Genomic DNA, 144,179 nt, shown 5'->3' on the forward strand with positions numbered 1-144,179 from the left:
AGGCATCTGGAAAATCTCCATTTTCAACCAAGCTAGCAAATCAAGAATTTCTCCAGGGTACTGCTACTAACATCTTCCCAGTTTCTGGGAAATCTGAAAATCAGTTGTACTGAAGCAAAAAGAAGAATGCTTGCTGTGATTTTTTTTTTTTTTTTTTTTTTTTTTTAGAGGTTTCTGAAAGTTGTTTTAGGACCAAACTGGGCAGCCATGTATCTTAATTTTGTACTTTGTAGAGAACCCACAGCATTGTTGACACTCCTAAAAGGTCAATGACAACTTGTTTGATATTTCAAGTTAATTGTGAGTCTCTGCATGTTTGCATAGCTGAACCTTTATTGCTAAAGGTCCCTTATAAATGTTGCATTGCCCTCAATGTTTGAGGCTGCCTTGAATGCCTTGTATGCCAATGAAAATGCATTTGTTGCAGTGGAAGGGCATTTGATTTAACACAATGTAGTTCATTTTCCTTTAGCTACCAGAACATTTTAAAAAATAAAATTTGTGTTTTTCTGATTATAAATTATAAATTCTGATTATAAATTGAATGTTAAACACAAGGAAAATATAAAGTGGTATAAGGAAGATAAATCACCCATAATCCTCTTATCCAAGAGTAATGGTAATAATAATAAAAAAATGCTTTTTGAATCAGCCATGCTTACTGTGTGTCAGCTCACTGTTGTGAGGTAACATAATTCTAATTTTATATATTTGGTAACTAAGACTTGGAAAGGTTAAATATCTATCCTCCTAAGTGTAAGTAGTGAAGCCTGGATATAACATTCGGGTCTTTTTCTAGTTCCAAGGCAAGTACGCTTTTTGTGCTTCTCCCACATAACCACTGTTAACATTCTAGTATGTTTCTTCCAAGTCTTTTTTTATGCGTATTTTTTCATGGCTGAGATCATACTGTGAAGATAATTTTCGACCCTCCCGTTTCACTTAACATAATGGCATAAGCATTTTCCTTATACGATATGGCTCTGCCTTCCTATCTGACTTCATCTCATACCACCTTCTACCTTGCATGTCACACTCCAGCCACACTGGCCTTCTGTCTGTTTTGGGAACGAGCCAAGAATGTTCTTGCCTCGGGACATTTGCACTGGCCTGGCTCAACAGCTCTTGTCTCAGTCCTCAAATGGTTCGTTTTTTTTTCCTCAGCCTTCAGGCCCCAAGTTAAATGTGTAGGCTTTCCCTGGATGTTTGTCTCAAATAGGTTCTGTTCTCTTTCTTAGCCCCTTGTGGTTTTCCTTCATAGCACTTGTTACAACTTACCATTAGTTTATTTTATTTGCCTTTTCACTGTATCCTTATGTCAACTTCATCTTTTTAGGTCTAGCCTAATATGGGCTTACACATGATTCTATACTGGACATTTTTGTGTATAATATGCTTTCTTTATTATTAGGGTAGTTTCATGGCAGTTCACCTATTGGGTCAAACTATAGGAACATTTTTAAGGCTCTTGCTTCATATTACTGCAAAAATTTCATCCCTGGCGCCTGAGTGGCTCAGTTGGTTAAGTGTCTGACTTTTGATTTCAGCTTAAGTCATGATCTCAGGGTCATGAGATCAAGCCCTGCATCGGGCTCCGCACTGCAAGTGGAGCCTGCTTAAGATTCTCTCTCCCTCTTGCCCCTGCAATAAAAGGGAAGAAAAAAATTTCATCCCAGCAGCTCAAAATGTGTATGACTGCAAGCTCCTTGTGAGGATTGTACCTTTGCCAGTGTGATCAGTTTTTAAAGTCTTGGTTAAGTATATATCCATGAAACCATCACCTTCATAAAGTGGTTTAAAAATAAATAAAGTAAAATAGACAGAAAAAAAGCAGCTTTGGCTATTTTGATAAGTGACTCAAAAGAAGCCCACACATTGTAGGTGCTCAGGAAATTTGTGTTGAAGGTATAGGGGAATCTCATTTGATAAGGGGGTGATATAGGGTTGCATTTAGTCAGAGTTCCAAGAACACTCAAATCATTTTTCTGGACTCAAATCCTTTTCTCATTCTCCTGTCAGGTCACAGAGAAATGTAAGTGCAGAGAACAAGCAGAGGTGCACAGATGAGATCCATCTGCAGTCCTTGTAATCTGGGCTGGACCTTGTAAAATATTCCTTTTTCTGGGCCTAGATGTGTCCAGAGACTAAAAAATGGGGTTGCCCTTTGTTCCTTTTCCCCATCTGCACTGGAATGGTGAGGAAAGTCCTGTTTAGAGCAAAGGAATACTATTTGCCCTATCATGGCTGATATAGACCTATCCACATGCCATTTCAGTTTCATCTCCTTGACAGATGAGATACCATTTTTATTCAGATATATCACATTGACAAAGCCTTTAAAAATTGATAGTATTTAATGCATGGCATGATTAAAACTTTAACCTGAGAGCCTGATCCAATAAAAGTCTCTTGAACCTGACTGGATTTATTCTCGCACTCATCTTCCTTAAGTGGGCAGTGAAGAGGGACACAGATACTGAGACCTCCTCTTATCAGTGTTGTTTTAATGTACATACTTTTAAAAACTAATTGTGAGGTTATATATTCTCCATACCTGTTAACCAGTTGTAAGTCCTCTTTTGGATAACTGTTCATGTGTTTTGCCTGAGTCTATACTGACGTCTTTGGTAATTTATGTGAGTGCTTTAAAAAGCAGCAGTCCTTTTTTATACCTGTGCTAAATATTTTTCCAGCTCATCTTCTTTATAATTTTTATTGTTTTAGACTTAATGGAAGTTTTGAATTTACATGTAATCAAGTCTATAAATATTTTTCTTTGTTAATTACTTTTAAGCTTAGAGAAGTCTAGGATTAGATAAACGGTTAGTTTTTTCTTATTTTAGAGTTTGATAAGCATGTCTTGTTTAAGAAGGTGCTTTTTAATTGTATAAAGGAACACTGAAATTTTTTGAGTTGTAAATAACTTGTTCTGTAGTACCTTCCCTAAAATTGTTGTGAACTTTTTTTCCAATTTGGCTTTGAAAAAAATAGATTACAAAATTAGGTGTAACTAGATAAGCTTTAAAGATGTTTCTTTGTTTAGTTCCTTAGAATCATTCATTTTTTTTTTTTCATGCTCTCCCTTCTATCTCCTGGAATAGTACACAGAGGAACTCTTTAGCATACTAATATAATAAGGATGCTTTTTATGGCTTAAGAGATCTTGGGAATCCTTGGGAAATTGTTCGGTGACTCTCTGCAATGGAATTAATGCTTTTAAGTCAGAAGCCTGCATTCTATATTAGAGATACATTTTCAGAGCTCTTCTTGCTGCAAGGTCTCCCAACCCCTCCCTCCTGTTGGCTATCCTGGGAGTAGTGCATACCCCCCCTCCAATAACAGGATTATGGCCAGCGTTCCTTGGTTGTTTGCTGTTCAGAGAAGGGAGGTTGTGTATTACATTCCCAAAGGAATGGGGGCTGCGGTAGTGTCAGTGCATTGTCTCAGGGGTTCTACAGATCCAAGGCCAGTCGTTCATTCTCTGTTCCTCATGTCACTTCTTGGCCTTGGCCGTTCTTCAACTAATGGGGAAGATTCCCAAATATTACTACTGATTGTTCTTATCTATTTTTCCAAAGGGAGAATGCTAGTACCAGGGAAGAGGGTGGGTATAAAGGAGCAATCAGTTATCTTATGGGCTTGAAACTAAGCAAAATGAAAAGACCAAATAGATTAAGGATATTTATTTTAGCATCCATTATTAACCTTTTATAGACCCCTTTGGAGCAGGGGATTATTTTCCTAATCACTGTACTGATTTGGATCTTCCCGATAACTGACCAGAAATGACATTCTGAAACATAGTTTTTATTTTATTTTATTTTTAAAAAATCTTATTTATTTATTTGAGAGAGAGCATGAGAGGGGAGAAGGTCAGAGGGAGAAGCAGACTCCCTGTGGAGCTGGGAGCCCGGTGTGGGACTTGATCCCAGGACTCTGGGATCATGACCTGAGCTGAAGGCAGTTGCTTAACCAACTGAGCCACCCAGGCACCCCGTAGTTTATTTTAAATTAATGTGTTTTCTTGTTTAAACCAGCTTGGTATAATGAGGAAACAGAGGCACAGAAAGGGACGAGAACTTAGCCAAGGTGGCCCAGCTAGTTAATTACAGCATAAAGACGCTTGGTGTTCATGCTTCCATTCCAGTACTTTCCATTGTCTCTTTTCTTACAATCTCCAGAGAAATATATTTTACAACTCTGGTTATGAACAGCAAACAGCATACATCTTCTGGATTGTATCTTTAAAAGATTTTAGCTAAAATAATCCATTGATGGGGACCCCTGGTGGCTCAATTGGTAAAGCATACCACTTTTAATCTCAGGGTTGTGAATTCGAGCCCCATGTTGGGTTACTTAATTAAAATTACTTAATTAAAAAAATTTTTTTATATACCCTGCTGAGGATAAATATAATTTTATTTTTGTGATTTTCTCTTTAGTGATATGGCTTAAACTGTAACCACCTGAAGTAGGCACTGAACTTTCTGTGTGAAAGTTGTTATGGACTGAATTATGTCCCTCCAAAATCCATATGTTGAAGCTCTGACCCTCCAATGTGACTTTATTTGGAGATAGAGCTTTTAGGAGGTAGTTAAGGTTAAATGAGCTCATAAGGGTGGAGTCGTATTTCAGTAGGATTGGTGGCCTTATAAGAGAGGGAGACCTTTCCCTCTGCCATGTGAGCACACAGCCAACACCAGGCAATCACATCTGCAAGCCAGGAAGAGCTTCCTGTTCAGAACCCATGGTGCTCTGATCTTGGACTTACAGCCTCCAGAACTGTGAGAAAATAAATTTCTGTTGTTAAAGCCATGCAGTCTGTGGTATTTGGTTATGACAATATAAGTGGACTAAGATAAAAGTTTTATGGTCTTATTAAATTTTGGTTCCTAGACTCAGTACACCTAGATCTTTGATACTCTGGATACCTTTTGTGTTATATGATGGTGAGCACTTTAGAGGACTTGCTTTACCTGTAACAACTAGCTTACTGTTGACTGGAAATATCCTCGTTCACAGATTGAACTTGTGGATGGAAGTTGGCCTGTCTTCCACTGAACCAAGAATAAAGAATGCATTAACATTGTGATGTCACTGCAGCCAGAGGTCTTTGCTAGGCTGGGAACTCAGTCCTTGGTTCCAGAAATCACTTAATTAAAGGCAAAAGCACATAATACCTGAACAGCATTACTGTGCTGGTTTTGTCTTCCCTGCCATGCTGAGTTATTCAGTGACATTTGTGTAAAACACCTGAATCATAGAATCCTTGTAGGAGGTCATCTAGCTCATCCTTTTCTCTGTAGACCAACACTTCCACAAGCCTCTCTAACAAAATTCTGAGCCTCTCATCTTCCCCACTGCAGAGTTGGTGCCCTTGCATTGACAGATTCAGCTAATGTCAAAATTGGAAACAAATATTTAACAATGCAACCTTGGACAAAGTATGAGATCTAAAAATGTATGCCCTTATGCCTCATAAAGCTCTTGAAATAAGAGAAAGCCACCTGCTGCTCTTTATGTCTTAACTGGATAGTAATGCTACTTCCTAATGTTAACCACCAAATGCCCTCCACCTCCCAGGATGGTCAGGCTCCTTGGATCACTCAGGGCACTAGAAACTAGGAAACAAGAAAGGACACCCACCCAGATGGCAACTCAGGACCTCTTACATCCTCCCAGAGACCCTGTTCTCCAAATGTTAGAGAGCAGAATAATCAGTTAAAGCTTTGGTGACTGTCAGTGTTACTTGAGATCCATTCAAATGACTATGTTTGGTTCCTACTCAGAGTTGGCAATTACTCTGTAAAGTAGGCTGGGTGCAACCAGAGCCCCATTTCACAGCTGATGATGCTGATCCAAAGTAAGGCTTGAGGGCTCCAGAGCAGAGGAATTGAACAGTTCTGTTACTGTGAACTACACTAAAACTTAACCAGCTCCTCAAGGATTATCTGGCACACTGCCAGGCACTGGGATAAAGAAGAGAATCAGACATGGTCCTTGCCTGGTCTTGCAGAACTCTAAATGTAGTGGGAAAGAAAGCCCCATAAACTGATCATTACAGTGGGAAAAGTGCTGCAGTTTTGGAAAGAAAGCAGAGGAGGCTGTGAGGGCAGAGAGGAGGATTCCTAACACAGATTCTTAAACACTGATCAAATTCAGTTAAAGAGATAAAGTATCTTAACTTTGAAAGGTTTTTCTTTTCATCCCAAGATGATCTTCATAGCTTCCAATGGAATTAAAAAAAAAAAAGCCAAACAAACCTAAACTTTTGATATATGTTGGCTTTCCTGTATTTTAAGAACTTTATTAGACATAGGGCCATACATTTTTAGATCTCATACTTTGTCAAAAGTTGCACTGTTAAATATTTATTTCCAATTTGACATCAGCTTGATCTGTCAGTGCAAGGGCACCAGCCATGCAGTGGGGCAGATGAGAGGCTTAAACTTTCAAACTTTTTGAAACTTTGATTTAATTTCAACATTCCTCGGGTGTTGGTTTTTAAAAAACATCTTTCTTTCACACCCTTCCTGTAGTTAAAATGGGCGGTAGGGGTGCATTTTCTCAGCAGATGCCACCAAGATGGAAAGGATGAGGCCAGATGCAGAGAACACAGCTGTTTGCTACAGCCACCTGCAGAAGAGCAGCCAGATTGGGAAACCCAATGTCCAAGGGACTCAATTGTTTGTTTTAAGAGTCTTGAAAACACCTGGTATTTGGGGTCCTAGCATGGAAAGCATAGCAACGGAGATTCTGAGTTTGGTGTCTGGGCATCAGACAGACAGGTGGAAGTTGTGCGAAAGTCTGTCCACAGAAGCCAGCTGATAGGTTCTGGTGCTGAAATCACTGGAAAATGACTGTGCCCAAGCATACTCATGTTATGTACATGATCCTGCCTGGATGGTGGTGATTCTATCACATAGGGTTATCATAAGAGATCAATGAAATTTACATGCATAAGGAGGCTGGTCCTTGAGAAAATGTGGCCTTCCCCACATCTCCTTCCTTCCCACACCCTCTTCCCCTGCCTTCCTGCACTACTCCTTTCCACTTTTCAGGAACTAATGGTACATAGAGACATACTATGCATATATCCTATACAAGTGTGCCACTAAGGCTTATAGGAGATATGGTAATACAGGAACTCCTAAGATATTTAGTCCAGTATTGCCACTTTAAAAAATTGGATGAGTGATCCCTATGTCAGAATATAAATTATTTAGCAAGCAGCCCTCAAATATCAGTGTCTTAATGCAGGTAAGGTACTTTTTACTCATATTACAGTTCAAATGGGTCTGCAGGAGGCATGTGCTCCACATGGCCCCAGGCCCCCGCCATCCAGGGGCTCTGCTCTCCTTTTGGGCCTTAGAGGTCAGCATTGTACCCCCTGCATCTACTCAAGGCAAGGGAAGAAAGAGAAGATGGAGCATCATACAGAACTTGTTGGGGTACCATGCTTGGAAGGATGCACATCACTTCTGTCCATATTCCAATGGCCAGAACTCAGTTACTCAGCCCCTCTGTGGTCTAGCTAGCTGGCCAGGCAGAAAAGGAAATGGGATTTTGTGGACACATGGCAGTCCCTGCCCTATGACCAGAACTAACCCCAAATTGGGCAAATTATTAGAAAAGTAGTGAATGAGCTCCCTTTCACTGAAACCATGTAAGCAGAGTCTGATGACCCTTTGTTTGGAATGTACTACTGGGGTGGAGGGGACACGTTCAAGCTAGAATACAGAGGACATTTCTCTCTCTGAGATTCTCTGATTTAGTAAAGCAGCAGAGAATTGGAGCCGATTTACCCAGCCGAATTTCCGGTGCCTTAAACTGAGTTCTTGGAGTAGAAATAGAACACTGAATTTCATTTTATAAATTGTTCTTCCAGCTTGACGTATTGGAGATTTTTAGCACGCACACTCACACCTGGCTACCCGCCACCTTCTGCCATTGCAGATACGCTTACAGGAAACCGTAAGTGGATCTGCTTTTGATGCTGGCAGCATCTTACTAAAATGCTTTTGCTGGCATCATGGAACAGGAGCAGAATTCAGCTGGGACCAATAATGAGGCTATTTAGAAAGTTCTTTCCTCCACCCCCTGACAAGGCAGATGTGGTGGGGATTTTTCCACTCCCATTCTGTCGATGGTGGCCGAAATTAGTTCAAGGCCATCAAAAATGTTTAGACCTCGAGAGTTGAAACCCCAGACCCATAAAAAGGACAAATTCTCTTTCTCCTATCTAGCAAGAGAAAAAGAAACTCACCCCAGAGACTCCTAACACAGAGGTTTGTAACCTAATTTGTCCATTAGCAGACCTAGAAAAACCACAGCCATGTGTCAATTTAGAAGGAAAGAAGTATTTGTCTAAATTAAAAATATCTCCAGATAGCATTACTGTAGCTAATACATCCCCCCCAAAATCATGTTATATTGAAACATTTTATTCTAAACATTTTCACTTCTTTCACCTCATTTAAAACTCCCAGTCATTGTTGTGTGAAGTAGGGATTTCATGCTTTATCGCAATTTAACAGATAAGACTAATTGAGGTCCAGAGAGATTAAGTGACTTCACTTAAGATTAAGTGACGACTTCAGGATTGGTACCCAAATCTCTATAGTTCCAAACTCTTTCACTAGACCACAACAGGTTATATCAGCTGATGCTTTTCTTGTTTGGTGGAGAGGAGGGAACACTCCAGCTCATAACTGAGTCTATCTGTATGTTGATACATTCATCTGTATGTCCATCCACAAACTCTGTACCAAGCATTGCTCTTGAGACACAAAGTTGAATGAAGGTCTTTGCCTTCAACAAGTTTTCAGTGTAGTAAGGGAGATTGACCTATAGATAAATAAATGATGATTACAGTTAAATGTATGGACAGAGTACAGTGGGTATATGTGGGGAAGGAATAGGTTTGGATACACAGTGAAAACATGGTCAGTTTTTCCTAGGAGGTTCATGGATGGTATCACAAAAGAGGCTACATTTGAGCTGAATCTTAATGACCATCAGATACAAAAGGGGTATAGAGGCATCCCATATTGGGCAAAAGCATAGAAGCTTGAGAGAACGTGGCCCATGTAAGGATATCCTGGCACATTTGGGGATGGTTTTAGAGAGTGGTGAACCCCAGGGGGGCAGCCTGGCAGCATTGCTGGGCTAAAGTGAAGGATGATGATCTTTAATACTTGTGTTCACCCTCATTTCTGGGCCCATGGTCATATCCCAGTTCTCGAAACTTAAGGAATATTTTGAATCTGATCCACATAACCTATCAAGTTCTTGATCATGTACTATCTTGTTTTGTTCCATTCCTGTTCTCATCAATAAACCTGGCCTCCCAAGTCTGATTATAAATGCTCAAAGATCCTGAACCATACCACATTCTTGCCACATCGCCATCCCCGTGCAAAGAACAGTAGATTGTGGGTGCCAAGAAATTGCTTGGTGTTTTTAAATGTTCAGAAATCAAACAGTGAGCTTAAGGGAATGTTAGCGGGCTGTGACATTGTGGGAAGGAAAGCATGTGGCCTTCAGTTCAATTAGGTAATCCAATACTGTGCCAGCCTTGGGAAACACAGATGACGGTGTGTTGTTGCCCTCAAAGAGCTCAGTCTTGAGTGGAAGGTAGATATGGAAGGCAGTTATTGCAATTCCATGAGAAACAGAGTAATCTGGAGAACAAGTTCTATGAGAAGTCAGATAAGAAACTGCTAATAGCGTCTGGGGAAATTTGGGAAGCTTTATTGTCTGCTCTGAGTTCAGTGTAAACTCTGAAGGCAGAGGATTCATGTGCCTTGTTTAATTTTGAATCTTTAGTGTCCAGCACATAGTAGGTTCTCAGTAAATATTTGCTGAATGAATTTGTAGGAATTAATACTTGAACTTTGTTTTGGAGTATGAGTAGGTGTTCACTAAGCAGCAGAAGAAGGAAGGTATCATGTTCCAGACAGAGAGAATAGCTCGTACAAAGATACATACATAAGTGTGTATTTTTATTTACCTGCGCTATTTCCCTAAATATAATTCCAGAAGGTATTCTTGGAGAGTCTGGACATCAGTGGGATTTCTGGTTTGCTTGGATAGTGCTGTTTTATGCTTGTTGTCTTGGTGTAATTATTAATAGAGTCTCCTTGCACTCTCCAAAGTGTCTGGATTTGATCAAAAGAAGGAGGGGTCCCTTCTCTCAAGTATCAGTCAAAAAAAGTGGATGATATAGAAAGGCCCACTAACAGATTTCAGGAGCACTAATTCAGTACTTATTCCACAGATATTTATTAAATGTGATTCTGTTCTGGATGCCCTAGAGATCCCCAGTGATGAACTAGACATAGTTTCTCCTTGGCCTTTATTTTAAAGTGATGATTGTATATATCCTTTCTTGCTTGTAGTTGGTTGTGAAAATAGCACAGTAAACACTCTGTGAATGTTTGCTGAATGATTACAGTGAGTCAGTGTATATTATTTAAACGCTCTCTGTCCTCATTAGTTGTCCTCATCTGTCAATGAAGGGATAACAGTAATAGTACCTACCTTACAGGATTATTGTGACACTAAGTGAGTTAATACATATAAAGAGCTAATACGAGCACTCTATATAGTAAATGCTCAATAGATAGTAGTTGTGTGAAACCACTTTGCAAATGGAAGAGAGCTACCTATAGCTCTCTGTAGCCTAAAAATGAGAAAAACAACTATTTGGAAACTTAATTTAGAGAAAGTTGCGTTTATTAATCTACTCACCATCACTTATTATAAATCATATATGTGCCCCACCCTTTAAGGAGTTCAAGCTTAGTAGGAGAAACAGACATGCAAAAGAAGAATATGAACTTATATACATTTATTTATATACATTGGTGTCATGAGACAATGTCCTGTTAGCTTGTGGAGAGAGGCCTGCTGGGTGAATTTCACTGGAAATCTCAGCAGAAGAGGGGTGAACATTCATTAATATTTATCAAGGAAGCAATGTGGTTAGATTAGAATTTTAGAAAGGTGGCTGTGTCTGGCTAAAGGGGTTCAGTCAGAATTGGAGGTAAGGATATGTTGATGATAATAATCTAGGAGAGAGATACAGAGACTTGAATCAAGTGAGTATCACTGGGTAGAAGAAAAGTTAGGGAGATACAATCTATAAAACTAAGTGGTTGGCAGGACTCTTCAGAAGCTTCCAGTTAATTTTTCTTGACTGGAGAGTGGTATATCTCTCCAAATGAACTCAAGACACTCCAATATGTTCTAAGCAATTGTTGAAATTTGTGTTTGTGCAATTGAATAATGATTGGGAAATAGACTAACTATGGAGCTTTAAGGTAGGTAAAAAGTAGAAGAAGAGTAAGTACTGCTGTTGTTATCCTGTGTTCCTGAGAAGCCGCAGAAACTGAGGCATTGCATTTGGAATCTTGGAGAGCAATTACCAAATTCTTTGAATTAGATGTACTGGATGAGGAGGCTTAGGCCCAAGATGGTAGCATTGGTACTGGAACCCAAGTTCTTGATTCCCAATTCACTTTTTTCCCACTGCAGTACAGACTAGACTAGACTAGACTAGACTGGTTTAGTGGGACCCACTCTTTTCCCAACCAGGAGAGGAGTATTTTATTTGTTTATATGTTAGGAGTTCTAATAGAGTTTACCTAGATAAAAAGCACTACCTGGAAAAAACCTTGAGAGCAATTCCTCTGGAGTTACAAGCTGGCTGAATAACCTGCTATTCCTATAGTGCAGAACTATTGACTCTCCTTTTAAACTACCTATATCATATAAAATGACATAATTTTATACACACAAACATACATACATTAACTAGTAAGTGTCATTGTTTACATAGGCAGTAACATTAGTTAAAGAATATTTAGGGTACACGATCAATTCTCTTAAGCATGTGCACGTCCCACAGTTCTTCCAGAGTCCTGGTTGCAGAGAGCATGGGAATGTGGGCAAATGATGAATTCATGCCCTGGGCTGCAGCATCAGCATCATCCTCCTCTGTTCCATGCCTTCCACACCAGACAGGGACTTATTGGAGTTCTCTGTGACTGTTACTTCTCCAGCAATGGAAGCACACATTTGGTTTGCAAACTGTCACTTTATAGCCACTATAAATGAGGTCGCAGCCAGAGCATTGCCATCTCTAGTGCTAAAACAACAGTCTTGGTTGAAAGCTCATGGCTTCAGCTCAGTGGATTTGTCTTAAAGAGTGACTTCCACTGTCGAGTTTCTGATTTTAGTCATTTGAGCATTTTCAGAGGGAGAAAGACCTTACTTGGCAGAGATTTCTCACCTCAAAAAAAAAAAAAAAGAAAAAAAAAAAGGCTCCGTGAGGGGGGTAGATTCCAAAAGTGACATTTTTTGGAGTCATGTTTGGTATTTATCTATTTACTACTTATTTCTAAGAGAAGCCATATCTTAACCTGCCATGTGAATATGTTCATTTTCCTTTAGCGAATATTTACTGAGCACCAACTATGAGACAGCCCATGTGCTCAACTGGAGGAGAACAGAGCCAAATAAGAACAGCAGCCCGTGCTGTGACGTATCTTGAAAGCAGCTCAGGGAGACAGACCTGTAAACAACGGTGGTGGAGTCAGGAAGAAGCAGCTACTATAAATGCTCAGATAACGAATCAGCTCGTTTTGCTTAGTGAGCCTAAAGCCGTGAAGGATAAGTATGATTCTCCAGGGAAAGAAGGCATTTCAAATGGAAGAAACAACAGGAGCAAAGGCATGAGGTAGAAGGGCCAAGGGACATGGGAGAATAGACTGGCATGTGTAGGGCTGTATATATGGAAGAGGGAATGTCCCAAAGGACTCAGGAACCCAAAATGAAGACCAGACTACAAAGAGCCTTGAATGCCATACTGAGTAATTGGACTTGATATAAGCAGTGAGGATAATGGAAGATATTTTAGGCAGGAGAGTAACAACATAGCTTAAACCATAAAAAGTGACAGTATTTGATTCTGTTTAACCTATAAAAACAATTTCATGTATTTCACCCTAATATTGAGAAATATTTAACATCTCTGCATACTTAATAGCATGTTACTATACCCTATAATACATACCATGCATGCATTATCTCACATTATCTCCTTTAAGCCTCACAACCTCAGGCACTCACAACCTCAGGCATTATTATTGTCCCCATTTTGAATATGATGACACTAAAGCTCAAAGAGAATCTTTGAACTTGATCAAGGTCCTGGTCAAAGCCATTGTTTTTAATGAGGTTAACCAGCTATCTCTAGTTCTGTTTTATTAAGATAACTTTGGTGACCAGGCTGGATATTGGGGGAACATGATACTAAACTGTATCTTCATTTGAGGGAGATTTTAAAATCCTCAGAAGCTTGACTCCCCCTTAGCCAGCATCTAACACAGTAATGTCAGTTGAAAATCTGAGTTAACCTTACTGAAAATTCTGTTTGCTAATTACAAACCATTTATTTATAGACTCTGACATATTAGAGCTGGCGGGGACTTCAGAAATCGCCTAGTTTCAGTTCTTATTTAATCAAAAAGATACTGGTCCAAAGAGGAGAATGATTTGCCCAAGGTCATGGAATTATTAGTGGTAGAGATGGAACTGGCCTTGAAGTCTTCTGGCTCCTCTCTGTATGTTTCCTAGTGATTTAAAATGGATCTTACTTATAGGAACAGGCATCCAGCACCTAGTGTGTATAAGGGTCTTTGCTCTAGGCACGTTCATCAGTAATACCCTCACACACGGAAATGTGTAAAACTTCATGTCAGGTGTATGGCACAATTAGGCTATCTACAGGTACCAAGTGAGAACATATCTTTTCGCTTCCCACATCTTGGGATTGGCAAACCTAAATCAACAGTAAAGATGTTCATTGTTCTAAGCCCTTGTGCATTTTGTGCTCCAAGGTATCCATGTGCTGATAGATAATAAAGAACACATTTCAAGCAGAAGTTTATATATTATCTGAGTTGCAAAACCTTTAAGATGACAAAAGAACTTCAAAATTTTTGAGCAAGATTAAAGTTTTAATGATAGGCGTAACATATATGATATGCACATTTTACATTCCTAAGGGTTTTTGAAGGCTAGCAAAACCTTTTGCAAGCACCCTCACTTAACCAGCAATGTAACAACAATTAAATGTGATGATTATTTGATTATCTCTTGGTCCATTTTATAGATAATGAAGTGAGCAAGGTAAGTATTGAATAATAAAATCAGAAAGTACCAGTTGGGGTAAAGTTGGAATTTCTTTTTTTTTTTTTTTTTTATTAGAGAGAGAGAGAGCGCGCGCACAAGCAGACAGAGTTGCAGGCAGAGGCAGAGAAAGAAGCAGGCTCCCCACTGAGCAAGGAGCCCGATGCGGAACTCGATCCCAGGACCCTGGGATCATGACCTGAGCCAAAGGCAGCGGCTTAACCAACTGAGCCACCCAGGCATCCCTGGAATTTCTTTTTATATTTTTCCTTAAACTGTCCACAGAACCTTAGGTTACATGTAATAAATATAGTTTGTAAAACCCTGATGTAGGTTTTAAAAACTGTGATTTTAGTTATTCACTCTTCTCAGTAAGGGAGCAAACTGAATAGTGAAGTCAATATCAATAACCCTTTTTAAAGAACTTAAGTGTAATTTCTATAATAACCTAGGATTAATGGTGACTTGATAAAATAAAAGTTATGTATTTGTGAATAATTTCAGAGTAGGACCAGGGCTTTTCTAGGGACTGAAATTTCACAGGAGCCCAGCACTCTTATGGTTACTGCATAATATCATAAAGTAAAGTTAGCATGGAATAGGTATTTGTAGCCTACAAGGCTTTGGGGGTTGTAATGTTAAAACATCTGTTCAAAAACCTTACATTAAAAAAAAATACTCATCTTCGTTAAAGATGTGATCCTTTTCAAGGAGGTATTTTGAACTTGAAGCTGTCGTTGCTAAGGGGTTGCTAAGGGAAATGAGCTACTCAGCACTAATGTGTAACTTTACTCTTCTGCTTAAAAGTAGTTAAATCATTACCCCCAGCTTCAGAGTCAGAGAAGAGAACTAAAAAGGGTCAAGTGGAGAGTTGCCTCTTTCTGACAGGTATATAGCATGCCTCTCTTGTTTTTCACGGTTTTTCCTTATCTCCCACAGAGAAAGGAAGCAATCTTCCTGGGCATAGGAAGGGTGAAAAGGTAAACTGGACTGCTGTGCAGGGCAGGGCTTATAATGAATGTAGACTGTCCCTGGCTAAGGCAGAAGGAAGCACCTGACCACTGAAAGAAATGCTTCTGCTGATGACCAGCCTCAGGAAAGGGCTTTTTATAATAACCCTGCATTAGGGGTGACAGGAGAAGGAAAGCTGTGTGTTAATGAATAAAGTGCCAAAAAAACTGTGCCCTAAGCATTTGGTTCCAAAGTTTTTCTAAAATATTTGGAATCAATTATTTATGTTCTTTTAGTGAGTGCCCACTATGTTCTAGGTGCTGGCATTCTTCATGCTGGGATGATAAGGCAAATAACATACAATTTCTACCCTGCATGCTCATAATACAGTGTGAAAGTAACAACTATAATTCATTGAATACAATCTGTGATAGAATTGTTTGAAAATTTTTGAAGTTTAGAACTATACTCAGAGTTGAATTTTTGATAAATAAAATCTGGAAAATATTTGGAAAGATTAATGTCTTGGGTCTTTAGTAGACAGTTCTGTCGGAAGATCAGGCACTCTTTTCTTTCCTTCCAGAGGCGGAAGCACACACACAAAATGATAGCGGATCAAAAGGTGATGCTTGTAATTCTCATAGGTACAAGATTCTACCATCACCTGGTGGCAGAATACTGAAATTGCAAGCATAGGTTAGGTTTTTTTGTTCTTAGGTTTTGTTTTGTTTTTTTATTGTTGTTCTTACAATGTCAGCAGATGTCAATGACATTACTTTTTAAAAATTTATTTATTTATTTTAGAGAGAGAGCATGCACACACGAGTGGGGAGGAGCAGAAGGAGAGAGAGAATCTCAAGTGGACTCCCTGCTGAGCATGGACCACCCCCCACCCCACCCCCCATGCAGGGCTTGATCCCATGACCCCGGGATCATGACCTAAGCCGATATCAAGAGTCAGATGCTTAACCGACTGAGCCACCCAGGCACCCTGACATTACTTTTTTTCTTTTTTTAAGAGATTTATTTATATACTTTAAAGAGAGTGTGTGTGCACATGTGAGTTGGGGGGAGAGGCAAAGAGAGAGGAAGAGAGAGAATTCTCAAGCAGACTCCCTGCTTAGCATGGAGACAGGGCTCCATCCCAGGACCTCAAGATCATGACTTGAGCTGAAATCAAGAGTCGGCTGCTCAACCAACTGAACCACCTAGGCTCCCCATAAATGACATTATTTTGAATGTTAGTTTCTGAGTATATAGTAACATAGAGAATAAGATTTAAATTTCTCTAGATCTACACTCTTCTATGTAAGGTAGTATTTGTAGTAAAGAGTATGAACTGAGGTTGGACATGTATAAATTTGCCTCTTACTAGCTCTGTGATCTTGAGCAAATTCTCTAATCTTTAGTTTCCCTGTTGGAAATCTGAGTTATGAGATTAAATGAGATTTATAGGCAAAGTACCTAGTGCAGTGTTGGACATATAATAGACATACAATAAATATTAATTCCTGCTCCTTTTATGAACGTACTTACTGAATAAAAGGTCTGTTCTCCCACAGTCATCATATCATAATATTCCTCTATTTATAACTTTTAAAAAATGGAACAGGTTGGAATAGATTCAGAGGAAACCTCAGAGGGGGTCTAACTAAAATGAGCTGGCTGCCACTATCCCCTACCTGCCCTCCTCCCCCACGTTTGTTCTTATATGAAGTACCCGGAATTTTCCTAGACAAATCCTATCGTTCTATAAGCCTAGTGTTAATTCCAGCTTCTTCCATGAAGCCTTCCCCCTGTCAATTCAGATGGTATCCTCACCATCAACTGCCCTTCGGTATTTCGTTTTGATACTATTCTTTTTATATTCCCTATGCTCTCAAGATTCATACATAAGAAGGAAAGTTCCTTTACCAACCAGACTGTAAGCTCCTTGAAGATGAGATCTATGACTTGTATTTCTTTTTATTCTTCACACTCAGAATTTAGCACTGAACTTTGCCTATTGGCTAAGTCCTAATCTGCAGCAGTCATTTTCATTGGAACTGGAATAGACCACTCAGGTTTCTTAGTGATTATTCTCTAGTTGTTTTGAGAGTCTCTGGATTGTATTGTCCTCATCAAGATTGAATTGCTTTATAGCTAGGTACTAAGTCATACAGTTTTCCCCTACTCTCCATATTAATAATAATAGGTACCATTTAGAGCACTGCCTCCATCAAGCCTGTATCTGTTTTAATCCTGGCAACAAACCTTGAGGTGTATTATTGTGCCCACTTTACAGATGAGGAAACTGAGACTTAGGGAGCCAACATATCTTTTCCCTTAAAATGGGTTCAGCGCCCCCTAGTTGCATCACATGAACTAGGCCTTAGGATAGTTCTTGAGGTGATTTAAATGGAATTGTTTATCTTTATTCCTTGCTCATAATTGAGTGTTGTCTGGAGCCAGGCTGTGTCCTGTAAGGGGCTAAAGACATAGAAGTTCATCCAACCATTGTTTGCTGAGCTACTCTACATAAGGAGTTTTGCCAGGTTTGGAAAAAGTAGGAAATGAAGACTTAGCCAGGTACTCATACTACCCGCTAAGAGTTTTTTGCTTTCCAGCTTTAATCCTTTGTGTCTCTCTCACTTCAAATGTATAGCCTGGTTGAAATGAAAGATTAAATGAAATACATTTTGAGGACATGCTTAGTTAGAAGCACCTCACAAAGAAAACTCTTGGTCACTTTCAGATGAGAAAAAAAAATCTTTTTCTTTCTCTTCTAGTCTGTACCCATCTTCCTCATTCGTTCAACAAATATTTACTAAGCGTATTCTTCTATGAAATGATGGAGGGGAGATCTTACTCTTAGATGAGGAAACCATCTTTCTAGAAGAATGCTTCCATTATAACCTTTGTCACCACTATGATGTCGTGTGAGATTGTGCATGTCAACTGCCTACTGTAGTGTTCAGCATACAATAGACTCTTGGTTAAAAAAAAAAATAGCAGTTTTTATTTGTACTTTGTTGTAAGTCCTATTGTTTATTTCTTTTTCTCCTCACTCTCCTCCCCTCCCCTTTATCTTTCCTTCCTTCTCCTCCTCCTCCTTCCACAAATTCCTTGCTTTTTACAATACTATACATCTATTTCTTTATTTATAGTTACAGAATTATAAATGAGTACAAGAGTTTTTTTTTGTTTTTTTTTTTAACTCTATGTTGAGGGGTGCCTGGGTGGCTCAGTCGGTTAAGTGTCTGTCTTAGGCTCAGGTCATGATCCTGGAATCCTGGGATCAAGCTCCACATAATTGGGCTCCTTGCTCAGCAAGGAGCCTGCTTCTCCCTCTCCATCTGTCCTTCCCCACTGACTCCCTGCTTGTTGTTCTCTCTCTCTGTCTCTCTCTCTCATGCTGCCTCTCTCTCTAATAAATAAATAAAATCTTTTTAAAAACTCTACAATGAATTATTTTCAAGACTGTATTAATCTGGATAAACACTGTATCCTTTGATGGTATGGCTACTCTGTATTTATCTGCTCAGTGGCATTTGATTTGTAAAGATTTATATTTATCTTGGGTTTTTTGTTTGTTTCTCTCTTTTTTTAATTTTTAGTGAAGCTTATCTGAACTGAAATGGAAAGGCCCCAATCCCTTAATGCAGGGATCTTCAGAAATCTTGGTGTGTTTACACATTGACCCTGCTGAATTTTCTTATGCTGTGATGAAGAATATAACACTGAAAATTCCAGACAGGGACTCCACCTAAATTAGTTTGTCTTTTTTTTTTTTTTTTATAAATGTGTATTTACTTTTTACTTTTTTCAGAATTTTGTAAGTCAGGCAGTTTTCCTGTCCTTTAAATTTCCTTTCCCAGAAAGACATCCTAGTGTTTTAAGGGTATAGTCAAAGGCACTTTTGACAAAATGTACATTGATTCAAGAAAGAAACCTTCTGCTTTCAGCTGCTGTTCTAGTGTAAGGCTTAGGAGCATGGAAAGAAAACAGGAAGATCAAGTATGAATCAACCTGGTGGTTATTTTACCTGCACAGGTGAACTCTTGTCAATTTAAGTGGACTAGACATCCATTTGTCACATTTTCCCACACAGTAGCATTCTTATAGCTCTTTCCCACAATCCATAGTGGATGAAACTACTTAGGAAAGAGAAAAGCATCATATGGTCAGGTCATATATCTCTAAGAGAACCTCGACAGTGAATTCCTGATCCTTCTGATAGGCTCTGTGTCAGTATGGTGCATCTTTTTTGCCTCTGTGGTATGTTTGCATTTTCCTATAAAATTTGATTTAATGTTTTTCATAGGAAAAAAAATACCACAATTTGTCAAAGGAAAATTAGATTTTAAGTTTTATCAAAAGCACTTAAATGAGTATACCAATGTATGGGCATACTGATTATATTTTCTCTAAAGGAAGAAATGCCAGCAGTTTCAGTTTAGTTTTCAAGGGAAGAGGGAGAAGATAAAAAGAAATAGCACTACAGGAAAATGTCAGGTCATAGACACTGATGACGCTATTTAAATGGTGTGCCATAATCATATTAGGGCAGAACACATGAAATTCCCGATTTCTGCATGACATTGAAGAAGGGCCAGCAATTATCTCTGTGTGCACGCGCGTGTGTGTGTGTGTGTTTGCTCTACCTTCCTACCCTATTTTGCTAATTCCATTGAGGGGCAAGAAGAGATAATCCAGACACCCCGAACAGGAGGAAAATGTCTGCAGCTGTGCTGGGGAGGGACTGGTGTGAAGGGAGAGGCTCAGTCAGACTTGGAGTTTTGTGCTATTGCACGTGAATGCTCTGGAACTACCCTAATCGACTGAAAATGAGCCGGCTACGGTCATATGGAACAGGTCTGTTTAGCTACATTGCTGGGTAGCATGGCAGATGGTAGACCGTCAATGGGTGGTATTGATTGGCTGGATTTGCCTTAGGGTAACAAGACTATGGTCCTTAAAACCCTGCTTCATCTTATTCTCCTTTGTGCAGCTACATACAGTTGTGGTTTTCTCTTCTCGCTCCCCAAGCCCCCAATATCTTGGGTTTTTTTTTTTTCCCTTTTCGAATAAAAAACCTTTCTTGGTAATCAAAATAGAGAGGTTACCTTAAGATAAACTCTTTAAATTATCACCAAGGCAAGAAAACTCAAGAATATTTTATTTACTAGGCTGATTACATTTTAATGTTTGAAGAAAGTGACATTTTTTAATTAGTGTTTAAGACATATGGTGAGTGTACAAATTAGCTTATTTCATACAACCAGAATTTGATGAGAGCAACTCCTCCTTCTCATTCCCCAGTTAAAAATTGTCACTTGAAACTTAATATATGCGAGGAGGTTAAATGGTATTAAGTGATGCAGCCTTGACTTAAAGATGAAGGAGACAGTCACTGTTGTGTGTGGCTAAATATTGCCTGGATGGGCTGGAAAAATACTAGTATTGACATCTGTGTTTGCAAGAGGATATAGAAGTTCCAGGGCTTTAATTTTGTCCAGCCAAGAAAACAAAATCCCAGGTATCTGTGTGTTGGTTTCTCTTTTAGATACGAGGGAACATAGAATAGTGAATGCACGCTCTGTAATAAAATCCTCCTTAAAATCAGGCCATAGAACAATGTAAGTGATGAGATTTATTTTTGTCCAGGTGGTTCTTTATCTTTGAACATCCACCCTCCATCACTTGGGGCTTTCAGCTTGGGACATTCTATTTATTCCTAGCAAGAGGCAGATTAATTGGAATAGAATTGTACAAAGGAGACACTAAGTTAGCTTTATACCCAAAATAACACAGGACAGAAATGTTCCACTTTGAGGCAGATCTTAAGGAAAAAGAACAGGACTGGGGAGAGATATATGATTACTTTGCTCTTGTGGTTGTTTATAGCTATTCACATAATTGTATTTTTAAAAGAGATGCTTAAGATTATGCTTTTGTTTTTGTTTTCAGTGTCTTTATGTTTAAAAAGCTGTTGAGTTATTTCCTATCATGAAAGACCCTATCAAATAAACCTAACGCTTTACTCAGGAGAAAAGTTACACCCTTAAACTCTTGCCTCCATTTTGAATGTGCTTCGTCTGTATGTTTACTTTTGAATTAGGTTTTTATCACATGAGTCGGTATTTTTCTCTTTTTGCTAAAGGAAAATATTTCCATGGAGTTTTTGGTACCCCCACCCCCCTGCCTTGCTCTGTGTTGATTGGATTTTCCTTGTTCATCCTTTGCTGAAAGAAACAAAGCATGTTTGTGTTTCATTCTTCACAGTTCTTATTAGAATTGGTGATGGTGTTTTGTTTCCTTGCTATAAGTCAGGAGAAGGAATTTTATTTATTTATTTTGACAAGATACAGAGAGATACAAGACACGATGCCTGTTAGGATGCTGGCGTTTCTCATGTTACATTCTACACCTAAAAGGGGGGAAAAAAACAACAACACAATCCTTTAAGATGGTTCATTTGAATCTGTGCACTCTACCCACCTGGTGGTTATATAGTGAACTGTTACTTTAAAGAGTAGTTTAAACACCAGCCATGTTTGGGGCAGGCTGCTCTTGCAAAGAGAGCAGTACATATAACAGGAGTCTACTGTGTGTGAGATAAGGGGAAAATTCAGCTCACTAACTAGAGGTTTTAATGTGCGAACTCTAGGGAAATAATATATTGACTGTTCCGTGGCGCGCAAGAAAATTGAAGAACCCTTTGCAGACGGAGTGCTTTGCAAAGGATTCTATCTGTTTCTCTTAAAACAAAATCTGTGGCAAGATGTTTGAAATCAGCAGGACGCTTAATGCTGCTTTGTTAAATAATGAGGTAATATTTTGTCACTTTTTTCTGGGCAGCATCTGTTTTCCACCCCCCCCCCCCCTTTTTCCCCCCTATGTTTATGAAGGATTCTTTTTCTTTTTTCTTTTTTTCTTTTTTTTTCTCTTTTTTTTTTCTTTTTCTTCTCAAGGAAGTCAAGGAATACAGTTCACGCTTCCCTTTCTGTTCCATCCTTTTGGTGTTTTTGGAGAATTTGGTTTGTCTTCTTTATTTGCAGTTTCAGCCGGCTGCTGTTTCCTAGCCCATTGTGCCACGTAAGGCTTCTCCACTGCGCGGAGTAGGTAGTTATTAACGCTGAATTGGCTTCTGGTACAGTCCATCTGGACCCTGTGTGGGAAAGCTGGCTGCCGGCGACTGATGCTGACATGTCCGCAACCTTTGGGATGTGTGCATGGTGGCAAGGGGCTGAGTGATATGAGATTCCTTTTTTTAAGGGAAATTGTTATTAATGAGTCAAGAAACTGCTCATTTATGGTAAGAGGGATACAGCGGCGCTAGCAGCCCCACAGCTCTGGGATATCATTTTTAGGTTGCCTGAGCTGCCTGAGTGAGACAAGTTTCTTTCTGTGGTGGTGGAGGATTGTGGCAGAAAGAAAAAAAAAATCATGCATGACTGGGAGACTCGCCTGTCTGATTCTTGAGATAATATATTGAGAATCTGTTGCTTTACAAATGTCACACCACTGATGGAGCGGTCAGCCCCTCACTCTGAAAGATGAATGGTACTATTGGAAATGCAATAATAAGGTTGACTTTTCCCAACAATAGGATTCTGCCTTTGTCTTTAGAGAAAAGGCCTCTGAGGACATTTGTGCATTTGTTTGAGGATTCCGTTGAAAGACTTTAGAGTGGTTTTTTGGAGAAGTGATCAATATACAAAGTGCATGGATTTTTTTTAACCTGGCAAAACTAGCTAATTATTTATACTGTAATACATAGTTTCTGTTTCAGAAGAGTGGCCAGAACATCTTTTGATATACCTAATGGTAATTAATGGCTCACTAAGTAATGCTGAGATTAGTGTGGGTGGGGGAGAATGGTTTTAAGAAATTCTGACATTTCTAACCTCCAGAGAAGTACAAAGTAAATATTTTCTTCTGGAGCGAGCTGTTTTCATTTATGTGTTTGTCAGCATTGTGTTCATGGTTTTCTTCTCACAATATTTCTGTAATGGGGAGCTCACACTCAGAGTTTCTGTTACTGATTTGGGGCACCTGTACCTGCACTGTGTCTGTATGTTGAGCTCTTTAGAACACTTAACCTCTGAATTCGTCCCTAGAACACAGTTCAACAGATACTGTAGTATTATTGTGACTTGTAGGACTTTTACATATTTGCTGGAGAAATTATTTTAAAAGTTTACTTAATTCAGTCTTGTTCCACTTGAAGGGGTTATAGTTTTAACATTTCTACTTTTCTATTTCATGGATTGTTATTTCTAACAGCTGAATGTATTTATATTCAAGTCTAGTTCTCCACATAGTGTACCCAACACATATTGTTTTGTGGTGTATCTGTATTTTTAAAAGCGTGCATATCTATGTATATTTGTGTGTGTGTGTTCGTGAAATAGTAGCTGGGAGAGAATAGTTTTAATTTTTTTTTTTTTTTAATGTAAAGGTCATTTTCTTTCCTAATCATTTTTCACAGATACGTATATTCTTGGACTTGAAGCCCAGAGTGTGGCATGATTTTCAGTCTATATTTCTATACTGCCCAGTCCTATCTCACTGTCAACTCCAGCCAAAGACTTAAAATTACGTTGAAATATTTCTTTAGTAGTATTTGTTACCTCTACGTGTTCGTTGAGGAACAAATTGACTAAATTATGAGTTAAAAAAATAGCAATAAGTTAGCTTTTTGGATAGAAGTAAAGCAAAAACTCCTCAGGTAAGCCACTTTAAAACCCAAACCAGGACAAATTACTATACTACTGAAGACTGGTATCGGGGAGGTTATGAAATGTATAACATAGGTGGACAAACTATACATCACCGCTCCCTTGCTAAATGTCTCTTTTCAAGTCTTTTAAGAGGCCAAAGAAAAAAGACATCTTTTGAAAGACAGAAGCAAAATCACATGTTCAGTCCAGCAAGATGAGCACTCTGCACTGGTCATGAAATGATGCTGTTGTCAAAAGCATGCTTTACCATTCTTTATAGCAGTGGGGAAGCAAAGAAAAAAATGTGTTTTAGTGGATTTTAAAAATTCAGATCATGCCCCTATCCAAGTTGAGAAATAAATTCATTTAAATAAATCATTCATCATTCTTTGTTTTGAAAAGCTCAGACAGAAGGCAGAAAGGTAGAGGCTGACAGCTGCCCCCATATCCCTCTGTTTTTTTTTTTTGTTGTTGTTTATTAAGAAGTAGTTTTCTGAAGCAAACTTGTAGGAACCCAGTTCGCAGAGCAAACACAATCTCAAACTTGCTGTCTCTTGAAACGCTGGCCATGGTAGCTGCAGAAGGAGCATTGCTTACTAAAAAAGCAATATTAGGAAATAATAAAGTTAAAATGTAGATGTATTAGCACATTAAAGTGCTTTTGTTGTATCTTTAAGCCTAGAGGCAGATCATTAAATATGCATTTCGCTAGAAAGCAACTGTCGAGAAAGATAAGGTGGCTGAAAATATGCTATACTGGAAATATGCTGTACTGTCAAAGGGGTTTGGTGGTGCAGTCTTCAGGACAGGGGAAAGGGAGGACACTCCCACTAGTAAGGTTTGTAAGCAGCCGGCCGGTGACCTGCAGTTGTTACATTACTTTTGAGCTAGGAGGAGGGAAAAGGTAAAAATACAAGCATGGCTGTTGTTGCTTCAGCCTGGCCTTAATTACCAGACACAAGAAGCAGTTCAGAAATCTGGTCTCTGTTGTTGTAGAGGTCACCAAATCATTAACATCGTCAATCTGGCAGTAGCTAATTTAAATAGCACCTGATGTTGCAACGCCTCCCTTCGTTTCCCCAGCCAATCAGATCCTGGCTTCGGCTGACAGATGGTCCCATAAATGGATGTAAAAAGGAGAAGCTTCGAGCCAATTTCAGCAAGGCTCTGTTCAGTTGTTCTTATCTACATCCTAGAATCGGGGGTTTCAGCTCACTGCTCCTTTTCTTTCTTTTTTTTTTTCTTTCTCTCCCCCCCCCCGTCCCCTCCCCCTAAATAATTGATTTACTTTACAATCATCCACACTGTGTTTTGTGGATCCTTAAATATATATAACAATAGTAGTCATTTAAAAAATATATCCTGAAAGCTTTGCAAATTTTAAGAGAAGAGTCGAAGCTCTGCGAGACCCAATATTTGCCAATAAGAATGGTTATGGTAGGTATGACTAGATTTATAATCTGTTGTTTGTGTTGCTGGAGGGAAGAAAAGCATCTACACCTTGACCAGTCTTATGCTTGCACAAGAGTTTAATTCTCTGCTGCTGTTTGGTTCCTATATTTACTATCTCTTTTGTGTAGAGAGTGCCGGTAGGTCCTTTTATTGAAAAGCAGTGGGAAAATAGATTGTCATTTTTAACAGGTCATTGTCAGTTTTCCCTTCAACATAAAGGAGGGGGTGGTAGAGAGGGGAGGTGAGCTGAAATAATTGCTGGTTTGTTGAAAGAGGTTATATTACATGAGACCATATTGGCAGAAAAGGTTTTGTTTTTTGTTTTTTGTTTTTTTGTTTTGTTTTGTTTTGTTTTGTTTTGTAAGGGAGAGGGGGTTTGTCTATGTGCCTGGGTTTCGTGGGGCTGGAGGTGGATGCAGCGGGGTTAGGAATCTCCATTTCCGTGCTGGAAATTTAAAGCTTGAGAAGCAGTTCCTGGATACTGAACGTTGAGATGGGCAGTTGTGTTTCGGGGGACTGCGCAGTCAAAACGGCAAAGAGAGTGATTTATTTGGGCTTCAGTAAATGCTGCATCTTGTATTTCAAAGAGTTTCCTGTCATGACCTCATAAAAAAGAGGAGGCGGCTTGTATGTGTAGCGGTGCCTGGCGTGTTGAGTTGTTGCTTCCTTCTCTGGGCAGCAGCTCTGTAAGAAGGAATGTCAGCTTTTACATAACGTTCCTTTCCGCTTTTGACACACTGTGTGAGGGTCCATCTTCTTCTGATCACAGATGGAGTGGAATGGCTTGAAGATGGTAAGTGAAAATTCAGAGGAAGGCAGCTTGGAGATTCCAGCCGTGTGTGTGTGTGTGTGTGTGTGTGTGTGTGTGTGTGTGTGTGTGAAGGATGATGGACTGTGCATCGTAAATCACTGTGCAGATCATGTGTGTGTGTATGTGTGTGTTTATTAGTATTTCTCTCTTCTGAAAGCCAGAATCCATCTCCAAGTGTAATGGCACTGCATGCACACAAGGCACACACACTGCCTCTTCCATCGAACACACATTTAGCCAAGCAAGGTTGGTGTCTTTTTTGACAATCACAATGTCACCGTCGCTGTTGGCTGGCGTGTCCACCGCCTCTGTGAGCTTTCAACAGAATTACATGACTGTTAAAGTTAAAGGCACATTTCTTTTTCAGTCTCCTGCTAGGAGTGTTGGGGAAGGCTGGGTATGAGGGGTGGAGGAGGTGAGGTTCAGTACCAGCAGATGCAATTGTGAAACAGGACTTCGGGATGTGGAAGGGGAAGTGGAAAACCTTTCTGCCAAAGTAGTAAATCTATTTTTAGCATCATCTTTTTCGGAAAAAAAAAAGAAGCAGGGAAACTCCTTGACTGCCGCTCCTGTTGCCTGGTGTTGACCCTGAAGATATGGCACAAAATGGCACAATCAGATGCCACGAGTGCCCACTTTGACTTTGAATTTCACCAGCAATAGCTTTCACGGGGTTTCAAAGCCGGGCATGTGGGGAGGCTGTAAATTCATATCCATCTCACTTATTTTTTGCTAGGAAAGCCTGGGGAGGACTTTTTGCTCTGCATAGATGTTATAACAAAGCTGTGGTCTTTTTCCCATTCTTAGAGGATTGCCTTTGTCTGGCTACTTGTTTTGATGGGTGTAAAACAAATAAGATTAGACCGAGCAGCCCAACTGAAAGCGATAGCTGGGAGGAAAACCCAATGAAAGGTTGCCGGGGAAACGAACAGAGGAAAAGCCGAGTAGGGAGCAGGTGGCTATCATGAGAACACACTGCAAACAGTGTAAAAAAGGGGGGGGAGGACGGGACCTCGATTATCTTTGCTGTTCTTTGTGGCCGACCCAACTTTAATTATTCTTTATAAATAGGTGTTAATTACATTTCTAACTCTGGTTTACAGTGATTTTTAGAAATCTATTTTTAAGCATCTGTTCTGTCTCTCTTTTTTTTTTTTTTTTTTTGGTTTAAAAAACAGAGAGAGGGAGAGAGAGAAAAGAAGAAGAGGGGGAAGGGAGGGTAGGGAATCTTGCTTTTTTTTTTTTCCTCTCTCTCTCTCGCTCTCTCTTTCCCCCTTTTCCCTGCTGTGAAATTGTACGTGCGAAAAATCGCAAGGAATCCTGTGAGGCCATTTGAAAAAAAATGTAAATTATATTGAATGAAGTTGACGGAAGCATAATAGTGAACTCCCACAGCTGATAGGTTCTGCAAATGATTTCTTAGAAATTTCTAGCAAATATCCATTGGAGAAATATAGGTAGCATAGATTTACCCTAAAGCAATGATTTTGTGCTAGGTGATATTGGTGTTTTTACTAAATCAGATGTTGATACTGCAATTCTAGGGAGTTCATTGTATCTCTCATTTTATATCCCAAGTAGAAATTACTTTTAAAAATAATAAATGAAAAACTGTATTTTGGCCTTTATCTTCGTTTTCCCCTCTGTACCTCCAACCCCAAGGTCCGTCAGGCTGCACCCTTGTAGGAACTGCAAGGCATTTTGGTCCTGGGTCTGGTCTTAGCATAAACTGAGTGAAAAGCTGATTTCTTTCTTTCTTTCTTTCCTTTTTTTTTCTTTTTCTTTTTTTTTTTTTTCCAGTGTCTCTGAACATCTAAGACCCGTGCATGTGCTGGGTGACAGGCATCTTTCCCTTTTTCTCTGAGTGTGCTTTACTAGTAGTCTCTTTTTCTCATGATGGTGGTACCAGAAGGACTGAAAGATACAGTGCTTAGGCAAATAGGCAGTAACATAAAAACCATGATCTGTTATGACTTGTTCCAAATTACATTTTTGATCAGATAGCTAATATTAACCCCCAAAATGAGAGATTAAAAAATACTGAAATATGTTAAAAAGTTAGGAAATATATATTGGCTTTACAGAAAGTACTCTTAATTTTTACTCTCTCTATTGCAAATCTCTGCACTTACCTCCCCCTTCTTTTTTTCTTGCATGGGGTTTCTTTTTGTTTTCTCTTCTTTTGTGGGGATTTTTAAAAATTTGTTTTGACTCTTGAGGTAAAAATAAGTAAACTTATTTTTTTGTCATAGGTCATACACTTGAATTTTTGCATAACCATATATCTCTTAAAAATTAGCATAGTTTTTCTTTTTTTCCCTAAGAAATTTCTAGCATTATTTAGTTAGGGGGAAATAATTTCCATAAGAGCTGTCATCTTGTCTTGGGTTGTAAAAAAGACACGTAGTTCTACTGCTGACCTTTCTTGCTTCTTTGTCTTAAAAATATTAATGCCTACTACCTGTATGTGGAGGTGTGCCTTTGTGGAAGCACAAGGCTGAGTGTGCATTTATTAAGAAATGAAAATCTGATTGGAAATATTTCTGCAAAGATCACCTCACTACATCACAGTTTTATGATCAGAATGTCTGTATATGTCATTGTAACATCATGGCCACATCGTTTAATATTTACATTTTTTAAAAAGATAAAATGGACATAGATAGGGAAATGACTGAGAAATTGCTTTGAGAATCACTGACTTATAATTTTAATATCTCAGAAAAAAAAAAGCCTAAGAAGCAACTTAACCACTCATTTTTGTAGTCCCATACATTTCTAACTGCCATTCATTCAAGTCATCCTCCTGGCCAGATATAGATGAGCTTCCTTCTGTTTGATAGTTTTCCAAAGACTTAAAACTTTTCTCTCCCGATAGCCCTTCCTGGGTCCTTTGAATATTCAAAGATTTTGTGATGAGACGAAGGCCAGATTGTTGTGAGCTAATAACAATAGAATTTTTTTTTAAGGAAAGAGAAAGAAAATGAACTCCGCATTTGCGTTTTAGTTCTTAACTCAGTCTTAAAAAAGGGTTTGAGACGTGGTAGACTTCAGGTATTTGAAACTTAGTATTTCTGTTGGGAATAATCTATTTGACATTTTGAATCAGAAATCTTTGCCTGAATAGTGCTTTGTGTGTGTGTTCAGTATCTCTAAAAGAATTTTGTGGGTGAATCAAGGTGTTTTTCTCAAGTAAGAATTACCACTAACAATGAAAGGCTTTCCTCAGGGCAAGTCCTTTCTTTGGTTTGATTTCTCCCCTTTGCACTTATTTCCTTTTTGTGGGTCAATTCTTTTCCTATATGTAGACCAAATACTATTCCTTCCATGAGGATATATGCTGCTTCACTTAGCCGTTGGCATCTTAATGCCCTATTTTAATAATAATAATAAAAAAAAACCAACGAAACAAATTGTGTGTACCGCAAATAAGGAATGGCGGTCTTGATAGAGGTCATTGTATGTGGACAGAAGTACTTTGGCCTTGACAAATTTCTTCATCAGTTCCAGTGATCTGTGGCCACCAGGCTCTTAATTTATATGCCTGGACACTTAATATGTACATTTGTTGGTGAACTGGCCAGCGGATGCTAGACACATGAGGGTGCGCTGGCGAATGCTGCAATGCAGTATTTTTTCCCAATGTCATTAGGAATTTGGGAGGGTATGAAGGGACACAAACATTCTCAAGCTTTTATCTTACTATCTTCCAGTAGATGGACCATGTTGTACAGAATTCGCCAATTCTCCTTTTAAAAGCGAAGTCAACCTTTTATTGTCCACTGTCTGTTCTTCCATCCATTTGATGGATATGTGGAAAGTATGTGTATGTGACAGAGGGAGACTATCTGTGTGTGTGTGTGTGTGTGTGTGTGTGTATCTGTGTAAGCATGTGTGTTTCTGGAATCCTGCACCTGTCTTAGGTTTTCCTTATTTGGTATTACCAAATGTGTATACATACTTGCAAGTATATGTGCATCCAAAAAGGGAAAGAAAACCAAACTTGGCTGGCTTCCCATAAGAAGTGGCTTCTCCTCCTCATAAACTCCAAGAGTTTTCTTATTAGAAAAATACAAAACTTAATAATAAAAAAAAAAAGGATAGATCCAGACCCTGTAAGACCTGCATTCATAACCAAACACCTTTCTTTAGTTGCCACTTGAGAAACTATAAAAGTACAGATCTATCACAATATTTGTGAGTTCAAAGCTGCTCTCTCAAGCAAAGGGTTAGGCTTGAAATAAAATGTGTGTATATGTGGAAGAAGAGTTGTTTTTTTCTTTGGGAGCATTTGAGCCTAATCTTTAACCATTGGTAAAAACAAATAGGAGGTAGGGTGGCTGTGTTAGTGTGTGCGTTGTTTTGTGAGTTTGTGTGTAGATGCGTGTGCTTTAGAAACATCCTCCTATTTTTTAAATCTCCATGTATTTTAAGGGTGGAGGGCTATTATAGATCAGTGGCTTTTTAAGGGTAAAAAGATAGGTGATCTGTGGATGTGTGGAAGTTGTCACAAGCAGTAATTGTCATAAATTACTCATCTAGAAGTGGAAAGAAAAAAGGGCTGGAGGACAAGAGTGAAGAGGGGTACCAACATGTGGGTCTGCACTTGCCGATATAAGAGATAATGAGTGATAAATTTGAACTGGTGCAGTGTGGGATGCCCGATAATTTCTCAGAACCTTGACTTTGCAGGTTCATTACTTCCTTGCTTGCTTGTTCACACCTTTAATTATATCCAGTTTGGGATGCTAGCTAGGGGCACCAACAATGAGCCATTTTGTTTGTTGTTTACTTCATTAAGTATTCAGGCAGTGTGCTCACAATAGCTTTGGAGCATCAGTGTTAGGAATCAAGCACTTTGGAAACGGAATTGTTACAAAAGGATAAAAAATAAGAAAGCAATCAGCCAGGTAGCTTGCTTTGGATGTTCACTCTGCTTAATGGTAATATTTATGCTGTTCCTTGTACATTCATTAAGAAATACATTATGCAGTGTCAGTGCTCCTAATATGCTGGTGGCTCCCCCTACTACCCTCACTCTATCTCTTTTCTCTCTCACCCGACGCTCCACCCCCAAGATTTTGCCTTTTACTTGACCATTTTAGGACTGACCATTTTTGCTATGGGAAAGATCGGTATTCAGTCCCTCATTGTATTTAATACCAGAGATATTTTCCCTTCGATATGGGTCTTTCTCCATAAGGATCACAAAATGCTGAACACCATAAAGGAATCTTTAAATAATTTTTGTTGAGGAAGCAGTGAAAATGTTGAAGAAATAAGGTCAATGTAATTGTTGTGCTTGCGTTTTGTTTTTTGTTGTTTTTGGAAAGCCTTATTTTTGACCACAAAAGTAAAGTGCAAAACTAGCATATGTGATTTTTTAAAAATGAAAAAAGATTACAAGTCGTAGGTCTCTATTAAAAATAACTCACCTGGACTCTTGGTTTGAAAAATAATATTTAAACTCGAGTTTAATTTTTTAATTATTCTTGCTGAAGCTATAAAAATGTAATTCATAAATACTTTTTCTATAAGAGGTTTAGTTCTATTTTCAGGATATGAGGAAACAGAAACAATTCTAGCAAGATGGCGAATTCTGAAAAACACACCACAACATGGAGGTTGCCTCCTCTCTGCACTTTGTGGCTTTGAATCCACTCCTGCTTATTCTGCGAATCATTTACCTTCTATCGTCTCCTGCCTTGGAGCGACTAGCCCTTGAAGTGATATTGCCAACTGTGTTCACAGTAGAGGCTAGCTATCATTTGTTGTTGGATGAAGATGTGTTTGTCGAGGACTTACTGTGTGCATTTCCCTGGAAGGTGGAATTCAAGGTCATCCTTTCTTTTTCTTCTGACACTGATCAAAACAAACAATAAAAGTCTAAGTCCCTGTGATTGGAGCTAAAGTTGAGGTGAGGGATTTTAAGGTTGGATGTCACATAACGCAGTTTGTGTCAAGTTATGAGAAGACATCTGTCGGAACATTCAAGTACACAAATGTTTTTCTTTTTGTATTTGTAAGAGCCTGGGCATGACTCCAAAAGAGAGAAATCAGAGATCTTCTGGACATTTTTGTCTATAAGTTTCCATGTATGCAGATGTTTGCTTTCAGGAAAAGGAAACTTTAGACAGTTGGGAGGAACTTGTCTTTCTGTCAGCTACCCATGGAGCTTGGCTAGATCCTGTTAATTTTACAGAAATACGAATGCTGTTCTTCTAACAGAGATGACTCTGAGTACCTTTCCCCATGTCACCCTCCAGGGAGGACCTGAGAATATAGTGACCCTCTTGGCATGTTCCTATGCAAACTTTAAAGTTTGCACATACAGCAGATGTCATAATGTTGTGATATACACTTAGATACTGCCTGTACTCTGTGTGTGTGTGTGTGTGTGTGTGTGTGTGTGTGTGTGTGTGTGGCAGTGGTATAGACAGCCATGACTCCTGGTGTGCACTTGGATGTGCCAGTAATGGCTTCTCAAGTAGCCTGTGTTTTCCTAAGCTGCCAGTCTAAACCTTTAGAGTTTTCCTTTCTAATTTGTACATGAAAAATAACAGGCTGAGTTGAACTATTTTTTTTTCGAGTGCCCCCTTTGAAGATGTAGCAGTAGTAAAAACAGCTTTAATGATAAACTTTAACTCTAAGTGCTATTTAAAAGTCTGTCGTGGAAAGCCTGAGAACTTTACTAATGAAACTTTTATTGGGAGAGTGCTCACTTAAAATGGAGTAAACGACTAAGTCCCTGTAATGTGTGATTTTGACCAGATTTGACTCATCATCCTCTCTTATGTTACTTTTTGTAATGCAGCCAACCACATATCTAAAATTCTGGATATTGTACTTGTCTTCAATATTAATTCTCTGTTGATGTACTGGGTACAGACAGTACAATTCCCACAAGTCCAGATTCTTACTGTAACACCAAAACAAAAGTGATATTTATGAATAATATTGGGAAAGTTGTCCTCATAGTAACCATTCCCCAAAGGAAACTTTACATAAATGTGCATTTATTATTCAGGATATTAAAAGGGAATCCTTAGCTTTTACTTTTTAATTTGGGTTAAAATATGTAAATTGGTTTTATTTTGGAGTTGCTCTGTTTTAGGTGGCTTTGGGGGAGGATAACTTTCTAGCTTGATTATATTTTAATCACCTCTGTAGTAGAAAGGGTTCCAAATCCTGAAATCAACCTGGTTATTGTGATTAGGACCCAGAGGGCCAGTGTGCAGATGGGGCTAAAAACATATTACATCAACTTGTATATATGTAGAAAAATTAGATTTGTTTCTGCTAGATACCACTGTGCCCATGTCTTCACTGGCAGGCCCACTCAGAGGCTATGGAACCCCAGGTCTGCCTCTGGATTCACAGACCTTCATGGGCTGCCTGTTCGGTCAACCATATGGAAAGATTGCTCTTTTGTCTTATGAATCCAGGAAGTGCCAAGGACTTTGAAGTCAGGTGGATTGGGGGCTAGAGTCCTGACTTTCCCTATTAGTAACTGGGTGATCTTGGATGAGGTCCTTCAGTTCTCAAGCTTCAATTTCCTCATCTCTAAGATGGGGATGATAAGGCCTGACTCACAGGGTTTTGTGTGGATCAGATGAGAAACAATATGGGAAGGTACCAGTCATAGACCTGAATATTAAAGGTGCCTAGAGGATGTTAGGTCTCTTTCAGTCTGCCCGTGCCAGATGTCCTGGGGAGAAGTGACACTGAATGCTACCCTCATAGTCTCCGTTCTCTCAAGGACAGAGAACTCAAGGAGGATGGGGGTGACACACAGTAATTTTTAAACACAGACAAGCCCTCAGTTACGCCCTGGAATTATGTGGCTTTATTAAGTTTTTGGCATTCTCATAGGCTTTTGCAAGGTACATTCATGGCCCCCTTTGGAATTAGAATTAACTTGGGATTTAGTTGTTAAATGAGAAAAAAGGTGAACATAAAATTAATCTTAATCGGTGCTGTTTTTTCTTTTTTTAATTTCATGAAAGAGTCTGTTAGGAATTTCAGAAGTCAAGCAGAAAAAAAATCAGGTTAAGCTAATGAATACGGTCTCATCTTTGCTGTCTAAAATATATTATTATAACCTGTGAGTTATTTGACTTTGGCCCAGAAACCAGCCTCTTTGGAGCTATTTTTTTTTTCCTCTTCACCACATCAGCTTTTTTCTTCTATCCCTCTTATTTCCCCAACAGACTGAATTTTGAAGTTCTATTTTTCAAGGAATGGTGAAGAGGTTGAGGCAAAAAGTGGCTTAATGAGATTTTTCTAACTTGCCATCAGTTTTCTTTCTCCTGCTTGGTGAGGCAGGATGATGGATGGCTTTGGCAGTGCAAACAGCTCTAGAAGCGATCGCATTGACTGAAGAGGTGTGGGAGATGTGAGCAGAATGCTGGCCCTCAATTTATGACCCTCCCATTTGCAGGAAAGAAAGAGACAGGACGAGAGTCACCGTAACGGCCTGATGTAGCTGTTGATCACACGCACTTGGGAAGGGGTGAAGGGGGGTGTCAGGACCAGCGTTAGGCCGAGCCTAATTTTGTGCCTTTTTCCCAAGGCTCTGAAAGGGGAAATAAACAGACATATTAAATAAAATTCATAAGCTGTTCTAAATCGGGACCTGTTGCTGTCACCAGTGAGGACAAAAAAAAGAAAAAAAAAATACAAGTAGTACTTGAAAGGGTTCGAGATTGAAACTGAAAACATAACCTCCTTGGTTCAAACAGTATTTTAATCTCACGGATTTGGGATTCCACTTTATATAATCAGGGGAAGGATGTGAAAGGGAGTCCTTTTCTTTCCTTCAATTTAATCCTTAAAATCAGGGGACAGATTATAAATTGATGGGATCCCCCAAGCACCGTTTTGCAGACCCTGTGCTTTTGTGTAAAAACAAACAAGCAAACAAACAAAAAACCCCTTTACTGTGAAGCAGACAATAGGATTTTTCTTTTTCCACGTGTATCTATTTCAAGCCTTCACCAAGGTTATTCTAAGGATTCTAAGCCTTGTATGTGGCACGCAAGCTCTCTGGAAGAATTTGGTTGATTTTTACAATGTGTTTTGTATAGGCAGAACTACACCAGTGGAAGAAAGGGGCTTGAATGTGGAGAGCGGTAGAGGTTTTTGCATAGTTTATCCTAGAAAAATCTCACACCTATTAATGAAAGACCAAAAAGAGATGATTGGGTGAGTGATTTGAGCAGGTAACTGGGCAGGGGAGGGGCAGGTGGGTATTCTTAGAACCTCTTTGGTAGATACATGTTCATGTTATTAAAAAAAATGACTCCTATTTGAGCCAGTACTTGAGTCTCAATTCCTTCTTGCTTTACACCCCTGGCTTAAAGTTATCAGCAAGAAGAAAAGACTTTTATCTTGGAAGAGTTTTAGTAAAAACTCTTAAGATGGTCTCTAGTTGGTGAATTTTGGAGACATGGGCTTGCAGTTGCTGTAATCATAACAGTATTCTTCCTGAACTATCGTCACGTCACTTTTCCAAGAACAGAGGAGAAATGTGTTTCTAGAACCTCAGCTATTCCCAGCACAGTTCTGCTGTAATGGATCTGTGACTAGGGAGATCATTTCTCATATTCATTTAACATTGTATAATTTTTGCCCTTTGGTGTCAGGTTGATCTCCTTAATGCAGTTAGGGCAGGTGTTGTTAACCCCTTTTTATAGAAAATAAAACTTAGCCTGCCTCAGGATACATGTTTAACAATATCAGAAGTCTTAGCTCCACAGTGTTTAGGAATACATCCAGCTTAGCCAAAGCTTACTTCTCTAGAGGGGGGAAACAAAAACAAACACAAAAATAAAACAAAACAAAAAGCAATTCCTTTTTTAGATCAGGATTTTCGGTGCAGAATCAGCAAATACAATTGCATGTCTGTCCCTATAAACCACATTCTAGGTGCCTTCTGGAATGTCACAGTATTTAAAACATATTCTGATATCGTGGGTAAGGACAGTGACAGGCAGAATGTGAAAAGTGTCTCGGCAGAAGAGGTACAATAGACAGAAGAGAAGACATTGGTTGCTGTTGGGGGAAGGAGACAGCCTTCACAGAGGAAATGCCATTTGGGTGGAGCCAGGAAAGATGGATAGGCAGAGAAATTAGGAAAAAGGGGCATTCTGTGTGGAAGAATATGAGTAAAGGCACAGAGTTAGGCACTTGCTTAAGCAATGATAAGTAGTCTGGTGGAAATGCAGCATAAGATGTGTAAAGATAAAGCTAGACAGATAGGTAAAAGCTATCGTTTAGGAAGATTAAGGTGTTTTGACTTGGTTTTAACTTTATTTGAATTAATAGCTATGGGATGTCTTAGATCAGAGGATTATGGTTTCCCGATTGTTTTGCAGGGTCAGGACTTGCCTTTATTGGGTCATGATTTCTCAGAAGTTGAAGTCACTGAATTGGACATTGGTTATTTAAAGAGAATTGACATTAAAGCACTCTTCTGATGAGAGTGTGATGTGATAATGATGACGATGATGATGATGATGCTCACACCCATCGAGGATTGCTTTTAGGGTTACAGTGCCAAAAAGCGCTAGGAGGAAGAATATCAACTTTATTCCAGATTATAAAGAAGTGTGCCATTAGAGGACCACACTGCATTCTCTCACTAGCAGGTACCAGTGCTCAGGTCGTGGGAAGGTGTGCGGCCAGAGAAAGGATGGTGGCAGTCTGGGAAACAGCTTACTTCCTCCAGAATAGAAAAGTACCCACTTCAGACTTCCATGTACCATGGCATACTTGTCTTCCCTGGTAGTCTGCGAGCCCAGAAGGGCAGATTTCTTGTCAAATGCTCTCTTATTTCAATGTTAGGCACACAGTAAATACTCAATAAATGTTTATTGAATTGAGTTATAATTTTTTTTTTTAAAGAGTCTGAACTACAGAGTTAGAAGACTTGCAAGTTTTGGTTCCGTCATTTAGTTTATTCATCCAAGCCACCTAACCTGGCTGAGTTTCAGGTTCTTAATGTAAAATAGAATTAATACAACTTCATATCTTGATGGGAGGATCAGTTAAACTGTATCCTTGACACACCCCAATAGACAGAATAACAATATTAGTAAATAACTAGTCTAATTTTGCTGATAATTATTTTATTGGGTCTTGACCAGAATTTTAAAAAAATTAAAACAATAAGTGAAATAGACACTTTGACTTTGTTATATTTCTGCTTTCTTGGTTAACATCTCAGAGATGAAACACTCCACATTTCTCAGCAGTATGGGGGGGGGCAACTTGAGTTTAAAATTCTGACAAAATCAACCTGCTTCTAGCTTATCCAAATCCTCTGCCCCTCACTCCTATTTATTAAGCATCACACTACTCAGAAGGTACACTAGCAAATTGTGCAATTGAATAAAACCCACACTTTTCATTTAGATTCTTATAACTGTATCATATGTATAGTACCACTTTTTCTACATTTTGTCAAATAAATTTTTACATAAACTAAAAAAAAGTGAAATAGAAAAGATCAGTGGCTAGTGCTTAGTAAGCATAAGTATTATTTCATGAAACTTTTGGTTCAGTTACCTATGTTTTGAGTTGTGATGTGAAGTTGCTGTATGTTCAATATATTTCTTACTTTTTTTGCTTTGTTGGATCCTTGCAGTAAATTTCGAAAAACACTGTTCTAGATGATATTGAGCTCTGCATTATCCCAAAGGAAAAAAAAGCCACCTTTTTTTTTTTCTTCAGAGCTATGCAATGCAAGATCTCTAGTAACTTCCAAATTATTAAAGAAAGGATAGCATCTGATTATTTTAGGTTTAATGTGGAAAATGTATCTTAAATCTTGGAAAGTTGAGATATTTACATGGCATATGTTGGGACTCTCTATTTTTTTTTTCTTAAAAATTTTCTTTTTTTTTTTTTAATTTATTTTCAGCGTAACAGTATTCATTGTTTTTGTACCACATCCAGTGCTCCATGCAGTCCATGCCCTCTCTAATACCCACCACCTGGTTCCCCCAACCTCCCACCCCCCCACCTCTTCAAACCCTTCAGATTGTTTTTCAGAGTCCATAGTCTCTCATTGTTCACCTCCCCTTCCAATTTCCCCCAACTGCCTTCTCCTAACTCCCCATGTCCAAGCAGAGAGAGTCAATTATCATCTGGTTTTACTTATTTGTGGAGCATAACAAATAGCGTGGAGGACATGGGGACTCTCTATTAATCAAAGTATTCATTAACTAGCAAGTCTTACACCTTGGTCATGCTACCTAGCTGAACCTTCAAAGTAATAATAATAATGATAGTACTAAGTAGTGGAGGTGATCTGGAGGTGGGACTAAAATAATCAGATTAGCTTTCATTTCTTGAGCCCTTACTATGAGTCAGGCACTGTGCCTTACATACCATTCCTTTTAACCCTTAAAACAACCTTAAAAGGTAAATGTTAATTTTCCTGTTTTATGGATGAACTGAGATTTTGAAAGGTAAGTTAAGGTTACACAGCCAGCAATTGGGCCAGATTTGATTTCAACCCAAGTGTGTCTAATTCTAGAACAAAATGTCAAAGATTTATTCAGTTCCGTGAAAATGTTTTTAGAGCTTGGTGGATCAGTTGGTCTCTGCCCTCGAGGGTTTACTGTGTATGAAAGTGGGTGAGATGTGATTTAATCACAGGAGGACAGGCATGAAGACTTTCATACTAAGTGTTTAATTTTGGAAGTAGTGAGAAAAGCACCTGTCACATGGTTTAGGTATTCAATAAAGATTTATTGAATTGAAATTAGATTAATTCTCACCTGGAAATTTGGAAGGGAGTGGGAGAGTATTGGAGAACCTTTGTGCTGAAGAATATCCTTACCTGGAAGGTGGCAAATCCATCTGCCCTAAAACCCTTTAGCACCCCTTTGGAACTCCTAAAACTGGCAACAGCAAAAAGCCAAACAGAGCTCAAGAACTCAAGTTATGAACTCCAAGTTTCATTCAGGCAGTGAAAACATTTGCCATTTTAGTATGAAAAGAGAATCCTGTGGCAGAAACATTTAAAGAATGATAAATAGACAGCAGCCTTTCTTAGAATGAAAAATAGTAGTTATTATTGTTGTTATAGCTATTTTTACTATACTAACCTCATAACCTCAAGCAAGTCACATTACCTCTGTGAGCCTCCATTTCCATGGATGTAAAATGATTTATACATCTTGGCGTTGTTGTGAAGATTAAATAGATCTCTTTGATAAAGCCTTGCTAAGTACTTACTATTTAGTGGTCTCTGAGGATTTAGTATAAAGGAAACATAGTCCCCTGCCCTCAGGGAGCTGAGTGTCCGGTGAAACTGCTGTGAGTGTGGGATTCAGAGTAGCCCACTACTGAAAGAATGCAAGCCTTGTAGTCTGCTTTGGGATGTGTATATTATTGTCATGCATGTCTCATTTACATCATTGGAAGTTCAAGTTTATTGAGGATAAGTGTGCCATGATAGTCATCCTCTTATCTTCTACTACCCTATGGCCCCTGCTTACCCATTGGTGCAGCATTACCTTGTAGAGTTCTCACTCAATGAATCCAGCCCAGTTCAGCAAATATTTACCAAGTTGTTCAAGGTGCTGTGCTGGAAAAGGGAGAGTATCATTTGCTGAACAGGGTTGAGTTTAAACTCACTTTAGAGGGCAAAGGAGGAACGGTATCATGATTTGGTGATACTACACTAGTGCTAAAAATGCCTGTGATCTATTCAGGAAGAAAGGAAGGCCCCAAAGAAAATTCGGTGGTGAACCTAAAAAATTAATATATTCTTTATTTTTCTCAGTGCTGTTTTGTTTGTATTTCGTGGGAACCAGTGTATTTGCTACAGACACACAGTTGAGATGTGATCTCAGAGATGGCCATTTACTATTAAATGGCCATCTAATGATGGCCATTAAATGGCCACACTTGTGGCCCAGCCCCTGCCCTTCTTTCCTGCTCCCCACCCTGCAGCTCTCCACCTTCCATTCATTCTCTGCTGCGGAACTTCCCCTGCTGTTCCGTCTGTACCTATGCTCAAACAGATCCCTTGGTCTCAAACATCCTTCTGCTCTTCTTCACCTGGCTTCAGGAGACAAATAGGAGGTGACTTCCCAACTAGGAAAGTGCTGCTGGCTTGTGCTGGGTTAGGGCCTCATCCATGAGCACAGCCAGTGTCCTTCTGCCGTTGGTCTTCCCCCACTGTATTGTCACTTGTTGATTTGTCCGTCTCACCACCATATCAGCAGTCAGACCCGGGTTCCTCTCTGTGCCTGGTCCCTAGCAGGTGCTCAGTAATGAATTGTTAACTGAATGATAGATTTGGATGTTGGTTAGATTATTCATAAAGAGGTTGCCATCAGGTTCTCTGTTACCTCTAGCCTGTGAGAGGGTTGTTGGACCTGAAGCCCTCTGTCATGAAGGCTGGTTTTGACACTACTGTTGCTCACCAACCACAGTTCTATAAATTGGGTTGAAGATCTTAAGTATGTCTAGTTACATGAAGCTTTTCCAGACTACCATGACTCATCTATACTGCCTCAGTAATTCTTTCTTTCAGACCCCTTTCATTACTTGGTCTCTACCATACAGTTAACAATGATACATCACAATAATAGGGACTCTTTTCAGGCTTTACAGAAAGAAGAGACTTAGGTTGTCTCATTGAACCTCACAACCCTAGGAACAGGTATTCGTGTACCTGTTTTGGAGAAGGAGCACCACGTGGTTTACATAACTTGCACAAAGGTCACAGGGCTAGGGAGTGTCAGACTTGGAATTCCAAGCTTAGTCTGTTTGATTCCAGAATCCATTTTCTGTCTCCCATTTTTGTACTACTCACTTCTTAAAGGAAGAGACTAATGAGAGACATTTAGCCTAGTGGTTATTGATCGAGACTTTAAATCAAGATCGCCAAGGTTCAAATCCTGTCTTTACCAATTATGACCTTGAGCAGATCCCTTACTCTCCCTATGCCTCAGTTTCTTCATCTGTACTCTAGGGTTGTAAGGATTTGATGGACCAATGTGTATTAAGAACTTGAAACAGTGCTTGGCATATAAAGTGCTAGTGATCATCATCATTATTATTATCACATAATATTAATTTGTGTCCCACTCTTCAAATAGTTGTTGAGTGCTTCCTGTAATCAGATACTGTTCTGGGTACTGGGAGATACAGTGGTAACTAAGACAAGTCCCTGCCCTCGTGGAGTTTTCACTTTAGAGGGGGAAGACAGGCAATAGAGTAAGTAAATAATTAGAATTAGTGTATATATTATGTGATATTTTATAATTTCATGTGATGAAATGCTATTTAAAAAATACAATGAGATAATGGGTGGGAGAGTGATACTAATGAGAATTTGTGAACACGTAATGAGGCCACAGCAGTTCAGCCAGCATCTTGCTTCTACTTGATAAGCTGGAGCAGTCATTGCTTTGTTTTGAAAGGCTGGGCTTTTTATGTCCAGCTGCTGGCTCTTGGGGTAAAACACTTGCCCTACCTGCACTCAGTGTGGGGTGGTCATCCCTGGAGTAGCAGGCAATTAAGAGATTTGTTGGGGGAAACACAACAAAAAGAACTCCTAAATTGGCCAGGGGTCTCCAGTCTATGAGGGAGAGGCTCCACTCTATATCCCTAGAGTTGAGGCTGTTCCAAGAAGGTCAGAAGGAAGGTTAGGCCAGCCATTCAGAAGTGCAGTAGTTATTAGCATTATCATAGGATGCTTCATCTCAATTACAAGTATCCTACTGGTTAAGAGCATGGGCTTTGGAGTCAGAGAAAGAGGATTTTTTTTCCCCCTCCCACTTACTTGTGGTGGGGTGTTGATAAAGTCACTAACTTGTTCTAGCCTCAGTTTCATTTTCTGTAAAATGGAGTTAATAATACCTACTGCAAAGCTTTGTTTAAAGGATAGTTAGCATATGTAAAGAGTCTGGTTCAGAGCCTGGCACATAGTAGGCATTTAATAAAGGAATATTTTAGAAAATAGTTCAGTCTCTCCAGGGTGAATATTTTAGATATTGGCCATTTTTTGTAGGGTTCATAGGGAGAGAAGATTTAGAAAAAAATATGCAAGCTACTTCCCATTTCATAACCTTCAAAAAGGAGAACAGATAACTTCAAAACTGAGGCTATATCATCCCAGAAAGGATCTTGGATGCCAGAGGAAGATAAAAGAGCTGCGTAAAAGAGCTCTGGTGTGTGAGATCCTGAGTTCAGTTCTTGAGTCTGCTACTTTCTAGTATTAAGTTAAAGTGCTTACTTTTGAATTTGTATCTTCATAGGTCAAAAATATTCAGGTCAAGACTCCTGTATTAACTGGAATTGCAAATAAGCTTACCTGATGGTCCAGTGTGAGCTACTAGAAAGCATTAGTTTTAAAATATAAATATGTGTATTTTATGTATTTTTTATCTCCTCTCTCTTTTATACTATTTTGTACTATTGCATAAAATTAGATTGAAATCTCAAGATTAAAAGAGAGACATAGTTTATTCTTGTGCCAAAGCTCTTTTGTTTTCACTTGCAATGTGTGGACTTAAATTACTTTAAAAAAAAAAAAAGGGAAGAAAGAAAGAAAGCAAAATTCTCCATCAAATACTTTTGAGAGTAGAAGAATAACTGAACATTTGGCAGTACATCTTTTGTGCACAGCATTGGATGAAGCCCTAAATATTTTCTTCCTTTTTTGTTTAGTGGCATGTTCGGATTGTGATTCTCCCAAAATTTATTTGCCCCACACTTGGCCACTAGTTCACATTTGTTTTGATCTTGATGCCTACACTCATCTAAAATAAACAGTGCAGGTAGAGTGAAGAAAAGGCTTAAGGAAAGGATTTAAAAATAGAGAACCACACATTTCTCTTACGGTTTTTTCAGCACACTGCAGAGCCTGGTGGGTAGGGGAAAAAGGAAGTGTCCTGCAGTGTTCCCCAGTTTTCTCCCTCTAAACTCTCCTAGCACCCTGCACTTGCCTCTGAGCACTGATTCAGTCAGCAGCCTTTGGTCACATTCTTCCTGTAATACTACATGCCTGGAGCAAGAAGTCAACGAAAATTCAGGCCCTTTTCTCAAAGAGCTCCCAGTCAGTGGGGAGACAGGCAGGTAAACTGTGACTGAATAGGAAGCGGTGAGTACCACGACGAAGGAGAGAGGGGAGGTGCCTATGCCATGTGGGTCAAGGAGGCAGGCACCGCACTTGGCGAAATGGCCTGGTTATTTAGACAGTGGTGGGAGCAGCATTTTAGTAGGGGGAGGAGAGGAAGCACACGTATAAAGACATGGAAGAGACATACGTACCACAGAGGCATTCAGAATATGGCATTTGCCTTGTTGAAGTTTGGAGCTCTGTTCATAGATCTGTCTACTAACCACTGCTGCCCCTCGCTTCCAGAACTACATTCCTAGAGGGCAAGGATCAAATGCCGTGGAACTCAGTTACTTGAACCGTAATAATACATTTTATCTTTGCCACATACCTATGAACACTATCAACACTGAGAAAACTTAGACGCGGAATTGTTAAGTAATATGCCCAAAATCACACAGTGGAACCGGGATTCAAACCTAGACATTTAAGCTCTGGTGCCTGTGTTCCTAATAATTACACTCTGCAATTGATATTGGATACATGCTTAAACTGATTTGAAATGAATGGAAGTAGAAGTAATTGCGTGATAGTTTATTCACTCATTTGTTTAAAAAAATAACATGTAAGGCATTCCTCACTCTGATAGTTGTTGCAACATATTGAGTCCCCATTTACTTTGACTTTGGCTTGTGTGACTTGTAGGAGCTCTCAAAGCTGGAAATGTTCTGTGGGACTCTTAACCTGGAGACTTTAGGTAGATTCATACCCAAAGTGAAAATGAAAGAGGAGTTTAGGCCTGAAGCAGTGGCAATCTGTGTTGGAAGGAATGTGGAGGTAAAGAAACAGAGGCTATGAAATTGACCTTAAAAATACAGTCTTTAGGGACAGTTTGAAAGAAGTTGAAGACAAGAGTGATGAGGGCAATATAGCTTTAAAAGCTAAAAGTGCTCCTATTTTTAAATTGATTTTGAAGAGGTGAGAGAGATATGAAAGAGGTTTGTGATGAGAGCAGAGTGGTAGGGAATAGAGCAAGGAGAGCAGATTTAACTATGGAGAGCAGGTGAGCACCTAGAGAGCCATCCATTTATTCATTTATTCTACCAACAAAGCCTAGAGCTCTGCACTGGCCCCTGGGATTATAGATGAATCAAACACAGTCCCTGTCCTCAAGATGCTCACAGTCCAGTGACAGAGACAGGAAGATGGAGAGTCTCGGGGCTGTGTGGTACATGTCTGTGAGGGAAGCATATACATGGGAGCTGGGGAGAGATGGGGAGCTGGAGAAGGGCTCGTTAGCCTGATGGTGGGAGAGGAGAGCTTTCCAGGCCGACAAGCAGAGTGTGGCACGGGAGAGACCACAGCTTGTACTAGTTGGCCATTGCTGTCTGCAGAAGGATATTGCCAGGAATGTGCTTTCCAGGAGGTTGTGGTGGGTAAAGGAGGAAGATGGAGTCAGTAACAGTAAGACCTTGGTTCACATCCCTGCTCTGTGCCCTGCGAACCAGGTCTAGTCACTCTACTTTCGGTTTGCTCCTTGACCTTTGTTCTGCTCACCTATGAAATGCAAATGACAGGGTAGGGGGCAAATCCCATTTATCTCCCAGGGTCTTCATGAAGATGGAATGGGCTGTTGGGTGTGAATGTGCTCACAGAATCTCCTGAGTCTAGCATGTGACTGAAAGGATTCTTTCTGGTGGCTTTGTAAAGGGTTCATCTCGCTTCTGTGGGGAGGTCACACTTTCTGTGTTTTCTCTGCACTTCCCACAACACCTTTCCAAACGTGCCCTGGAAGATCCTCTTGAAGTGCATTTGATGTCAATGTAGCTGCTCCTTGGGGTCCACAGGAAGGAAGGAGCAGTCCAAGTGGAGGGTGGACCAGGGACATGGACCTGCCCACCCTGAGCAGTTCCATGTGGAAAGCCAGAAATGCCCTCTGGTATCTGTACCCAGAGCAATCTATGTCAATTTCCCAAAATTTCCCATGAAAACAAGAGGGTTACCCTCTTGGGAAATCAGAAACCTGAAAGACTGCACTTATTAGATGTGAAGTATCTAACTTTAGGCCATTCACAGTAGAGGGTTTTTTAAAAAGGCAAAGTGTACCAGAAATTATGTTTGTTAAGTGTTAAAAATGGTGCTTTTATTATTCACTTTTTAAAGTTCACTTAATCTCTTCCCCTTTGCTCTGTATTTTTCTGGCTGGTATTATTCTGAGAACTTACTAGTTAATGTTCGTGAAACATTTTGAAGATGGAGGAAATAGCTATTGACATAGGTAGGTGATGAGTAGTAACATTTTTAAGTGTTCTTTTCCATTTCAGAAATTAAATTCCAAGGATAAATGTTACCAGCTCTTAGTTGACTTTGCCACCTCATTTTAATGGGAATATATTTTCAGAATGTTACATTTTTGATAAGGGGAATGAGTAGGTGTTGAGTCCTTGCTGTGTGCCCAGCTCTGAGCCAGGTGCCTTAAATTGGTTATTTTTCGTCTTCACAGCAACCCTGCAAGGCAGACAGAATTGTGTGTATTTTTCAGATGAGTAAATTAAATTGCACCTCTGAGAGTTGTAAGTGTCTAGACCCAGGTCAAGGCTAGAGCCACTTTTCAAACCCAAACTCTAAACTTCATGCTCTTGCCATTGCACCATGTAGAATTTTGAATTAAGATCTTTCCTATAACAGTCATTTATTTGGCAGTTTTAGTGACTAACAGCAGATCCATAGTCCAGAATGGTATTAATCAGATTAGATCGTTTCCTTTCTCCAAGACTATTGGGTTACATTTTACGGTGATAGGAACTCTTTCCTCTGACTTGGAGGTTTCAGAAAGGCCACAGGGTTTGGTTTCACACTTGAGTTCGGGTTTTGGTTCTGGCTGAGTGAGAATGGGTACTGCCTGCCCCAGGCCTCACTTCTTCATTCTGTACAGAGTGATTTCAGTTCTTCAAGCCTTGGTTTCCCCAACTCTAAGTGGGGGGGGAATGACAGTTACCTACTTTGCAAAGTTGTGGGAGAATTAAGTGAAGTAATGTACCTGATGACAGCTATCACCATTTATTATGTGCTAACTGGGGTAATATTGGAAGGAGTTAATTGTAATTGCCTCCCTAAACCTTTTTCCATGTAACCCTAAGCATTTTTTAATCAGTGTTATCACAGGATCTCCATTTGTTGGGCCTTTGCCATGTTCCTGGCAGGGTCTTTGCTGGGCACTTTGTATATACTCCATTACCACATTTATGACATTATAGAGTAATTACTTATTTACTGATTTATTTACTTCCTTGCAGGCAGGAACCCCTTTTTTCTCCTGTATCTCGGGCATTTATCATAATGGCTTCTGGCCCATTGAAGGAACTCATTAATGTTAAGGAAGTTAGCTTGACTTTTTTTTTTTTTTTTTAACATATAATGTATTATTTGTTTCAGGGGTACAGGTCTGTGATTCATCAGTCTTACACAATTCACAGTTTGACTTTTGTCCCTTTGTACTGCCTTTCCTCTTCTTTTAAGAACGAACTTCAGTTGTGGGGAGGAGCTATTCTAATGGAGGACAGTATTGTCATTATTAAATTGTGACTTGCTTTAAAATATGCCTGTAACTAAAAAAAAAAAAATTGTTTGCCCCAATTTCACAACAGCTGATTCTGAATATTTGTCAGCCTTTCACTTTTTAAAAAACAAATTTCTGGGATAGAAAGACTGTATCAAGATTAGGAGGAGATTACTAAGCAAATTTACTTTGTATCTGTGATTTTAAAGGACATGGTTACCTAACACAAAGAAGTAAACTCTTTTTATTATTATTGTTATTATTAACATATAATGTATTATTTGTTTCAGGGGTGCAGGTCTGTGATTCCTCAGTCTTACACAACACACAGAGCTCACCACAACACCACAACACAACACACTCTTTTCAGTACCTGAGTGTATACATGTATCTATTCAAATTATTCTTAGGGACTTATTAAATTAGTCCTAAAAGGTTCTTATCTGAGAATTATATATTATGCAGTTTGAATTTTAGTATAATTTTAGTATAATTTTGAAATCATACCATGTGTTTTAAAAAGTCTTACCATTTCTGAATTTTTAAAATGCCAATTTTACTCATGCCCAATTAGTATGAATTAGTGAGATTTTAAAAGCATATCTTGAAAGGCAAAAGATTATTTGTGAAGACATAACTATTAACTTATTTATTCTTTGTTCTAATCCAAAATTCTCTGTTGTTATAAGGCAAATCACAAACATCCATAGAAATACAGCTATTTTTCTTTTTTAAAATATAGAACAATGAAGAAATTGAGGTGAAGGAAAATTAAGAGAAGAAAAAAATAACATGAATTCAGAAGTAAAGTTTGTGTCTAAAAAGAATTAAAACTTTTCAGCGAGATTCTATGCTCTTTCTTTAAACACAGAGGGCTACGGATTTACCACTTGTTTTTCTAGCAATATTGCAAAAAGGAGACCCAATGAATTACAAGATGCAGAGTCCATAAAACTAAAGCAAACCCGTCATACAGAGGACAAAGAATGTTAGTGGTTCATTGTCATAACAAAGTGTTTGTCTTAAAGTAGACAAATATTCTGATATGTGGTATTTGTGATTTTTTTTTTTTTACCTCTCCACATTGCTTCTTGTTCGTGAGATTTTTAATAAATATGTATTAAGAAGATCTCCGTAGGTAGGAAAGAGAGAGGGAGACGCTTAAGAAGCGTGGCGTGGAATGCTGCTTGCCAGTGTCATACATTCATAAGATGTCCTTGAAGATGGAGCACAGAACAGAGATCAGGGAAATTTTGGCAGCTGCAGTTGGGAAAATAAATGGCTGTTGTGTGATTGGGCAGATCCTAAAAGCAGGCTCCTGCTCAAACCATGTAATTAAGAAAAGTGGGAGCTTTTGTCCAAGTGCAGAATGTTCATAATATCAGAGTTTGTCAGCAGGAGCTTTTAGAACGGATCAGTACTTTTCACTCCCTGATCCAGGGAATGGTTTTCTTATAAATCATCTTCTCTCCTTGCTGTCCTCCTGAAGGTTGCTGCCAGGTGATAAGGCAGACTTAGATTGTAACCTTGCTAATACACAGTGATTTAGGTGAAGGAGAGCCCGAATCACAGTCCGTTTCAAGAAATGTGATTTTCATTCGTTTGGGCTCCTATGTGTCCTCTAATGTAGGATAAGAGTGTGGCCAAGGAGAGATCCAGCAGGACAGCTCTGGGAAGGAGATGGAATAATATTTAATACTGTGACTCCAAACTGGTTTGAAGGATTTGACATTTTCTTTCACTTTTAAAAATAACTTCCTTTCAAGTTATAAAAGTGCTGTATTTTCAACATAAAACAAAAAACTTGGAAGATAAAGATAGAGACAAGTATAATCCCACACTTTATTGTTAGCATTTTTATTTTTCCCTCCTATACTGTGCATGTTTATATAATCAAGATAATCAATTTTTTTATTTCACTTTATTCTACGTTTATCATATGCATTTTCTCAAGCTGTCAAACCCATTATACACATCATTTTAACAGCTGAAAATACTGGATCATAAAACTATATAATAACTTACTTAGTCATTCCCCTTTGTTGGCCTTAGGTTGTTTCTGTTTTTTCACTCTTTTAGATACACTTTTTATAATGTATCTTATTTTGCATAATTTCGGTCTTCAGAATTCCAGATTCGTTTCTTAGCTTCAGAATGGATTCTTGGGTCCAAGAATCTGAACATAAGGTTCAGAAAGATTGTGTCCAGTTACATTTCCACCAATGATGATAAGAGAGACTATTTTACTGCACCTTAAAGCTTGCCAGTTGCGAACCTTGGATTTCTGTGTTCTCTGTAAACAAGGTGTCCGCAAATAATTCAAAGATACACTTCTCCCAGCCCAGGCCTGCATTCTCACCGAAACTGATATGATCGAGTCCAATTTTACGCATACCCATCTGCCTTCCCAGGGGGTGTCGAAGATGAATGGTAGTCCCAAACACCTCGCTGAGTTAGATGAGGGATAACATTCTCCTATTAGATCAAAAAGTCCTTTTTTCGAATGTATCCTTCTTATTAAGAAAAAGAAGAAGAAGAAAGGAAACAGAAGAAAAGGAAGAAAGAAGAAAGAAATTCAGAGAAGGAAGAAATTAAAAATAAAATTCAAGTGTGATAAAGTAATTTTCAAATTTAAAACTGCCCTGTCATAATGATGTTCAGGATTTTTTCAGTAATGAACATATGGATATAACATGAAGTTGTGTGAATTATCCATGGGTCTAATTTATCGTGGCCACTTATACATAACATTGAATTACTGAGAACCGTTTTATTTCACTCAGTATCTTTAGCTTCAAAATGACCCCAAATAATCTCTCTCCTTTAAGTGGCACAATTGGAAGAGCCATTGGCATTATACAATTCTTAACAAAGAGAAGGTTGCCTTGTGCAGATTTTTCTAGACACTAACTTCCTCTAATCCCTTTTACTATCATCCCCATCTCCACCCAGCTTTGTTAACAAATATAAAGTTTCACAATAAAAAATATTTTATTTACATTTCTGAAGAATTTAATCTGAGTGTGCATAAGACAAATTCAGAGATGTGACCCATGATATCTGTATCATGATATAGATACGGAATAACACATTGCTTTGTACAGCTGGATCTATGTGAGTTTGCCCACACTCTGCGTCCGGGAACCAGACATTTTATAAATAAAAATACAATATTTATGTTTACATGAATTGTGTCATTGGCTATTCATTATGCATCAGAAGATAAGCTCAACTTAGTCTGGGGACAGTTTTACAAATGACTCATTAACGTTCTTTGTATGGAAGACGTGGGTAACCCATCTACCGTCACAACTGGTTCCCGCTGCAGCAGGTGCTCATAGTTTATCATGAGACATTTTGGTTATTTTGTCCACAATAAACATTCAGAGTTTGGAAGCTTGGACGGTTGGATAGGAAAGGAATTGTTTTCCAACTGAATTTCTAATTAGATCTAATATTTTTGCAGGAAGCCTAAGAGCTTGGCCACGAAATTGCATTTATATTGAAATGAATACATTTGCACTTTTCAGATACATCTTTTAAAAAGAAAGCTTATCAAAGGTTTGAAAGTAGGGGCGCCTGGGTGGCTCAGTGGGTTAAGCCTCTGCCTTCGGCTCAGGTCATGATCTCAGGGTCCTGGGATCGAGCCCCGCATCGGGCTCTCTGCTCAGCATGGAGCCTGCTTCCTCCTCTCTCTCTGCCTGCCTCTCTGCCCACTTGTGATCTCTGTCTGTCAAATAAATAAATAAAGTTAAAAAAAAAGTTTGAAAGCATCTTTATTGGCCATTTTGGAAAAGAGGGCTAAATTTAGGGCTCGGGAGGTCATGAGAGAAAGGTCTCCTCGTCTTTATAATGAACAGAATGGTCATGCCATCCCTCAGCTCTGGAGAGTTTGCTGGAAAAGTCTGTTAAAACCAAAATAACCAGGAGTTTGACTAGGACTGGGCATACGGGAAATCATTTTAGGCCCAAACGGAAGCCCTAAAGATATAAAGGAGGCCAATATTTATTTAGGAGGGAAAATGTGTGTGGTGTATCTGGGGAGGAATATTAAGAACTCAGATTTCTGTGAATTTGAGAAGAATGTCTAAGAGAAATTAAATTTTGATTATGCTTTTCATATCCATGCTGGCCTTGCTATTTTAAGTATTGATGCCTCTTGTTCTCTCCAGCGGCTGCTGATTTTTAAAAAATCCTGACTACCCCCACTGAGAATACTTTTGGCATGCCTGATATTCCTCTACAGTGAAGAAGATGCTGTTTCAAAGAAGTAATGCCTCAAGCTTACCTCCCTGTTATAAAGTCATTGGTCTAGGATGTAAGCATTTAAATCTGAAGCAGGACATGTCCATCCAATACCAGGACAAGTCTACATGTATTTCATGTATGTGCTCTTTGGTAAGGAGGGAGAGTCATTAGAGAAACTCTGAAGGGAACTGCTTAATGAAAGGGGTATATGCAATTGATTTTAGTTAATTACTTGTTTATCTGCCCTCCTCTTCCATCCTCCTAACTTGAACCCTCTAAGGGCAGGGACGAAATTATTTTTTTTTTTTCCTGGATTCCTAGAACAATGCCTTGGTCTGTAATAGCATTCAATAAACTTGTGTTAAATGGAACACACTTGTTTTAAGGATATGCCGGGAATTTATTACCATGTAACTTCCTAGAGTAAATAGGTCTTTCAGGTTATTTGTGCATCTACCCAAAGGTACTATTAAACTGTCAGCATGTTTTCCCCAGTTAGAATTAAATATTTTTTCTAGAGCTTTCTAGTTACTCTCCAGCAGAATTACAGAAACTTGGTACAAATGGTTTTGAGAGACACGAGTGCGGTCTTCAGCCAGATTCTTCTGCTCCAGGGACCTTTGTGAATCATCACCTGTAATCTGGTTTGGGGGTGGGGATGTGGGTATATTCCCAAGTTCCCTTTTCTTAGAGTGATCAGGTCATCAATCTCAGCCCCTGCTCCTGGGCCCTATTAATAACATGTGTCTCCTTCCCAGTTGAATCATAACCAGGAAAGCATTGCATTTAGAAAAAAATATTAATCTGAAGGGATTTGAGTGAATTAAAGCCTCTTGAAGAGAAGGAGGGGAGAGTACGGATTTTATGAGCTGATGGACGAAACTTAAAAAATATGAAATTGGGGGGTTGTAAGGACATTTTTAGTATCTTTCAAGGAGCAAGAAGAGAAGTGAGGAATTATTCCTAAAAATAATATCTGTCTTCAGGAACACAGAGCCTGCTATGTAATTTTCTAACTTTGGGGATTTGTTTTTCAGGCTTTCGAAAGGCGGGCTAGTTGCACTAGTCTGGGCTGCACCACCAGTGTCTGACATACTGCGTGTCAGGATTTTATAAGGGTTAAGTGGGAAATGCCTACAAAGAGAATTAGGACTTTTATTTTTGTCCTCATGAATAATTTAAATCTATTTCTTTAATGGTTCGATTCAGTGACTGCCCTTGGTAAACATTATTCTTCATGCTCTCGGGAGCGCTTGTTCTATTACATAAGGGTTAGCCTTTATACATAAATTTTCAAAAGTCCTTCCAACATGGTGAAAGAAAACACCTTTAAATACTCATTAAAATATTGAACAAAGTACGTGTGTGTGTCTCAGATGCACACACCTGAGACATGTTTGCAATCAGAACATTCTATTAACACCGTTCTCATTTCTGGGGATGCTGACAGTTAGAGGGTGCTGGAGGTAGAAGGGAGAGTGTTTAGGAAAGAAGCATCATATTCCTGTGACCTTCTTAGGTTCTTTTCTCTTGATCCTTTTGCTTGAATCGAGCATCATGGCCACCCCTCTGCCAGAAAACCAGAAGTTGAGGTTGGCCGTGATGGGGGTAGAAGGGCCCTTCCCTGAGCTTGTGGATGACGAATGTCAGTAGTGAGTTCTACAGTGACATGGGTTCCTGTAACATAAAGTCGGAACCTTATATGTGTCTCACAAAGTAAATCCTGAGAGCGTAAAGTAGGTTAAGATGTGTAAATGCAAAACTGTGCAGTATATTATTGGACTGCCATTTTTGTGGAAAATATTAGAGCAAGACCATGCAGTATGGCTGACAGAATTGCAGGAAGACCTCTGATGTGGTTCTCTGGTGCCTGGGACAGTGACTGTCCTTAGTTGTGAGGAGGAGGACCAGCCCTCTAACTCTAGCCTGACTCTCCCCAAATTTGAGCAAATGAAAACCTTGTCAAGACTGAGGGACAGAGGGAGCTGTGAGAAATTCATGAGAAATTCATTTCACCATGATAAATTCATGGTGAAAGAAATATTAAAGGAGGCTTTAAATACATTTTCGGAATTTTATAGTGGTCTTGCATAATACACTTAAAGGGCCTTTTGGCCGCAGGACATGCTTGCTGTCTGCTCTGACGTGTAGAACCTTCAGCAGTCAGTATTTGTTTGGTTAATGAATTAATGAATTCTGAGAACAAGAAATTATATGAAAAGAATGATTTGGGGAGGAGGGGAAGTTTGGCTCTTTGATTGTATTGCTACTCTTAGAATCAACTGGAGGATTTCAATCTGGAGACGAAGGATTGCCATTCACGTACGTAAAATATGTGTGTGCATTTTTCTGGTGAGAATGAGCGAAGACATTCAACAGGTTCTCAAGGGGGTCCTTGTCAGCTGAAGATTCAGCCCCTCCTCTTGAATGAATGCCTCTTAAAATCTATATTTGAAATAATATCTAAATGTATGCCTGGCATATAAATAGGTACTCAGTAAGTGTTCTGTCCTCTTTTGTTATATGTAAAATTGGGATAACTTTCGCGCCTTTTTGGCTTGTACTTTACAGGGTTGTTTGAAGGATGTAGTGAACTATTGAGCATGCAAGGGCCTTCATTCATTCAATAGTCCTTAATCTAAACCTACCAATCATCAGGCCCTGTTCTACATGCAGGAGATGCTATAATAAACAAAACAGATGTGGTCTCTGTGCTATGGAGCTCAGAGTTCAGGTCACCCTTTTTGTGACCTGTAAAGTGCCAGATTCAGTAAGTTACGGAGATAGACATGTCTCTGCATGTCTGTTCAAGTACATTTTTATGATATGGCCACCCCTTACTGTCTCCTTCCAGAAAAGGAAAAGTAAACCCTCATCTAAATGTCCATGTCTGCACTGTCACACTGTACGCTGTCCCTATACTCTTGTGTACTCTTGCGTAGAGCTGGGCTTAAGTTCCCACTTCCTGCTCTAACTGGCAGTGTCACCCTGAGCAAGTCATTTCCCCTTTCTTTTCCTCAGTTGCCTCATCATTAAAATTATGGCATTAGGCTCCATGGTCCCTAATGTTCTCTGATATCTGTCTTGCATCTACATCATGAACTCAGTGAGGGCTAGCTCCTTGTCTTTGTTGTCTCCATATCCTGAGGGCCCAGCACAAGTGCTTGGCATTCTGGGGCTCTATCTGTATTCATCTAACATTCCCAGATCTAGCCAGAATGTAAATAAACCTATTTTTTTTTTTTAATGTGCATTTGACCTGACAAGTCCAGGAAATAGTGTAGCAGATGCCTTGGGTGGACAATAATAAGAGGTGGGATTGAGCAGATAATTAGGGATATCAGGAAGGACCCAGGATTGTGGTGATGGAGATGCTATCAAGAGCTTTTTTTTCAGTAGCACCCTGAGAAAGAGGCTGAGCCCAGCCCCTGCTTCTTACCTCCCTCCACAGAGATTAATGACCCTGAGTGGTGATCCAGCAGCTGCATGTGTGAGGCCTTCCCTCTTGCTTTTGTTGTATATTTTGCTGGGGAAAAAAAAAATTGGTGGGAGGGGTGAGGTTAATGCGTTGAGTGTGAGTAATTAGTCATTCAAACCATTGACATTTACAATGACAGGATTTGAGTGCCTGCGTTATTGTGCACTGCTCTAATAGTTTATCCCTGAAATTTTCTGCCTGTATAATGTTTCTTAAAATATATCACAGAAACATAAAAGATTTAATGCAGTGCTTTGTACAACCATTAGAGTTTGACGTCAACTGAACCTCCTCAGTGCTCTATCCTGGATGCTCACTGTAATTCTGTTCTTAATTATGCCATTCAGAAGAGAGAAGGAGGGCAAGTCAGGGGTTTGAACCTGGTCAGCTGCAAAGTCGGCCATGTGACCCACACAGACTGTTTCATGAAAGTACATAGGCACACTTGAGTAAATGATATATTTATTTGCAATGAAAATTGTGCTGTTAGAATATCAAAAGCCTGGAGAAGGAAGTGTTCTGATCTTTCTGAGCCAGCCTCTGTGCTTATTGGAGGGTATGGATTACCTCTGGTTTGCTTCCTATGTTGAGATTACAGGTGTCCTCTCTTTACGATGTATCAGGTTACCTTCAAATATTATAGTTTCATTTTCTTGAGTTTGATATCGTTAGATCTTGGCCATTTCCCTTATTTTCCAAGTATGTTTTAAAATCCTCTTGATTCACTTGTGTGTCACATTTCATTCTGGCATTTTACATTTGTGATTCTTTTTTTTAAGCCTGTCTTGTATCCTGGGATGCACCATTAAGACCAATGAGGGGTCTCATTACATGATGTATATTAACACATTTGCAAGTGTTTCTCAGCTTTAGTACATTTTTATTGAGCAAACTCAGTGTGCATGTGTGTATTTTCATCAGTTCTTTCTGAATACACAAAACGATAACTGTAGAATATGTTCAAGGCAAAGAGAGCTCCCCTCCCATAAGCCAAGAATGACTTGACCTAATTTATAGGTTTGGTTGGTTGAAGTAGCTCAGTACTGAACACTGCATCTTGTGGATCATTCTTTTCAGAGGTTTGGGCCCAATTAGGGTTCAGATGGGGCTACAGATGGGGCTCAACTCCAGGAGTCAGCATAATTTAGGAAATCCACATAAGATGTAAGAAGATGAAAGCTGGTTGGGGAACTGAAATTACCTTGCTGCAGACTTGGTACTTCCTAGGCTTCTCTGGAGCAGGGAGACCTGTGAGATGTTCACATGGATGAGGGCTGGCTTTCGCAACACATGTCTGTGAGGCAGGCATCCAGTGAACGAAAAAGATGAACCCGGCTCTCAGGTGATCATCAATTGTCATAGTCCCATAAAATCTCAGCACGCTTAGGTATGATTTACATTCTTCTTCATACTCCATCATTAATGCCCCAAAAGCTGCCTCAGTGCAGGATATTTTCTAGGTGCTTGTGGGGCAGCCTTAACAAGGGTAACCTGAGAAAGATGAAGAGCCGGGAACGTGTTCTCGAGATTGTGGGGCTGGCTTGTTTGCCACTACGTCAAAAGGTAGCAGTGTGTAGCCCTGTGGTTCTGCCAGCCCCAACTCCTGAACTGGATAAAGTCTGTTTTTAAGTTCCTTATCAAGGTGGCAGTGTTCCTTGTGTTTATTGCCTGGACACCTGACTGACTGAAGCAGTGAGACAACGCTGCAAATGGAGACGCTGCTCAGACCCAGGAGGCCCAATGGTGGGGCAGAGCAGAAACCTGCCTCCCCACCAGGAGTTGTGATGATGCTCTACGACATCATCTCAGTTAGCATGTGCCTCCCTTGAGCACATCTCCCTCGTGTTTTCCCGGACAGAGCAGCAGAATAGGCTTTGTTTGGATACAGCTTCTATCAATGCTGAGAAGAGCTTGATTTAAGATTCTTCTCAGAAACCCTTTGTTTTCTCCTTGCTGTCTGGACCAGCCTTCCAGAATCTCACAGTTGACCTGAATCCAAGAAGTTCTGATGGTGTGGTAAGCAGAGCCACTTAAGTTACTTACATGATGTTAAAGAATCTTAGAAGCTCCTCACCTTCCTTAGTCTGCCTTATTCCCCTGACTCCTCTTGAGACTTCTTTTTTGTTTGTTTGTTTCATTTCCCATTTGTGATCATTCAGAAAAGGAAACAATTAGAGGAACACCTACCTAGGGCATAATGAAGAATAACAATTGTAATGCCTCTAGGCATTCATTCTGAAGAGAAACCTGCACGTGAGGCTTTATTCCAGTTTACAAAGAGGAAACTGAGGTAGAATATTCGAGTCACCTGCCTGAGATTACATAGCTAATAAGTGGTAGGACTACAGTCTTAAGTCAGCTGCTGCCGTGACTAAAAACTTACTCCTTTTTTACTTTATCACTTCTGCTTCAGTGAGAAAATACGCAAAAAACCCACCAAAATAAAACCCCCCAAAATCTCTGAGTATTGATGAGGTTGTGCAGCAACTGGAACTTTGATACGCTGCTGGTGGGAGTGTAAGTTGGTGCCACCATTTAAAAGAGATACTGACAGTGTCTGCTGCACAGAACATACATATACTCTGACCTGAAAATAGATTCCCAGGAATACTCCCAACAGAAACGTGTGTGTATGTAAATCATGAGACGTGTGCGTAATGCTCAGAGCAGCATTATCTATAATAGTTAAAAACAAAAAACGACTGAAATATTTATCAACAGAAGTGGTAAATAAAATGAGATAGTTTCATAATTTCACAAAGGAATTCTCTACAGCAGTGGAGAAGTAAAACCTACCACTATATCTAATGACATGGGTGACACCCAGACATAATGTGTGAAAAGACATAAAAGAGTACATATTGTGTGATTCCATGTATATAAAGTTCAAAAGCAGATAAAACTAATCTATGAATTATAAGTCAGTTACCTTGGGGTGGGTGTGGTGGTGAGAATGATGGAGGTAGGGACACAAGAAAGGCTTCTGGGATGCTAGTCATGTTCTATATCATGGTCTGACGGTGAACACTCAGGTGTGAATCGTGTTCTCTTTGTAAATATTCTTTGAGTTGTACCCTTAAGGTTTACATGTTTAACTACATGTATATGAAAGTGCTTGTCCCCTCAAAATTCTCTCAGCAGCCAAATGGGGATAATAATGGAAGATGCTAGTTGTCAGATGTCTGCTAAACCTTGCTTTCCACGTCTATGAGATGTAGAGAATATTACGATATGCCTCATTGCCTTTTTGTGAGGACTCAGTGAGAGAAGTCACGTCAGGCAATTGGTAGAGTGACTTTAATAGATATCAGTAATGGCAAATTACATTCCCGCCACTATTCAGGTGCTTTCTATACCTCATGTCACCACCTTGCAAGACAGGTGGCTTTGTTCCCATTTTTCAAATGAGGAAAACTAAGGCTTCTAGAATTTCAGTCACTTCCCCCAAGGTCACACAGCTGGTGAATGGCAGAGCATGATTCCATTTCCAAAGAACTGGTCAAGGTCAGAGGCGACAGAAGTCCTATCATGAAGGACAAATAAGAAATGTGAGAGGATAGAGTGCAAAAGTGGGACTGCTGGGCTGCATTTGGGGTCAGGGAACCTGGGTGCAGGCCCAGACTCTGCCCCAGTTTCCCATGATGACAGAATTCACTGGATGTCTCTGGAATTCATCTCAAACATGAGAGTTTTGAACTAGATTTTATTTCCTTACGTGCCTTCTGGCTCTGCAGTTTTGTGATTCTCTGTTTGTCATGCCACACAGGACCTCTTTATAACCAGGCCCCATGAGCTTACATCCGTTTTCCATATAGAATGTATTGTGTATTCTAGCTTCATCTTCTCAGTACTTTACCTGAATCCCATCCTGTAAAGCAGGGCTAATTGCTCCTCTCCTGTATGCCCACAGTCCTCCTGGGAGCCATTTACCTATCTGTGTCCTCAGTAGGCTGTAAGCTCCTTGAGGGTAGAGACTGAAATTTATTCATCTCTTTTTTTCCATGCATGCTGCCTGGAACAGTTCACACATTTGTGGAAACCTTTGTTTAATTAACTATTTGAATCCAAATTTAATTTAAATTTAAACTATTTACTTTTCGAGTAAAGTGTGAGAGGATAGCCTTGGGCTGTGCTGGACCTAAGGTAGGACCTAGAGAGAGCTCTACCTTTATGTCTTTCATTTTATTTGAGGTCCAGGAGGAACAGTCACAGAGTGGCTAAGGAGAAAAATCATTAGATGACTTTGTAGCTCCCCAGAATGTGCTTATGAAATCTGAAGTTTGATCAGTGCTTAAGCATCGGTGAAAATCTAAACCCTTCCCATGTGGAACGGCCCCACTTAATTTAATGTCATTTTACTTTATGAGATAGTTAATAAACAGGTACTGTATTTGATCTTGTGAGCGTAGCCCTCTATATTTAGTTTTTCAGCTTTAATGGAACTATAATTTTAATCATGATTATTACTTTACATTTTAATTATAATTTGGTGTGGCTTAAGTATACATTTCTGAGAGTGATTGTGTAAAGAAAACAGGAATTAGCTTTTCATTAACAAAATAATGGGAGAGTTCCCACTGCATTCTAGTCTGTGTTCAAAATCCATGGGCTGGCCTAAAAATAGCAAGGGGAGTTTAACATTTTGGTTAAAAACATGCTTCTAAATTGGCTGTGTTCACAACCCAGTCTCCTTTGCTCCATCTTGCTTTATCTTGTCCTCTTTCTTTTCAAAACATAAAGTAAAATAAAATCTTGAAAGAGACTTTACTTGTGTCTTTAAATTTCATGAGGCTTATTTTTATTATTTTTATTTTTATTTAGATAATTAGCACCATGGAGCCACAGGTGTCAAATGGCCCGACATCCAATACAAGCAATGGACCCTCCAGCAACAATAGAAACTGTCCTTCTCCCATGCAGACAGGAGCAGCCACAGATGACAGCAAAACCAACCTCATAGTCAACTATTTACCCCAGAACATGACCCAGGAGGAATTCAGGAGTCTCTTTGGGAGCATTGGTGAAATAGAATCCTGCAAACTCGTGAGAGACAAAATTACAGGTATGCTCTTCTTCAATATTCAAGGCTTAGACTTAGTAGCTGCGTTGTTCCATTAGATGTTCAGAACTTAGCAGAAATGTACACAGATGGTGAATGCATCTGAGTGTCTGCAATGTGTATCCTGCATTCAAGGATGGCATGGGTACACAGTCATAAACTCACCCATGCGTGTACTCCACATAAAACCAGATTGCAGATTGGGAGGACTGGGAAGCAGATGAGGATGTTGGAACTTCCTTGAGCTTTACTTTTTGTGAAATAACCCTTTGGTTTTATCCCCTTTTATTCTGAATCAGCCACCCCTTCCCTTTGTTCTATAGTTCTCCGTTCTGCCCTCTGCCCTCCCTGTCCTCCACACTAGTTTTTATCTCTTCCTTTCTTCTCAAGCATTTGGTTTGTGTGTGTCCAGTGTCCCATGTGTCTGAGACAGTGTTTTAAAGGGGGGCCATGGTGAACTTTGGAAGGAGATCACAACAGTCCATTGTCCCTGGGGAGAGATAGTCTCTAAGGAGAGCAGATTATTCTGGAATAAAACTACTCTGCAGGAAGAAGGAAAAGCTTAATGAGGATCTGCAGTTGAGGTGTTTTATTTCATTTCGTTTGGTTTGGTTTTGAAGATACTTTTTGAGAAGGCAGAGACTTTTTACTGGAAAGTAAAACAATACCTGATCAACTTCAGTACTTGAAATTTTTAGCTTCTGTTTTTCCGAATTGACAACTATTTGTTGAGGACCTCATGTTCGCCAGATACTATAATTCTTTGTGGTAACGTTTCCGTGTAATCTTTTTGGAAGTGAGAATATTTCCTCAGATGACTGATGGCTACGTCACAACAGCAATGCAGCCGCTGCGCCATGGCGCTCCGCTCCCAAGATCATTCACCCTCAACTGAGTATTTGGCGTTTTCCAGGACTGACTTTTGTTTCCCTTTCCCTGGGCAGATTAGGTGACAAGTAACTGGCCTATCTTGGAAAAAGGAAATTCTGTCATTAAAATAGGAAGATACATCAGCTTGATTTTCAGTAGGGGAGTCTGTGTGTGTTGCTCTACGTGTTCTCTAGTTCTTCTGCTTCACGTGCAAATCTGTCTCCCATATAAATTAAATTACTTTGCAAAATCATAAAACTAAAATGACTGTAGGAAATAAAAGTCACGTAACCCTCCAAACATAATTTCCTCATCTATAAAGTTGGAAAAGAATATTGATCTCAAAGGGCTTATTGTGAGGCTGAAATGAGAGACTAAATATAGATAGGACCACCTAGCATGGTTCCTCGTGCCCAGTGGTCTCATGGTAAATGGGAGACGTTATTATTACAGATACAGGTAGTAGGTTACAAGGAAAGCGGCTGAACAGAGACGTTTACCAAGGTTTCCAAATAGGGCCAGGGCTTAGAGGATCTTATCTGAGTACGCTGGATCATCCATCCTTTAACAGAATTGCCTGCACTCTCAGAAAGCCAATGTTTAGATTTCTGAATAATCTTTATATAATAGGATGATAATTCAAACAAAATTAAAACCAGTTAACCATATGATTCTTCCTCCCACTCCTGTATAGAAAATGTATTTTTGGTGGAGCCTTACCTCCTAAATAGGGACTCTGCCAGCTATATTAGTGAATGTTATTAATCACCTTTTCAAAAGAATTCCCTTAGAACCGTAGTGAGATTTTTGAAAAGTACTGATTCATGGTGTTGTTCCTTGTTTTCTAAAGACACATGTTTAAACAAGCAGATTCCTTTACTGAAAGAATGCTAATTTGGTAGTTCACCGAGTGGATTTGAATAGGAGTGACAGCTTCGAAGACAGCCTTTAATTTGGTATACAAAACCAAAATTGTCAACTTTGGTTTGTTTAGCACCCTCTCCAGCACAAGCAGAGACATACAGTAGCATCTGAGCTTAAAGAAGAAGCTTATGGGTTGAAAGCAGAACTATAATTCAGGCATAAATTTATAATTATGCATTTTTTAAATTTCAGGCAAAAAAATTTTTTTTATTTGCAAAGAACTTATGGGAACGAGGCAAGGAAATATAGAGAGACCAGCGATATTTGCCCTCATTTGGTAGCAGTGTTTAATAAAAGTAGAACTTGTGGTTGTAAAGAGCGCTTATTAAATTCTTCATTTACACTACCTAATTAATTCTAGCATTTTAAATTAACAGTGAAACTGGTCCCTGCTGTACCATTCCATAGATGCAGCATATTTCCTCCATCCACCAGTTGTTCAGGTTTAATTGACTACGCTAAAAGTCAGAGAAGGAGGGAGAGATAGGGCTGTGGGGAGGTGGGGAAGGAGTGAGAATCGCTCTAATGGAAGACCCTCTGAGGCCTACATTTGGTGGTAAGTGATAACACAGGCTGGGAGAGGTGAGGTGTAACGCCAGCCAAGTTGAAAGGCTGCTGCTAGTGGTTCAGAAGTCAGGGTGAATGACATCATAGGTATTTTTGTTGCCCTGATTTTAACATCCCAGTCCCCACTTTTCCTCCAACACCTCCTACAGATCTCAATACATCTCGATCCTGTGAAGTTTACAAGGAGTTCTAAATATCTAGTGGGAGGATTGGGGGGTGGGAAGTGGCAAAGAGATAAGAATTCAAGATTAAGATTTTCCAGCCCCAGCCACTCCCCAAGAGAATGGATTCCCTTAGAAGGTACCGGCTTGTTGAATTAAGAGAAAGACACTGAGAGGAAGAGAAGGAGAGAGAGACTTGTTGTGGATGGCGTTGCATGTAGACTAGGTTCCCTCCTGGCTGTGGGTTGTCAATGAATGTGCCATTTGAGAACACATAGAGGGAATTTGGGCATGGACTTAAATGTTTGGTGCTGAGGACATATGCTATCATTTATAAAGTTGTTAGTCTATGCTAGGTACTTGCTAAGCGCTGAACATACCTTATTTGATGTAACACCGAGAACAACCTCCATCTTCTTAGATGAGGACACTGAAACTGTGTGAGGTCAAGTAACTTCTCCCAGCAGCACAGGTATTACCAGGTGGTAGAGCTGGGGTTCACCCCCAGACTGCAAAAGCATGATCTTATGGGGAGGTACGAGCAGGATGCCCCTGCCGGTGTTGAGTGAAGACCCCTGCCTAAGCCTCCCCCCATAACCCAGTGAAACATTGTGAGCGTCTGAGTAGCAGTTGCTGGCCACCCTCTGGAGATTCTACCTAATGCACCACGGCTTTCAACTAGACTCCTGTGTAGAACAGGAAGCAAAGATAACAATATTTATCATCCTCTGGGGATACAACTCAGCCTTCAGAGTAGAACCAAATTTACTGAAAGTGCCAGGTTTGAGATTCTGTTATAGTGCTTTTGGACATCTCTGTTACTTATCTTCTCAGACATACTAGATTTTCTTTTTCCAATTGGGAAAGGACACTTATCAGGATAATCTAGGTATCAGGGAGAGAAAACATGTCTCCCAAGTTGCTTTTGTGTGCAGCTGCAGACACGTGGTGACACCAGAAGCCATGTTCTTCCTTTTTCTCCTGCATCCACCTGCAGGCTCTGCTACTGGAGAGAAAAGGAAGTGTGGTACATGGTCCACGAGCTTCTGTGCAACCTAGAAACTCAGGCAAGAAAACGTCAAACTCCTGGTAGAAATTATGTTATTCCTATGAACTGTAGAGAACTGAATTAGTTTCTAATTTTTAATCTTGTTGCCTTTTTGGTTTTTTGTTTGTTTCTTTTTTTAAGCTTTGAGATTGCATTACAGATGCTCAGTATTTTAGGGGAGGAAACATGGCTCAGGCAGGTTATAGTTAGGTGGCTCAGGGAATATTTTAAAGCCAGCAGAGCTGGAATGCTAAATTATATTTTAATAATAATAATTTTTAATAATTTGCCATCACCCCTCTCCAAAAGGAATAGAAAAAGAAGAAAAAAGGTAACCAAAAAAAAAAAACAACCCAGATATTAATCAGTGTACACAACAAACGATTTGCTCTACCTGTCTAGATTGTATGATTATTTGCATCATAGCAATCAAAAAGAATTATATTTTTTTACTTGATGTTACTCTTCATGTGCCCATGCAGTGTAGTTTTTCAGGCAAGTAAGAGCTCTGAAGGGAGGGTTTTAAAGACAGAGTTGTTCAAACTGAACGTTATCCACGATAAAGCTGACTATATGGAGTGACCTGGGTATGGAAGAGACTGTAAGGACTGTAGTGGTTGATAAAGGGTGAGGTCTGTGTTAGCTGGAGCTACTGGGAGAGATTTGAAAGATAGGGTTGGGATTTGGGTAGAGGGAAGGAAACCAGAGGTATAGTGCTAAAATTCCAGTCTATAAACAAAAAACTTTTTTATTCTTTCATGCTTTGGACGCAGGAAATAGAGCTGGGACATACCTCTTTGGAAACAGCGATCTAAGATACAGCAGCATTGCCAGGTGAAGTTAAGCATACCAAAGAATGAAGCCGGTTAAAGTTGCATCCCAACCGGCAAAGAACATTTCCTAAACCTCACCTTTAGCCCATTCTTTCATTTTTCTTTTCTTTCTAACACGTGTCTTTGGCTTAATTAATGTTATCATTCAGAACAAGGCAAAAGACCCTTCACAACTGTGGACATCAGGGTGAAAAATGCTTTGCCACCACTTTTATATCTGGAATCACAACTCTGGTTAAAGGAAGCAACTCAGTTTTGATTTGGTGACACGGGGTAACTTCTGTTCTTTCTCAGATTTGTGAAAATGCTATTAATCCGATGTGTCCCTCTCAGTAGGTGACACGTAGAACATGGACTACAGCAGTGAGGGGTGGGAGGGTGTGTTAGGGCACCAACACACACAATACATTGCATGGAATACATTCTCTTGGGTTGAAGATGGAAAGGAGAGTGAGGGCTGCGAATTGCTTTAGGTTACCTCATATAATTTCAAGGAACTGGACAGACTTATAGGACAGTATGGGAATTTGATTGACTTATTTACTTATTTGATTGACTTGATTTACTTCTGAGGTAACTTTATAAAACAATAAAAGACCCTGAAAAATTCTAAAATACGGAAGTTCTTTTAATTCACTCCTAAAATGTGATTTCAACCCTAAAGTGAGTTATTGGCATACTTTCTTACATCACCTAGCAAAGGCAAATAAAAATTTGCATTTGGAAGCAGCTTTTTTATGTTTGTGTGTGCCTTATGTGTGTTCTGGGCACTATATTAGATGCTTTAAGCATAGTAGCTCATTTAAATAGTAAATTGAGATTTCTTGGAGACTCATGATAATAGCTAGTGTTTATTGTGCACTTACTATGTGCTAAGCATTGTGCTGAGATCAGTAGTTGGAATTTCATGTAGTCCTCAAGACAGTTATTTCACAGATGAAAAAACTTGGATTTAGGAATGATTAAGTAATTAGTCCAAGGTGACTTAGCTTCCAAGAAGGGGAGTTGGGACTTGAACCCTGGTCTGTCTGACAAATTATGAGATGTCCAATTTATAGTTTGTCTCTGGCAGTTTCTCTGAAATTACTCAACTGACTTCTCCCCTTTACAAACCAACTCAGCTTTTGTTACCTACTGAATGAAAACTTTTAGTTCAGGGAAAACCTAATTAGAGTTCAAAATCTTTTGTTTTGGAAAAGAGTATACTATGCATTAAAAAAATAATAAGTACCAGTGGTTTTTTTAATTAAGCAGGTCACTGCTTACCTGAACGAGGAAGAACAGACTTAGAGTGGCTTTTAACTTCAGATTTTCTTTCTTCACAAAATACTCTTCACTGTGTTTGCCTTTTCTTTCTTTTGCAAGCCCTGTATTAAAATGGATGCTGCCTTAAAGTTAAGCATAGGTAAAACCCAACCTCAATTATGCATAATCCAAGAAAATCCCAAGATATTGATTAGCTAAATGAACTTTTTTATACGCACATCAGAGGGATATCCATTAGTGATGGGAAGGGTAGAGGAAATAGTAGCATTTATCAGCACATTTTGTTGCTGACTTGGAAAATGTACTTGGTACAGTGCAATGTGTCTCTTGAATTCAGAGGAAAATCAGGCAGATTTACATCTGTCATTTTATTTATCACCTCCCTGCAGTCATCTTACATGTATTCCACAAAGAAGAATGAAAGAATTTTGATTTGATGACTTGGGGAAGGAAATGGATTATTGTTGGGGTGAATGGAAAACAGTTATGGAGAAGATTTGGCAGCCTAGTGGGGTTACGCAATGGGAGAATAGGGGTCTCTCTTAGTAAGGGGAACTTGGAAAATGTCAGAATGTTAAGTGCAGACAGTAAACCATGTAATTATTGTGGCTCTTACACACCCGTCAGGGGCAATCAGAGACCTCCCATCCTTTCTAATTAGGATAAGTTGGCAAAGTGGAGCTGTGAGGTTTAGAATTTGTACAGGTACATTCTGCTTCCTTCTACATAATTCTTTTCCCAGGATGGCTGTAGTCAGGATTACGGACCAGGTATGGTTTCCTTTTGCCCCCTGGCTGTCTTCCCCTTCATCTTCCTTTCCATATCAGATGGTTCTGCCCTCTTTCCAAACTCAGATAACCATAGGAAAGTATTCTCATATCCCAGGAGAGTTGTCTCAAAGGATTTTTTACCTAGGATGTGAATCAGGCCTGGGTATTTTAAGGATTTTCTATTTCTGTACTTTAGCTGACTATTTGGTTCCTAGGACCAATTCCCTGTTCACCCAGCTTCCTCTCCTTCCCCCAGTACATACATAGACACACCCCACACACATTCCCTCCCTCCATCCCTTCCCCCTTCTCTGTGTGACCTGGCTGATTGAGACTAGGAACTAAGGAAGAAGGTAATGTCAAGCTGAAATTTCCACACATTATCTAAAAATGTAATTCATCAGCTTCAGGGTAGGAGGAAAGTGCTTTCTGAAATGTGTTAATGGGAAATTCATTTTTTTTCTTGTCTTCTGGGAGGTGTGGCAGGGTGATTTCTCTTTTCAGTCTGCCTTCCTCCACCCCATTCCACATCTCCCTTACTGCTCTTAACTGATGAACTCTGTATCTGTCTTTATTCCTTGTAAGAACTAAAGATCTTTAAGTTGCCTTTTTATTTTTTCTACAGTCCCCAAATTGAGCTTTGATGGGAGAAGATATTTCTAGTTTGGAGAGAAGATAAAATTCAGATGGAGACCATATATTTATATAAGGCTTTTACATTTGTAAAACATTTTCAATCAGCCAACAGTATTTATTTAGTGTCTGTGCTCTCAGACCAAATAAATGTTATTCCCTTTCCCTCTCTTCTCTTAAATTCTGTATCAGGGTCTGTGAGGAAGCCGGAGAGGATAAGACCTAGTTTGTGCCCAAATGTTGCTGCTAGCAGGGCAGTGATGGGGGAAGCCAGGACAAATTATTGGGCCCTGCGGCAGCCTACAGTTCTGGAAGGGGCTGGGATGCACATCACTGCACATCCACCTTTGCTATTTTATGGAGGGTTTTGTTTTGTTTTGTTTTGTTTTTCACCAAGGTCCAAACTCACCCTCCCTGACCCTGGCTATTAATTTCATTAGCGCAGGAAGACTCGTAACAATACAGTGAAGTTGAAGTTTTGATATGTGTTTTGATATATGTCAGCTACAGGGTTAGGCATATTATTCTATGTCTTTTGAAGCTTTATGTCAGTTACGGGTGATCAGTGGTATTATCCCCATTTTATAGATAAGGAAGCCAAGACTTAGAATCTGTTAGCTGGAGAGTGGGGTTAGATCTGTCTGACTGAAAGTCTGTGGTCTTTCTCTTATCACTCCGCCTCTGGTGAATGAATATGAAGTCATCAGCTATGAGTGTTCAAAGAAGAAAAAAAAAATGACAGTGGGCTGGGGATCTAGGAACAAGTGTCGAGTAGGAGTGAGCCTTGATCTTGGTAGAGAGTAGGTTGTGGGAGACCAGTCCATGAAGAAGAAGCAGCTAAGCCAAGTTTCAGAGACCTCTTCAAGGGGTAGTGAATGGAACAGCCAGGACTATTCTGTGGATAAGTGTTAGTGCCCCCTTTGTGCTGATGAAATAACTGAAGCTCAGACAGGGTTTAAGTATGTTAAGTAAGTTATCCAAGGTCACAGCTAATAAGCCGTGGAGCTGAGATTTGAACCCAAGTTTGTCAGACTCCAAAGTCTGTGTTTTTCTAGTTTACTAATAAATAAGCTGACCTAACACAGAAGGAGGCGGACAATTTGCAGACTCCCCATGGTGTCTATGATTTGAGAACCACCGTTTATCTTGCTGAGGTCAGGTACATGTTCTCTCAGTGACTCTGTTTCCACCTCCTTCAGTTTCTAGCTGACCTCTGAGTTTGGATTTCTGCTTGGCCCTTGTTTTGTGGTTGTATGTCCGGTGATCTGTGAGGTCCCATTACCATTAAGTGGTTACAGCTACTTAGGGTAATTACTCTAATTCCTATGGCTGTTAATGGAATTTCTCATCACAAACATCTTAAATCAGATTAAGTCATTTTATTGGTGGTATGGCATAAAATGTACACTTAATAATCCCCGATATTTGCCATTTGTGTTTGTTTTCAAAGGCTTTTACTTTTAGTACTTCTCTGACCCTTTTGAAATAGCCAATATGGATAACGTCTATACTTTACAAATGGGGCCAATGCAGCCCAAGGAAGACTTGAGTCAGGAGCACTTGGCTTCTTATTTTCCTCTCTCTTTCTTCTTCTCTTTTTTCTTTTCTTTGCTTGTTGCCTGTCCTGCCCCCTCTTTTTGCCTTTTTATTTACTTAGATGCCATTTGATTGTAGAAGAATTTGAATTGGCTTTATAAGATAATATGGAAAAGAGCTAGAATTAAAATAGCCATGGATTTTTTTTTTTTTTAAAGCAAGGTAGAGCAAAATATGTGTAGAATGAATGGTAAAAGGAGAACCAGAAGGAAAATTAAATTAAACGTGGCTAGGGTACTTGTCCGAGAAGTAACATACCACCTAGCCCAAGTTTTCTTTACATCAAGGAAATATAGATGGTGACAACCTTGATCCCATTGTTAAGTGTAAGCAGGATCCCAGCCCTGGCCTCCCCTACCCAGATCCCAGCCCTGCCCTCTTTCCCCCACACTCACAGTTAGCCCACAGAAACCTCTGTGGAGACACTTGCCAGCTGTATATAATACAGGGTGGGATATGAAGCCTGAAATCACATACATAGTTTTCCCTTCCTCATCTTTCTTGCTTGAACCCATGTTGGACTGATTGACATTTTCTTTTTTTCTGACCAGGGCAGGCAGTGACAGAGAGAAGTTGTCTGAGTGGAGTACCTGTTTTCACAAATTATACGCCAAAGGGGGTGTTCTGAATTGGGCTTCCATTCTTGCTGCCCTGAACTGAGGTATAACCAGCTTCTGGGTTTCTTCAGTCTTCCCCATTGGGTCAAACCCTGAGTCTGGACACATAGGCACTTCAGTGCTCTGCTTCCATCTCCCTGGCAAGGGTTCGTACAGTCATTTCTGGCAGGTTCCCCATTGCCCCGGCCTCTGAGCCGGATAGCAAACAGGAGAATCAAACATTACTTTCACTTCCCAGGTCCTGATCTTGCAAACTGGAACTTGTCCTCAGCCACCTTTTCTCTTCCCAGTGCCCCTTGCTCGTCAGTGGAACCTTCCCAATGAGACAGACCACACTCTAAGTACAAAAGAAAGCAAACACTACCCCAGTGTGCCACATTCCCCAAAACACACACACACCACAAATGCTTCCTTGTCAGAAATACCAGACCTAGTACAGTGAACTAACCAGCAGATAGACATCAGTGAAAGTCCTACACCATCCCCCAGGTCGCTCATGCACATGCTGAATAGGTATGTGCCTGGCTTTGAGTTAGTCACTCTGTCCCTGTGGACCTCCATATTCTCACCACACAGTAAGAAGACAGATCCTTTCCTTACCTTCTTTGCATGGTACTTGGCATTCAAACCATCTGACACAGGTGGGGGCACTTATAAACTGAAGCAATCTATAAATGGGAGGGGACCCTTGTGTCTCACAAGCCCTCCTTCTTCTCACCAAGTGCCTACCCCAGGGCCAACAGATGGAAAAGGAGAGAAGGAAGGAAAAGTAGATATATTCCTCGTTCAGTCCTCAGTTATGTAATTCCAAGGAGGAAGTAGGAGATACCATCTGAGAAGGCAGCAGAGTGGAATGGGACCTCACATTTATTAAGCACCGCTGGATGCCAGTTGCTTTATGTTTGTTAGCTCATTTAATCCTGACCACAATCCCAAGAGGTAATAGCAGCCCTGTTCTTGAGATGAGGAAATCAAAGCTCATGTTGTTTGAAGTGACTGACCACACTGCCTGTGTACCCATGTCTGTCTGACCACATGCTGCTGCCAGTGGGATCAGGAGACCGTCACAGAGAGGGCTCCTCGAGTTCTTGCTGTTTCATCCTGAATCTTGCTTGTGGCTGTGTAGGATGTATTCCAGCAAACCTCAGAAATAGCTGCAATAATAATGAACAACAGTTTTACTGGTTCTGGAAGATTGTATATGAAAGCCTTCAGTTCAATATTTTGAAAATGCCAGGATGATTTCTAAGATCCTTTTTAAAATCAAGCCACCTTTCTGAGTGGCAACATGATAAAATGGAAGATTCCACCAAGTTCTCATTCTAGCTATACGACTTTCGGTGGATCGAAAGATTGTTGCGCATAAAATGGGGATAATAACACTGGCTCTTTCCACCTTACTGTGTGTCGACACGAGATGAGCTGCTAATGTGTTGGTAAGCCTTTAAAATGCTATACCAATTCAGGATATTACTATGGTCACCTAGAAGATAGGATGTTGTAAGCAGGGGATTTAGGAGGGTAAAGCAAATACTAAGCCCCTTGGGATAAGCTAGTTTTGCTCTCTAGTCTGCTTTCCAGATGTTATGTTCTGTTATCTACATGCATCTCAACAAAAGCTGATTAACTCTCTCAGACATCAGTGTCTAACTGTTATTAATGCTCAAGCTGATCAAATTACAATGCCACAGATCCTACTTGTGCTGCTAATATTAGATTTTGGATTCCGGTCTATAATGAATGATTTTTCCTCCATGCATTGGAAAAATTGGTTAGCAGGGTTCATAAGAAAGTTTAATTAGCAGGCTGTTTGTGAAAATAGTGGTTGTGAGTCATCACTCAGAATGAACTAACATTTCTCAGCACTGAATTTGTTCTTCTGTTCCTTGAACAGCCACATAGGATCCTTGTGTTTAGGAAGCTGGTGTCTGCCTGCTGCCCACTTGAACTGCCCATGTAATAAACTAATAACAAAAACAGCCCATTTTAAATCCCAGAGAGGAAGAGGAGGTGTAGGGTATTTGTGTACTTGTGTATTTGTGCGTGTGTGTGTGTGTCTTCCCAGGGAATGTCATGCACCTACTATAATCTGGAACTGTGCTAGGCAGGATAGCCCAGTAATGAAGAGCGACACTGCTTGTGTTAGCATCCCAGCCTTACTACTTACTAGCTGTGTAATAGAAAAATTCTTACCCTCTCTGTGCCTCAGTTTTCTCATTTGTAAAATAGGGAGATTGATAGGAGTATTTTGATTATCAAATACATACAACAACTTGTATCAATACATACAACAGCACCTAGTGTGTAGTGATTTAATTCATACAGCAGTGTTGTAAGGTGTAATAATAATTAACCCTATTTTACAGGTGAGGGAACAGGCTCAGAAAAGTTATGTAACTTGTCCAAGGTCACAGAACTTCCAAGTGTCAGAGCAAGATTGAACCCATATTTGTTGGTCTGTCTCCTCATCTGCAGTACTATATCGGCTCCCAGGGTCATGTGCCTAGTTAGTTAAGCATAGATAACATGCAGGTGTGCTTCTGTATGTGTACACCCATACATGTGTGCTCCTGCTTGGGTGTCCATGAGCCACATGCAATTATGTTTTGTTTTATCCTTGGGTCTTTGGTTCTCCGCATGAAACTCCTTGAGTGACTTCGTGCTGACCACTGATACATCATGAGCTAGAGATCAGACCTGTATGACTTGTACCAACATGAAACTATGTCTTCAAATGTCTGATCACCTCCCCGCTATGCATCTCTGTCCTGTGTCTAGATTATCCCAGACACAAGTCTGTGTGATGTCTTCTAAGAAACGGAATCATAAGCTGTTACAGCAAAAAGAGACTTTAGAAGTGCTCTCTGGCTTGGTTTCCTTTTTTTCTGTGAGCCCCTCTGGTATCTCAGGAACTATAGCTCAGACCATGGGCCCAGAACCCCCAACTCAGGGTAATTATATCCTGAGGCAGTATCCAGTCGTATTTCAAAGAGTAATGGTCATTTGGGAATCTCTTCTGAAAGTCTTTCCCAAAAATGTTTAATAGATGATTTTTTTAAAGATTTTATTTATTTATTTGACAGAGAAAGAAACGACAAGAGAGGGAACACAAGGAGGGGGAGTGGAAGAGGGAGAAGCAGGCTCCCCTCTGAGCAGGGAGCCCGATGCGGGGCTCGATCCCAGGACCCTGAGATCATGACCTGAGCTAAAGGCAGATACTTAATGACTGAGCCACCCAGGCACCCCCATAAGATTTTTTTTTTTGAAGAGGTTTCATGACCAAATGAGATTGGGGGAATGGAAGTGAACCAAGTTAAAATGGGGTTTCTTTTTATCACTACTTCTTGAGTCTGTGCTAATGTGCATTATAAATCTTAAAAGGAATGGTATACCACATAACCTTTCCCTCAGAACATTTACTCTCCAGCATTTTATGGACTTTTGTTCTAAGCCAGGAGGGAGGGATGGAGTTCCATTAGGGATAAGTTTGCAGGTAGAAGGGAAGGGGGCAGTTTGGGACAGTTCTATATGATGACCTCATTTTTTTTTTTGTTAAGAAAGAGGTGGGGTCCTCTTTTGTACATGGGTGGGCAAGTGGAGGCCTTGGTGTCCTAGAAAAGTCTTACTAGCTCCCAAGAGAAACCGAATGTGGTGCCAGATGGATCCATCTCTTCAGCACCAACGCAGCCCCATCACACATTAGGCATTTTTTTGTGAAAGTCACTGAATACTGAGCATGTTCTGGGCACGATTTAAATCTTGAGTTCATTTGGCTTTCTGACTATCAGGGTGACATTTCATTTTCCATTGCCCCAAAGAGCTGAGCCATAGAAGGTGTTTACCTTTTGTAATTCTCACACACATTCCCGGGCATGCCTTCATTTTCACCTCTCTCAGGTACTCGACTCAGTGTAATGAGGCTGGTCACACTGGCACAGTATAGCCATTCCCTGAGGAGCCTTTAGCTTTAAAAAGAAAAAAAAAAAAAAATCAAAGAAGATGACTTCTCTCCGTAATTCTTACTCTACAGGCCCATTTCTGCATGAGTCCTTTGTTTTTGGTTTTTATTTCTTGATTTTTGTCTTATTATTTATCTGAAAACTGAATAGTAAGGAAAAGGGAAAATGCGCTTTTCTTTCTTGTTTCTTTTCTTATTCATGGATCTGGGGAATTTCTCTTTTAACATTTGTTGGAACTGAACACGGTCATGAGCTTCCTGTCTGGCACTTTACTATCAGTGAACTCCTTGATAATAGGGATGGGGTACTCATCTCTACATTTCACAAGCTCTTAATGGTAAGTCCAAGGCCAGAGAGCCCCAAGCGCATTTCAGAAATGACACACCGATAAAGATTCTCAAAGTCCTTCTCCAGCTCACATTTGACATACTGGCTTCTCTCTGCACAGACAAGTTATTTATCTCCTTCATCGAGAGCCATGAATTTTCTTTTACTTTGGATAGAGGCAGTTTTAATAGATTTATATTCAGTTAATATTTATGAAGCATCTACCTGTGCCAGGCCCTCTCACATACTTTATCTCATGTAATCTAAATCCCAACACTGTATCAGGAGCCTCCACACATGCTTTATACAAATAGTGTCTGATGGGAGTTTTGGAAGCTGTTGTCTTTAGTGTTAAACACAGCACTTCCTTTCACCCACAGACATTTCACCCACAGACAGTCTCATTTTGCCCAAAGGCTAATTATAGAGTATGTAATTAGTACTAACCTGATAACTTTTTCTACCTCTTCTTCCTTTGTTGCTAGACCGTTGTCTAACATTGGCTGCATTTCTGGAATCACCGGTGGGTTCACGTCCCTTCTGGGTGGCAAGTCTTGTCTGTCTGACATCCAGACCTTTTGTTTTATGTGAGAGCAAGCCAATGAAGAATTAAGAATTCTGGTTCATTTCTCTGGCTAGCTGGGAGTTTGCCAAAATCCTCCTCTTTTTGTTTCAACCCTCGTTAAAAATATGTTTAAATGTTTGACTATTCTTTCCTGTCTGTAAGAATATTCTGCACATAATGTAATTGAATGCTGCTTCGATTAAGAACTTTTCACTGCCCCAGGGTCATCAGTCTGAACACTTCTCTTTGTGTGATAGATGCTGAGTGTGAGGTGGTTGTCACTGAGGTTTCTATTATCCCTGGCACATTCCCTATTTTTCCCTTTCAGCTCTTTTTTTTAAACTAAGTACTTGATACTGGCTTTTTATCTTATGAATTGCCTTTCTTTCCTGAAAAGACAGAAGAAAAATAGGTTCAGATTAGTTTCATTTTGTCATTTATTGAGGTTTATTATTGAAATATATATGTTTGAAGATCTGTCATTTGGAGCAACTTATTTTACAGGACAAACCAAAAGAGGTTAAAAAAAAAAAATCCTTTGAGAATTTGTTGGTTGGCTTTCTTTTTGGAATAATGTATTTTTGTAACCGGTCCTTCCTGTTTTGGGGACTGCTTGGAATCATTGTATATACTTTGTGCATTTCCATGTGCCTTACCCTGGTAACAGAGGCTTTGTTTTACCTTTACTTTAACAGTTTGGTTCTGTATATACTCATGCATTTGCATGTGCCTACCCCAGTAACAGAGGCTTTGTTTCACCTTTACTTAAACAGTTTGGTTTGTGTTGTCTCTGAAATCGGGAAACTCTATTAAAAGTCTCTATGGACTTTGGAGCCAGATGGACTTGTGTCTTGGGGTCTGAGGCCTCTGGACATTGGTCTTTCTGATTGTAAATGGCAGTCATAATGCCAACTTGTAGGATTGTTTTGGGGGTAGATGAGATGCTAGACATGAAGTACTCAGCTAGAACTTGAATGTTCTCATCAAAAATATGAGTAAGTAAATAAATGTATACATATATCAAATCATCACAACGTATACTTTAAATATCTTACAATATTATTTGTTAATTATACCTCAGTAAAGCTGGGGGTGGGGGAAACAAAGCACTCAGTACATTGATTGGCACATGGTAAACACTCAAAAAATAAATTTAAAAAAAATTCTTTTTTTTAGAGAGAGAGTGGGGAGGGTCAGAGGGAGAGGGAGAGAGAATCTCAAGCAGGTTCCATACCCAGAGCAGAGTCAATGCAGGGCTTAAACCATGACACTGAGATCATGACCTGAGCCAAAATCCAGAGTCAGACACTTAACTGAGCCACTCATTTGCCCCCCAAATAACTATTTTTGTTCCTATTTATTCACTTTTTGAATTTGTTAACTTATTCATCCATTCTACATAGATTTATTGAAAGCCTACTACGTGCCGCACATTGGTCATACCATTTGTAAGATTCACGTTCCTGCCCTTAAGGGATTTAGGGTCCACTAAGAAATGCATTCAGTTCAGCAAGCTTATATTGAAAGCCCACTGTGGGACAAGTGCTTTGTTCATTGCCATTTTGATGCCCCATGATGAGCTCTCAGCTTCTGGGTAAATTACATCTACTTAGGAAGCCAGAATGTAACCTCTAGAGATAACCCTACTGGTTCAGTGTAACTTTAAATACTTTGGGAACTCAAAATAAGGACTGCTGGGTCCTGTCATTTTCAATAGTGTTTGTCATTGGCAGAAAGCAGACACACTCAAAATTTCAGATGCCTAAATGATTCCTGGATCTGTGCCAGAGGTCTAGGGGGGATGTCATATATACATCTGAGCACAGATTCAACTTGGAAGCAGTATTGAGAATTCAGGTTGGTCTCAACAATCAGCAGCCTCCTGCAAGTAATGGCTGTAAACCAAGGGGCAGGTCTCTCTCCTTGAGGAACAGATGCTCATGCTGTCCTCTCCTGCTATAATGCCCCTCTCTGTCTATTGTGTGGCTATCTCTTGTCAATCTTTTTGAATTCATCTCAGAAAGCCCTCTTTCCTTCTGTCATAACACTGAACCATACCCTACTGTCATTATTGATTCATAGGTCTGACTTTCCTACTAGACCACGAACTCCTTGTTTATTCCTTGGTCTTCAGTTTTAGAATCTATCATACAGACTTGAAGATGATTGATACTAAAGTCCTTTCTAAGACTGTCACTCTGTGATGTACCAGATCCAGGCACAACCAGGTTAGAAGTGGGAATGGGATACTTTGAAGGTATATATTGGAATTAAATGGAAAGAATGAGGACTTGGAGATAGTACTAGAAAACTCAGGCTCTCTCAAAATCTCACGCACACTATGCCATGCATGTCCAGCTGGTGTGTTTAGCATACAGATGAACACATATTCAAGAAGCCAGGGCATAGCAAAAAAGTGCACAGGCTCTGGAATCAAATGGATCTGGCTGCTATTCTGTGGCCAAATAACTTTGGGTATGTTATTTCTATTTTGTGGGGCTCAGTTTCCCCTTCTGTAAAGTAGGGATAAAAATGCCTGCTTCAGAGTTTGTGAAGATTTAAATAATGATGTATGTAAAGTGTTTAGCCCATACTAGATGCTTAGTAATTATTCTCTACTCTTTTTATTTCCTCAGTTAGAAAACAGGATAAACTGAAACCAGTTGGGAGTGTTGGGTCTAAAATAAATATAATTTAGCTCTTTCCCTGCTAATACCAAGTAGCACAGAGGCAGAGACCTCAAGATTTGGCCCCACCCATAACCCACTGCCATGGCCAAGGAAGGCATTGCTGCTGGAAGTGTTGTGGACGTTAATACTGCTTTCCTAGAGCTGTTGAAGACTGCCTTCATCCATGATGGCCTAGCAGATGGAATTCACAAAGCTGCCGAAGCCGTAGACAAGCTCCAAGCCCATCTTTGTGGCCTTGCATCCAACTGTGATGAGCCTATGTCTGTCAAGTTGGTGGAGCCCTTTGTCCTGAACACCAAATCCACCTAATGAAGGTCGATGGCAACAAGAAAGTAGGGGAATGGGTAGACCTCTGAGAAACTGATGGAAAAACCCTGAAAAGTGTTTGGTTGCAGTTGTTTGGTGGTTAAGAACTATGGTGAAGAGTTTCAGGCCAAGGATATCACTAAGGAATACTTCAAGAAATGAACAAATGAGAAACTTGGTTCTTGTTTCTCAAATAAATAAGTAAAATATAACTTAGAATCTTTGAATCTAACCATTGGAAGGGATCAGTCAATCTTGCTGACCGCTGCCACATCCCCTGATAAAACATTGATCTGGTCTCTCTTTGCATACCTCTAGTCATGGGGCCCTTACCAGCTCCCAAGGCAACCACACCTTATAAATCAGCATTAGAAAGTTCTTCCTTAATACCACCAATACGTGCATGGAGCACTGGCTATGGTGCAAAAACAATAAATCTTGGAACACTGAAAAAATAAATTAAATTTTTTAAAAAAAGTTATTCCTTTTATCAAGGCAGAAATCTACTCCCTAACTTTCTTCTCTGATCTTTGTTCTCTCCCATGGGGCACCACATGGCAAATTTACCCCTGTAGTCCCATGACAGCCCTTCCAATATTAGAATTGGCTCTGCGCACCTCTAGAGTCTTTTCTCCTTCAGACTAAAGACTGAAGGTCATTCAGATGTGTCTCATAGGCTTGGTTCCTCTGGACATGGATAAGACCCAGGTAAAAGGGTTTGTTGCTCTTTCTGGTTGCTTGCTGTTTGGTATATGAGAGTTTGAATTGGTTAAGAGGTTGTAAATGTGTATGTGCATAGATAATATTCATCCATTCAGCCAATAGACATTTACTGGGTATCCAACAATGTCATGGACCCTTTGGTAGGTCCTGGGGGCACAGAGATGAATAAAATATCGTCTTGACCTCAAGTAGCCTCCAATCTAGTAAGGAACAGAGTCACATAAAGAGATGGTTTCAAAAAGATGTTTCAGTAAGAGTATTTACCTGATCTGCAAAGCTATGGGGGGGGGAGGTTGAGTGTTTTCATACATGTATTATTCAACAGCATCATAGAACCAGTCTGAAAGAATCAGGGCTACCCTTTTCCTCTTTTTAGGCCTTTAACAAGTGCAGTGGTATGTTGCCTTCACATTCACTTGTTTCATTGCTCCAACATACCATGCACGCTCCTGCCTCAGGGCCTTTGCACAGATTTCCTCTGCCTGGGATGCCCTTCCCTCAGATGGGGGGACTAGCTGCTTCCTCTCCCTCAGGTCTCTGCTCTCATGTCACCTTATCCTTACTTGACCCTCTATTAAAAAGTTGCAACCCCATCCCCTACACTGTCTTCCCCCTTCTGTGCTTTATTTCCTCCCAAGAACTCACCATCATCTGACAAACTTTATATTTTATTTATGTTTCTTGTCTTGCTCCATCACCCCCAATCAGAATATACATTCAGTGATGGCAGAAAACAAGTATTTTTGTTCTCTGCTATAATCTCAGTAAATGGAACTATGTCTGGCACATAATAGGTGCTCAATAAATACCTGTAGGGTAATATGCAGTGCTTGGATTCAGCCCTCTGATTGGAAGCTCATCCCTTGATGGGAAAATCCTATCAAAATCTCCTGTTTTTTTTTCAAAGCTGAACTCAAATGCCCCCCTCCCCGCAGGAAGCCTTCTGTATTCTGCTCAGTCAGAATCAGTCTGCATTTCCTCTCTGTTCCTGTATATAGTTCTTTTTTAATTTTTTAAAAATATTTTACATTTTTATTTGAGAGATTGAGCATGAGAGAGAGCATGAGCAGGGGGAAGAGGCAGAGGGAGAGGGAGAAGCAGGCTCCCTGCTGAGCAAGGAGCCCGATGTGGGGCTCAATCCCAGGACCCTGGGATCATGACCTGAGCCAAAGGCCGTCGCTTAACTGACTGAGCCACCCAGGAACCCCTGTATATAATTTTAAAAGAAGTATCTCTGATATATTTATTATTTTTGCTGAACTAAAATTAATTCTTACATCCATCTTTGCATTCTACATATTAAGTCCCCTGAAGTCAGGAACAATTTCTTGGTCATTTGGGGTCCCACTGTTATATATGGAATTTGTGTGCCTGATGCGTATCATGTGGTCCAATATAAAAGTAAAGCATTAGAAACATTCTCTACCTTTAAGAAGTTTGGGGCCTCACTGAGGGGATAGCATTCTCATAGACAATAGTAGAAGGCAGTATTTAATGGGGGTGTGGCAGCAAAAAGATAAGGAACCAACATCTATTGAGCATCTTTTATATGCCAGGCATTTTGCATGCATTATCACTTTTAATCTTCCTAATAACTCCATGAAAAAGTAATATTAAGTTCATTTTACAAATGAGATGACTGCAGCAGAAAGGGACAAAGTAGGAATGCAGATTTGGAGGGAGAAAAGAAATAGTGTATACAAAGGAATTCTGAGAACTTTCCTATCAAAGTTTCCCTTCCCTGTTACTATGGATTAGGATGTGTAGCTTTCTCAGAAACCAAGGTGTAGGGAGATTAATTTAAGTGAGTTAGCCAAGACCACACAGCAATAAGCTGAAACTACATTTCTTACATCATTACAGTTCTGTATCAAGTCCCCAGATGTTGCCAATGATGCTAGTAGAGGGACCACACTTAGAGTACCAGGACTTTAAACCATACTTAGTTTGAGGCATTTGTGTGAAAGGCATTTGTGTGAACTACCAAAAGAAAAATCCTCTGACTTGTCTCCCCTAACCCTGAGCTTGCAGAAGAAAAGCCAGGACTCCCGTTGCCCAGCACTGGGTAAACCCCGCAGAGGTGGGATGGGTGGGAACAGAGCTGTGAATGCTCCAGCATCTCAGAATATCCCCAGTCAGTGCTAAGAACGGGAAGAGACCCCAATGTAGGGTGTGTTCATCCCCCTGAGTGCTTACCTGATGCTGGACACTGCCGTGCCTTTTCACGTGCCTTTTCTCCCCGTGGGGAGAAAAGCAAGAGCTAAGTCACACAGACCTGGGCTTATTCAAATCCTAGGACCCTACTTGCCGGTTACTTCACATGTTTTAGCCCATTTTCCTTATCTGCACGTTGGGCCCCATGGCACCCATTTCACACAGGATTAAATTAGGAGACATTAGTAGGCCACTTAGCATGGTGCCTGGCACAAGGTGAAACCTGAATAGATGGTAGCTGCTGTTGGTCTGTGTGTTAACGTTGTTAGCCCTTACAGCGATGCTAAGATTGTGAGGATAAGGGATTACCCAGGGTTTTCAGATGAAAGAAGAGGCTGATAGAGCTTAAATGACTTAACCAACGTTATAGGACAAGTATAGTTTACACACACACACACCCCCCACATATCAGTGTGTGTGTAGTAATAGCTGCAGGCCTCTCTGACACTTAGAGTGTGTTCAGGTAGATTTTGAGGCACCCAATAACAGGGAAAGCCATCTCAGGACTGGCAGGGAGGGAGTCCTGGGATTTAGAGTTGGCTGCTGTTAACCCAGCACGCGGATTACCGCCATGCAGGTGATGTTAAGGTGACTGGGGATTTTATCATGTGTTTTGAGAACAGAATTTCAGCCTGAGCTAGGGGTTCTAACATTCACAAAAATTCCTTACTCAACTCAGAAGTTTTTATCAACAGCAGCTACCCATCTGGCTGCCCCCTTTGGGGCTTCGCAGATGAGGAGAGTAGCAGTTAGCTTTCTGGAGAATGATGATTTTTGAAGAAAGAAAGAGCAAAGTGTGCAGGTTGGCAGTGCAGAAATGCTGAGGTCCCTTCCAGCCAGCCCTGCAAAGGGATGGCTTCTCTGTTGCTGCCATCAACCATGAGGATGTCACATTTGGGGTCCTCCTGTCATAACCTCCAGGTCTGCAAAGGTGAAGGGAAAACAACATCTATCCAGAATGACCGGGAAAATGATGGGTTATAATCAGCTATGATGGTGATTCCTAGAATTTGAATACAATGAAGATGTTTATTAGAGCAGATTATTGAAGATAGTTGAGTTTTTCTTAGATGATTCAAAAAAGCCTCAGAAGTATTTCAGGGCTTTGGTATCATTGTCAGTGATATTTTAGTTCAAATGGGGTAGCTGTGAGTATGGCAAAGGGTACTGGATTTGGACTCAAAAGATCTAAACCAGGGGTCAGCAAACTATGGCCCAAAGGCCAAATTGAGCCCATTGCCTATTTTTCTGAATGTGTTTTATTGGAACACATACTGTCTATGGCTGCTTTCTTGCTGTAATGGCAAAGTTGTCATGACAGAGACCAGAGGACCCGCCAATCCTAAACTACATACTGTCTCACCCCGTACGTAAAAAAAAAAAGTTTGCCAACCACTGATCTAGACTGAGATCCAGCTCTGTAATGGAGGGCATATCACTATTTTCTCTAATCTTCAGTTTCCATATCTATAAAATGATGATTACCCCTCCCACGGGGTTGTTGTAGGAGTCAGATGTGACAGAACAGGTGGCAAAGCACTTTAGAAACTCCGAGGGTGGGCAGCACCTGATCTGTGCTGGCGGAGAGCCCACCCAGACATTCATTGCGTTTTCTTTTCCAATCCTTGGTGTCAGCTTGTCATGCTCTCCCTTTCTCACAAATGCAAAAAGAATTCCCCAGATCCCCCTCCTTTCCCCCAAGCATAAAGCATTCTTCCAGAAATGGAGGGTCGGTACAGACAGGTATATCCACTCTTTGATCTGTTTGTTGAGCACCTACTATGTTCGAGGAAGCAAACTTTTATAAGCTAGTTCTTGTGAGAAGTGTTTGGTTTCCAGGGGGGAGAAGTTGGTATACAAATTATTACCGCAGAATGGAGATGTTGTTATGTCAGAGTAGGAGGACACTGTGTTCGTGTGTGTGTGAGTGTGCATTTGTGCAATTTTTCAAAACAGAGATATTCATGTTCAGATTTAAGAAAAGCTTGTTAAAAACATGAACCTCTTTAATCCAAAATACACTGAAGTGCCTTAAAATGTAGCCATTATGTATAAATGTTTCCCCTCGGAAACTACATTCTAATTTTAAGTTTCCATCCCAAACTGCCAAGAATGCATTTACTGCCCATGCATCATCACTGGGGATCCCTCATCTGTGCCTGCTGGACAGGACTATTAAGGAGTGGTCACATGTAAGGGCTGTGGATCACTTGAATATCAAGGAGCCAGGTATTCAGGATAATTTCTAAATTTTGGAGGCAATCTTCATTTCATAATATCATCTTTTCTTTATTGATTTTATTTTTTATTGATGATTCAGTAGCCATAACCTCAATGGTTTAATTGTTTTATTTGACCAACTTGGTATCAAAATAAATTCATAAGTTGAGAACAAAAATAAAATTTAAAAAAATTTTCTGTTCTGAAAATCCTGTCACTATACTTATATGGTCAAATCTTGCTACTGCTGATAAAGGAAGATGTAGTTATTTTGGGAAAAAGGAATAATAAGAGTCCCTTATCTATTTCTGGGATGCAGATACACACACACTTCGCTCTAGGCTCCAGACTGGGTCCCCTGGGGCCTTCCCAGCATGGTGGCTCTCTGGGTCCCCATGGAAATAGTGTTGGTATATTTTGTGAATGTGTTTCATCTATAGTTTTCTATGTGCATTTAAATACAGAACTGCAAACCCAAAACTCATCACCAATGTATGCCCACCATACAGACAAGTTAAAACGGAATTCTTCGTTTCACTCTCCCCCACTACTAATAATTTTTGAAAGAAATGAGGCTTGGGTTTTATATTTTCCACCTCGGGATTTAATCATCTCTAGAGTGTTTTAAAAGAGATTGCTTAGTTCCATCAAGTATTTTTTATTAGACTTAGCTGGACTCCTCCTATGTTGGCAAGAAGCACGTGAGGAAGCTGTTCTCGAACTAGGCTAACCACAAGTAATATCATTGTGTGGCAGTTTATCTCATGTCTTTCAGTTCACAGGCAATGCTTTCCACCTCTGTTCCCCTCTTGTTCAATGCAGTGTTCTGTTTCACTGTTTGCACCTCATTATTTCATATCAAAGAGAACCTCCAGTCTTTCCCCCTCTTCCTTTCTGAAACGATGTTCATCTGGTTTTTAGTTTTTCTCAAAAGCACCCTCATTCCTGATGTTAAGTGCAGTCTCTCTCTAAACCTAGAGCAGGTGATAATAGCACAGTTGTGCTAATTGCCTTCAACCTGAGGTGATGGTTTGGGACTGATACAGGCAGGTGAGTAGATATGACACAGCTTGCTGGGCAGGAGTCCTCTTTTGGGGTACCTAGGTGGCTCAGTCGGTTGAGCATCCGACTCTTGATCTCAGCACAGGTCATGATCTCATGGGTCCTGGGATCAAGCCCCCTTCCCCCCATCATTGGACTCTGCGCTCAACAGGGTGTCTTCTTGAAGATTCCGTCCCTCTGCCACTCCCCTACCCCCGCTCTCTCTCTCTGTAAAATAAAAAAATAAGTCTTAAAAAAAAAAAAAGAGTCCTTTCTTTCACTTGACCTTCAGAACCTTCCTAGGACCTGAAGCGCCTAAAATAAAGATAAAATATAGAATGTAAAATCATAGCCACTATATTTACTTTAGATTTCCATAAATACATGAATAATTAGAAAGAAAGATATAGTATATTGGGGAACATGCACCACTGGTAGGCATAATAATTTCTTTCACGTACATTCCATCAGTATGATGACTCATGAACTATTTGGGTTTAGGTTTAATGTTTGCAGTTAAGGGGTGAGTGTTTTGTCTGTGTTTTTTCATATTTCATTTTAATTTCATACAAATTCAATTTAGCTGGGCAGATTGACTGTCTGACTTGTTTCCTAGAACTCATAACTACGGTTTATCGTTGAGATTATTGCTTTAAAAATGCCCTTTAAAGCATCTCAACTTGGTGCTTGACTGTTTAAAATGAATAATTATAAGAATATTTTAGTACTGCAATTTTTAAGACTTCTCTGATTTACAAGGAAAATGGAACTGATAAATTTGAATGATGAAAATGGATTTAATTAGGTGAATTTAGTTAGGCTTGATGAGGTGGAGCCAAATTTAGGATAAATGGTATTTTTAAACTAATGTCTCTTATATTTTTGGATTTGCAGAAGTTTCCCAGAACATGTGGCAGGGTCTTCTAATTCACACACACCTCTCTCTCTCTCTCTCTCTGTCACACTTTTACTCTCCTGCACACACGCGCACGCATGCGCACAGAGGGGCCTGGCAGCTGGAGAGTGTTCAACATTCTCTCCTCCTTCTTCAGTTACTAATTCTGCCTATAAAGGGTATATCTGGCAAAGTTTGCTCCTGTCTTTCCTGTTCTAGCCCTGTTATTCCAAAACACAAAGGAATATTCTAATGGAAAGTGTTCTCATTTGGGGGACAAAAATGGGCACTTAGCCATTTCCTCGTGATGCTCTTTGCTTGCGTCCTATAAAGGATGACAAAGTCACCCATTTTCTAATCCAGAACCCAACTTGTTTTCCCAGGTTCCCTCCTACAACCAACACAAACACAGACATTTACCAGCAAAACAGAAGCTGTTGGAAAGATTTTTTGGCTGCTGAAATGGGCTCCTGTCACCAGGACATGGCAGGCTTTTTGCTGTATTGTCTCCCAGACCTGGCCCGGGTACTCCAAAAAGAGCTTTATGTAATCAGTCTTCCCTGACATGTGACGTCCTGTCATTTTCCTCCCCTTCGGCTCTGCTGCCGCCCACAAATCAATAACATTGCCTGGGAAGTTCAAGCTGGTTTTGCAGCCACCCTAAGCTCTGTGTTTCTTAAAGGGTATGTCAGAAAATGTAAAGTTTCCTAATGATATTTCTGGCTGATGACACATGGCAGAGCTGATGGACTATTTATAATCAGTGGCACGATCGCAAGCACATTATTTTTATTTCACTTAGGGGGGAGCCCTGTCACTTGCTACCTCTCTTTGCAGACAAGTTGATGCCATCTCCACCTAAAGGAGCTAAACCTTCTTTGCAGAATGTGTTTGCACTCTCTCCTTTGTGTTAGGAGCTCCCCAGTCCTTTCCAATAGAACCCTCCTTTTTTTTTTTTTTTTTAAATTGTTCTTGGGCTGGGGAGATGATGAGGGCAACCAATGATTTGTAGCAACTGCTTTAAATTCTGGTCATGCCTTCACTATAAATGTCTCTGTCTTTGCTGCTCAGATCCTGCTACATTCCTCCGCGTGTGGGCGTGGCTGGCATGACTGAGGCAGCAGACACAGCTACTGCATTCAGCTCGCCCCAGTTTCACAGGACTCAGCGTAGCATAGCTGCCTTTCGTTGAGCAGCTACTATATTCTAGGCAACGTATTTGGTAGGCATTTTATGCACAAGATCTCATTAATGCTTTTAAACTTGTCTGTGGCAAGTGCTATTATCTCCAGAGAAAACATGTAGGGGAAGAAACGGGACATTAAATGACTTCTCTCCACTGTCCCACAGCTGATAGGAAAAGCCCCATGACTCCAGTTAAATTCTAACAAACCACATCTGCTCTCTTTCCACGACCTTCTCACTTCTTTCTGATTGAGCGGACACTTATGTATGTATGTGGATGGGCAGGGGCGCTCACCCATTCCTAACTTGGGTGGCTCCTGTGAGTTCATAGGCTGACCAAAGTGAGAGATGGAAGAACTGGAAACTTTTCCACCTGGGGTAAACCCTGCTGTAAAACGCATCATATACTAAAGGAAAGCTTTGACTCCTTACTGCAGTGGGAGCTGTTATTGCTATAAAGATACTGAGCTCTCTCTCTCTCTCTCTCTCTCTCTTTCTCTCTCTTTTTTTTTAAATGTTTCCACAGGACAGAGTTTAGGGTATGGATTCGTTAACTATATTGATCCAAAGGATGCAGAGAAAGCCATCAACACTTTAAATGGACTCAGACTCCAGACCAAAACCATAAAGGTAAGAAGTGATATGCCGGCTCCTGACTGGACAGCACTGGTTAAATTTCATCCCTTTGATCTAATAAATCCAGGCTATGAGGGAGCTGGAAGTGGTGTTCTTTATTCATGCAAAGGACATTTATCACCCACTGTACTAAATGGGGGATACAGATCATTACAAAGAATGAGAAGTGGGCTGAGTAGAGGGAGGGGACAGAGGGCAGATGGGGTGTCAGGGCCCACCAGGAAGGCCTGTGAGCCCAAGTCTGCAAAGATGGCCAGAACTGAGCCATAGGAAGAAGCTGGGGCTGGAAAGCTGTTCCAGACACAGGGAACAGCACATGAGAAGCTGTGAAAATGAATGTAAACATTATGAGTGGGGAACAGCATATAGACTAGCATGGCCTAAGTTTGGATGGGAGGTGGGCAAGGGCCTCATGGGCCAGGCTGAACAGTTCGACTTTACCAAAGGGTGGACAATTCATCTCCTAACTGAGACTAGAAAAGACAAAATCAGTTATAAATAAACTCTAGTGTAATAAGGATGGGTACTATAAAATTGTTAGGAACATAGTAAAGGAATGACAGAAAAAGTGACATTCGAACCATTGGAAAATAATCAGGGCTATAGATAATATCTCAGGTGGGATTGTTTTAAGTTGAAAAAGAGAAGCAATTACCCAGAGCCTGCTCCTCCAGACAGAGGTTTCTGTGACTGTGTGTCACACTGGTTCAGACTTCATCTCGTAGGGAGCCTTCAGGAAGTGGCGCTGTTTGCTTTGAGGCCCCCTCCCACAGCCAGTGGTGATCTCCTGGATGGAGACTCCTCCTCCTCAGCCTCCCTTCCCCTTCTTCCTCCACCTCCAGGCAGCATCCTGCTTGGGGGCAGCTGCCAGCCCATTAATGAGTCCCATCCTTCATAGCCTATTAAACCACAGGGAGGTGTCTCCTGGGCGCTCTTATCCTCACGACAGCAGGTCTGACGCAAAGTAGGACAAAAGAGAAACCTCTCCCAGAATGGAGATCTATAGATGGCACCAGCTCTCAGCACACGAAAACACAAAAGCAGAACTTTTTGGTTCAACACACCTACTTCTTCAACATCCAGACTGACAGAGGAGACGATTGGCATCAGATAATCTTAGCTAGGAGGCAATCAAAGCAAAACCGAAGCCAAAACAAAAACCTTCTTTTTTGGAATATATTACATGATTGTCTGTCCTCCCTTGCTCCTTCCTTCCTTTAAGCAGCTTTACTTTTGCAGTTGAGTTTAATTTTATTTCGAAAGATGATTGCTTTCCTGATATTTACGGTCTGTGGTACACACAGACCCCAAAATGGGCCTGACTCTGGCTGCCTCCTTCTCATCTTAAAATCAATCCCTTGAGCTATCTAGTGGAGAAATAATTAAGAGTTGTTTAATTATGAGGTAGTCCTCTGAGAGGCAGGAGGATTAATTTCTTTCAAAGGAAAAACATACCTATTTTTATGCTTTAAGTGAAGATGGGAGGCTCGCATCCCTGACTGTTTGTTGAGGCCACACCGGGTTGAGGCTGTATTTGTGGTTTTGATTGATTTTTCTGTGCTATCCCGTTCAGCGTTAGACTGTCAGACACTTACTCTTCCCTTGATGGACGCCCTGACCTTGAACTGAGAAAGTCCTTTTCATTCCTCTCCAGTTTTTTTGAAACCCAAACCTTCCCAAGAGTTTAGGATCAAATCATCGGCCATCCATTCTGCCATATATAAAATCTCCCATGAAGCTGTTTGGGCTTCCTGGAAGACTGACTGAACCTGGCTTTTCCGATCTCAGAATGCAACCCCTGATCCACTGTGCCATTGGAAGCAGTGCTTTGTCTAGGTGGATCTTACAGACGAGGAACATTGATTATTTTCATTCTATGAAGAGACAGTCTGCCCCACCCCCTCACCTACCCTGCGCTCACCCTGCATCAAAACGCTGCCCACACATTTGCACCCAGCAGTAACGGGGGCTTCCGAGGCACTGTAGGATTCAAAATGCATGATGCCGGCTGAATCAATAATTTCCATTCTCTACTACGAATGAAAATTTAATGTGCAAACCTAGGGATTTCAGCCCTTTCATTAAAGCAGTTTATTTGCCATACTCAAAATTAAGTTTGAGTGATAGGTTCCTTTATTAACTTTTCTTCCCTTTCCTAAAGGGACACAATGTTTAAGGTAAAAAATCATATTAAAGAGGAGGGGAAAAAAGCAAACCCTTTTCATGTGCTGTTAATAGTCTCATCATTTATTAATTTTTTAAAATTGCTTTTCTGCCTTTCAGGCCACTGTTTACTTCTGCTTCAGTTTGCTTTGATAAGTGACACGAGATTTATGTCTTTGCTCTGGCTCCCATGAAGGAATAGATAACTTGCCTATCTGGAAAACATAAGTATCCTCCTGGAAGCATGCTTTACAGAGATCTCCCCAGAACTATTTAGCACATGTTTGCAAGATGAGGTCAAGTGTGTCCCTCCTTCTCGCATTTGTGATGCATTTCTGGACTGCTTTGTGCAAAACACCCTGCGTTAAATATAATGCACAACACAGATGCAGGCACACCAAGAGTTAATTCCTAAGGGTTTGGGGGTTTTTTTTTGTTTTTTGTTTGTTTGTTTGTTTGTTAATTCCTATGTTTTGACAATCAATGATTAACAGCTTGGGATAGATCTGGAAAGCCCTGAGGGAGTGGTAGAGAATGTAGTGAGGTAGAGAGCAATAAAGAGGGCAGCTACTCTTCAGCTACTGCTGATTGTTTAAGCCCGGATTATTGCCAGATCTTCCAATTATTCAATAAAAGCTGAAATCTAGATTTTTTTTTTCTTGCCATACCTCTCAATTTTTAAAAGTTGGAAACCAACTTAAAAATTTTAAATCATAGGTGGTCGGGGCAAACAAAATTTGGTAGTTGACCTGTGGACAAACAGTTTGTAGCCTCTGGAGTCCAATTTGAATACACAAACACTGTTTTGCCTATTAGAAGTGGGTGGCTCGTTACTGGGTTGCTAGGGGAAGGTGCCCACAAATGATGGTTCCCTGTTAACAAATTTTCATTGCTCCTTTAGTAAGAGGGATGGAATGTGACTGTGTGCCAATGCCAAGGGCACGTGGAGGGCAAGGCCAGGCCTCTGTCCTCAAGGAGAATACAATCTTGGCACAGACACAGCATCAAAACAGAGAAAGAGTGTGATTTGTTCATTAAGCCCCAACAAGTAGTATGGATGACTGCAGATAATGTGCCTATCTGGAAGAAACAAGTACATTCTTCAGAAGCGTGTGTTACAGTGATCTCCTAGGAACATCTAGTACATGTTTGCAGACATGTGACTACAGAGGGATTATTCTCTGGTTTATAACTTGTTTCGTGGGGAAAAGTGGCCAGGCTGAAAGATGAAATGACTTGTCCAAAGGCAAACAAGTGACCAGAAGCTGAGCCAAGTTAGCATCTGAAGGTCCTGTGAAGCGTTCTGCCCCAAGAAGGAAATAGTAATGATTACTTATTATATTACACTAACAATGAATAATAGTAATGCTACCTTATATTGAATATTTAACCTGTGTCCAACAGTATTCTAGCCCGTTTACATGCTTGATAGGATTTAATCCTTGAAACATCTCTCGGGGTGGATGCTTTACATGCATTAACTCTACTTCTTAAGATAGCCCTATAAGAAGGTTCTATTCACTCCTTCATACAGTTGAGGAAAGGAAGGCCCAGAGAGGTTAGGAGACTTACCCAAGATCACGCAGTTGGCAAGTGAGATTTGGAGTCAGCAAGTGTGCTTCAGAAATAACTCTGGCAATGGGCCGTAAGTATTGGAAGGTCACATTGTGTGTTTGTTCAGCAGCACATGTGTTCTGTAAGATTGTGTGGGTGTGTATTGGCTCTGCACACACACAGGTTATACTCCCTGGCATGGGAAGGAGATATAAAAAGCAAACAAATTGTGTGGTCCCTCCAGGTTCTTCAGTAAACAGACCTGTGGTTAGGGCCATAAGGATAGACCTGGGGATAGACCTGACTTCAGGTCGTTTCTTCTTGAACCCCTGTTTCCTGGCTCTGTGTCAGGTCCTGGGATTTAGATGACCCAGGGGTGACAGTGCCCTGGGGATTTTCCCATCCATGTGTGTCAGAGAGGGATGGGGCATGGACCATAGGCTTACATGTCTAGTCTGCCAGACCAGCTTGGAGCTTCACTTGGGAAATTGGGTCTTTTCTCAGGATTTCAACTCTGGACCCAGTGGAGATGATTTGCCCTGTTTAGGGCTTTGAGAGTGCTAATTGTTCAGCTTCTTTCCTCACTTCTCTCCAATAGAGATCACTTTAGACTCTGGGAACCATTGGGTGAAATGGCTGTGGGTTCTGGGAAATGATTCTCGGTTCTCCTTAACCGCACACCAGATGTCCCAGTCCTGGGCTCTCTCCTCTCTCCATGCATTCTAAAACAGCAGCTTCTGAATTCTCACTGTAATTTCAGCCTCTTGATGGGAAGCACTCCATTGAATCCAGCGGTAGTGGTCCAGCTCTTTGTTGTATTAATTAGTAACAGAAAATTAGATGGTCTGTAGTACCTTCAAAAGGGCTATCTTTACAAAAAGTTTGGATTGATATTCAAGTTACACTGAGTAAAAAGTGATCTGAAGTGGATATGAGGGTTTGGAATCACTCCCAATAAACCTTTCAGAGTAACGGGATGCCAATTTGGATTTTAACTTAAGTTCGAGGAGCAGGAATAAAGAAGTGTTACTGCTCTGCCTCCTTGGGGGCTCCTGTCTTGTGGGGTTAACAGACATGCAATGGACCAACTCTAATGCAGTGGGATAGGGCAGTCTTAGGGATGCAGGGGCTCCCACTGGCTTGGGGTGGAGGGGTGGGAAGAAGGAAGCTGTGTGAGGTTTGAGCAGGAGAGGGACCTGCACAAAGTAAAGTTCCAAGAAGGCTCATCTGGCAGCGGTGTGTCACTTGGGGTGTTTGACAGATGAAACCAGCGGCTTGCAGGCTGAAGGTGTTTGTCATCCTTAGACACTGGTTTTCATGAGATTTTTAGGAACTTTTTTACTCATTTTAAAAGCAAGGCATGCTTATTTATAAATAATTTGGAGAATGCATTATCATATAATGAAGGCAGTATCAGCCATTCCCAACTCAATACTGTAAACAATGTTTTTATATGTTTCCTTCCTTTTGTCATTGCATTACAGGTTTACAAATGATTTTGTGTCATGTCTTTTTCTAATAATTGCATTAAGCTATTATTCAATTTATAAAAATGTGACTTTAAAGAAGACATTCCCAGAGCACAACTCTTGTGCAAACTGGGGGTGTGAGTGATTTCGGGACCGGAGCCGGGATGAGGGGACAAAAGTCTGCCTCTGCCATGCAGAGTGAACCCAGGAAGGCTGGCAGGCAGTCAGGAGAGGTGCTGTGAGAGTAGGAAGGGAGCTTTATCACAAGGACGCAGCCCAGCTCCAGAGGGAGCAGGACTGGAGAAGGGGGAGGTGTGAGTGAGGGCTTTTTCAGAAGGAAAAAACTTCCTTCTCTGGGAAGGAGAACAAACGGAGTTCCTGTATTCTGGCATCTCTGTGCCATAATGCGTCTTAGCCATTTCTCCATCCTCGCTTTATTCTTCTAATAAGCGCTAACGGTGCCTCCAGGGGATCTCTCCACACTGGAGTTTTGCAGGGTCCGGTCTGCCCCTCCCACCTCTTCCTCTTGCCAAGGGTCATCAGGGCACTGCCCCTCCCTCACCCCGCCATCTACCTGCCTTGCTAAAGGCCTTTGTTCTGCTGAAGCATCTTTTCTTTGCACTCAGCATAAGCAATTATTTCTCCTATCACTACTCTTAGTGCTTCCGGGAGAGTTAGCAGATCATTTTTTGCTGACGGGTAACACCCCACCCAGAAATGATAGACTGCCTCCCTCAGTCTTATTAATAATAAAAAGGCACTTTTCTCTCCTCCCCCACGACAGCTATAGTCAGAACAGTGTGGGAGCACTGCCCTGCCAAGGTCAGCAGGGGAGGCTGGATCACTGAATCCCCAAGGAGCCAAGAGAGGGCACACATCCACAGCAGCGGAAACTGGACACCCATTTACCCCCCGTTGTACTGGGCTGCTCTTTCTCTCCTGTGAGAGCTTGTTTGACTACTCTGCTTCCCAGCACCCTGCTAACTTCATCTGGGTGAATAATTTCAGATACCGGTGTAGGAGTTTTAAGGATTGATCTAGCGCGTCCCTGTTCTCTCTGCCCAGTGAGGTTGTTATAATTCCAGTATCTTAAAGGTCATCCACTGTGTCCTGGGTCTGGATTACAAAAGCAAATCAGGTGTGGGTTGAGAGGACACGTAGGTTTTCAGAAGTGTGTGGAATGGGGGTTTGGGGGCTTTAGTTGTCTACAAGTGTGAAAGAAACCATCAGGGGGGTGTGAGCTGCCTTAGAAAAGCCAGCTCACCTTGGCTATGTTAGGAGAATTGTGGATTCCAGATTCCAGGAATCCACTCTGGTCAACTGTCCTTCATGTCTGTGTCCCATTCTCAGCTTTATGTTTTAAAGAGACACTCTAAGGGTTGTGCAGAGGCAAATGGGGAAGACAGCAAAGATGGCGCTGCCCTCCCAGATTCATCCACCATGGTTGCTTCTCTGTTCCTACGGGAAAAGAAGTCTGCAGGGACTCTGAAGTGCAATCCTGTATTTCAAGAATTCGGGAAGAGAGCCCGCGCAGCTCTCAGGATAGAACATTTGCCTTGGGTGGTAGTGAGTCTCTGATTGTCAGAGACATTCGGATGGAGTCATTGGGGATGATGTAGGAGAGATTCCTATACCACACTGGGGTCTGACCCTTGAGCTCTGAGATTCTGTATTTTGTGTGATTTCTGGCCTTCAGACTCTTCTGTCCAGTAAAGTAGCCACCAGCTACATATGACTTTTTAAATTTGAATTTAAATTAACTAAAATTAAGTAAAATGAAAAGTTCCATTCCTCAGTCATGCTGGGTATATTGGAAGTGTTCAGTAGCCACATGTAGCTAGTGGCCACCATCGAGCACCTCAGATCTAGAACATTTTCATGATCCCAGAAAGTTCTACTGGACAGCGCTGGCCTGAAACATTGGTGGCTGTGGGGAATAAAGAATCTCTTCTCTGTGACTGTCATGAAGCCCCAGGGCAAATCACCTGGTCCGTCAAAGATCATAGAGCCAATCCCACTTCCCTTCCCCTTTGTTGTCCATTTGAAAGAGCACTGAGTTACGATGAAGAATCAGTCAAGTCCCAGCTCTGTCAAAAACTACCAGGATGACCTTGGGTGACTTACTTTTACTTCTCTGGATCCATTTCCTCATCTGCAAAATGGTGTCTTCCAGCTCTAACAATGTAACTAATAAAATATTATAGCGTGATCTTGTCAGCTTGGTAACTTTCCAGGGAAAGTAGCCATTTGTGCCAAGCACACAGCTTTTATTTCACTGTCCACATTAGCCTGACACAGTGGAAAGATCCCAGATCTTGGAGTCATATCCAGCTTTGTCTTAGTTCGGCTATGTGACCTTGGACAAGTACTTCATCTCACTGACCCAGAGTATGTCATCTAGAAAATGGGACAAATAATGTCTCACTTCTGGGTCCTCATAGTTTATAGTCGGTTGCCCAAGTAATGCTCCCCAGAATGAAGGCAAAAGTGAATAGGGTTATCCCTGGGTGAAAGTTACATGAGAGGGTAAGTCTGTTTCCTGTCTGCATGTTTCAGAGATGTACATGCTTCAAAGATGCTTTTTAAAAATGTAAGGAAAGAACTTTGAGTCTTGTTAAGCCTCAGGCACCATATATAGAGGCTTTGTATAGTGGGAAGTATAACGCAACTCCCAGGTGGCTTCAGTCATCTTATCAGTCTAACAGAGAGCAAGAGTCAGGAGGTGCAGTTTAGTGAGAAGACTGAGTGTCTTCATCTCTGAGACCAGCTCTTCCACCAGTCAGCCCATGAAACCTTTAACACATCTCTACTTTCTGGGGGCCACTAGACAAACAGCGAGATCCTTCTACTAAGTAAGTCCGCTTGGTAATTTGATGGACTTCGTTAAAGTTGTAGGCATACGAACAGATCACTACACCATTTTTTTAAAAGAAGTGTTTTTCCAGCCTACTATATGCCAGATACCCTCCTGATATTCTTGGATACTCCTAAACTCCATGATGGAGGTATTGTGATAGCTGTGGCCATGGAAATGTATACCATCTATAGAGTTCAAGGAGACAGCAGTCATTTGTACCTGGACCTCTTGGAGGAGGCGGTATTCAGACAGGGTCTGTATGGATGGGCAGGGGTTCGCTTTGATATGATGGTGAACAAATAGCAAGAACAAAGGCAGGAGTAGAGACATGAAGTGCATATTCAGAAAACTGAACTTTTTAATTTGAACTGTGGCACAGAGTGCACGGAGCGTTAGCAGGAGGTGAGAAGCCCAGATCTCAGAGGGCCTTGAATGCTCAAATGAGGCATTTGATCATCATCACAAGGTGCTGGAGAACCACTGAAGGTTTTGAGCAGGGAGAAGTGGTACCATCGGGGTTCATTAGAAATATTACCGTCGGGTCTTGCCCCTTGTAAAAGAATATCATGTATCAGGTGACAGGTGGAGGAAAGTATGAGGAATGGGGCCACATAAGCAGGCACCTGTTCTGCCTGTGGGCAGGGCTGCAGCCATAGGCACAGGGGTAAGCTGATCCTCACAATCAAAGCTGTCGTTTCTAGGAAACAGCTGGCTTCTTTCTTCTCTCCCTGCTCCTGGAAGTGGGATCAGAGGTACCTGCAAGGGTTTGCTCCTCGAAGGCCCTGGCAGCTCCAGAGTCTGTCCTCTGCTGCCATTCTCCTGGGCTCTTGGGAATGAATATCCCCCCTGGGATCCGTATGCTCTGGGGAGTTTGTGCTCACTCAGAGAGTAAGGTGTTACAACAGATTGGGGAAAATCTGCAGCCTGATCTTCTGAAATGATAGGTCTCTGTGTGTGTCTCCTCTGCTAGACTCATAGTTCTACATGTCAAGGACTGTTGTATTCATCTCTATACTCCCAGAGTCTCATGTAAGACCATAGCATTTACAGCAAAGCTGCTGTATATTGAGCACTATCTGTGTGCCAGGCATAATGCTTAGAAACCTTTTTTTTTTTTAAGATTTGTTTATTTATTTGAGAGACAGACACAGAGAGAGGGGGTTGAGGGGCAGAGAGAGAGGGAGAGAGAGAATCTCAAGCAGACTCCCTGCTGAGCACAGAGCCTGGACACCGGGCTTGATCACATGACCCTGAAATTAAGAATCAGGTGCTTAACTGACTGAGCCACCCAGGCTCCCCATAGTGCCTAGAAATCTTGTATGCATTAGCTTATTTATTTTATGTTTTTATAATTTTCTTATTATGTTATGTTAGTCACCATACAATACATCATTAGTTTTGATGTAGTGGTCCATGATTCATTGCTTGCATATAACATATTTGCATTAGCTTGTTTAATGCTCCAAGTCCTCTGTTAGAAATCTTCTAAACTATGTTACTCAGGTGATACATCTCGGAAAAGTTAAGTTACTTTCCCCAAACTTACACCGCTAGTAAGCAGTCAGGATTTAAATTCCTATCTTTCTAGCCCCACAGCCCTCGCTCTTGACTTTTGTCTCTTTTCAGAATTCCAGAATAGATGCTCAGTGTCAGTTAAAGTAACATAACCAAGAACTTCCTTGGAGTGGCCTGTCTCAAAATACAGTTGCCTGATGTTCTAACGAGCACCTATCAGTGAGAGAAAACCACGGGATAAAGGGTGATTCAGACAGAAGGGTGCTCCTAGTGTTTGTTGCTAGAATAGAAATTGGAGAAGGATGGAAGCTGTAGAAGAGACACATTAGAATTCAGTAGACAGATGAGCTTACCCATAATCAGGGATGGCCAGTGATGGGGCAGGACACCTCATGAAGCAGTAAGCTTCCTGTATAACATATAAGGCAGGTGGCCAGCTGCCTAGGATCTCCCCTAGAAATTTTGAGGCCCCTTTTGGCACTGAGTTTCTGTAAAGTGGATTTCAAGGAGAGTGCTTTCTGCTGGGATCACCAGTGACACCTGTCACCTTTATTTCTGCTTACAATGAACCACAGTTGTAGAGATTAGCAGTTTTGTGAATAGAATGCCTAGCCCATGAAAACATCCAGTCAATGAGATCCTTCTTATAATTCGAAGGGGTCTAACAAGTGATGGCCTTGTCTTCCACATCCTAGCTATAAACCAGTTGAGAGATAAGACAAAAAAGAAGAGAGTATTAAATCCTAAGGTCACCTTTATTACGGATTACATCCAAGATGGATTTCCTGAACACAATGGGCTTCCTGACACAGAGCCCCACACTTTGACAGACTGACAGCCCCTGTCACAGGTGCTATGGACACCACAGACCTCCCCACATGAGAGCAGAACCTGCTCACATAGTACAGAGCCTGGAACAGAAAGCGGCTGCCAGAAGGGAGGAGGCAGGCAGCAGCTGATGCTCCTGTGCCGATCGCCCTTACCAAAGCCTGTTCGAATGGTCCCTCTAGTCTTCCCCTGGAGAGGAAGTGGTGATGGGGCACCGAGAGGCCTAGAGTCCTACTCCAAGGGCTCCCTGCACATGGAAGCTAACACTGGGAGCGGGAGTGTTCCTTGACAGGAACAGCCCTCTGTACTGTTCTCATTTATTTGCTCCCTTCCTCATTGGACCATGGTTGAAGTAGAGGCACCCAGCAGGGGACCTGTCCCCAGGAAGTGTCCTGGAAGGGGAGGAATGAATGAACTCTTATCTTCTAGTGCCAGTATTTGACTAATGAAGCACCTTCCCAAGGCAGAGAAGGATGCCTTTTCTTATCTTACCAGCCTCCCAGCACCCAAAACCAAGCCTTTACCATGCTTTTCCAAGCCCTCTCCCTTTTCTGTACCGTGGCAGGTTAGACAGGAGGTGAGGGGTTGCCAGAGGACTTGGGAAACGTTTTTCCCTAGGCTGTGCTGTTCCTCCCACCCCACCCAGGCAGACCCCTGGCTGTGAGCTGGGGTGTGGGGGAGGGGCATCCCCAGCCCTGTTTCTGCTGCCCCATTAGTGACGAATGCCAATGCCTGCTGTACCACCTTGGTGAGAATCACCGACAGCAACCTTATGAAGTCACTTTGGAAAATGGAAAGTACTTCGTGGAAACTGGGAAGTACAGTGGAATCTGTAGGAATGTGCTTGAAGAAATTCATGGCAGTGAAGTAGTAAAGGATGACCCAAACTCCACCAGGCTGATGGAGGAGGACAGTGGTGCCTCTATAGCTGCTCACTGGTGGTATCCCAGATGTTTGCTTGTGTGGTAAAATTGTAAGGTGTGTCCCAGTGGGGGCTAGAGTCCCACACTGCCCCACGAAAGCCCATAGTACATACCACATAATAATATGTACTAAATAGCTGCTAAATTCTAGGAATGCACTATACACATTAAATCTATTATCTCAATTCTTTACAATAACTCACCAAAAGAAAATCATCCCCCTTTATACAAGTAAAGAAACTGAGATTTATCAAGATCAAATTACTTGCCCAAGGTCACAGCTAATGAGTGCCAGAGCCAGCCCACAGTCAAGGCTCATAAACTCCACACTGTACTGTCACTCTTGCAGAGGGTCGAGGTTAGGGTAAGCCTGCGGAGATGGGGAGTTTGGAGAGACTACATATCTTTTTTTTTTTATGTAATATATATTTGTTAAGATTTATTTATTGGACAGAGAGAGATCACAAGTAGGCAGAGAGGCAGGCAGAGAGAGGGGGTGGGAAGCAGGCTACTTGCTGAGCAGAGAGCCCAATGCGGGGCTCAATCCCAGGACCCTGAGATCATGACCTGAGCTGAAGGCAGAGGCTTACCCCACTGAGCCACCCGGGCACCCCGAGACTACATATCTTTTATCAAGATCACTTGTAAACTCACCTGCCTCTGGACCATACTTACCTAGAGAGAGAGGAGTAGCTTCCCCACTCCCAGCTCTTTCTGAGCTCCAGAGCAAGATCAGTGCCAGCCTAGAAATGCCAGTCTTGTCTTCAGAGATCCTGAATGAATGAATTGAGCAGGATCCTGATGGTCTGAGGCCTGGGATTCTCTAAGGCTCTGCCTTCAGCATTGGAAGCCCTGGGCTCCAGGCCATTAGTTTAGTGGGGTGAACAAACCAGCAAAGCCTGGCTGGCTGTCTGCCGGTGCTAGAAGTGCATCATTTTTGAGAAATGTTTCAGCACAATGACGTGCCTGACACCTGTAGTTACTTGGGACTTCATAAATGAATGAGGACACTTGAGGTGTGCAAATACCAGGATGAGCATTTGGATAATAAATGTAGAGAGATCCCTTTTCTGTCATTTTTGCCTACACCCACTTCTACTAGATTTCTACTAGTAGAAATCTACTAGATTTCCTGGACAGGGCAGGGGACTAAGTGAACAAGGGACTTAAGACTCCAAGTCAAGGAGAAAAAGTAAGCGGGAGTTAGGTTTGGTGAATGTTCAAAGTGCTGCTGTTCACCTTTGGGACTTGTTATTGCTCTGTGGCTGTGATCTGTGGCAGTAATTCTCCCTGGATGAGGTTTGGGGAAATGGTTTTGTTCTGTCATTGACTCTCCAGTGCCAGCTCCTTTTCCTAGCAGGTCTGTCTCCAGCCTACCCCCTCCCCCAGCTCTGGCTGCCCAGACCATTGGGTGTCAAGGTCATTACTCTCCATTGCGCATTTATTGGGTGTCAAACAGGCACTGCACTAAGCTCTTGACCTTCATCATGTTATTTGTCCTTGGAGAGCTATCACTAGACCACCATTCCCTGACCCCAACATACACCTTGTCTCACCACCAATCTCATCTCAGCTCTGTCTTCTTCCTGGCCCTTTTAACCCTTAATTAAAAGGGATATTAGTCTCCCCTTCTCAGTGTTCCAGTCCCAGTGATATAGCCCTGAAAGAGAACACATCTTGGGGCATTGTGATAATTGGCCCATAAGAGTATTTCTTGTATTTGACTCATGTTTATTTGGTGCCTCCTGTGTGTTGTCTCTTGTCCCCATTGGACTTGGAAATCCTTTAGGGCAAGAGACCACTCTTTTTTCTTGCTTATTATGCATCCCCAGCACACAACACTGCACCTGGTTCATAGTAGATCCTCGGGAAATGTTTGCTTAGAGAAGGCCTCTGGGTGATGTCTAGTCATTGAACAGTCTTCTTTCAGTCCTTCCAATCCCAGACACTGGGGAATAGGAAACCTGTCCCTTAGCTCTTAGCTTAATAGGGAAACCTAGCTATGATTCTGGATGCATGAGTCTATGATTCTATGATAAACTCTTGTTGATCCCCCTAAGTGGAGGAATCCCAGTTGCAGTTAGCCCCAAAGAGTCATTAAGGCCCACGTCATTCATTATGTTCTGTGGGTGTGTTCATTTATTCTTTCCGTAGGTGTTGAACATCCTGCAGGTATCAGGCTCTGTGCTCGAAGCTAGAGCCACAAAAATGAACAAGACACACACACACACACACACACGCACACACACACCACGACCACAAGGAGATCAGCTAATTAGATGATCAGGAGACTAGATAGAAAGATGGTGACTCAAGGTCCGAACAGGTTAAGCAAGTACTGTGGGTGCAGTTCACTGACAGCCCTACTAGGGGGGTTTTTAGGAGGAGGTAAGATCAGGGAAAGCTGCCTAGAGAAGATGGCATTGGAGCTGGGCCTTAAAGGAGAATAGGATCAGGGCCTGAGAAAGTAGGTGGAAAAATTTTCCCCACAAGCAAGGACATAGAAGTAGGAGGGTATGTTTTAGGGCAGCGCAAATGTCATTCAGATAATTTGTCTAATAATTGGCACTGGTGAGACAGGGGCAACTCTCATTACCATGAACATATCACTACAACGTTCTTATTTCCTTCTCCCTACTGCTCCCTTCTCATGCCTGAAAAACAGTTCTGCTGGGTTATAACCTGAAAGACTTTGTTCCTTAAAGGATGGGGTAGGAGAGCTTTGTGTGGAGTGATGCTCTGTCCACACAGTCACATGAAACTCAACCCCCACTCCCCAGGTACCAGCCACGTAAAGGTCCCTTTGCATGTCAGCCCTGTGCTGGGAAGGGGCTTACAGAGGCCACCCCTGAGTTCCTGGAAGAGGTAGATACTGCAGATAGGCCGACTCACTCCATCAGCAGGAGGAGACCAGTGAGCTAGATTTGTCACTCACATCATTTTATCTGTTGAGTGAACATCTCTTTTTCAGTGTGGAATCCATAAAGGGACTCGGCATCTCTGTCCTGGAGAGGGAAAGAGTGCCAAGGGTGAGGTGTCTGCTCAGCATTCACTCCCCTTTGCTAGATCCACCACCAGACCCATTCTCAGATGCAAGGTCGGCTTCACTGCTCAAGGTTTAGTTCTTAATGCCAAGGGTCCAGTTTAACACGTACGCTTTCTTAGGTACACACATTTGTGTGTGTGTGCAGAACACACGCACACACCCCTGTAGTCTTAGCAGGCCTTGTCAATTGGTTATATGGATTAAATAAAACTCCCAACTGAAAAATGCTAAGCCATATAGGTCCCTTCCTGTCCAACATTGTCAGATGTGCTCTGAAATGACTGTTTTCATCATCTATTCTGAGCCATAACTGCCCCAGAAATAGCTTTAGCAGGAAAGTGCTTTTGTTAGACTAGCTGTAAATTATATTTCAAATGTCTGATGTTGTTTTCTTAAAAAATAAATAAATAAGTAAATGAAAGTCTAAAATTAATGACTGCTGGGGTTTGCTTTGCTTATGTGTACTGCTACAGATTTGGCTTCTTGCAGATGGAATTTCAGATCTGTTTACACTTCTGTGTTAGCTTCTTGGGGGAAAAAAAGCAGTTGAGAGATCTGGGAGGACAAATTTACAAAGTCGAACTTATTATAAGCATTCGTGAGGCTCGCTTCTTTCTCCCCCTGCCCTCTCCCTCCCTCCTTTCCCACCCCCCCTTGCCCTCATTTTGTTGATTGTGGTTTTATGTGCTCCTGCTCAAAGTTAGACGGCAACTGGTTCTTGCAGATGTTATGACAAGGTCACAGATCCAGTCTCACAAGCAGATGTTCACGAAGCCCCGTTTCACCAGCACTTTGTCATTCAGCGAGAGCAGACCTTGTGGGAGCAGATTGGAACAACACAAAGGATGGGACATAAAAAATCTTGCAGAGAGCCTGATCACTTTAATGTGTTGAAAACGAAGGGCTGGGGGGTGGGGAGGGTGGCAAGGAGAGAAATCTGCAGAGCAGAATTTCATGGAGGTTTTTTTTTTTTTTTGGTTTATTCAAAGATTATTATGTGTTGGATACAGTAAATCATCTATACACCCACATCCAGGAGGTAAATCTTCAGAACTCCATGTGTGGGTAGTTCTGCATTTAACAGCTGCCATACAGTAGCTATTTTGTTCTGCACTTAGAGACCCTTATCTGTGCATTTGTTTTAAGTTATAGTCAACTCTCCTTTTGTTCCTCTATTGCTGTTCTCCTGATTCTCACTACTATTACAAAAGTAGCTAAGACTCTGAACTACTGAGTTATTTAAACTGACACCATGAGTTAGAATGATAGACGAGGGACTGCCCTCTCAGTTGTTGACTCAGCCTCTACTTGGAGGGTGTTGCTATAATGGATTTAGCTCCTCTTGCCTTTTCCTAGGTCTCATATGCCCGTCCGAGCTCTGCCTCAATCAGGGATGCTAACCTCTACGTTAGCGGCCTTCCCAAAACCATGACCCAGAAGGAACTGGAGCAGCTTTTCTCGCAGTATGGCCGTATCATCACCTCTCGAATCCTGGTTGATCAAGTCACAGGTTAAGTGTTTCTTTGTCATTTCTTTCCTTGTGTCTCAATGCCACAGCCAGTGCCCTGTGACCCATAGGAGCAGAGAGATAACGGTTGCTTAGGGTAAAAGATATGGGTCATGCGTAGACATGGTTTTGACTTAGGAGAAAGATTCTGATCAATCAAATGCCCACATTTAAAATGGGCCGCCTTAGGAGGTAGATCTCCATCATGGGAACAGTTCCAGCAACAGCTAACCTGCTTGGCAGGGCTGTAGAGAGGATTCGGGCATCAGGTTGTGAGTGGGACTGAATGACCTTCAAAGTCTCTTTCAACCCTCAACCAAGTAACATTACTTTTGTATGTAGAAAGAACCCATCTTAGAGCTCCGGCTCCAATGATAGCATTAGGGAGCTAGAGGGAATCTCACGCTGCCTCATTCCCCACTGAGAAAACAGTGGTCCAAAGTGAGGGATCTGACTTCTGCCCAGGTAGTTAGCAGCAGTGCAGGACACGAAGCCAGGGCCTGGGACTGTGGTACTTTGTCCATCATAAAGAAAGGCAACCACCACCTCTCAGTAAGAAATGTAAGCTACCCTGGGTTGCATTTTTAATGACAACATGTTTTCACCTATTCCACGTTAGATCCAATTTAAAACACCACCCCCCCTCCCAGAGCAGTTTAGTGTCTGTTTATCATCCAGCTCATGTGACAAACGCTTACGGAACCCAGCTCTGCTCCCAGACACTGTCCTGAGGGACACTGGGGCACAGGGATGAAGGAGACACAGTCCTACCCTTGCAGGACTCCAGTGTGATGCGCACCTGCAAGGGGCTCTCCCGTGTCCCCCGCGAACTCAGGAGATGTGCTGTGCCTGGCAGGGGATTGGTGTGAGGGCTACGTCAAGGAGGTGACGTTTGAGCAGGGTTTGGGAGGATGACTTGCAGTTATCTGGCACAAAGGAGGGATAGAGAATTCTAGGTGGGTATGATGTATCCTATAGAATAGGTGGAGAGGACATATCGTAAGGCATGGAGCTGAGGAAGAACACAGCCTGTTCAAGGAATATGTGGCAGTTCAAGTATGGCTGGCCTGAGGCTCAATGGGGAACTTGGAGCCACCTCATCAGGGGCACTGAAAGCCAGGCTAAGAAGTCTGACTTCATCTGTGTGCAACATGGAGCCACGGAAGGGTTTTTTGGTGTGTGGGCTTTGTTACTCTGTGTGTGGAATGTGGGGCTATGAGGAACAGGAACCATACACAAGGTAAAAAATTGAAAAGTTATGAAAAATGGATAAAGATATTTTTAAAAGGTGCCCTGTAGTCAGAGTTTGCTTGGCAAACAGATTATGTAGTTGCTAAGTGTCAGGGGCACATTGTAGGACTAGAAACTGGACAGTGGGTGATGGGCTACAGCAACTAGAGGGAGACAGGGACTGAGCAGGCCAGTGGTAGAGGCTGGAATGAATGTGAGAGGTGCCTGTGTTCTGTAGGTGGGAGTCACCTGTCCAGAGCCATGATGGCAGAAACACAGGCAGATGGGTTTTGATGGGTGAGAAAGATACAGGGAGCCAGGCTCAGCCCTGGCCCCCCCCAGTGGGCTGACTCTCCACAGAATCTCTCTGGGGCCCAGCCCATCTCTTCCCAGGGGTGTTTACCAGTTTGGTTTGTTCACTCTTTATGAAGGCCCTTTCTCTTTCCCCAGGAGTGTCCAGAGGGGTGGGATTCATCCGGTTTGACAAGAGAATCGAGGCAGAAGAAGCCATCAAAGGGCTGAATGGCCAGAAGCCCAGCGGTGCTACGGAACCGATTACTGTGAAGTTTGCCAACAACCCCAGCCAGAAGTCCAGCCAGGCCCTGCTGTCCCAGCTCTACCAGTCCCCCAACCGGCGCTACCCTGGCCCACTTCACCACCAAGCCCAGAGGTTCAGGTAGGCATACCCACGGGGAAAGGACCCTGCTACAGGAGTACAGAGCTGGGCGAGGGCCAGGGAAACCCGTAGCCCTGAAAGATGGGGCAAGAGTAAGAACCTCGGCCCCCAGGTTCACACACCCCACTGGGCCTCAGTTTCCACTGCTGTAACATGAAATGGTTGGACCAGATGCTCTTCCAAGTCCCCTTTCAACTTACCAATGTGAGTGTGGTTAAACTCAATCAATCCAGATAAAACAAAATTCCTCTATTTAACCAAACCAGAAGGTTCTGTTCATCCCCAATAAGTAGGCACATTCAACAGCTTAGACTTAAAGGCTGAGGGAGTGGCTTTAATAAAGTCAAAGGCATGTGTAGCCCAGGAGGCAGATCCTTGCCAGGGAGAGTGGTTTGGCCTGTCCTCCTTTCTTCTGCAGGAAACTCTGTAGCATAGGTACTCTCTTTTGTGTTAACTTCACTCTGACTGTTAAGTCAGCAGATTCTGGGAAGACAAGAAGGAAGGTTTTCCTAAGCCTTATTAGTGTTTCCTTCAGGCACCCAACCCTCTCAGTACAATGGGCACTCCCCTTCTCCTGGGACATTTCTGAAAGGCAGGTTTCACTCTGGGAGGGCGGTCCAAAGTTGATTGCCTTTATTGTAGGAGAGATAAGAACATTCTTGACCTACCCATAATAATTCTAAATAATTCTTTTATTCCATCCATGTGCCCTTTAATGAAAGGGTTTGTTTTTTTTTCTTCTTTTCAAACATCACATGGAAAGATAGTAGGCTCTCCATCTGGCCATGAAGAGGAGGAAAATCAGCCTCAGTAGTGTCCTCCCATGTCCTGGGAATTTGAACGGGTTAATGATTTCATGAAGAGTCCAAGTCATCTAATTTTTATTTTGTGTGAGCGCACATGCAGTATTTATGTAAAAAGCCTTTCCAGCAGGCTTCTAATGGTGGAAACTATGGTTACTACTGCCCCATGGTGTGAATAGCTTGTTCCCAAGTAAAATACTGAACATGAGGGAGATTATAACATAATGACAGTTTGTGAGGCGGAGCTTTCAGGTTGTAAATAATAAGCTAATTGTAAAAAAAAAAAAATCTTAACCCCCAAACTCCTCCTTCCCCAAAAAATGTGTGTGGTAAGATTTAGTTAATGTAGCTAGACTAAGAGAAAAGATCCATTCTGATATGCATTGTACATGCACGTGTATTCCTTTCATTCGCAAGTTTAATTGCACTAAAAGGTGAATTGTAATAAAAGGTGAACAACTTAAGAAGCTGCCCCCTTTTAACAACTTCACACACAATATAAAATGAAATCCACACACATGTTCTCAGAGGAGGGGGGAGGGGGATTAATTCAGACCTTGAAAGAAAGGGAGCTTCATTAGACACTTGCTTTAAACTCTAGCATTGACCTGAACATGAATTACTCATGGTTGGAGGCAGAAAAGGGGGAAACTACCAGCGGATAGACTCCTAAGCATTGGGGAAAGTTGTTGAGCTTTTCTTCTTTGAAAATGGAGCATTCTTATTAATAGTTCCATTGAGCAATCTTGCCATCTGTGAGGCATTAACCCAGAGACCCTCCTTCTCTTTGCAGGCTGGACAATTTGCTTAATATGGCCTATGGCGTAAAGAGGTAATTAAAACTCCACAGATTGCCAGATGTCCGTGTTGGCACAGACTGGGGCTAGAAATTTTTTTTTTTTAATTCACTAACTTTACTTTTTTTTTTTTTTTAAATTCTTCCTTTTCCTCCACCAGCATGTCAAATTCTTAATTTTAATTTCAGACCTCAGTTGGTTTTGTTTCTTTTAGGGCACACAAAGTGTGTTTGTGTGTTTCACTTTTTCTTTTATTTGCAGGTGGGCTTCTCCTATGGTTCAGGTGCCACAGCTACCAAGCCCTTGATAATCTGGTTCCCTGGACAGCTCCCCTTAAGGGAGAAGGCTCCTACTCTTTGCCAGCTGATTTTGCAAACTTGCAGAGCAACTGTTTTGCATTAGCAATGCCAAGATTCAGTTAAGAGGGCAGATTCCAGCAAATCAAAATTAGAACATTTTGCTAATCGTGGTTAACAATCTTATGATTGTCAGTGGATAAATTAGATTTTGGACTACCAGGCCTGGCCACAGGATGAGTAAACGTGTGGATGACCTGCTGACTCCCACTCCCACCTCAGTGTGCATTTCAGGGCACAGGCTGAGAACGAAGTTTATCTGTGTGCACCTCAACCAGGGGTTTCTTTTGTTACAGGTTTTAGCAGTTATTATAAATCCTCCCTTGGTTATACATGTATTGTGTTTTAAACTTGTGGTTTCTTTCATGGAAAGCCTTTCTGGAGGGTTGGGGGCTCAAAGAGAATCAAGGTTTGTGGGGCTCTCTGAATGCAGTCACAAGAGTGATCCAGACCTAGTGTGAAAGCTGAATCTTGGGAAGTTGAGTGTGTTCTGTCACTGTGTCCATGAGATTCCCATATGTGCTTTTGATAAGCTCCATTGAGCTGCTAGGGACACAGCATCTTCATCATCCTGCTCAGTAGAGCTGCATGCTTTAATTCCCCTTCCCACAGTCAGGCAAAGAGATGTTGTTTTTAATAGTCCCAGTCACACTCCCCATACGAGGCAGTGCTCTCAGCACTTGGCCACGCATGGTAAGTACCCCAACTCTGGAAACCCACACGCAATGGCAGAAGGAGCTGGCCTGCCGGGTTTGTTAGCCAAGCGCCAGCCTCCCCAGTCTCCAGCCTGGCACCAGTGAGGATAATTGGGAATTACTTCCATGTGTTGGGCACACTGCTTGCCTCTTCCCGCTCCTGCTCTTCCATTTTTCCCACCTCTGGCCTCTGCTCCCGTCTAACTTCAGGGAGGCAGCTCCACGTGTGGAGTGATGCTTACATGCGCTGAGGCCACGGAAGGCACAGGTGCAGCCTCAGAGCAAGCATCACTAGTCGCTAAGAGCATTTTCTTTTCCTATTAGACCCAGATTTGGGTCCAGACTCCTTCCTACCAAAGCCCTCCAGGTAATCATGACTGACTAGAGTTGAGACTCTGTTTGAAACCTCTTTGCTGGCTCCTGACTTTGGCCTTTAGATAAATACCTCGCTGTTCTCTACCTTTAAATGAAAGAAGTCAGTTCACTCAGTTGGAGGAGAGAAGGTTGAGAAGACAGTCTTGAGAAATAATGCAAATCATAGACATGGATTTGCCCTCCTAAGAATCCTTACCATCATGTGTTTTGGTTCTGTTATTTGTTTTTAAGCAAGAGAGAAAATTGACTTAGTGAATAATGCCAAAATTAGTACCTATTGAGTTGTTATGTTTAGCATATCTTTACCAGCCCTTTGATTATCTAAATTCTAGTTAGATGCAGAACTGTTCTTTCCTAGGACTTTCAAATCTCCAAGAATAGTTGCTGATTTTTAAAATGTCCTAAGGACTCCAGGTCGGGTCAGTCAGTTAAGCATCTGACTCTTGATTTTGGCCCAGGTCATAACCTCAGGGTTGTGAGATTGAGCCCCGCATTGGGCTACACTCTGGGCATGGAGCCTGCTTGGGATTCTCTCTTTCCCTCCCCACCTCTGAAACCAAAAACCAAACCAAAATGACAACCAAAAGTCCTAGATAACACTTTATCCCATCCTCTCTCCAGTTTTTGCTTCCTCTCCTCCTCCCTTTTTTCAGAAATAAAAACCGAAGCCCAACCCCGTGAAAACCAAGACAGTAGTCAATGGATAGGACCCAAATGCCTGTATATATTTGGTATAAAACAAAATGTTAACAAATATTTTTCTGCTATAGGCACTGGTAACCTAACCCAATGCATCCATTATGAATCACACATAGATATATTTTATCAGACCTTGAATAGACTCTGAAGAGTTGTTTTTCTTTTCAAGATAACATGAAAACTGAGATTTCAAAGCCTAATACAAAAGTAGTTGTAATAGGGCAAATAACAGTTTTCAGCTTTTCTAATTTAAGACATATAAATGCACAAACGACTTGAAATTTCACTCCTGTGATGCTTAGAAATGAAGATAATATATTTTATATATCATATCATATAATTATATATATTATTATAAGCTTTATAATGATGCTTAGAAATTCCAGATAATATAGCATCAAGGAGTGATATGTCTTTAGTATTCTTGCTTGGGGAATTTTTGGGGAACTCCTTTGAATAGATGCTAAATGAAACATGAGCCACCCATCTGATTAATAACAAGGTATGTCTGTTCATTCTCATGTGTTTCTCTCCTCAAAATATCAAGAGATTTTGGCAACAATAAGTCAGGGGACTGCAAAGATGGTAGACTTGAACACTCCTAGGGCCATTCCCTAATCTGCCTTCAAGAATAAATAAAATCTCCCAAGCATTGATATCCACCAATGTTATTCACTTATGCAGTCAATGAGTATTTACTGAGTATTTTCTATGTGTCAGTGTCTGTGATAGTCCCATACGTGCCTCACTGAATAAATAAGTAGAGCAACAGGATGAATAATATAGAGCCGCTCCTCCCAAGAGCTTACTGTCTGCTGTGGGGAGGGTGGGAGGATAAGGGTCAGGGTGGGATATCCTATGGTAGACGTATCCTGTGGTAGAAGTGTGATAGAGCCTTGCTCTGGGATTTCCTTACAGTTATTAGGAATTGATCTAGCCTTTTTCTTGGCATATATGGGCCTTAGCCGTTTTAGCCATTCCATTCAGAAAAAATACCAGAGACATTAGTTTTTGCATTTTGGTTTTTAAACCCTGAAGACTCTCCTGCAAACACACTCACTCAGCCCTCTGCCCCCATGTCTGTGTCTGTGCATCTGTGTGTTATCCATGGTCAGACTGATGTCTGGACCAGTCCCCCCTTCTGCCTGTCCCCCCAGGTTCTCCCCAATCACCATTGACGGGATGACAAGCCTTGTGGGAATGAACATCCCTGGTCACACGGGAACAGGCTGGTGCATCTTTGTCTACAACCTGTCCCCTGATTCCGACGAGAGTGTCCTCTGGCAGCTCTTTGGTCCCTTTGGCGCAGTGAACAACGTCAAGGTCATCCGCGACTTCAACACCAACAAGTGCAAGGGATTCGGCTTTGTCACCATGACCAACTATGATGAGGCAGCCATGGCCATTGCCAGCCTCAACGGGTACCGCCTAGGAGACCGAGTGTTGCAAGTTTCCTTTAAAACCAACAAAGCCCACAAGTCCTGAATTTCCCATCCTTACTTATTAAAATATATATATAAATATATATGAACAAAATACACGCGTGCACACACACACACACATACACACGCACACACACACACACAAAAGAGAGAGAAACAAACTTTTCGAGGCTTATATTCAACCATGGACTTTATAAGCCAGTGTTGCCTAAGTATTAAAACATTGGATTATCCTGAGGTGTACCAGGAAAGGATTTTATAATGCTTAGAAAAAAAGAAAAAAAAATACAAAAAAAAAAATACCTTTGATGCATTGAATGTTCTTTCATAGCTGTCGTTGTTGAATATAATATACATAGATAGCGATGTGCAGGGATTTTAACCCAGCCAGCTAACTTTACTACCTTCCTTGAAGGTGGGTCTTTTTAAGATGACCATTCGCTCATTTGAAGAAGAAAAACAAAAAACAAAAAAAAAATAATAATAAAAATAAAACAATTTTTACAAAGTAATGGGATTCAAAGAAAGAAAAAAAAGATTTTTCTTTTTTGTCAAAAAAGTTGATCCAATCCGATTGGTAAAAACCCCCCACACAAATTAAAGAGGAATAATAAAAATTGCAAAAATAAAAAAAAAACTTTTGCAAATTTTTTTATTTTTCCTTTTTTCTTTTATATCATGTGAACTAAAAACAGTCTTCTGTTAGGGGATGGGGGTAAAGGGGGATACCTGATGACATTAACAATTTAATAACATTAACATTGTTGCCAAAGAGGTGGTCTCTTTGCTGAAAATGGGTTTCAAGAAAAATCTATTTTTATAAAATATAAAGAATTTTTACAAGAGAATCTGGATTTGAGAAAAAAATATTTTGACTGGCTAATTTAGGGGAAATTGACAACTTTGTCGCGTTCATACTGCACTGGTAACTTTTTAGAGATCAAGATGTGTGTTTTAAACTGGATTCGTAGACTGTTTTTTGAAGGATGGGCTATAAACAGATGATCTTCATATCTTTTCATAGCATGTAATAATAATAAAAAAAATTATTAATTACTAGGGGAAAGGAGTGTTCGTTCTACCCAGGGTACCACAGTTCCCCACAGTCAAAACCCAAAAGCAAGGAGATGAGTTGAAAGACAGTTTTTCTTTAAGTCATCAGTATGGGATGTCAGCAGAACAAAAATTAAAAAGATTAATTTTCCTTTTGATCTAAAAATTCCTTAGTTTGAGCAGTAGGTGCTACGAAATTATTTACATATCTTAGTATCATAGTTAAATGTAATGTGTTTAGGAGAGGAAAACAAAAGATACATTTGCTTTAAATTCATTAAGGAATTTTCAAATTCACTTTGTAGCCCATGCTGATAGAACTGGGCTGTGTTGGTACATTTGAAACACTGTTTATGTTGCTTGAAACACTTATTTATTTAATCGCCGATGTGATGATGCCTATGGCCGAGATCAAATATAGCTAGATTGGCTAGACTACTTATTTGTTTACTTAAACTATGGGAAGAAGCATATTATTGTGTCATTCTGTTGTGTGTGTATGTGTATATACAATATAAATATATATATATAAAGTTATTTTTTCTTTGGGTTAATTTATTATAAGTTGTAACACTTGGCTAGTTTTGTTTGTATATGTCTTAAAATGTTTTCTTATGATATTTAAGTGACAGTTAAAGAGGTATCAAGGTAACTTGTGTAGAACTATTGTTTGATATATTGTCATGTTTGTTGTGAATATTTTTTCTTACTGCACAGTAGAAAAATAAAAACAACTGGGTCTTTATTTTAATGTAATTCAGATTGGGGAAAACAAAACAGAGCTAAGGGAACAAAATGACTTGAGGGAGCATTCTCCCACGTCCAGTGCACTGATCATTTTAGTATGTTTGTGCTTTGTACGGTTATATATTTAAAACAAAAACAAAACAAAAAAATACAAGGGTTCATGCTCTTCCCTGGGTAATAGAAACAGTTACTCGCTATGCATAATCTAGTTGATAGTTAAATTTGCTATTGCTTTTCTTGTCTTGTTATATAAAATCTTTTCAATACAAGTTTAGTCTTAATGGTAATAAAACGTTATGGTTATTTATAACTTGTGCTTATTTTGTGCGTTTTTTCCCATGCTGAACCCACTAAGTGCATGTAGACAGAACTGTTGTTTTCACACTGAAGAGGCAAACTTTGTAGTAGTAGTCGTAGTGGTAGACAGGTAACGAAAACCAAGGCTGCATCATAGACTCCTCCTTTAAATTTTTTTCCTGTTTTTTTTTCCTCTTTTCGGTTTTGAAAAAATAAAAATAAACCACCAGATTTCAGTTCAGAGAACACTCGTTCAACATTCAGGGAAAACTTTTTACATCACCTGCTATGAATGAACGCAGTTTGCTGGCAAAGTTTTGATGCATTTGCTAAGCATTAGTGGGAAAGGCATGCCAAAATCTCTTCTCTATAATGTGTTCACTCTTGGGGGAAAAAAAAAGGAAAAAAAATCTTAGGACCAGGCAGTTGTATACTTTAGTTATAATGAATGACTTCATGTTAATCTTGCTAGTTTAGATGATTTCTGAGGGAAAGTATTGTAAATGTTTTTTTTTTTTTCATAATCTTGTTGTGTTTGAATTATTTGTACTTTATCTGTCCAGACAATAAATGAAAGTGTGTAGAATGGATTTGAGCTTCCCAGATTTTTAAATGTGTTCATTCAAACTTTTTTTTGTAGCATCTTCAGATTTCCCCAATAATTTTATCATTAAACAAATGCAAAAAAAAAAAAAGGTAGAGTAAAATTGTGTTTTGCAACTTAGCCCATTCTCTCAAAGTCAATTCAGTATTCAAAAGTCATTGCCCTAGTTCCATACAACAAAAAGTTGGGCTTCAGCCACCAGTATCTACATCATCTGGGAGCTTGTTAAAATGCAGAATCTCAGGCTAAATGCAAATCTATATTTAACCAGATCCCCAGGTGAATCACTGGTACTTTTTAAAGTGAGGAACACTACCCTGATTGATAACAAGCTGGCACATTTGACATTATGTTTGGCCTTAGGATACATAAGTGTCTTTTATTCATTTATAAACATATCTGTGACTTATTCCAAAGAAAGGAAGTCACTATTGCAAAGCATCTATTGCCAGGCTGTGTGGTGTCCTCTACATTCTCTCACTTTCTTCTCCAGCAATCTGGGAGAACTGGATGGCACTATCCTCATTTCACAGATGGCAAGACTGAGGCACAATGAGATTAAGTAACTTGAAACAGATAGCGAGTTTCCAGCTGGGATTTGAATCCCAGTCTGATTCTACTGCCCAGCACCTCAGCCTTGAGAGTGGAGAGTTTGAGCAGTATTAAGGAAACAGACCATTTGCGTTGGAAATGACAGCTAAACAGAAAGGTCACCTTTTTATTTTAGCATTCATTCTTGCATAGAAGTTAGCAAATATTTGACTTTCTTACCTTTTAATAGAAACCCTAAGTAAAGGACTTATGCAGTGTATTAAAAAAACACGGATTTTAAGCTCAACTGAGAGGGGCGACAAAATGCCTAAGGTATCATGAAGTCATATTAAAATATGCCCTGAACTTTACAGATGAGCTGTTTAGTGATTTCCTGATACGATCACTCATTGATGATCTACTGTCTGTCTTTCGTTTCCATTTTCTCACTAATTGAAAATTCATATTACCCCATAAACCATCACCATCCATAAACTGACACTTGCAGAAGAAATGCTCCCACTGAGCCAGATGAAGGAATGGTCAGATTCTCTTCCATTTCTCATTAGCCCCCTTTTTTATTCTTATATTAAATTATCTCAATGGTTGGGATAATTAAATTCAGGGCAAAGAATGGAATTTAATTAACCAAGCTAAATATTAAAACTAAATTAGCCTCAACTTCACATAGTTGAACTTAAAGGTTCTTATTTTAGTTTTATTTGAAGACAAGCCCCTATGTTCCTTTTCTGGGGGGAAAAAAAAAAAGGATAAACTTATAGCTGCCTCCAGGACTAATAGAGCTTCACCAACGAGTGTATAAGGGTCTAAAAATATTACCGCTAAACCTACAAGAGTTATCACTAATCATCATCACCCCTGATCCTTAAAGGTGGTGTTTCAGTGCAGTTTAAACAAATGGATACATTATTTTTTGGACTATTAGAAGCTGGTGGAATCTTACCAGTTCATAGAGTTCATTCCTCAGCTTCCAACAGATCTAGCCTGAAAATTTCATAAATGGCTATAGGTGTTTAAATAAATCTGTAGAATATCTCTAACAGGCCATTCTACATACACTCTCTCGGTAACACTTCCCAACATCAGCATAACATGTCTGCCTAATATCCAATAAAAAATTCATCTTGCTGTGAGTATAAGCCTGTTACCTTAAATCTCCCGGCAAACATTATATAGTTTCTGTAGGTGTTTGTGGAAAAGTTTTAACAAATCACAAGAATACAGAGATTATTACATTTCTTTAAGGTATGGGTACATTATGTTTTGCTTGGATGAAAAATTGCATGCTGGGGAAGGCTGAAGGCATTTACTTAGTGTTATTTCTGTCAAACTGATAGGAAGAAAAGAGCGCGCACACACACACACACACACACACACACACACACACACACACAGTGCTTGTGTCTGTAACCATCCCACATCATCACCACCAGCATCAAAATGACCTGCATCTGACAGAGAAGATCAAACAGTAACCAAATGTTAGTTGCAGCCAAGAAGATTTTATCAACTTGGCTCCTGTTTAAATTTCTCCCATCAAGATCAGTCATTATTTGTTCATTTATAAATAAAACATTTAAATCCCAGAGAACAACATTTAAGAGTACATTTGAAACTCACAAAGTCTCATGGGGCCCCGAGGCAGTCAGTATTTGTGTCTGGCTACCTTAACCCTGTCAAAATTTGGCACTTAATCACCCTTCACCACAGGTGATTCTGGAAACTGTTCTTCAAACTGTTTTGCCCTTACTTTCTGTAGGCTCTGTGTGTTTTGTTCTTTAACAGACATACACATGCAAACATACAGAGGCGAGCATTTGTACCACTGAATAGGAAAGGGAGTGTTTTACTTTCACTTGCATATTCAAAAATCATACCTGTGTTTTCTAAATGGAAGAGTCATTAAAATCTTAATTTGAGGCCATCCTGCCTGGATCCATTCCACAGCCCTAGGAAGAGCTCATGGAACACAGCTGTATAATATCCCTCCACCCTCCACTGCCTTTGTTCTCCTGGAGAATAATAAAAGGAAATTACATTTTATTTCCGTGAGCTAAAATCAAGTTTTAATACTGTCCAAAAATGACTCGTACCATTCCTTTATCTTATTAGCTTTTTGGCATATTAAGTAATAAGATAATTTCTCATGGTACAGTATTTATGTAAGAATCATATTTCTCTCTGTGCAGATCACTTACAGAAGTGTCTGTTAACAGGAGAGAATGATGCATAATCGGCACTTAAGATTAAAATAGACCTGAGAACATAAAAGTGTTCCTTCAATTAAAGGAATAGCATTTCTTTGGTCTCATCTTTTTTGTTTCTGCAGCAGAATGAAAACTGGCTTAAAATCACCCAACCCCAGGTTAATTACAGGAAGGCTTCCCTATGCAAGTCCGGCTTAATCTGCTAGCGGTTCAAATGCAAAGTAGACTCACATGCCCCTCCAGAAAACCATGTAATTATTTTAAACAGTTTCTACCAAAGTCTTGAGGTTTAAGAGATTATTTCCAGAAAGAGCACTAGCATTTATTATCTATCCAATATGCCAGGCACTATACATTTAGCATCTGGTCCTTCTACCAACTCAGGAGTATCATTCTCCTTTTACATAGAGCAAAAAGAGACTCAGAGAAATTTGTTATCTTGTACAAGCAGGTAGGTGGTAAAAATAGAATTCAAACCCAGATCTGCCTGAACCCAAAGCCCCCAGTTATACCACCCTGGCTATGAGCCAGTTCTATCATAATTAGAGCCAAAACAATTACCAAATTGTCCTTCCTTCAATTAAAGGTAGAGATGAGTCCTGTTATATAAGGAACAAGGGAAATAACATTAATGCATTGTGCCTGGGGCTAATCCCCAAATCTTTAATGGAAAAACAGATCCAGCAATGTTAGTTTACAAACAGATTGGCAAGGAAAAACTAAAAATGAGAGTTTTTAAATACTGATGAGCATTTTTAAACAGGGTTTAAAAATGAAGATTTCATGAACAAGTCTATTTAAACCACCAAAAGTCAGTAAGGTAGAAAGGAGTTGAGGATAGGACCATAAGGTAAGAAACATTTACCAGCCAACTCAGTCACCTTTGTAACTGGCCCTCCAAGTCTCCCTACAAGATGAAGGCATTGTATGAAGAGTATCACCATGATGAGACCTCCTATTACTATCTATATTGCCTCCAAATCCTTAGAACATTCCTAGGAGGCGCATAGTATAATCCCTATTTTACATCTGACAAAACGGGTTCAGAGACGTTAAATATCTTACCCAAGGTGTTACAGCATGTCACAGAATTGGAATTTACACCCATGTTGTCTGACTCCAATGCATTATCTTTCCACTAAACCACACCAATGGCCTTTCAGTGTGATACTACCATTTGTTGCACACCCACAAACCTGTGAGGTCTGGCAGGCCGGGGGTGGGAAACCCAGCCTAAGCCTTGTCTATATTAGAATCCGTACTCTGGACACCTGCCACATGCCAGGCACTGAGTTCGGGGACACGATGATAAATAAACATATTTAGCACTTTTTTCTTCAGCCTATTTAGTGTATGGCACTGTGCGTGGATAATGATAGGAAACAAACAAGCAAAAGAAAGGAAATTCAGACTTTTGTAACAAAGACAAGGCACATGAAACAACTTTTTAGCCATGCCAGGTAGTTTCTGTGCTGGAAAGAGAATTACAGGAAATTTTGAAAATCTGCAGGGAGTGAAATAATATTTTGGTACCCAGAACAGAAGGAGAGTATGACCTGGTAGAAGGACAACAAGTCTAGTGAAAGAAAGTTCTAGGTTTGGATCCCTAGGTAAATCATTTCATATCTCTGAGATTTCCGGTCCAATAAGGATGAGTGATAAAACATGTCAAGTTCCTGGCCCTTGATGAAGAGTAGTTGACCCTTGAACAACATGGGTCCTGGGGCACCAACCACCACAGTCAAAAATCCATATATAATTTCTGACTCCCCAAAAACTTAAGTACTAATAGCCTGTGTTAACCAGAAGTCTTACTGACAACTCATAGTCAATTAACACATATTTTGTATGTTACATGTGTTATCTACTGTATTATTACAATAAAATGAACCAGAGAAAGGAAAATGTTAAGAAAATCATAAGGAAAAGAAAATATGGTGCTATAAAACAAACAAACAAACCCATGTATAAGTGGACACTCACAGTTCAAACTTATGCTTTTCAAGGGTCAACAGGAGTAGGGAAAAAACTGTAGCCAGAAAGATTCCCAAAGGTAAGGATCTTGGGCCAGACCCTTTGCCAGGGGAAGTGGGTTTGGCGGGTGCCGGTAGATGTAAAGAACAAAGAAACCTCAAGGAAGGAGGCAGTAGTAGGATGCATGTGAGAAAAAGCACTTGGAAATCTCACTCAGTCTCGTGGAATTTGACCTTCTCTTAAAATACCACAGTGACTCCAACCACATGCTATCAGGGGCTCTAAATGCCCGCCGGCAACCATAGACCCTGTTGGTGTCCCCTCTGGTGCCTGGCCATTCCAGTGACTTTGCCATTTCACCTCCTCGCTGTGAATCTTCCATTATGTCCCTTTACCAACAGTCCAACTCTCCGTAAACAAACAGTTCCAATTCCAGAGAGAAGGACCGTGTTGGCCCTGGTTAGCTGGCATTCACAGGCTGCTGGCACCATTAATTCTCCTTCTTACAGACCAACCCAGTCCAAATAGCTAAAGCCAGGGCTGAGGTCATGGCTATGCACCATGGCCCATTGGCAAAGTTGGGTTGGGGGACCTGCCCCGAGCAAGGGCTTGGGGCAAGGCAGGCAGCTTGAGCAGCTCTGGAGTACAGTGGGAAGTGGCTAGGCAAGATGGAGCTGAGGCAGGCCTTCCCGGGGTTGGTGAAGGGACAGAGACAGGTGCTAAGGAGCTCAGGTAGGCAACAGTGGGAGGGTAGCAGAAGAAACTGCCACCCCCAAGCTCTACTCGTCTTTACTGTAGACACAAGAAAGACTCATAAGTTCTGTCTCAAGATGGGAAAGGGATCCAATTAGACCTTTTGTAAAGGGCAGCCTTCCCCCACTTGTCACACAGTTGGCCTGTCATTGCCTACTTAGTTAGCTATGGAAAGCCCTTGGAAGTCAGTTCCACCTCCTCATTTGAATCCTTGGGAGATAAAAGGACTTTGGGTTGCCCAACCCCACCCCAAGTAATTAGCTCCTTATCCCATCCTACAAACGTTAGGATTCCTCTCCTTAAAATGCCCTCCATCCCACACTCCACCACAGGCCCCATTTCACACAAAACAGATACAAACACATGCATCATCCACGTGGCTACTCCTGCTTGTTCGGCTCATGATTCACTGCCTCCTGAGAACTTTCCCTGACCCTCAGGCTGGGTTAAGGATTCCTGGACAATCCCATATCCCTCTCCTTTCCCATCTCAGAACACACTTCACACTTCACACACCACACTTGTACTGCTGTGTGCATGCCTCCCTGGGGAGGGAGGAATCAGATGCAGTGCCTGCACTGGAAGGCTCAAATGCAAGCAGAGCACTGAAGAAAAGAGCAAAGCTAGAGGGTGTCTGGGGAGCACAGAGAAAAAGACAGTCAAGTGTGACTTTGACACGGAAGGGTGAGATTAAGGTGTAATAAGAAAGACATCCTAGAGATGGTTAGGAATCAGCTTTACCTGGAAGGATGAATCAGACTCGGACAGGTGGGTACTGGGGCAAGGTCAGGAGCATCACACTGGGAACCATGAAAGTGACCCAGGTCCAGAAGTCAGAATCCTCAGCCCTTCCCCTGACTCACTGTGTGACATTGGCAAGTCACTGCACCTCACTGGGCCTCAGATTCCCAGAAGCTAAGCGAAGGTGTTGGACTAGATAGTCTCTGATGGTCTTGCTCCTGCTTTCTGCTAGACTTTCATTTTCCGTGATGTTTTTCATTGATTGAGCAAATATTTATTGACTACCTACTCTACGGCACTGAGGATACAAAGAGGGGACAAGGGGACAAAAGAGATGTTTGTATACAGCTAGGGACAAATGCTGTTAAAGTCAAGTACAGGCTGCTTTGAGAGTAATAAGGATAACTGCTCATCTGAGGACAGGGAGAGCCCTGTTTCTGGGGCATCTGAGCTGAGGTCTGAAGGATGAGGTGGGCATGTCCCATCCTAGGCAGAAGGAAGAGCATGTGCAAAGGGCCAGAGTTGGAGAGGAGGCTCTGCTGAAAGGAACCCAGTGACAGGGCTGGGCTGGGCTGTGGCCTTGCCAGCCACAGAAAGGACGTTGATCTTTACCTTAAGAATAGTGGGAAGGACCCACATTCCAGCCAATGGATCATCTTTTCTCAGCCTCAGTTTACTTCTCTATAAAATAGCAATGATGAAGTACCCACTTTATGTGGTATTGAAAGAATCAAATGCATTAATATCTGTTAAGTGATTAAAACACAACCTGGCAAATAGTAAAAACAATACAAATGTTTGCTATCATCCTCATCATCTCATCATTATTCTTCTGACTAATTCTCACACATTCCTCAAAATTCAGCATGGAAGCCATCTCTTCTGGAGTTCCTTCCCTGACTTCCCAAATCAGATTATGTACCACTCCCTGGGGCCCCCAAAGTCCCTGTGCTTGCCTCCCTTAGCATGCATAGTAATTTGCTATTGACATCTCTGCCTTCACCCCTAAACAATAAGCTCATTAAAGGCAAGGACTGTGACCTATTTGCAGCCCAAGATTGGGCACAAAAAGAATGTCAGTGAAGGTGCTCAACTGTGGTGGGCTGAATAAAGCCCCCCAACATATCCACGTCCTAATCTTTGGAACTTGAGATTACGTTCCCTTATTACATGATAAACATGACTTTGCAAATGTGTGCAAAAGTTAAGTATCCTAAGATGGAGACATTATCCTGAATTATCTAGGTGAACCCAATATGATCACAAGGGCACCAAGAAGGAAGCAGGAGGATCAGTCAATTGTAGATGTGATGACAGAAGCAAAAGTTGGGCCCGGGAGCCAAGGAAGGTGGTTGCAAGTGGTTTCTACAAGCTGAAAAATGTAAGGACCTCCAGAATTCTAAGAGAATATATTGGTGTTGCTTTAACCCACTCAGTTTATAGTAATTTCTTACAACAGCACTAGGAAATTAATGTACCAGCCAAGCACAAAGCAGGGACTAGAGAAAGAATACTTGTGGGAGAAGCCAATGCCCGGTCCAGGCAGATCCTGACCCCCTCACATCAGTGAGAGCACGAGTTCTGTAGGGTGGCCCCTCTGCCCACCCACTCATCAAACTAGGCCACCCAGAAAAAAGATGCCACCACCGTATTAATTTCATCCCTGGGATCTCATGAGCTGGTTGGGTAGAGAAATAGGGAGAAAAGTCAGCAGGTCCAAAGACATCAGTGGACTGTTTTTCCAGGCTCCAAAGGATAGAGGCTGGAGTATAAAATATAGTCCATGATCATCAAACATTAATTCTCTTCTTTCTTTCTAACAGTACCCTTATTTTATTAGACAACAAAATGCCTAGCTTTAACACGTCTTTTGGTCTTCCTTGCAGTTCAAGGTAGTAGCCACATCATACAGCCCTGGCCAACGAGATGTAACAAGTCCTTGGTGAGGCTTCCAGGAAAGCTCTTTAAAAGGTAGCAAACTCAGCTGACATTCTGTTTTCTCTTCTCCATCCTCCTCCTCCATGTCTTCTTTCTTCCACCTTGGAATGCTGATGTGATGTCTGGAGCTACAGGTGCCATATTGCAGCTCTGAAGGCAACATCCAAGGCATCTGCCAATGAATGGCAGATTAGAAACATATGAGATACCTAGGTCCTCAGTGGCATCTCTAAGCTGCTATAGCAGTCCTGCATTATCTTCCCTGTGCTTCTTATTACACAAGAAAAAATACATAACTTACTGCAGAGCTTCCCGACAAGTGAACACATTCTTATTGAGGTACTAATTCTATTTCCTCAACATTCTGAGCAGCCGGGTGAGGCCCCAGGCCATTAGAGCTCTCAAGCCATTTATTTCTGGCCCCAAACAGCCTGTCCCCCTACCCTGTTGGGACAAACAAATATTTTTCTATGTATGTCACTATGTGGAACAGGTTAGACACCTTTGCCTCACTGATTTAAATTTGATTATAACTCTGTCCAACGTGGGCGTTGCCTGTGCCTCTCGCATTGACGAGACCCTGTTGGTCTTCAGACCCACCCTAGATGTTCAATGCCCCTACAAAAGCCTGTATCCCCACTTCTAGGAGTTCTATCCCCATCTGCCTCCATAGTGTCCTTGCTTTATTTCTACCTATATCAGTCTGCCCTGCATCGAAGGGCTCCCTATCCAGCGGCACTGACCTGTTTTTTACCTCCAATGCTCCTTGTGGCCTCAGTTCCTGCCACACCACTGACTGGAATATCTCAATGTCTTTGCTCACCTCCAGATCTGCTGGACACATTTCTCTCTCACTTGCTCACTCTCACTCTCGTTCCTCATTAGGGATGCACCCTCCCTCTCTCTTATCTTACTTGGCTGGGAATGGTCCTATCACAGAATTGCTTAGACCCCTAGTGACTTAGTAAAATAGTTCTTTGGATTTGCCAGGGTTGGGGGAGGTCAGAGTGGGCTAAGAAGGCCCATGACTAGTGCCTTTTGTCTTTGAGCCTGTTAGCTAGCCAGACCTCTTCCTCACCACTTTCAGTGATCAGTGATGTTTCCTCTTGGAACCCTGTTGTCCTTGTTGTAATCTGGCTGCCAATGCCCCTATCCCCATGGCCTCAATGCCCATCAGATATACTTCTATATGTCTGAATCTCAAATATGAACCATCCAAATTCTCACTCATGGAGTCTATGTAGCTAGACACTGGAAGGGCACAGAATGTATCTGAATTCCTGAGCCTCCTGCTAAGAATGAATGATTACATTCTCTAGGCCTCAGTTTCCCCACTTGTAAATGCAGAAGCAGGTCTATGTGATCTCAGCTCCACCAGGCTGACTCCAGAAGGAACCCCAGGAGAAGGCTGGAGGCCCCAAAATACAAAGAACCAGTCTAGGAGCAAGAGGAGGGGGAGAAATGAGGGGGAGAGGAAGTTTTCATCAGGTGCTGAGCTTTCACTGCCAAAAAATTTCCCACAAACAAACCCACCCCAGCAAAGGAAGTTACTGTCGGCTGGCACACTGCAGAAAAGAAGGCGGGCACGAGGCCTCATTAATCCGGCAACTGTGGGATCAGTTGCAGATCCCCCCCAGCCCACCCACTTCTCACCATCTGCTGCTGCTGTCGCCCAGCTGAAGGCATGCGGCTCTGGTGGGAGTCCAGCCTGCAGCCAGCAGAGGGCCTGGACCCTAGGCTGTGGGGCAGCCTCAGCACATTCCCTCAGGGCCAGCTCAGGCCCCAAGTGTGTCTCCCAACCCCCGTCCCCACCCACCAAGCTATGCCACGGCCCAGCAGGAAGTTCTCATCTGGAAGCAACTGAGGGAGAAGCCCCAGCACCCTGAACAAATACCAAGCAAATAAAATGACTAAAGGACATTGACTGAGAACCAACTGTGCACCAGCCACGTACCTCATCTCCCGTACTCCCCCAAACCACACTGAATCTCTCCAAAACTAGTCCATCATAAGCTTTGATGATTTCAGCATGAATACAGATGATTCCTCCAATATCCTGGTTTCTCAGTTCCTCAGCCTTTGCTTCTCCTTCCACCTCATTACTCCCTTCCTGATCAGACCTCAGGTCTTAACACCTTAATGTCCATTTCAAGCATCTCCGTCAATGTCTACTTCCTCTCCCACTCCCTCTAGTCAACAGACTCAACCTCCTGGGATCTTCAACTGCCTTTTACTGTCCCTTTTCCCCTCCCCCACCTCACTGTCCTCACTTTCCTTCCTATCCAGTGTAAGCTCTATGGTCGAACAACGAACCCCGCCTGGCAGGCATTCTCGCTGTCCTCACCAGCCCTCATTCCCCTGTACTCATTAGCTCTTCATCTTCTCTTCACCTGCACCTTCACAGCTGAGCAGGTAAGAGGAAAGTACATATTAATGCTGATCAGGCTCCCTCTAAATTAGAAACCACCAGCCTCACACCCAAAACTGCCTGAAGGAGCAGCCTTTCTCTAGTTCCTTTTCACTCCTTCTCTCCTAGATGGTGCTTTCCTGCTCTCTCCTCATTCTTTAAACTTCCAGTACCCCCTCCCCCATCTTCATTCTCAAGCAAAGACTCTACTCCTTAACCTACCTTTCTGGCCACCTCTCAGTTGCTTCCTCATCTCTTTGACCTCTGAATGTTGAAAGCTGTGTTCTTGGACCTTTTCTCTAACTACATTCACTCCTCAGTATCACTCATCCGGGATCTTGGCTTTTAGTATGATTGATGTTCTGATGGCTCCCAAATGTATTTTCAGCCCAGATCTCTGCCCTGAACTTGGGAGCCATATATACCATTGTCAAGGTGACATCTCCACCTGACTGTCTAAAGTGCATCTCGTACTTAACCTAATTAAAAAAAATAGCTTTTGACCTTCCCACCCACCAAACCTGCTCTCTTCCCCATTTTAGCAAATGGCAGCACTGTCCTACCAGTTGCTCAACCCAAACCCTTGCAGTGACACTAACTCCATTTGCTTTTCTTCTGTCCTTTAGAAAGTTTCCCCAACGTGCTAAGATTGGACAATGTTTTGGTCACTATTATAACTTCAGCTCCTGAAAGAATGACCCTTAGTAGCTGTTCAAAAAATATTTGTTAAATAAATGAATAATAAGTTAACTTAATTAAACATCTTGGGTACCTAGCTATTCATCCATATGCTCATTTAATAAATAATTAGAGTGTATAAAGGCTGGGAAGGAAGGTGCCCTGGAAGAAAATAACAGAGGGTATTTTGGGTAGTACTTTGGTAGAGGTCTTTTCCCTCAGACTTTGAAATGGGATCTGAAGGATGAGAAGGGGTCATTATAGAAGAAAAGCCAGGCAAAGAACATCAGTACAAAGGTCTGATGAGTTTAAGGGGATCTGGGAAATAACAGATGGCCAGAGGGGCAGAAGAACAGGGGAGAAACAGAGGTGCCTGCAGACGCTGGGCTACTGAACAAGGCCAGACCATATAAGGCTATTTGCAGGCTTTTGCAGACCCTAGTAAGGAATGTGGGTTTTATTCCAAGGCCACTGAGTTCACTAGTCTTGTCAACTTTCTAAATAAAAAATGTGGAGTAATGTTAAGACTTGAGGATTTGGCTCCTTGTTCTGCCAGGCTTAGGTATGTGACCTCTAGCAAGCATCTCTCCCTCTCTGAACTCCACATCTATAATCTAGGGATAACCCTTTCTGACCTGCTTACCTTGTACCATTGTCTTCAGATTCAAGTGAGATTAGCCAGGGACCTACAGAAGTGTCACTGCCAGAGCTCAGTGAACATTTAAACAGGATTGTTAAAGATGTGGACTAAGCAAAAGGGAAAGCTAGGAATGGTTTGTATTTAAAGATGTTACATATGGTTAAAATCAGCAAGGGCTATTTTGCCATGGCGTAAGTTAAAAGGTATTTCCTAGCAGGGCTTGAGGCTTCCCAACCAAGATGCCAGCCAAGTTCCTGACATTTGATAAGACAAGATGTTAAGTGACCTGCTGACCAAAAAGTACCTGGACATGGGAACTCTGTCCTGTTGAGGGCCCCAAGTCAGGACCTGCTTTGCCTACTCCTGCCATGGCCATTAACTCTCACCCTCGTTCCTCTGCCAAGACTTGAGCATCTCATTTCTCTGCTCAGGGAGAGTTAATATAAACCGAACACAACTGTAGCCACTCCTGCCTTGAGGTCAGGACATCCCCAAGAGGAATTATGGAAGGACTAAGATATCTGAATCAGGCTGACCAGTCCCATGTACCTCGGTGACCTGAGAGCCAGGCTAGAGTTCCAGGTCTACACCGGCTGGGCAGTGGCAACATCTCCTCCATCATTTTCAGAAAGTTGCCCAGGGCTGCTCAAGGGAAGCTGAAGCAGGTCAGGGAAAAAGAGAGACTTCCATATGCTAATATGGCCAGGCCTGCCCTAGGCATGGGGTCTGGGATCTCAGAGCAGAGGTAATAAAAATGACTTTTTTGTGAGGACCAACTAGGAGCCCAAGGCTTTAATACATTTTCTATGATCCTCCCAACACCTCTTTAAAGTACATAGTATTTTTACACTTTCCAGGTAAGAAATCAGAGGTACAGAGGAGTCCCATAACCTTTCCAGCATCCACAGCTTGGATGTGGGGAGGGTAGGATTCTATCCCAGTCTGTCTGACTCCAAAGCTCATGAACTCTTTCTACTAAGTGTCACTACCTATTCCAGGGTTATCTGCCTCATCCTTCCTGTCACAGAGCCCATGGGAGGGGACATCTAGGGCAACTTTGCCCCTCACAAGTGGAAATTTAAGAATAGTTACCTTGGGGTGCCTGGGTGGCTCAGTCAGTTAAGCGTCTGCCTTTAGCCCAGGTCATGATCTCAGGGTCCTGGGATAATCAAGCCCTGAGTTAGGCTTTCTGCTCCGTGGAGAGCCTGCTTCTCCCTCTCTTCCCCATTTGTGCTCTCTCTCTCACTGTCTTTATTGCTATCTTTGTCTCTCTCTCTCTCTCAAATAAATAAAATCTTTAAAAATAATAATATTAATTTTTTTAAAAGACCCTGGTAAACAAGGCGGGTAGCACAGACACACCAAACAAAATTTGACCCCCCACCCCCCGAAACTGGCATCCAGTTGTCATCATCCTCATACACACCAAGAATTGGACACATCTTTTAAAATCCCTCAAAGTGACTTCCTTTTCAGCTGTCCTTCAGGCTGCAATGAGCGATGACAGAGTTCTGACATCCTCATCACACAATTACTAAAACATCCTTCTTGAGTTACTATTTTAAAACATTTGCCTATTTTAGCTGGAGTTTGGGTTTAATTACAGGAAGAATGTGGGCTTGGGTTAGGTTGAGTTGGATTTAGGGAAGGGGGGAGCAGATAACTGTATCCCTTTCCCTTGCTCAAGAACTTTTGCTGGCCCAAGAACTCCTGACGAAGATTAGGCCAGTCAATAAAACCAGTGACATGGAAGAAACTTAGAGAACTCTTTGGAAAGAAAGAGAAGGTCATGGAGCCGGAGTCTGAGAAGGCCTCACTCCAGCTAAAAATCCTTCAGTGTCTCTCTAAGGCCCTAGAACACAGGACAAGATGCTTGGCCTGCCATTCAAGACTTCTAGGATCTGGCCACACCTCCAGTCACTGCCACTTTATGCCCCACCACGCAACCCCCAACACCATGTGCCCCATTGACTTTAAAGACTTCAGGGCTCCTCCAGCTTCTTTCTCTTGACTAGAGCCCTGTTTTATTCCTTCTTCCTGTACAGTAGCCTAATGTGGTCTAGTCTGTCAGTGAATAAATATTTATCAGGGGCTTGCTATACACCCAACATTGTTTCAGATGCTGGGGAGAAAGCAGTTAACAGAAGAGGTAAAATCCCCTGCCCTCCAGGAGGAGACAGACAATAAAAATGACTACAATCCATGTAAATAAATAATATAGTCTTTTAAATGCTATGATAATTGCTTACTGTATTAGTTCCTCTTCCCTTTTTGCTAGAACTGGTAAGTGAAAGTGGCAAAACAAAATTTGGGCTTCATCCAATGTGTAACTTTTGAAACATCTTTGATGTCCTAAAGTCTCATGAAAATACCCTGGACCCTCTTTTACCATTGCACTGAGACCCATTAACTGATACTAACAGTGTGTTATATTGTCCTTTGGACTAGATAGGGAGCTGCTAAAGGGCAAGGGTGGTGGTTGAGTCTCACAAAAAGGCACTGTAGACTATCTGCTGAATGAATAAGAGAAAGATTGTGCCAACTCTGAGCTGTCCATCCACTGACCCCTAGTCATAAACCTTCAATTCTTTTCTACAAACATTCTTTTTTTTTTTTAAAGATTTTATTTATTTATTTGACAGATCACAAGTAGGCAGAGAGGCAGGCACAGAGAGAAAGGAGGAAGCAGGCTCCCTACTGAGCAGAGAACCCGATGTGGGGCTCGATCCCAGGACCCTGAGATCATGACCTGAGCCGAAGGCAGAGGCTTTAACCCACTGAGCCACCCAGGTGCCCCTTCTACAAACATTCTGCTATTCTTGCAGTGGGCCTGTTCTGGTCTCTAAGGTGGTCTATTGGTGATAACATCTCCTTGAGCTGAGATCCCTGATATATATATATATATATATATATATCCCAGAAATAAGCTTAGCATTTCCTAGCCCACCTCCATGAAAATAATGATTGCAAACATCATCATCTAGTGAGCACCTTCTACTGCCAGGTGCCATGCTAGGCCCTTGACATAGAATGTCTTTTTAATAAGTAAAACGTTCTCCTTCGTAATCCTCCCAGTGCCAATAACTGTGAGAAATACATGGAAATTACTAGCTGCTATCAATATTACTATGTCTAAAACTACCGTTTTCCCCGGCATTAGAACAATCTGAACATTGTTAGGCAAAGACATCTAAGCAATTTTAAAATTATTTGAGTCATGACAGAGAGACTCACAACTGAAATATTTACCTTTCAATTTCAGGTAAGGATGTTCTCAGAGATGGAAGATGTGACAAGTTCCCACATCGTGTGAGCATCAGAGAAAAGTTCCCCTGACAAGTCACGTGCAGAGATGGGAACCGCTGATTAAGGGTAGGATTAATTTTATCTTCCAAGTATTTCTGCCAGGGAAATACTCTAAGATTTGTAGAATGATGAGGCTGGACGTGTCCTTTGAGGTCTCCCACTCCACCCCTGTGCCTTATGAATGGGGAAACAGAAGAGCATCCTAATTGTTCAGAGGGCTTCTTTACTTTTCCTGCTCCAATCCCTCCACCACACGAGAGTTTATTGAATGAATAAATGAATACATTGAGGGGATTTTTGAATTTTGGTTCATTTGTTCATTAACTCAACAAATACTGAGTATTCACTATTTGTCAGGCACTGTTCTAGGTACTAGGGCTCTAACAGTAGACAAAACAGACAAAAATCTCTACTCTCATGGAGTTCACATTCTAAAGAGAGGAGGTGAATACTAAAAATACATACATACATACATACATACATCACACTGACTTTTAAATGGTCATAAAAGCTAGAGAGAAGAATATTACAAGGAGATAAGGAAGACCAGAAGGGGAGGAGGAAACTTAATCAGGATGGTCAAAGAAGGCCTCACTTAGAAAGAGATAGAAGCAAGGAAGGGAGCCATGCGGCTATCCCATGATCAAAATCCAGATGGAAGGAATAGCAAATGCAAAGGGCTACAGTGCCCAAGGAATCCTGAGGAGGCCAATGTGACTGGAACATGGTGAGTGAAGTGTAAGATTTTGGACATGAGTCCAGAGACATAATAGGGGAGTGGGGAGGGGTGTGCCTTATGGTAAAGGTCCTGTGCCATCAATAGCTGGTTTCATCTCATATTCATCCTTCTCCATATTGCTTCCTTGCCCTCTGGGTCCTGATTAGGTTTGGCCAATGGGAGGCACTAGTAGGAGATTAGAGAGGGAGGGAATACAAGCTAAGTATATCTCTCACTCTCTGTTCAAGAGGTCTGTTTAGCTGGAGCCACAACTCCCCATTTTTCCAGATCCTGTCAGACACGCCAACCAAGCTTTGGGCTCCAACCCTTGGGCTCTAGTAACATGGTATCCTCCCTTTATTCCTCCATCTCTTAGGGAAGTAGCAGCCCAGTTGCTGCATTTCTAATCTCAGAGTTGCCTCAGCTTTTCAGTTACTCTTTCAGCACTTCTAACACCTTTGTAACAAACTCTTTGCACTAATATCTCTACTAGATTACCCGGTGTGAATTGTGTTTTGCCATCTGTACCCTGACTGATACAGACTCCATAAGCCTCTGTAAGACTTGAACTTTTACTCTAAGTGAAATGGGCAGCCATTGGAGGGTTCAAGCAGAGGTTCATGAAAGGTCTTGAAAGCCTGGATGAGGCATTTGTGTTTCTATAAACGTTTCTTGGATTGAAGACATTTGACCAAAGTCACATGAAATACGTGATGGAACAAACCCCTGGTGCCTGCTTCTCTGCTCCACTCAGTGCCCAATAAATGGCATTAGGAATCCAGAAATTTCAAAGACAAGGAAAAGCATTTGCATATTCTTAAGCAGTTTTGCACAGGACTCCAACTCTTTGAAGAACTTTGAGGGTCAGGAGGGGAGATGGCACTGTGCAGAGGAAGGCTTTTATCTGTTTGATTTCCCAGGAGCACCAGCAGAGATGGAAAAGAAAAGCTAACCCTTAGGAAGCCCTTGCAGTATCCTAGGCACCCTGCCAGACAATTTCACATCTAATGGCTCATTTAATCCTACAAGGACACTACTCAGTGGATATTATTATCTTTATTTTACAAACAGCTTTTGAGCTTCAGAGTGGTTAGGTAACAAATGTAAGGTCACACATCCTCCTTTTCTATTGACAAGTGGATCGAGGATCAATCCAACCCTTCAAGGTGGCCATCAAGGCAATGAAATGGGGAATCTTTGGGCAAAATCACTGGACAAGAGACAAGTTTTTGGACTAAAATTCATTTTGTCTCAATGACATATCAGATAAAGGGCTAGTATCCAAAATCTATAAAGAGCTTCTCAAACTCAACACCCAAAGAACAAATAATCCAATCAAGAAATGGGCAGAGGACTTGAACAGACATTTCTGCAAAGAAGACATCCAGATGGCCAACAGACACATGAAAAAGTGCTCCACATCTCTTGGCATCAGGGAAATATAAATCAAAACCACAAGGTGATACCACTTCACACCAGTCAGAATGGCTAAAATTAACAAGTCAGGAAATGACAGATGCTGGCGAGGATGCGGAGAAAGGGGAACCCTCCTACACTGTTGGTGGGAATGCAAGCTGGTGCAGCCACTCTGGAAAACAGTGTGGAGGTTCCTCAAAAAACTGAAAATAGAGCTACCTACCCTGCAATCCCCAGCGATTGCACTGCTAGGTATATATCCTAAAGATACAAACGTGGTGCTCCAAAGGGGCACATGCACCTGAATGTTTACGGCAGCAATGTCCACAATAGCCAAACTATGGAAAGAACCTAGATGTCCATTAACAGATGAATGGATAAAGAAGATGTGGAATATATTTACAATGGAATACTATGCAGCCATCAAAAGAAATGAAATCTTACCATTTACAACGACGTGGATGGAACTAGAGTGTATCATGCTTAGCGAAATAAGTCAATCGGAGAAAGACAACTATCATATGATCTCCCTGATATGAGGAAGTGGAGATGCAACATGGGGGGTTTGGGGGGTAGGAAAAGAAAAAATGAAAGAAGGTGGGATTGGGAGGGAGACAAACCATAAAAGACTCAATCTCAAAAAACAGACTGAGGGTTGCTGGGGGGAGTGGGGACGAGAGAGGGTGGTGGGGATATGGACATTGGGGAGGGTATGTACTATGATGAGTGCTATGAAATGTGTAAACCTGGCGAGTCACAGACCTGTACCCCTGGGGATTAAAGCACATTATATGTTTATTAAAAATTTTTAAAATAAAAATAAAAATAAAATTTAAAAAAATTTTTTAAAAATAATAAAAAATTCATTTTGTCTCTAAGAATCTCAATTTCCTCATCTATAAAGTAGGAATAATTTCAATGGAACCCATTTCAAAGGATGGCTTTGAGGGTTAAAATAAGCTACCACGCGATAAGAACTATACACATTTAAAGCTCTATATCAAAAATTATTTTTTTAAACATTTTATTTGTTTATTTGTTTGACAGAGAGAGAAATCACAAGTAGGCAGAGAGGCAGGCAGAGAGAGAGGGAGAAACAGGCTCCCTGCTGAGCAGAGAGCCCGATGAGGGGCTTGATCCCAGGACCCTGAGGTCATGACCTAAGCCAAAGGCAGAGGCTTAACTCACTGAGCCACCCAGGTGCCCCGAAAGCTCTATATCAAAAATTCTAAGCTTTGAGGTCTATGCCTAAGCTTTGAGGTCCATGAATCCCTTGAAGGTGGTGCTAAAATTTGTATGTACAGGCATAGATCTGCTGATCCTGCAAAAAGTGTGACTTTCCTTGTGCCCCTTTCATAGGTAAGCATCTTGCTGTGTGGAGGGTGATTCTATTATTTAAAGTAAGGCTTTTCTATACTACATGGTTCCCAAAGTGAACCAACTAACTACTATGTAGGCAATGTACTCTGAACTTTAGGAGCAATTCAAGGATTCTCAAGAATAATTTTGATTCTGTGTGATTTTTGCCTCACAGACCACCTTTAGAATCCAACCCCAGCATAAGATGTGACTCCTCTGTATATTTGTGGCAGGAGGGTCTGTGTCCCAGTAACAGATTCTCAAAGGAGAAGGTGACCCAAAATTGTTTGAGAAACAGCATTCTAGACAAATTTTGCAAGTATTACAATGTTAATAATGAACATACTATGGTTATTGTCATTACATATACATTTATTGAGCACCTATTATGTGTAAGATTTAATTCAAGAGTGAATTAGAGAAATTCATGCCCACAAGGCTCGTAGTGCTGTGGAGATAACAAACCATATGTAACTGGCAAGTCTCCTGGAGGGGATGGGCTATGAGCTGGATCCTAAAGGATACTAAGAACCTTAACAGGTGAAAATGATAGAAAAGCCTGCCAGATATTTTGAGCAAAGACGTGGAGTGAAGAAGCGGCAGGCCCAGATTAGAGAACTAGGTGTGACTGGAGTACTGACCAAGATGGGGAATGTGCAGGGAGGAAACAGAAGTAGAGGCCAGCTATGGAGATCTTCAGTGTCAGCCAGGCCACAAACTCTCTGTCTCAATATCCACAACTATTTCAGCCCTTTCTCTCCCTCAGTATCCATTCCAGGGCTGAATACCTATGATATGTTGGGAGAGGGAGACACTTAACCTAGGTAAGAACAAGACTGACCTGGAGTCTAGTACTGATTCAGCTACTGTCCAACTATGTGACCTTGGGCAAGACTATTTCCCTCTCTGAACCTCGGGCTTTTTACGTATAAAATGGAAATAGTCATACTTCTGCCAGTAGTACCCACTAGGGTACTTGGCACTTAGTGGGAGCTCACTTCATGTTCTTTGAACTGGGCTCTTGGAGGACATCAAATGAGGTAGTAGATGGTCAAATGATTTAGGAAGAAAGACCAAAGTCCTGTGTTACTGTAGTCACTGACCTTGAGCAGCTCTAACTCCATCCAGAGGCAGCAGACTCAGCCACACCCGTCACGCCAAGCTCCCTCTGCTGCAAAGGAGACAGGAGGGAAACTCATCCATTGCCTGGGCTGAGCCAGACGTTGGAAATCTCCCAATGCATGATAATGTCATCGACCCTTGCTGAGATGTGCAAGGTTTTCAAATAAGCTTATCTGACTCCGATTCACCTCTGGAGAAAAGAAAGGTTACATTATTGATATGAAGGAATACCAGGAACAAAGTCACCCAAACAACAACAGTTCTCCTCAGGCTTCAACTTTCATAACTTCTGCTTAGGTTGAAGTGAAAGGTCCTTCTTAGAGAGGCCATCATGCCATCATCTAATCACTTGATTATCTAACAACACTCACTTTGAGTAGACCCTGAGCCAGACCCTGGGAGCACCAAGAGAACATGAAACAAACCATATGTTAAAGAAGCTCCCCATCTAGGGGCAAGAAATGAGCAAAACCATGGACCCAGACAACTGCAGACATTAAGATGTGGTGGATGATAGGGCAGAGTAGTCCAGAGTGCTGTGGGAGCCAGACAAGGGAGAACTCAAGTAGGCAAGGCCAGAGAGGTTTTGAAGACACCAGGCCCTGTACAGGCCAGGTCCAGCTACAGCCTCAGGGCTCCTTTTCACCACAACTGTTCACACTAACTGTATTACCACGCCAGTGACTTACAGCTTTTTGTCTTCACCAGGCCATTTCATGTATTCACACCTATGATGAAGTATGTAAAAATAAGGCTTGGGAACCTATAAGTGAAGCCCCTTCCTGGAAGGCAATTTAGGCAAAGTCTCACAGGGCAATATTAAAATGACTAGGAATTCATTTGAGGAAATGTCCACAGACTCTGTGTGGCATGTGCATAGAAAGGAAAGTATATGCAAGTGATAGTATGGAGTTTAGTGTAACTAGAGCAAAAGGTAAGAGTGGAGGAATGTGGGAATTGAGGCTAGGGGCAGGGACAAGGTGGCAAAGGTCTTGGACGCCAGGCTAAGAAGTTAGGACTTTATCCTGTGGGTGATAGGGAGCCCTTCACTGGTTGTAGCTGGGTAGTGACTTGGTCAACCATCATGACTTTGGGGTCCTTGAAGTAAGTTCAGAGGAAGCCAGGCTTCTATAACCTTGTAGAGAGAAAGCTGAAATCTGACCCAAATCCAAGAAAGTGCATTCCACGTCCCAACAGAGCTTCAGCCAATGAGCAACCCCTGCCCCCTCAGCAATCTGAGCCCACAAGGAGCTGAGGACTTCCCAAGGTCACCCTGATGGCCTTTGCTGTCTCTAGCATTTCTCCCCCACCTTCCTAAACCATCACCTTTCAACAGATTCTGCACCAAGGACAGATTTGATGGTGAGCAAATGGCCCGCTAGAGAAAGAAAATGCTTGTTTCTTCAGCCGGGAAGGCTGTTGGGGTTTTTTGTTATCATTATTATTATTTTTCTCTGAGCCAAACAAGTGACAAGACATAATAATATCATTTATTCTAACTTGCTCTTGCAAATCAGAACTTTTTAATATTTTCCTTTCAAATGAAAATGCCATTTATCATTATCAAATGAAGTGCTAATGAAAACAACATGTATAAGAAACACATTCACACAGCAGAGCATGATGGAGCACCTTGTCAGCGGTCCATAGTCTCGCCGTTAATTTGATTTCTGCCAAAAATCACTTAAGTGAGACTTGGGGATTTTTTTTTTTTCCTCAGTGCTCCAGGCCCTTCTACTGAAGCCTGTTTATTCCCCTCTCCTGAGAAGGCTCTGAAATCCCAAGCCAGTTTTAATCTGACTTTTCATGGAACTCCCGTTGATTGCATGAGGGATGTGTGTGCATGTCAGAGAGCGTGGGGGGTTACGCTCGCCTGTCTGCGTGTTACCGTGCATTTCCTCCAGCCAAAACATATGTGACTGGTAGACTTTGGCTGTGTCCTTGTTGAGGTATGTGTGTGTTTGTGTACTTCAGTCTGGGTGTGCCTCTGTAGATGATTATGTGTTTGTGTCCTTAAGCCATGAGGACAGTAATTATGTCTATTTGTTCCCCACTGTAGGCCCAGCATCTGGCCTATTGCCTGACATGTGGTAGGCACTCAATAAATATTTGTTAAATGAACATTAAGTGAATATGCCTGCATGTCTTCATGAGGCATGTGTTTTTGTCTGCATGGGTTCATATCTGTGTTTCTACTTACATGTATGAGACCTTCAGGGCAGGAATTATCCCAGAATCTCTAGTGCTTTGTACAGTGCCTGGCACATGAAAGACATTCAGTAAATGTTTGTAGAATGAATATGTCTATGGGCTTCCATACATTTTTTTAAATTGAGGTAAAATTTACATAACATTAAACTAACCATTTTAAGTGTACAAGCTTGGTGGCACTTAGTATATTCACAGTGTTGTGCAACTATCACATCCATCTGGTTCCAAAACATTTTCATTGACCCCAAAAGAAACCCTGTACCCATTAACCAGTCACTCCACATTTCCCCTCCCTCAGGTCCCTGGCAACCACTTACCTGCTTTCTATCTCTATGGATTTACCTATTTTTGATATTTTATATAAATGGAATCATACATTGTGCGATCTTCTGTGTCTGGCTCCTTTCACATAACATAATATTTTCAAGGTTCTCCATATATGTTTTTACATTTGTGGGTACTTAAGTCTTAGGTGTGTATTTACATGTGGGATAGTTGCCACCAGTGCTATAACCCCAGGACCTAACCTAAGACCTGAGAGAGAATAGCTGAGCAATGAGGAAAACTTATTTTGTTGTTCCTCCACCTCCTTCCATGTCTAGCACCTCTGAGCCTTTGCATAGGCTATTCCTTAGCCCAGATCACCTTTCCTCATCCTGGCCTTTGCTATTGCCAGGCTAACTCTGATAGATTTGTTGGCAATCTTTCCAAGCATTATCTACACCAGGCAGCCTTTTTCTACCGCAGTCTGGGTTATAAAATCCTCCTCTGGACTCCCACTGCCCTGTGCTTTCTTTTGTCACCGCCTTGCCCTACTATGTAGTCATAGTTAATCAACTTGTCTTTCTCCCTACTATCATAGGCCCCTAAGGGCAGAAGCTATATTGTCTTCACCTTTGCAGTGTCAGTGCTTAGCATGATGTTTACCTTATAGTGGGTGTCCCATAAGTGTTGCTTAAAAGAATGAATGAACTTTTAGTAAAAAGCATTCCATGTAGAGAGAACAAGCTATGCAAAATCCCTGAGGCATAAGACAGTATATTCATTTTTTTAAACTATAGCAGTTTGGTGTGACGTGAAGCCTAATGTGTGTGAATGAGGAAGAAAGTGAGAGTTTAAACAGAAAGCAAGAAGTAAAAATGGGCCCATCAGAAACCACCCTGAAGACAATGAGAAACCTTGTAAGGGTTTAAGCAAGGGCATGGCATGGTCCGGTTTATGGGCCAGAATGATTCCTCTAGCTTCTTGATGCAAAATGGATGGACTCAACCAGGATGGATAAGGGTGGACCATTTAGAAGACTGCAGAAGTCTAGGCAAGTGGTGAGTGTGGCTTAGTCCAGAGTGGTGGCAGTGTAATTGGAGCCAGAGACTTGAGCAGTGCTCAACAAAGCGTGATTTTTGAACTAGGGCTAATCGATGAGCTATTACCAGTCCACAATGAGAGAAGTACATCAAGGAAAATGTGAGAGTAGAAACTTAGAAACTTTTACAGTGGTTTGACATTGCTGAGATGTTTTTATTGTATTTTACAAAAGTATTGGTCCAGAACATATTGGAAATGGAAAAAGGTCCTCCACCAGATAGTTTAGAGGACATGCTAATGAATGGGGTATGCTGGCAAGGGGAGATGATTAGAAGCAGGGGCGCTCCCGGCAAGATTGTCAATGACATAGACCATGTCTGAAACATCTTTGGGTCCTTAGAACCTCTTTGGGAGGAAAGGCTTGGAACTACTAGGGTTCATCAGGAGCTGATGGTGCTAAACAATGTCAAGGTTCCCACAGAATTATAGGAATGGTAACTTAGTCCACTCAGGCTGCTGTCACAAAATACCATAGACTGGGTGGCTGAAACAAATGAACAAAAATGTATTTCTCACAGTTCTGGAGGCTGTAAGTCCAAGATCAAGGTATTGGCAGATTTGGTATCTGATGAGACCCTGCTTCCTGCCTCACAAAGAGCTGTCTCCTTGTTGTGTCCTTTAATGGAGGAAAGGGCTGAGAGATCTCTGAGTTCTCTTTAATAAGGGCACTAATCCCCATCATGATTGCTGAGTCCTCCTAAAGGCCCCATCACCATGTCATCACATTGTGTTTAGTTTTTAAACTACGAGAATACAAACATTCACTCTAGTAAAAAGTGAAGACAAAAAACTGGGTCCAAAAAGAACATGGGATCTGGCCATGAACCCTGGAGGAGCCAGCTGTGATTCCTTCACTTTCCTCCAGCTCTGACTTCCTCTACAGAGCATGAGTTTCTGTGAAAACTAGAGTCATGGTGGACTGCCCATTCACACCCTGCCCTTCACACCCCATGTTTAATCAACCAGTAAGCACTGGGATCTTAAGATAATATAGTGTGGGGTTGAGAGCAAGGACTCTGGAACCAGACTGCCCGAGACTGAATCCTGACTCCACTACTTACTAGGTTTATAACCTATAATCCTGGAATATGATATATACCCTCCCAGACCTCTTTCTTTGGATTATTGTGAGAACTAAATGAGTTACTTGTCAAGCTTTTAGACTGGCGCTTAGCACATGGCAAGAGTTCTATGCATTCACTCTATGGTTCCTGTTATTATGTTGGTTGCTTCTATTTCCAAACTATCTCCTGCACAAATCTGCCTCTCTCTCCATCCTTATACCACTACCCAGTCTAAGCCACAGACAGAGCAAGAACCTCCTCCTCAGTGGCCTCCCTGCCTGGCTTTGGGTCGCCCCCTACTCCGCTCTGGCCAAAGAATGCTGTTCTGAACAATGAATCGGGCCATGTCACCTCCAGCTTAAAACACATCAGTGGCGGTCCATTGCCCCCAGAATGAGGACCATGCTCACAGACATAACTCCCAGTGCCCTCCATGATTCAGCTCTTTCCAGACCCTCACAGCCTTAGTCTATGCTACCAGGACCTTCGCCGCTAAGGCCTTCACCCTCCATGTGTCAGCCTCATGAGCCTTTCTGTGCTCCCCAGATGGTCTTTGTATATTCTGTTCCCTCTTCTTGGGCCAGTGCCCCCAACTCCTTCATCAAACCAGCTCCTCTTCCTCTTTCAAGGCTCAGCTCAGTAGTTGCACTTTCTGAGACACCATCCCTGATTTTCCAGGCAGAATCAGGAGCTCATGTTCTGTGTTCCCACAATCCCGGTGCTTCATCAACATAGCACTGACCACACGGTATTGCCTTTGCTGTTACATATCTGCCTCCCCCAACTGTGAGCTCCTCCAAGGCAGACCTTGGGCCTAACCCATCTGTGTAGATGCTGGATAAAACCATGTGAAATGGGATTGAATTGGAACTAGCCCAATATTGCATTTTAAAAGCCAGAAAGCAGAATAAAGTGGCTAGATCCAACTTCTCTGGGAGAGGCTCATGCGTGGGCAAAGGGAGCATGAGATGTTCTTTTCTCACACCGTCCTCTTCCTGCTGCCAACCCCCTCCTAGCCGCGTGAGTCTCGTGAGTTGACTCCAGATGGGATGGGCTTGGCAGTAGCTGCCTGGCTATATGCCCACCACCCGTGGGCGCCCAGGAAACACTTGCTGAAAGATGCTGAACACCACCAAGCAGTCCAGCCCTGCAATTCCTACCATGGAGCCTCAGAGACAGGAGTAGATGGTAAGCAGAGGTGGGTTACCTGAATCTACAATATCTCTGGGCCTCAGTCTTCTCTGTGAAATGGAGTCAATAACCCCTACCTTAATGGTTGTCATGGGGAGTCAATGAGATCACAAATGTGGGCATATAGTGAGTGCTTTTTTTTTTTTACTCCTGTTTGACCCCTGTTAACTGTCTTGACATCACCATGGAAATTGAGGTGAAGAGAGTGAGGAAAAGCACAACTTCAAGTGGGATCCCACTTCGGTGCAGCATAGATAGGAAGGTTCTCTGCAAATATACGATAACTTCCAAGGATCTGGCTCATTTTTAAAACCCCCCCTTGGGGGTTAACCTTGGCACTGATTTGTAAGCAGAGATAAGCAGTTCAAGAAACATAGGATAACTGCCAACAATAGCTAACATTTATAGAGAATAGTCATTATGGACAGGAACTATATTAAGTGTTATATATGTGTAATCTTATTTATGCCTCACAATAGCCCTATGAGGAAGGTATAATTATTATTATTCTCACTTCACCTATGAGAAAACTAAGTCAGAGAAAGTTAAGTAATTTGCCCAAGGATCCGTTAATGCAGACCCAGGATATGAACCCAAACCCATCCTATTCCCAAACCCTTGCTCTTTCCATCCTGTCCAGGATGTTGTTGTTGGTCTTCAGCTCTATACCTGCTGTCCTCAACTCAACTCTTCTGGGCACCCCTAGAGAAACCTGAGAACTACATTTCTCGGGCTCTCCTGCCCGCTGGGTTCTAGACTGGGTCTGCAACATGGAAGGCACACATGGGCCATCAGAAGGCCAGAAGAAAATGCCATCTTTTTTGGCTTCTGTTATCCAGAAGATGTGGAATTTGGGGTTGTAGGAGCTGCACCAATATCAGTTCTAGGAATGTCAGAGGTTGAAGCCTCCACTCTCACCCTTTTAATTCTCTAGATTAAGAGCAATGATGGCTTTCTCTCAGTACTGATTTCCAGGGAGCACTTTTATTTCTTCTTTTGTTCTCCAGCCTATCCAATAGCTTTATAACAAAGTCTCTCTGCTTGACAGATGTAGAGGGTTTTGCTTCTCGACCAGACATTGCCTGACATAGTATTGTTTTTTCTACTCCTTTAATCAAAGGGAATAGCCAGTAATAGGATCAAGGTCTGCCAAGCAGGCTGAGTGCTAGGCCGAGGCCTCTGCTAGATACTGGAGATCTATCAGGGAAACTGAGGCAAGCATCTATTGGGCCAAAAACAACAAAGGAGGATGTGGGTCAGAGTGTTCCCAGGAGGTATCCAACATGCTAGGTTCAGGCTCTGGGCCTAATTTCAGAATCTGCTCACTCTTAAGACTGAGCCCAAAGGTCATCCCATCAGCATCAGGATGATTCAGAACTTAAGTGATGCGAGAGAACCTTGGGACTGGCAGCTGAGCAGGCTAGGAGATGCAAAGACAATAGCACATCTTCTGCCTGCTTCCCTTACCCCTAGAAACCCAACTACTTTGTGTTGACTATTCTCTTTATTTGGGAGCTTAACTGAGAATTAACTTTGGAAATTTGACAGATGCGGGACCCATTCTTTACCAGCTAGTTCTGTTAGTGACTTAGCCCTTCCACTCAATCCATGGTCTCCTTGTTTATAAAAGGGGGGCTGTCATGCCCACTGCACAAGTGTAAGGATTGAATAACATAATGTATGTAAAGTACCTAGCCCAGCTCCTGGTCCATTGCAGATGCTTAATAACTTTGCATTCCCACTTCCCCTCCTTCTGACTCATAAGCTCCCTTATTTAGTTATTTAACATATCCTCTATGTGCGTCTCTCAAGCTCCATTATAAGTTCTGGGAAAGTAAAGATCATGTCGTAGCCTTCTTTGCCTTACTCAGAGCACCTAGTTCATTTAAAAATAATAATGTGCAGGGGGAGGAGTCAAGATGGCGGAGAAGTAGCAGGCTGAGACTACTTCAGGTAGTGGGAGATCAGCTAGATAGCTTATCTAAAGATTGCAAACACCTACAAATCCAACGGGAGATCAAAGAGAAGAAGAACAGCAACTCTAGAAACAGAAAATCAACCACTTTCTGAAAGGTAGGATGGGCGGAGAAGTGAATCCAAAGCGACGGGAAGATAGACCGCAGGGGGAGGGGCCGGCTCCCGGCAAGCGGCGGAGCAACGGAGCACAAAATCGGGACTTTTAAAAGTCTGTTCCGCTGAGGGACATCGCTCCAGAGGCTTAACCGGGGTGAAGCCCATGCAGGGTCAGCGCGGCCTCAGGTCCCGCAGGGTCACAGAAGGATCGGGGGTGTCTGAGTGTCGCAGAGCTTACAGGTATTAGAACAGGGAAGCCGGCTACAGAGACAGAGCCGAGGAGTAAGCTCTAAGCTCGGGGTTACCTTGAACCAGTCGCAGGCTCAGTCAGCTCGGAGCGCGGCCGGAGGCAGGGTGACGGGAGTAAATCGGCGCTGTTCTCTGAGGGCGCACTGAGGAGTGGGGCCCCGGGCTCTCGGCTCCTCCGGGCCGGAGACCGGGAGGCCGCCATCTTCATTCCTGCCCTCCGGAACTCTACGGAAAGCGCTCAGGGAACAAAAGCTCCCGAAAGCAAACCCGAGCGGATTACTCAGCCCGGCCCCTGGTAAGGGCGGTGCAACTCCGCCCGGGGCAAAGACACTTGAGAATCACTACAACAGGCCCCTCCCCCAGAAGATCAACAAGAAGTCCAGCCAGGACCAAGTTCACCTACCAAGGAGTGTAGTTTCAATACCAAGGAGAGCAGCGGAATTCCAAAGGAGGAGAAAGCAAAGCACGGAACTCATGGCTTTCTCCCCATGATTCTTTAGCCTTGCAGTTAATTTAATTTTTTTTCTTTTTCAATTTATTTTTCTTCTTCTGCTAAATTTTTTTAACTTTTACCCTTTTCTTTTTTAACGTTTTTTAAACTAGTTTATCATATATATATATATATATATATATTTACTTTTTATATTTTTTCTTTATTGGTTTTCTTTTTTTAATTGTTTCTTTCTTTCTTTTCTTTTTTTTTTTTCTTCTTTCTGAACCTCTTTTTATCCTCTTTCTCCCCCCTCACGATTTGGGATCTCTTCTGATTTGGCTAAAGCATATTTTCCTGGGGTTGTTGCCACCCTTTTAGTATTTTACTTGCTCCTTCATCTACTCTTATCTGGACAAAATGACAAGGTGGAAAAATTCACCACAAAAAAAAAGAACAAGAGGCAGTACCAAAGGCTAGGGACCTAATCAATACAGACATTGGTAATATGTCAGATCTAGAGTTCAGAATGACCATTCTCAAGGTTCTAGCCGGGCTCGAAAAAGGCATGGAAGATATTAGAGAAACCCTCTCAGGAGATATAAAAGCCCTTTCTGGAGAAATAAAAGAACTAAAATCTAACCAAGTTGAAATCAAAAAAGCTATTAATGAGGTGCAATCAAAAATGGAGGCTCTCACTGCTAGGATAAATGAGGCAGAAGAAAGAATTAGCGATACAGAAGACCAAATGACAGTGAATAAAGAAGCTGAGCAAAAGAGGGACAAACAGCTACTAGACCACGAGGGGAGAATTCGAGAGATAAGTGACACCATAAGACGAAACAACATTAGAATAATTGGGATTCCAGAAGAAGAGGAAACAGAGAGGGGAGCAGAAGGTATATTGGAGAGAATTATTGGAGAGAATTTCCCCAATATGGCAAAGGGAACAAGCATCAAAATCCACGAGGTTCAGAGAACCCCCCTCAAAATCAATAAGAATAGGTCCACACCCCGTCACCTAATAGTAAAATTTACAAGTCTTAGTGACAAAGAGAAGATCCTGAAAGCAGCCCGGGAAAAGAAGTCTGTAACATACAATGGTAAAAATATTAGATTGGCAGCAGACTTATCCACAGAGACCTGGCAGGCCAGAAAGAGCTGGCATGATAGATTCAGAGTACTAAACGAGAAAAACATGCAGCCAAGAATACTATATCCAGCTAGGCTATCATTGAAAATAGGAGGAGAGATTAAAAGCTTCCACAACAAACAAAAACTGAAAGAATTTGCAAATACCAAACCAGCTCTACAGGAAATATTGAAAGGGGTCCTCTAAGCAAAGAGAGACCCTAAAAGTAGTAGATCAGAAAGAAACAGAGACAATATACAATACCAGTCACCTTACAGGCAATACAATGGCACTAAATTCATATCTCTCAATACTTACCCTGAATGTTAATGGGCTAAATGCCCCAATCAAAAGACACAGGGTATCAGAATGGATAAAAAAACAAAACCCATCTATATGTTGCCTACAAGAAACTCATCTTAAACCCGAAGACACCTGCAGGTTTAAAGTGAGGGGGTGGAAAAGAATTTACCATGCTAATGGACATCAGAAGAAAGCAGGAGTGGCAATCCTTATATCAGATTTTAAGATTAGATTTTAAGCCAACTTTAGATTTTAAGCCAAAGACTATAATAAGAGATGAGGAAGGACACTATATCATACTCAAAGGATCTGTCCAACAAGAAGATCTAACAATTTTAAATATCTATGCCCCTAACATGGGAGCAGCCAACTATATAAACCAATTAATAACAAAATCAAAGAAACACATCGACAATAATACAATAATAGTAGGGGACTTGAACACTCCCCTCACTGAAATGGACAGATCATCCAAGCAAAAGATCAACAAGGAAATCAAGGCCTTAAATGACACACTGGGCCAGATGGACATCACAGATATATTCAGAACATTTCATCCCAAAGCAACAGAATACACATTCTTCTCTAGTGCACATGGAACATTCTCCAGAATAGATCATATTCTCGGTCCTAAATCAGGTCTCAACCGTTATCAAAAGATTGGAATCATTCCCTGCATATTTTCAGACCACAATGCTCTGAAGCTAGAACTCAATCACAAGAGGAAATTTGGAAAGAACCCAAATACATGGAGACTAAACAGCATCCTTCTAAAGAATGAATGGGTCAACCAGGAAATTAAGGAAGAGTTGAAAAAATTCATGGAAACAAATGGTAATGAAAACACAACGGTTCAAAATCTGTGGGACACAACAAAGGCAGTCCTGAGAGGAAAATATATAGCGGTACAAGCCTTTCTCAAGAAACAAGAAAGGTCTCAGATACACAACCTAACCCTACACCTAAAAGAGCTAGAGAAAGAACAAGAAAGAAACCCTAAACCCAGCAGGAGAAGAGAAATCATAAAGATCAGAGCAGAAATCAATGAAATAGAAACCAAAAAAACAATAGAACAAATCAACGAAACTAGGAGCTGGTTCTTTGAAAGAATTAATAAGATCGATAAACCCCTGGCCAGACTTATCAAAAAGAAAAGAGAAAGGACCCAAATAAATAAAATCATGAATGAAAGAGGAGAGATCACAACTAACACCAAAGAAATACAGACAATTATAAGAACATACTATGAGCAACTCTACACCAACAAATTTGACAATCTGGAAGAAATGGATGCATTCCTAGAGACATATAAACTACCACAACTGAACCAGGAAGAAATAGAAAGCCTAAACAGACCCATAACCAGTAAGGAGATTGAAACAGTCATCAAAAATCTCCAAACAAACAAAAGCCCAGGGCCAGATGGCTTCCCGGGGGAATTCTACCAAACATTTAAAGAAGAACTAATTCCTATTCTCCTGAAACTGTTCCAAAAAAAAGAAATGGAAGGAAAACTTCCAAACTCATTTTATGAGGCCAGCATCACCTTGATCCCAAAACCAGACAAGGATCCCATCAAAAAAGAGAACTACAGACCAATATCCTTGATGAACACAGATGCAAAAATTCTCACCAAAATACTAGCCAATAGGATTCAACAGTACATTAAAAGGATTATTCACCACGACCAAGTGGGATTTATTCCAGGGCTGCAAGGTTGGTTCAACATCCGCAAATCAATCAATGTGATACAACAGATTAATAAAAGAAAGAACAAGAACCATATGATACTCTCCATAGATGCTGAAAAAGCATTTGACAAAGTACAGCATCCCTTCCTGATCAAAACTCTTCAAAGTGTAGGGATAGAGGGCACATACCTCAATATTATCAAAGCCATCTATGAAAAACCCACCGCAAATATCATTCTCAATGGAGAAAAACTGAAAGCTTTTCCGCTAAGGTCAGGAACACGGCAGGGATGTCCGTTATCACCACTGCTATTCAACATAGTACTAGAAGTCCTAGCCTCAGCAATCAGACAACAAAAGGAAATTAAAGGCATCCAAATTGACAAAGAAGAAGTCAAACTATCACTCTTCGCAGATGATATGATACTATATGTGGAAAACCCAAAAGACTCCACTCCAAAACTGCTAAAACTTGTACAGGAATTCAGTAAAGTGTCAGGATATAAAATCAATGCACAGAAATCAGTTGCATTTCTCTACACCAACAACAAGACAGAAGAAAGAGACATTAAGGAGTCAATCCTATTTACAATTGCACCCAAAACTATAAGATACCTAGGAATAAATCTAACCAAAGAGACTAAGAATCTATACACAGAAAACTATATAGTACTCATGAAAGAAATTGAGGAAGACACAAAGAAATGGGAAAATGTTCCATGCTCCTGGATTGGAAGAATAAATATTGTGAAAATGTCTATGCTACCTAAAGCAATCTACACATTTTTTTATAATTTTTTTTAAGATTTTATTTAGTTATTTGACAGACAGAGATCACAAGTAGGCAGAGAGGCAGGCAGAGAGAGAGAGGAAGGGAAGCAGGTTCTCCGCTGAGCAGAGAGCCCGATGTGGGGCTCGATCCCAGGACCCTGAGACCATGACCTGAGCCGAAGGCAGAGGCTTAACCCACTGAGCCACCCAGGCGCCCCAGCAATCTACACATTTAATGCAATTCCTATCAAAGTACCATCCATTTTTTTCAAAGAAATGGAACAAATAATCCTAAAATTTATATGGAACCAGAAAAGACCTTGAATAGCCAAAGCAATATTGAAAAAGAAAGCCAAAGTTGGTGGCATCACAATTCCGGACTTCAAGCTCTATTACAAAGCTGTCATCATCAAGACAGCATGGTACTGGCACAAAAACAGACACATAGATCAATGGAACGGAATAGAGAGCCCAGAAATAGACCCTCAACTCTATGGTCAACTCATCTTCGACAAAGCAGGAAAGAATATCCAATGGAAAAAAGACAGCCTCTTCAACAAATGGTGTTGGGAAAATTGGACAGCCACATGCAGAAAAATGAAAGTGGATCATTTCCTTACACCACACACGAAAATAGACTCAAAATGGATGAAGGATCTCAATG

The 144,179-nt window shown here is 41.3% G+C and overlaps 1 protein-coding gene and 1 pseudogene across 3 annotated transcripts; both read left to right on the top strand.

Moving 5' to 3' along the window:
- Window positions 1–22,327: 22,327 nt before the first annotated feature.
- On the top strand, window positions 22,328–108,790 carry LOC111143180 (ELAV like RNA binding protein 4). 3 transcript variants are annotated; one of them, XM_022496700.1, is made up of 7 exons: window positions 22,328–22,444; window positions 59,305–59,545; window positions 85,479–85,582; window positions 101,300–101,453; window positions 103,131–103,356; window positions 104,953–104,991; window positions 108,239–108,790. In XM_022496700.1, the coding sequence occupies exons 1-7, from the start codon at window positions 22,328–22,330 to the stop codon at window positions 108,564–108,566; spliced, it is 1,209 nt and encodes a 402-aa protein (XP_022352408.1). In that variant the 3' UTR covers window positions 108,567–108,790. The 3 variants fall into 3 exon arrangements, with proteins under 3 accessions (XP_022352408.1, XP_022352410.1, XP_022352409.1); XM_022496701.1 differs by lacking the exon at window positions 22,328–22,444 and having other exon boundaries at window positions 59,311–59,545; window positions 108,197–108,790; XM_022496702.1 differs by lacking the exons at window positions 22,328–22,444; window positions 104,953–104,991.
- On the top strand, window positions 76,450–76,836 carry LOC111143181 (annotated as a pseudogene).
- Window positions 108,791–144,179: the final 35,389 nt, after the last annotated feature.

This window comes from Enhydra lutris, unplaced genomic scaffold (genome assembly GCF_002288905.1).
Source record: "Enhydra lutris kenyoni isolate GAN:26980312 unplaced genomic scaffold, ASM228890v2 scaffoldscaffold9, whole genome shotgun sequence".
Taxonomy (NCBI): Eukaryota; Metazoa; Chordata; class Mammalia; order Carnivora; family Mustelidae; genus Enhydra; species Enhydra lutris.

Coding starts and splice junctions, on each gene's coding strand:
- LOC111143180 (XM_022496700.1), top strand. CDS start 22,328: ATGCTGACATGTCCGCAACCTTTGGGATGTGTGCATGGTGGCAAGGGG. Junction 101,454..103,130: donor CCTGGTTGATCAAGTCACAG/GTTAAGTGTTTC, acceptor CTCTTTCCCCAG/GAGTGTCCAGAGGGGTGGGA. Junction 104,992..108,238: donor ATGGCCTATGGCGTAAAGAG/GTAATTAAAACT, acceptor CTGTCCCCCCAG/GTTCTCCCCAATCACCATTG.